The 124,064-nt window shown below is 42.0% G+C and overlaps 6 protein-coding genes and 2 long non-coding RNA genes across 16 annotated transcripts; 6 read left to right on the top strand and 2 right to left on the bottom strand.

Annotated features, from left to right (window-relative positions):
- The first annotated feature begins 14,755 nt into the window (after positions 1-14,755).
- Positions 14,756-16,528, top strand: LOC108926586 (C-C motif chemokine 5-like). The gene is made up of 3 exons (XM_018739335.1): positions 14,756-15,031; positions 15,491-15,611; positions 16,141-16,528. The coding sequence occupies exons 1-3, from the start codon at positions 14,965-14,967 to the stop codon at positions 16,250-16,252; spliced, it is 300 nt and encodes a 99-aa protein (XP_018594851.1). The 5' UTR covers positions 14,756-14,964; the 3' UTR covers positions 16,253-16,528.
- An 11,597-nt stretch (positions 16,529-28,125) lies between these two features.
- On the top strand, positions 28,126-28,939 carry LOC114910921 (C-C motif chemokine 3-like). The gene is made up of 3 exons (XM_029253371.1): positions 28,126-28,199; positions 28,455-28,572; positions 28,803-28,939. The coding sequence occupies exons 1-3, from the start codon at positions 28,136-28,138 to the stop codon at positions 28,924-28,926; spliced, it is 306 nt and encodes a 101-aa protein (XP_029109204.1). The 5' UTR covers positions 28,126-28,135; the 3' UTR covers positions 28,927-28,939.
- A 10,144-nt stretch (positions 28,940-39,083) lies between these two features.
- On the top strand, positions 39,084-42,469 carry LOC108926594 (C-C motif chemokine 18-like). The gene is made up of 4 exons (XM_018739343.1): positions 39,084-39,293; positions 39,506-39,623; positions 40,249-40,418; positions 42,455-42,469. The coding sequence occupies exons 1-3, from the start codon at positions 39,230-39,232 to the stop codon at positions 40,364-40,366; spliced, it is 300 nt and encodes a 99-aa protein (XP_018594859.1). The 5' UTR covers positions 39,084-39,229; the 3' UTR covers positions 40,367-40,418; positions 42,455-42,469.
- Positions 42,470-44,621: 2,152 nt separating this feature from the next.
- Positions 44,622-46,969, top strand: LOC108926590 (uncharacterized). The gene is made up of 3 exons (XR_001965483.2): positions 44,622-45,036; positions 45,239-45,356; positions 45,980-46,969. It is a non-coding gene; the product is annotated as an uncharacterized LOC108926590 (long non-coding RNA).
- A 3,310-nt stretch (positions 46,970-50,279) lies between these two features.
- Positions 50,280-74,640, top strand: LOC108926608 (septin-7-like). 7 transcript variants are annotated; one of them, XM_018739392.2, is made up of 14 exons: positions 50,280-50,578; positions 52,975-53,074; positions 61,127-61,233; positions 63,210-63,310; positions 63,410-63,544; positions 65,456-65,573; positions 65,682-65,774; positions 66,573-66,669; positions 67,646-67,657; positions 69,299-69,350; positions 69,794-69,919; positions 70,174-70,309; positions 70,580-70,725; positions 70,945-74,639. In XM_018739392.2, exons 1-14 carry the CDS (start codon positions 50,537-50,539, stop codon positions 70,982-70,984), a joined length of 1,305 nt encoding a protein of 434 aa, XP_018594908.1. In that variant the 5' UTR covers positions 50,280-50,536; the 3' UTR covers positions 70,985-74,639. The 7 variants fall into 7 exon arrangements, with proteins under 7 accessions (XP_018594908.1, XP_018594910.1, XP_029109200.1 ...); XM_029253367.1 differs by lacking the exon at positions 50,280-50,578 and adding an exon at positions 51,318-51,414 and having other exon boundaries at positions 70,945-74,640; XM_018739396.2 differs by lacking the exon at positions 50,280-50,578 and adding an exon at positions 52,200-52,273.
- Positions 74,641-76,765: 2,125 nt separating this feature from the next.
- Positions 76,766-104,793, bottom strand: chd2 (chromodomain helicase DNA binding protein 2). 3 transcript variants are annotated; one of them, XM_018739399.2, is made up of 39 exons: positions 103,917-104,793; positions 103,456-103,569; positions 97,553-97,787; positions 96,986-97,072; positions 93,907-93,968; positions 92,436-92,552; positions 91,826-91,987; positions 91,385-91,524; positions 90,859-91,084; positions 90,442-90,542; positions 89,849-89,890; positions 89,356-89,537; positions 89,046-89,170; positions 88,081-88,297; positions 87,862-87,951; positions 87,547-87,737; positions 87,185-87,373; positions 86,914-87,076; positions 86,667-86,819; positions 86,125-86,196; positions 85,499-85,648; positions 84,250-84,398; positions 83,971-84,067; positions 83,794-83,886; positions 83,529-83,702; positions 83,046-83,215; positions 82,699-82,740; positions 82,390-82,529; positions 81,719-81,857; positions 81,433-81,583; positions 81,152-81,274; positions 80,923-81,045; positions 80,660-80,800; positions 80,427-80,543; positions 80,154-80,332; positions 79,818-79,917; positions 79,528-79,732; positions 79,049-79,280; positions 76,766-78,961 (listed from the first exon to the last, which is right to left on the bottom strand). In XM_018739399.2, the coding sequence occupies exons 2-39, from the start codon at positions 103,515-103,517 to the stop codon at positions 78,655-78,657; spliced, it is 5,448 nt and encodes a 1,815-aa protein (XP_018594915.1). In that variant the 5' UTR covers positions 103,518-103,569; positions 103,917-104,793; the 3' UTR covers positions 76,766-78,654. The 3 variants fall into 3 exon arrangements, with proteins under 3 accessions (XP_018594915.1, XP_018594916.1, XP_018594918.1); XM_018739400.2 differs by having other exon boundaries at positions 104,277-104,793; XM_018739402.2 differs by lacking the exon at positions 92,436-92,552 and having other exon boundaries at positions 103,917-104,720.
- A 600-nt stretch (positions 104,794-105,393) lies between these two features.
- Positions 105,394-115,277, bottom strand: LOC108926510 (uncharacterized). Its single transcript, XR_001965482.2, has 5 exons — positions 114,714-115,277; positions 112,859-112,917; positions 112,618-112,665; positions 111,156-111,205; positions 105,394-105,767 (listed from the first exon to the last, which is right to left on the bottom strand). It is a non-coding gene; the product is annotated as an uncharacterized LOC108926510 (long non-coding RNA).
- A 6,212-nt stretch (positions 115,278-121,489) lies between these two features.
- Positions 121,490-123,502, top strand: LOC108926557 (membrane protein FAM174B-like). The gene is made up of 2 exons (XM_018739292.2): positions 121,490-122,051; positions 123,365-123,502. The coding sequence occupies exons 1-2, from the start codon at positions 121,761-121,763 to the stop codon at positions 123,500-123,502; spliced, it is 429 nt and encodes a 142-aa protein (XP_018594808.2). The 5' UTR covers positions 121,490-121,760.
- The last annotated feature ends 562 nt before the right edge of the window (positions 123,503-124,064 follow it).

The following is a 124,064-nucleotide window of genomic DNA, read 5'->3' as shown; positions in this document are numbered from 1 at the left end:
AGCAACTTCCAATGAACTCTACATAGTGTTACCAACCCACACCCCTTATTCACCAAAGTGACTTACACTGCTAGATACATTACTTACAATGGGTCACTCATCCATACATCATACCATATATGTAACATTAGTACTACCGACAGTAACATAAAACTATGAACAAAAAAAAAGCAGAAGTCGGTGACGGCTGTGAATCAGTCTGTGTGCTGTAGACAATGGTGTTTTAGTGAAGTTAAGTTGTATTTAGCTGTGGCGTTTTTCAGCTGCAATGTACAAATTGTTGGCGTCATGGAAAGCTGATGTGACATGGAAATACTTGATTGCCATAACAGAGAAAATGGGTTGTGATCCAGATCTACTTTTCTCTAAACAAAAATACTGTCAGACAATATAAAGATGAGAAAATGAACACTTGACCTTTTGTCTCAATGTATTGTTGTTATTATTCTTATTGTCTTTATTCCATATAGACCATTTGAAAGCAGAAATCAATAGGTTACAACTCTAAAACAACTTACAATAAACATCAGGAATTAAAAAGTAAAACAATAAAAGAACAACAGAATCCATCCATTGCTACTGAACCACTTGGTCAATGCCATGGTTGAGAGCCTACCTCTGATGCATAAGACCTGAAGCAGTAAACCCTGGGAAATGGGACCCTGGTCCATTGCAGGGAACTCAGACGCGGTCATTTTACATTTACATTGCTTCATTTAGCAGACACTTTTCTCTGAAGTTCTTCCATTGAGCTCTAGTGTTACCAACACACACCTTATTCACCAAGGTAACTTACACTGCTAGTACAGCACACTACTACCAGCCACTCATCTATACATCAGTGAAACACACTTTCTGTCACACACACTGCAGGTGACTTAGAGTCAGCAATACACCTCAAAAGCACACTGTATATTTGGACTGTGGGAGGAAACCAGAGGACACCCATGAAAGACAGGGAGAACATTACATTTATTCATTTCACTGACACTTTTGTCCAATGTGATGTACAATGTCAAGGTCCTTACAATTATTTACCCATTTACACAGCTGGGTAACTTTACTGGAGCAATTTTTCGGGTGAGTACCTTGCTAAAGGGTATTACAGCTAGAGGGGGGAATCAAACTTGTAACATTTGGGGCCGAAGACAGTAGCTCTAAGCACTACACTACCAGCTGGCCCTTGCACATGCAAACTCCACAAAGACTCGAGTAAGGATCAAACCCATGTCCTCTTTCACCACCCAGGTGCTGTGAAACAGCAGCATTTTCTTAAACACACACACACACACACACACACACACACACACACACACACAAACAAAGCAATGGGATACCAAGAGTCAGCAGTTCACCTGAAAATGTGTCTCCGGACTCCGGAAGGAAACCAGAGCACTTGCAGGAAACCAACATAAACACAGGGAGAACATGCAAACTGCACACAGACCAAGCCAGATCTGAGGGCATCCCTGAAGGTGTTGCGATGCGCCAGTGCTACCTGCTGCACCACATATCTTAATTCATCGCATGTTCTGAGTACAGCCGGTCGTGTAGCGTTAGACCTGCTGCCTTTGGCTTTAAGAGTAACGAGTTTGATCCACATCTCTGGCTGTAGTACCCTTGAGCAAGGCACTTACCTTAAATTGCTCCAGTAAAATTATCCTCCACCTGTATAAATGGGTAAATAATTGTAAGCGTCTTTAGAGAAAAGCTCCAGCACAATGAACAAAGGCTCTGAATGGGTGAGGAGAGTGCTCAAAAACAACTCACTTCTGCACTATTAGCACCTTCTTGCCAGGGCCACGCAAACAATGCAATATAAATCGATAAAACACAGCAGAAGCAATTTATCTGCAGACGCAGACTAACACAATTTGCGTTTATTGGTTTGTAACTAAAACATCGGTAGACTTGTGTTGAACTAGCAATCACAGCTGAAATAAAATTGCTTCATGAGGGTTTTTAACCTGTTGAACCCAACAGTAAAAGTCTCCGATGCTGAGAGGCTGAGAGTAAAGCGGAGGAGGGGGGTGATCCGAACAAAGCATGACATGGATCTGCTCATCAGAGAGAGACAAAGTTGTCTTTCTTGGGACGCATGCAGTGAAACCCTCTCTATGACACACAGAAGCATCTTTCTGGGTTCTTTCCTGTTCTGAGTCATGCTTCTGCTTTCTATTAATATCCTTTCCCCTGTGGCAAAGAGCAAGAACAAGAGCAAGTAATGAGAGGCGGGTGGTGGGGAAATTACCTTGGTATTTATCTTTATGTACCACGGTTATTTTAGCCAGTGTGGTGTTCAACTGTCTGAAGCGCTTGACTCAAAATATGACATTTGGATTGAACACACAAGGCAGTTTTTGCCTATCTTGGAGCCTATTTTGCTGTTGCTGCAATTATTAATTAAATGAAATATTACACATTCGGTTTAGGGGTTTGATTTCCAGATAGAAATTTTCACATCCATCTTGGGAAAGACCCTCTTGTCATAGTCTTACAGTGAACCTGCACAAAAAATCTAGAGCCGTTTAAATGGCACATTTCTAAAAGAAGCATCTCTCCTAAGCACCTGTGATGGAGTGGTGTCCCATCCATGGTGTACCCCCCGCTCAGCCTTGTGCCCAGTGCTTCTGGGATCGGCTGTGGCTCACTGCGACCCTGACCCGGACAAGCGCTCAATGAAATTGGGTGGATGAATCTTTCCTAAGCAACATAACTGTGAAAGTATATGTAACATTAGTACTACCAACAGTGACACAAAACCATGAACAAAAAAAAGGCAGAAGTCGGTGACGGCTGTGAATCAGTCTGTGTGCTGTAGACAATGGTGTTTTAGTGAAGTAAGTTGTATTTAGCTGTGACGTTTTTCAGCTGCAATGTACAAATTGTTGGCGTCATGGAAAGCTGATGTGACATGAAAATACTTGATTGCCATAACAGAGAAAATGGGTTGTGATCCAGATCTACTTTTCTCTAAACAAAAATACTGTCAGACAATATAAAGATGAGGAAATGAATGCCTGACCTTTTGTCTCAATGTATTATTATTATTATTGTCTTTATTCCATATAGACCATTTGAAAGCAGAAATCAATAGGTTACAACTCTAAAACAACTTACAATAAACATCAGGAATTAAAAAATACAACAATAAAAGAACAACAGAATCCATCCATTGCTACTGAACCACTTGGTCAATGCCATGGTTGAGAGCCTATCTCTGAAGCATAAACCTGAAGCAGAGTAAACCCTGGGAAATGGGACCCTGGTCCATTGCAGGGAAGTCAGACGCAGTCATTTTACATTTACATTACTTCATTTAGCAGACACTTTTCTCTAAAGTTCTTCCAATGAACACTATGCAGTGTTACCAGCCCACACCTAATTCACTGTGGCGACTTACACTGCCAGATACTCTACTTACAATGGGTCACTCATCCATACATCAGTGGGACACACTCTCTCTGTCACTTGCACACTATGGGTGACTTAGAGTTGGAGGATGGGGTATGAAATTATGAAAGCTTTTTGACTTTTTTCCCACTTAACACGTTCTGCCTGTATATAGGATGATGAAGGTTTCTCGGTTCTAACATGAAGAAGCATTTTCTGCTTCTGAACAGCTGCACTGTAGTCGCAGTGTGTGGTTAACCAAAGTTGAGGTTTCGCACAGCAGTAAGGCACAGTCGCGTCATCTACGAACATTGCATTATGGGTGTATGACTAATGGTCCACGGAAATAGAAAACTATCTCTCGTGTCTGGAGAAGGTCAGCACGTGCATCTTGTGTTTCGTGCTTCAGTCCCCCGTTAGACTCGTCTCCACAATATCTGCAATTTCACCGACAGCATTACGGGCATCTTATTAAAAATCCAAACGATAGCAGCAGTAGGACCTCTGTCTGAGGACCAGTAATGTTAATTTAAAAATTGTGTTCTTTAGACCTGTCCCAACAACACAAGCATCAGTATGGTGAGCCAGAGTACACACACACGCTGAAACTGCTTGTCCCAAATTGAGCTGGAACATAATCCAGCAACAGAGGGTCAAAGTCTGGAGGGGTCATACCCAGGACAGGATGCCAGTCCATCGCAAGGCACCCCAAGCAGGACTCAAACCCGAGACCCACCAGAGAAAGGGAGCTGGCCAAACCCGCTGTGCCACCACACCCTTCTTGAAGAGGGTACTCAGAAACAATGCTCTATTAAAATATTGTGATGTTCAAAAATTTTGCAAAGGTAAAGTGGAAGTACTCATCCAAAATGCCAAAAAGTACCAAAGCAAAAAAACCACTGAAGTACTGCACCAGTCACATGTGTGCTTTTTAATGTTCCTGACTACTAGCATCATACAGGGGCAAGGTGGCGCAGTCGGTTGGCCTGGGTCTTCCCCTCGGGTGGGTCTGGGGTTCAAGTCCTGCTTGGGGTGCCTTGCAGTGGATTGTCACCCTGTCCTGGGTGTGTCCCTTCCACCCTGAATTGCCGGGTAGACTCCGGTTCCCTGCGGCCCTGTATGGGACAAGCAGTTCAGAAAGTGTGTGTGTGTGTGTGTGTGTGTGTGTGTGTATACTAGCATCATTGTTCCAGCTTAAATGCACTTGTACCTCAACTTCAAAAAGCAGCTGAGACCAGAAGTCAGTCTATAACACAGAGCTGTTTGCAAATCCACTCACTAGATCACAGTCAATAAAACCTTAATAATACACAGTAGCATAACCCTTTGATTTATTCATGGGCCGGGTTCTGCCAAAAACACAAAGCAAAAATGAACGGAAAAATCACTAGAGGACTATCCACTCTATTTCAATTCAGTTTATTTTTCTAGAGCGCTCTTCTCACACAGTGACACGGAGTACTGAGCAAAGGGTCAAGTTACATAGTAATAACAGATACAGTCGATTTAAAGTGAGCATATTACTGCACGTCAGTCTAGCTGATTTAATAGTTGTTTAACTAGGCAATGGTGTATTTAAGGCATCAAAACATGCAGAAAACAAGCGATACACAAGCTGTGTAGATAGTTTGTAGGCGCTTACTAAATGCTGCAGTGGCATTTCAGTGCTGTGTTCATACTAAAATTCTCGTTATAAATCAAACAAGTTTTTAGTCACTACAGTGACTTTAACATGACACATCTGGAAGAGAAACATCTTAGAGGCCTAGACCAGATGAGAAAATGTTCACAGTTCTGCACGATCTCAGCGATCCTGCCTGCGCTGGCCATGAATGTGCTGGTCAAGTCAGAAATGGAGCGTAGAGGTTCATGCACCGAGTCTGGCGTCAGGCAATCGGAGGTTCTACGGACAATTTGACGGTGACTTCATCGTCCATCCCAGGATTCAGGTGAATTTCGCACAGCTGGAGAGAATTACAGAAGATCACATCTTGCAGAGAAAGGAAAAGCCCATGGCTGTTTACTTCCTTTAGTATAAGGAAATGAAAATCTTAAAAAAGTGGTTTGACAGCAGCATGAGAGATACAGTGGAAATTCTGGCAACTTCCAAAGAGTCCGTGTATCAATGAGGCATCCTGCCAAAAGTTCCCTTGGCCCTTTTCCTGAATGAAGTCTCAATATTGAGGGTTGTGGGAAGCCATAGAAAGATAAGCTGTTACCTTCACAAGTGTTTTCATGTATCGTGAAGCTTATTCATCATTGCCGTGTATGGGCAGAGTAACAAGCTGAAGTTACCCTTTACGATTCTGGAGCAGGAGCGTGGGGTAACGCAGGCCAGGAGCTCAAGTTATACCAGGGTTGCTGGAGCATGGTAAGGACAAGAAGGAAGTGGAGTGTAAATGCTGTAATAGGGCAGGGGGAATCCTGGCCTCAGCACCACGTGGCGGGTGCAATGGCATGCGGAAGGGCTGGTCTGCCCGGTGTTCCATCACGACAATGTGACAAGGTCTAGAAGAAGGAGAAGCAGAAGCTGATTCAGGAGGAGGTGTACACAGCAATGGAGGACAAATGTCTGGAATGAAGGGGTTGGGGGGGTGCGGTGGCACAGCATGCTTGGCTGGGTCCTGCTCTCTGGTGGGTCTGGGGTTTGAGTTCCGTTTGGGGTGCATTGTGACGGACTGGCGTCCTGTCCTGGGTGTATCCCCTCCCCCTCCAGCCTTGTGCCCTGCGCTGCCGGGTTAGACTCCGGCTCGCTGCGACCCCGCTTGGGACAGGTGGCTTCAGCAAGAGTGTGTGTGTGTGTGCGAGATGATGGAGTTGAATAAAGCACTGGAATGTAACGTCTGGTGGGCAGAGCTTCCAAGACCACAGCCACACTGTATTAAGTTACTGATCAAAGCAACTTATGATGTGCTACCTGGTGACTCCATAACCAATTGCACTGCTGTGGCAGAGAGTCTCTTGGTCTGGGGTAGCACAGAGCAGGAACTGCAGGCCTTCCAGGTAGGCCATAATGTTTGTCAAGGAAGGTGGAAAAGAAGAATCAGCAAGCGGTGCCAGTTCAGGGCTCCCAGTGACAGCACAACATTGGCAGCTGATGGTTTACTTAGGAAGGCAACTCTGATGTCCAGCCACCACCACGGAGACACCCCCTGAGAGCCTGACATCATGCTCCTGTCGGAAACCTCTAAGCAAGCCGTCTTTTGAGCCTTAAAGCTGCTGCTCTGGCTGCAGGAAGGACATTTCGATGGCTGTGGATCAGGAGAGGTGAGCTGTGGGGTCAAAGTAGTGCTACCTGGATACAGGCTGGGGTCTGATTCAGCTGGCTGTTCACCTGAATCACATGTCTTTGGACTTTGAGTGTAAGCTGTAGTACCTGGAGGAAACCTCCACAAACATGGGGAAACCATGCAAACTCTACACGGACCAAGTGGGGATGGAACCCATGTCCTCTTGCGCTGTTCAGACTTTGGAATACTTAGAGAAAAAGCAGTATTTCTTCTGGTCTATCACAGTACACAGACAAGACAACACACAGCCATTGTTCCAGTAGCTTATACGTGACACTTGTTTATAACATTCCAGATGCTATTCTTTCCCAGAAAATTATAGGCACAGCTGTTTTATCCCCATGTACTTTGGGCGGGGGGAAAAACAGCTGTGCCTGTAATTTTAGATCCCAGGGGATGTAGAATTCATATTCCCCTGTCTCACTCTCTCCCTAACTCTAAAACACTATGGACAATCACAAAAAAACAGAATGACTAACAACCTTACTTCTTTGGCACTAAGCATATCCTTAGCAAATCTGATCAGTTAGCTGCCCAAATCAAATTCAAGACCCTGTTATTCTCTACAAATGCATCAGTAGAGCTGCTCCCAGCTATTTACAAGACTTGATCAACCGCTACACCCCAACCGGGCCCCTTCGCTCGTCTACTTTTGCTTGCTTGGTGGTCCCGCCACGAAAGGTAAAGCACGGAGGTTCTCGGTTCTGGCTCCGTTGTGGTGGAATGACCTTTCCCTGTCACTCAGAACTGCGGAAACTTTGTCTATTTTCAAGAAGGGTCTGAAAACTCACCTTTTCCAGACCCACTTCGCCCAAGATCTCTCCAGCTCATTTACGGTGTAACTGTTCACACATCGTAACTCCAGAAGCATCCCCAGATACAACCTTTATTCAGCCACTACTCTGACATTGTACTTGCTTATTTGTGTATCTTAAAAAATTTTTTAAAAAATTTAAAAAAAAAATTGGTGGGAGGGTGTCGGGATTTGTCTATCTCGTGTTTTATGCACCTACTCAAACGATGAACCTCGGTGCAGAAAGTGGTAGGTAGCATACTAGGTTTGCTTGAGTCTCATGTCTGCAGCTATGTCTCTTTTTCTTAATGTAATGCATAAATTGTACTTTTGCTGAGATGTACATCGCTTTGGACAAAAGCATCTGCTAAATGAATAAATGTAAATGTAAATGTTAAAACTTTTCAGATTTAAGTGCATAATCTCATACCAGAATTTAGTAGTACAATCCTCACCTTTAAAACACAATTCTGACACAAAACCTTAATAAACCTTCTCAATGATAAATGACAACGACACAAACGCAAGCAGATGTGGCTACATTTTATGATGCCGGCAAAAAAGGCAATTAATGTATATTAGTGTCTGGAGAGACTTTGCATTTAAAAAAAACAGACTGTAGGAACATCCTGTGAAAATACCCTGAACCCAGACAGAACAGTGATTCTGGTCCTGGGACCAAAAATTTCCAGCGGTAAACTTTCTAAGCTGAATCTGAAGGACGTAAATAACAGCATCACGGGGGAGTTGAAGTGGCCTGAAAGAAAGATATCATCTTAACTTCTGATTCTGTTCCACAAACAATTTCTATTCTATCCCCTATACTGATATTCACTTCAGTTTCACTGAGTTTATTTTTGTAGCGCTCTTCTCATCACAATGACAGAAAGTGCTAGGGTTAGAGCACTAAATGAGGTTTTTTAAAATAATCCAATGTTACCATTATACTGTATAAATAAACAACAATACAGTAAGCCAGCTGGCAACAGTGGAGAGAAAAACAACAAACTCCCAGTCCAAACCAAAGGGAGAAAAATAAACCTCTGAGGGTTCAGGCACGAGTGGCTGTCCACCCCTCCTGGGCATCCTCCTGTGCGACAGTCTTTTTTTGGGAAAAGTGCCAGGTTCTGATGGCTTTCCTATAGAATTCTACAATATAAGTCACATCAATATCCTTTTGTGACACTCAGTCCACACGTTGAAGGCAGAACAAAGCAAGCATGCAAAGCTGACAATTAAAAAGGTTTATTTACAGTTGTTTTAAGAAGGGACAGACAGCGAGGACAAAGGTCCTGCAGGATTTCTGGAGGCTCCTGTTTTGGGATAAATCAGTTCCCAGGTGTAATAGATTCATTCTTTGTGTGATTGTGTCTTTTTTTATCTTTACCTACTGCACAGGTGGGTTTAAAAATCCTCATTAGGGTCATCATTGGATCTTGCGTATTCTTCTCCTGTCTCTCACCTCCTCTCTCTTTTGGCCGGACCACATCTGACACATCCATAAGACATGCTCCCCATGGCTGCAGTCCAGCCAGGAGTATCAATGCACCACGGATCATTCAAGAACACACACACACACACACACATTTTCTGAACCGCTTGTCCCATACGGGGAACCGGAGCCTAACTCGGCAACTCAGGGCGTAAGGCCAGAGGGGGAGGGGACACACCCAGGATGGGATGCCAGTCCGTCACAAGGTATCCCAAGTGGGACTCAAACCCCAGACCCACCAGAGAGTAGGACCTGGTCCAACCCACTGCGCCACTGCGCCCCCCCTCCCTTCAAGAACAATTAAAAGAAATCGTACTCTTATGTCAATTTTTTTTCCCCTAAAGCATAAACCCTCTACAAATATTATCCTTTATTGATCTGATGTCCCTGTCTAACAACACTTAAAATGATAAGCAGCTTTGCAGTTAACTACAACTTGTTTTCACTGGAGTGATTCAAGATCAGTGACCTGTTCAAAAAAGAGAATGACCAGCGAACCGAAGGATAAAACTGAATAACAACTGTCCAGCATGACGGAACAGCATGTAGCACTAGTACCTCACAGAACCTGGGCTGTGCAATTCGATATTTATTCGATCCCTGCTCAGTCCGTGTGGTGTTTGAATGTTCTCCTTGTGTTTGCGTGGGTTTCCGTACTTGTGTGGGTTTTTCGTGGGTTTATCATTAGATCATCTTGTGCAATGCTAACAAAACAGGTTCGACTATGTTCCTGCACCCAACCTGTGAAGATGAGAGTAATGATTTTGGTTCATGAACGTGAAATAGATAATTACATGGCATTTCAAACAAAATGTTAATCTATTTTCTGATTACATGTTCTGGGTATTTTGACGGTAAAAACCCTGAAAATTCCAAAAATGACTAACATGCAAAACTTATTATTCATAATTAGTTTCAAGTTTAAAAACCTGCTCTCCAAGCAAAAACAATGTGAAAAAAATAACTTTGCACATGATTTCAAAAGTTCCAAAATAAAGTTATAAGCTGTGTTTACTAGATCTAAAAGATAATTTTTGTGGAGTGGTGGAGTGGGATAAATGACTGAAACTAGTAGCAGGGCGTGTGGCTCATCCTTCAGACTGGTAGCTCAGAAAAAGTTAAATGCGTGCCTAATCTTGGTAATATCCATCCAGATATATAGACGAATAGAGCAGTATACGCTTCAACCTTGGATGTATTTGCAAAGGTGATGACAAACTTTGCCATTAAACTCCACCGGTGACATTTCAGCCATGCGCAAGACCGGTTGTGGCAGCTGAAGAAGCAAAAATCCTCAGAAGACAGCTTCTTGGAGAACGTAATGCTAGTTCTGTTTTCAGTTCTAATCTGTAATAGAATTACTACTTTTACAAAATCTTTACAAAGCTCAAATGCAGTAAGAGCAATGTTACTCATGTATTGCATGTGCAGTTGTATGAGATCTCTGAATAAGTGTTTAAATTATGTTTAACGTGCTCTACTTCAACGCTTGCTTGATCTGCCACCAGTAATGTCTTTTCTGAAACACGGTTCAGTCATTTCCTGCATACAGCCATGCGGTGATAACTGTCAGTGTGGAATCTCTTTTGAAGTCATTGCTAGAACTTTCGTTTTAATTCTGTCAGTAAAACAAATACACATTTACTGAAACTAATGCAAAATTTCTGCTGGCTTGGATCCTTGTGTTTTTCCACATTTATTTCACTTGTGCAAAGATGAAACCTTTTCTAATATGACTGTGTAACATGACCATTTTAGTGGACTCTCCGTCAACAGCTCCTTTGCTGAAGGTACTTCTATCATTGACTAAATGCAGTGTTCACACACAGATGAAGAGATTGTTGTTGCATGTGAGTGAATATTAACATCACAGTATAATTTCAATATTTGTTACCTAATTTAGCGACACAGATTACAAATATGACAATAGAAACATTCAGTTGGATCTTCTTTATGATACAAAGTAGGGTCTAATTTCCACACTTCTGTCTTTGAGTGTAAGTCTTGCACTACTTTGGCAACCTAGACTCTGTACAGATTACGCAATCTCTATTGTAACCTCAGACACTGTATCTGACACTCCAAAGCATTTTTGCTGCAGTACATGTGCAGTTAGCTTGCTCAGTGGCTACAAAGCATCAGTGCTATTTGCTGTACCAGTGGTATGCCATGAACCCAAGGACCACTCAACTATTGCTGTTTTGTCTGACACCGAATATGCAAGGAATGACAATGAAGAAGAAGTTGGTTTTTTATCCAAAGATCCCATCGCCAACTGCATTCGCATTACATTTACATTTATTAATTTAGCAGGCGCTTTTTTCCAAATTGACGTACGTGTCATAGCTAAAATACAATTTGTGAATTACATTAGGAGAAAGACAAACATAGTTGCAGACATGTGATTCTTAAGCACAGTTTCTTTCCACCATATGCACCAATGTTTATCATACGAGTAGCTGCATAAAACTCTGAATATTGACAATTCCTGATCACCTTCCCACTATTTTTTTTTTTTATTGGCATACACAAACATTTATGTACACTACAGAGGTAGCTGCGTAAAGGCTTACCCGGGCATGATCATAAAGTTATTGTGCATAAACACACACACACACACATTTTCTGAACTGCTTGTCCCATACGGGGTCGCGGGGAACCGGAGTCTACCTGGCAACACAAGGCGTAAGGCCAGAGGGGGAGGGTACACACCCAGGACGGGACACCAGTCCGTCACAAGGCACCCCAAGCGGGACTCGAACCCTAGACCCACCGGAGAGCAGGACCCGGTCCAACCCACTGCGCCACCGCACCCCCCCAGTGCATAAACATTTACACATTAAATTAACCTATTAGACCTATTTCCAATGGGGCAGAACTGCCCATCCTGAAGCCTCCTGCCACTTTGTGTGTCAATGAATGTTGTGGCAAAGCATCTCCAAACAAGAAGCCGGATTCAGAGCTTCAGCGCCAAGGCCCTGAACTTTGTCCAGCTTGTGGACACATTGCTGCTGGTATATTGCAATAATGGATGTCACACGTCTCTCAAACTGCACTTCTTGCATTCACTTCTTGACTTCTTTCCTGATAATATTGGTGCTATGAATGATCAGCATGGAGAGTGGTTCCATCAAGACATAGGGACAATGGAGAAACACTCCCAAGGTAAATGGAACCTGTTCATGTTGGATGATTACTGCTGGTCAATCACAAGAGAGTTTCCTCAGTAGGAGTAGAATATGAACATAAAGCATTGTAGCACGCCAGGGCAGTCTGAAGAGGGGGCAAAGCCGGGGATGGGCCAGCAGCAGCTGGAGCTAATCACAACCTCTCTTTCTTTCCCCAGACCTGCCAGTGAGGGAGAGAGAGAGAGAGAGAGAGAGACTGAGGATGCCCCAAGATGTCCACAACCCCAAGCACGGCCTCAACACTGACCCCGATCGCAGCCCCACGGACGAAGTTCCCCCACGGTCTACCCGTCCCCTGTCCCCCCATTCCCCCCTCTGTCACCTTCCCCGCACAACCCTGAATAAAGCCCCCCTCATGAAACTTCCCTACCTGTACCGAAGCTTCCTTTTTACAAGCATGTAAATGTGAGACCTAATGCTGTCTGACAGTGTCCTCTTTTCACACGCATTACGATATGAATTGTATTATAAGCTGTGAATATAAAACATTGCAAATATCCCAACAGCATTTTCATTCTCGTTTTCATTATCACACCCCAAGTTACTTCAGAAATTCGGATTTTCTGTAAGAAAGTAAAATTAAAGTTGCAATTTGTTGCCCAGCATAATAATTGAGTTAATATTTTGCTTTGCAATACCTTCACAGGAAATCTATGTTCAATTAATATTTTACATAACATTGCGGTTCAGAAAATGTGTGTGTGTGTGTTTGTGTGTGTGTGGTATTCTGATATAAACATAGAATTAATTCCGGAAATAATTACCATATTCAATTGCTAGCCGTGTTAGTGGTCATACACTAAAGGTCTGGTATGCTCTTAAAATAAGGCAGCATAAGGCTGGTAGACATTAGTCTGCGGTATTTAAGTGACATAGGTTCAAAGTGACACATCAGGAAATACAGCAGTTCAACCACAATTCATGTGTGTCATATCTTGCATTGATATGATGCACCTTGAGATGCACCTACACACGTCTTCAGTGATGTAACCTGGGGTCAGTGGGAGCTTTGGCACTTTCAAAATCTAACACCCTCATCCAAGCTACTCAAGCAGGGTTGTCCAGACCCCAGACTGCATCCAAGTAGCACTACTTTGAACCTGCTGCTCACTTCTCCTAATCCACAGCCATCTAGATGTCCTTTTGTAGCCAAATCAATAGCTTTCATAGCCTTCCTCCTCTGGATACCTCTTTTGATATCCAACATACTACAGGTTCTACATAAAGACATTCCAGCGAGCCCCTGCAGCCCACTTCAATGGTCCCCTACCTTGCCCTCCCTCCTATTGAGTTGCACTGCTCCACCAGTTCCTTGTATTTTGCCATCTTTCTTTCGTTAGTCTCTTCCATCCTTTCCTCCTTAAGAATTGTAAAGTCCAAAAGACGGCTTGCTTAGAGGTTTCCTACAGTAGTGTGATGTCTAGCCTCAGGGATGTCTCTGGGATGGTGGCTGGATACCCAAATTGCCTTCCTAAGTAAACCGTCAACTGCCAATGTTGTGGTGCCCCTGGGAGCCCTGACCAGGGACCGAATGCTGAATTCTTCTTTTTCAACTTCCTTTACAAACATTATGGCCAACCTGGAAAGCTTGCAGTTTTTTGCTGTGTGCATCCCTGTACTGAGAGACTCTGCCCCAGCTTGGGCACCTGGTGGAAGTGGTAGTTCTACTTTCAGGCTCAGTACTCATAAAAGCAATGATATTAACTGTCAGAACAAGCAGTTTTTCACATATGTTTGTGATAGTTTGTATTTTGAATCAGACCAAAAAAAACATATCAAGAACAATAACAAGTATCTTTGGAACGTGATGACTGTGGGAGGTATTAGATATGTGTGATGCCTGCTTGGTATTGTATGTAGGACCCAGGTAATTGACAGGGAAAAAATGTGTCATCTGCACCCTGTGTATAGTATCTCTTCCCTTTCTTTATCAATCTTGAACTGTATGTTGGTGTTCAGATCTGTGGGAGGTCTGTGGTAACAAAGTTTTGAACGTCAGTACGCATTGTTTTCATTCTGCTTCCGCGGTTTGAGCGCGCATTACATCTTGCCTACTTCTTCTATTTTTGAGACAACAAAACGGCAGTAGCCAAAGTGTCCAAAAAATATGTCTACGGAAACTTCCAGCCTGGTTTTGTTTGATAGCTGGAAAACGTGATCACGTGGCATTTTCTATTGGAATACCTTGATGTCACAATAAGCTTATCATTTGGAACTACTAGCTTTCAGGTGAAACCAGATACTTTACTTGTTTATTTGTTATGTCACTATTAGGGTGCTCATGATTTACACATGTTGAAGATGGGGCTAGGAGTCACTTATGAAATCAGAGTATGTGCGAAGCGTATGTTTGTTTGTGGGTAAAGATTTGCAAGTATGAGGGTGGAAATGTGGGTTGAGCCAGTGTTTCTCTTGCGCCATTTAGGAAACAACACTGAAAATGGGAAGTGATAACCAGAGTCAGGAGCACAAGGTCAAGCTTTCTCTACACGAGACACACGTTGGTGACGTACTGAAAAAAAATAAGAGCACTGTGTGAAGAGAGGAATACACCATATCTGCCCCCGCAAGCTCTAAATGTCAGTTCAATGTAGTGTGATATGGGAATGACCAACCTGACAATGTGTAGTTTCAGTTCTGCCAGTCTGGCAGGTTGGTTTTTTCCCCAAGAATACTCTCACATATCGAAGGGGTCTTCCCTGCAACTGCTAGGAGAGTATAAAGACTCAGAGTACTCAGTGCTTCATCAGATCAGCCTTTCTCATCCCATAGTTGCTATCTGCTCTATCAAGACCTCCTGAAGCCATCATGTTTGCATCTCGCCTCTTCTGGACCGCAGCTGTGCTTGTGCTGAGCACCATTGTGCTCACTGAAGGTTGGGATGGACTCTGGGAGATGGGGCTAGGGCTTTTAAATGGCTGTTTTTTCGTCAGTATATGAAGCGGATTGCATTAAACGCTATCATTGAAGCCGTCAGTAACTAACTAGAGTCAATAGTCTTTGTAGGGGTGTGACAACTTTATAGCTATTTCAGCGACCAGAAAAATTGTATTGAATTCAACTGTATTGAAATAAGTACAGAATGTTTGTAGCTGTGAATGTTTAAGATACTGTACATTTTATTATTATTACTGTGTGATTTTTTTCAAGGAAACAGCTTTTTTGGAATTTTACTGAAGAGCTTTATGTACTTCTTTAGAATCTTGAAATGAAATTAGTAAGTTATGTGTTTAGTTTGAAATGAGTTTTTTGTGTAGGATGTTAAAAAAGTGTAAAAAAAAGTAAAAGTAAAAGTTCTATATTTGTAACCCCTGTGTATCTGTGTGTGTTACAGGCCTACGCATGACCAGCGGACCAAAGAAATGTTGCTTTAACTTCGTGGGAAAGCAGCTACCTAGGGCACAAATGGTCAGCTACAAAATGACAAGCAAGCAGTGTTCCAACGCTGGGGTGATGTGAGTATCCACATGTCATTGTGTTGGTGTATGTCTGTTCTTTATTTTCCCATACCTTGAAAAAGAAACAGATAGCATTTATTGTGCTGGAATTCCAAACTATTTGTTGCATTGAGATGGGAGTCCATATGAAATCCCCACAAAACTAGGACAACAAATGGGAATGCATTGAATGTGCATGGGTGTCAGAAAATGGGTGTACTTTTGTGGGAGTCAAAGCGGCTCTCTGTGTTTTTTCGTGTTTTCTGTGACCCTGAGTGTTTGCATGTGAAGTGTAAAAATGTACTGTGTGTGTCTGGATTCTAGTGAGTTTCCAATAACTGGCAACAATAACATAACAAACAAATTTTGACAAAATCATCCTCACTGTCCTTTGTACTCTGTATTGTGCTAAGACACTCATTTGTATGCAAGAATCTCGGTTGGTGTAAGAGATGCCATTGTGGCCCACACCTTTCTAGTCTGGCTGTGAGCTTTAAGAGCACGAGCTTTAAGAAAAGTTTTGATGTGATCATCCATTTTTTCACAGATTCATAACCCGTCGCGGCGGACAGGTTTGCGCCAACCCGGCTAATCCCTGGGTGCAAGAATACATCAAGTATTTTGACAACATGAACCTCAAGAAGCAGGTGCAGCAGTGAGCATGTGGGCTGTCCAACCTTTCCACTATACTGTCTGTTCAGCGTCTTGGGCTACTTGAGGCTACAACCAAATCTAAAGGCACTCTATGCTGCACATGCTCAACATGCTCAACACCCTGCAGCTGTGGCAACCAGGGCCACTCAAGGTGTAGTCTCTTCCTGGTCATGCTATTGTTCCATAGACACTGTAAGAGAGTTGTTCCATGGAAGACTCTTCCACTCTATGAACAGCATATTAAAGCTATGAGATTTTTGAATGTAAAACTAGGGGCTCTTCTAATAAAACATCTTCAGTAATTGAATGTTATTTTTACTTTCTTTTAATAAGCTTTTGATAGACTTTCGTACTTGTTTTTCAAAAAATTGAACTTGGATTTTTAGTTCTATGTATTCAATTTCTAATGTTACAAGTATAAGGTATTACTAATCTAAAGTTTATACGTTTGAGAATTGTGTACAAGTAATAAATAAAATGGAATAAAACTGGAAATGAAATAAAACTGAACCCATAAACTCCAGTACTGAAAAAATGTGTATGCTATGTTTAATTAGACTTGTGCATATATGTCTAAGGTTTTTAAGATATTCTGTGCTGTCTGCACCTTTCATGACTTGTGAGAGTTCATCACACAAAAAGTTAATATTTCATTGCTGCTTCTTCCTGTTATATATGTTATATGCTGGAATAAACTACGAAAATTCAGTTAATTTGTGCAATTACTCCTGAAGTTTTACACAATCAGTCACGCTATTGTGGAAGAAGGCAAATGGGCAACAATATACCCAAAACTTCCAATCATGATTTGTGACCATGTCAGAAAAAATAGTTGAAAAATTGTACAGGTGGTCCCCAATTTACGAAAGTTTGACTTACGTTTTTTTTTTTACTTTACGATGGTGAGCTGGTGATAGACATTCAGTAGAAACCGTACTTCGAATTTAGAATTTTGATTTTTTTTTCCCCAGGCAAGCAATATGCAGTGCGATACGCTCTTGCAATGCTGGGCAGCAGCAGCAATTCGCATCTCCCAGTCTGTCACACAGAGGTGTGTATTAGGTGTACTTAATGCATTTCGGCTTACGGTGGGTTTTGTGGAACGTAACCCCATTGTAAGTTGGGGACCACCTGTACTCAGAAACATTGCTAATTGATTTCTGATATATTTTCAGCTTTATACCACAAACTCTACATAAGTGTGCTGACTCAGTTCATCTGTAAATAAGACAATATGTTTGACATTGTTTTAAATTATTGGAGGAATAATAAAAAAATGATATTCTGTTTCAAGTTAACTGGCAGTAAATCAGCTGAACAATGAATTCATAATTTTGCGCTTCATTTTCAGGCATGCTGTTTGTCTATAAATATGTTCTGCAAAACTGAACTATTAAATATATTACAAATTATTAAAACATATTAAAACCTATTAAAATTGCAAACTAGCACTATTAATAACAGTAATACTAAAGTATGCACGCGCAGTCTTTTAGAATATTCGAGGACTCGTTTTCTTAACTGCTTGTCCTTGTGAGGGTTCAGAGTCTATCCCGGAATCACTGGGCACTAGGCCAATAGGAGAAGACCCTGTGCGGGATGCCTGTCCTTCATGGGGTAACCACTTCATACACATGATTGTAGTGTTGCCAGTTCACCCAAACTGCATGTTTTTGCCATGTTGGAGGAAACCACAAGTAGAACTAAACAACAAGCTCCTCTCCAGTTCCATTATGCATTTGACTTATGAACTTTGAGTAATGAACAAACTAATGATCCCAAATCAGTTCGTAAGTACGGGACTGACTGTACAAGAAAACACGGACAGTACCAGTCAAAGGTCAGACAGCCTTGGCAATACTTGTCTGGGATGAACTGTATAGAAGAGTAAAAGAAAAACAACCCACAAGTGCCTGACATCTCTCTTTGTAGTGCAAAACATAACATGCTAGACACGAACTGCTCCAGCAAAAAAAGAAGGAAAAACCAAGACAGGAAAGTATACAGGCCTGTGTGAACCTACAAGAGTCAAACGTCACATTGTGCATGTGTACAAAAAAAGAAGACAGCCAGGTCAACCAAATGCGAAGGACAGCTTAACCTTACTGCCTTACAAACTGTAAAAGGAGAAGCATTTAGTGACACACAGTGGGACAGAAGAGACTGTTTCAGTAACGATTTGTCAGCGACAGTAGTTGTGTTAATTCTTGTTATTTTAAATGAAAGCAAGGATATTATATTTTCATACAATAATGTTTTACAAATACACACACACACATTTTCAGGACCACTTGTCCCATATGGGGTCGCAGGGAACCAGAGCCTACCTGGTAACACAGGGCGTAGGGGACACACCCAGGGTGGGACACCAGTCCGCTGCAAGGCACCCCAAGCAGGACTCGAACCCCAGACCCACCAGAGAGCAGGACTGTGGTCCGCGCCACCACGCCACCACGCCACCACACCTCCTTGGGTGTGAGACCAAAGCAACCATAAAATTTTATTCTCAGTGATAGTTTGACTCGTACCGTGCGAAGTTCTCACCCCCCAAGCCTTTGTTTGCTAGTTCCACCTGTCACAATCTCAGGGTTCGCGTCCCTGTTTCTGCTGTCCAAACCATGTCCATTTGTCCACCGAGTGCCAGTTCATTGACATTGTTCTCATCGATTTCTTTTGATCAAAGGTTGAATAAACATATAAATATATCAAACATGTTATTTTGTTTGTCAGCGTTGAGTATACAGTGAGTAATAGATACAGAAGAGCTGAAGGTCTGCAGGTAGACATTCACACAGTTTTAATAATAATAATAATAAAAGGACCATACAGTGCTATAGCGTAAATACTGAAGGGAAACTGCACTGTAATACTGTGTTATGGAAACTACCGTAAACTACTGAAGTAAAGATTTAGTTATCGCAACGCTCAAAATAGACTTAATCCACATTTTTCATAACATAACGCGTTAACAGTGAGTCTGAATGGGAAGATTTGTTTATTGCAAGTAATTGGATTGTGGGTAAATTGTAAGCGAGTGTTCAACCATCGGGGGGACTTACGGGGAATGTAATGGGGTAACTGTGTTGGCCAGTAAAGGAAAAAAAGACAAAAAAAAAAAAAAAAGAACAAAAAGAACAAAAAGCTTGGCTTGTACTTAGCAGGATTGGAATGCTAGCTTGAGGAAGGTGTAAGTCCAAGTGCTGCACCAGACTCAGACATTCGGTAGGGCCTCGGGTTTGATGCTCAACCTCGGGAAGACAGAGGTAAAGTACTTTGGATTCTGGGGAGTGCGAAAAGACACCTTTGGTGGTCTCTCGCTTTGTAGCGGTCCCCTCAGAGTGCTGGGTGTGAGTTTTCTTTCAAAAGCAGCAGCCTGGGTCAACTGGGAGGAGCGTCTTGCGATAGCTAGGCTGAAGATGGGGCTGTGGAAGGCAAGGTCCCTGTCTTTCCTGGGTAAAGTACTGATCTTGAAAGTTGATGTCCTCCCAACCTTACTTTATCTGGCTCATGTCTACCCCATGCCTCGCAATTTAAGGAAAGGGTTTGTGAAAGACGTGCTTGGCTTGGTCATGGGTGGGAAGCATGAGTTTGTGAGGAGGGAGGTGATGTACCTAGGGAAAAACAGGGGCGGAAGGGAGGTCCCTGACTTCTCCTTAAAATCTGATTCCCTCTTTTTTGCACAGCACTGTTTCTGTCTGGCAGCTCCCCTGGAACACGCACACCAGTATTTTGTTTGCCTCTGGCTGCCTTTCCCGTTGCGGCATTTGGTGAATTTGTGGTCCAATGCTGGACCAAAGGCCGAGTCTCTGCCAGATCACTACAAACAGATGGTGAAATGGAGCAAGATCATTCCGACAGACACTGACGCAAATACCCTCCTCAAGCACAAAGTGTTATATAATGCTTTGTTAGAGAGGAGGGGAACACGAGTGATGTTAGGCCTTGGGGAAGACATTTGGGCCCAAATTCAGCCAAAGGGGCTTGACAATAGGCTGCAGGATATAAACTGGCAGTGCCTCCATGAAAGACTAGCCGTAATGGAGAAACATTATAGGTATGGGTTGACCGGACGTCCCGACTGCCCGCGACCCCAATGTTTGGGTGCGGAAATGATTAAATACGTTTCTTGGGATTGCGGTTATGCCGGGACAGTCTGGTCATTGGTTGGGTTTGTGCACTTTTAACTAACATTTTTAACTTGTGTGGGTTTTATTTGCACAGCATTTTATTTACAGATTTTAATGGCCTTGTTTTATCAGGTTATTTTGTGCACTTTTAGCCTCTTATATTGATGACTAATCTTGTATGTCTGCTTTGTATGTATTTCTGTTTTAGGGGTATGATAAAGTTTTATACTGCAATTTAGAAGTATTTTGTGTTTTGAAGGATACATGTATATGACATGATGACTTTGGTTGAGCTGCTATTGGGGGACAGTCCTTTGGTGGGTATGTTGGTGTGGGGAAGACATGGGTCAGTTATATGTTTTTGAAGCCAGGAAAGGGGATTGTTATGGGAAAGACTCTGTCACTGTCTTGATAATATTTTTTATGTAATGGCTGTTTAGTAATTTTGTTGACCAACTGTAGAAAAATGGTTTTGGGTTCATTTGACTGAATTTTGATGTTTGGTTTTGGATGTGTATTTTATTGATAACTTTAAAAAAAAGTCCTGAAGGAAACCAGGTCTTTGGATCAAGAACATTGTTTTTCTCTGTCACAATAACAAACTACAAAAAATGTCAAGTACAAAAAAATGTGGTGGTAGAAGCAATTGTCCTTTACTGAATGTCTGTCAGAGAACTAAGTTGTCTGTTAAGAAGCATGTCACATTTTCCGTAGCAGGTCCTATATTACTGAAAAAAAAAATGGTGCTGGAAAAATGATTAAACGTTTTATTATCTAGAACATCACCAAGCCAAACCCAAAGGGGTATGACACTCGTGACTGGCCCTCCAGCTGTCAGCAATAGTTGTAATTACAAAGTGGAAATGTATGTATGCATGCTACCGGTTCCGGTTTGAAACCGGCAACCGACCAATCAGAAGAACCGCTCATGCTCAAAGTCATATGAAACCAACCAATTACGTCCAAGCTTCAGGTAGTCCCACCCATCAAACTACACACCAAGGAGGAAGCATCCAACACAAATCACACAACTGGTGCACTGATGATGTCACCTTGACTGGTGATGAAATGTTTGCAACCTAAATGCCAAGCTCGGTGAACAACCGAACACCTCAACCATCAGCCCCAGCTACGAAGATCACCAATGTTCTGTATGATCTTCATGCAGGCTACTATTTAATGAAACTTCATAATAACTGGGACTTGTGAATCTTTTTTTTTTTAGCTGACTCATGAAACATTATGTATTTTATGCATATCTTAATTCACGCTGCATATCTTAATTCACGCTAGACTAATATGATAGGCCACTAACAGTGTCTTGTGTCTGCAAAAATGTATAAAAAGACTTATTATAATAGTATATATAAAATGTAACTCGGTGTGAGCTTTTATCTTTCTGTTTAACATTCCAATAAACTGGTTATGCTTTGAATTTGAAACTGAGCCATTTTCTCCTTTGCATTTTCAATTGGCCACATTGCTGATGATGGAAGAGCTGAGATGGCAGTACAACTCAGCTTGTTACTATTCACATTATCCATTCATTCTTTCAGGAAATACATTTACCTTTAATTTTTATATCCATCATTATTTACTAATTATGGCTTGTTGAGTGAAACAATTGTTGACTGGGTCATGGTTATTTTAGAAGGGTAACAACAATAATGTTATTAGGAAATTCACTTGTGCAACAAGAATGCAAAGTTTTTTTTCCAACTTTAAGTGTGGTTTACTTGAGAGTAAGTCACACGCGCAAACACTTTGTGAAACCTCTTGTCCCGAGCGGGGCTGCAGCGAACCGGAGCCTAACCCAGGAACACAGGGCACAAGCCTGGAGGGGGAGGGGACACACCCAGAACGGGACACCAATCCACCACAAGGCACCCCCCGCAGGATTTGAACCTCAGACCCATCACAGAGAAGGACTCAGCCAAACCTGCTGCACTACCACACTCCCCTTCAGAGTAATTCATTTAATATTAAAAGAAAAGGATCTCAAGTGCCCATTAATGTAGAAAATAATGATAAATATTTACCTATAGCTCAGCGTGCAAAATAAAAAGTAAATGTTGCATTTCTATTCTACCTTTGATATTCCATTTATGTCTACAACATGCTTAAGAATTCCATCAAACACACTTGTCCTGAGCAGGGTTGCAGCAAGCCAGAACCTAACCCAGCAACACACAGGACAGAAGGCCAGGGGACACACCCAGGACAGGACACCAGTCCATCACAAGACAACCCAAGCAGGACTAGAACCCCAGACCCACTAGAGAGGAGGTACAGGTCAAACCCACTGCGCCGCCACCACATCCCCATTGCCATCAAACTGCATGTCCAAAAAACACAAACTAATTCCTATTCTTTGAGGTTTTTTGTGGCTTATGAAAAGAGAATATTTCCTCTTAAAACCTGAATATGACAGGCCCATTTCGAATAGACTCCAGATACTGTTACACTGATGACAGTGTATACAAGCTCTTGGTCTAACACCCCATGTTGCTATATTGACAGATGGCCACCAGGGAGCTCCCGATTCCCTTACATTGACATGCACATTTATTCAGCTAGCACATACTTTTCTCCAAAGCCATGTTCATTTCAGTGAAAAATACAAGTGCATTACATCGACAGAAGGAGAGATTTGGACGCAGACTCATGATTGTACGGCACATTTAATTTGTCACATTCCACCATATAAAACAGTATATTGTATATCACACGCTAGCTACATCAATTAAGTATTATCCATTATGCAACAATTTCTCATCACAAAGTTATAAAACAACTTTTACTTGTTTTTCATGCACTTAAGAGATCATGGGAGAAGTGAGGCAGGAAGAGGTGAGTTTGAGACCCTTCTTAAATATAGAGAGAGATTCAGCAGTTCTGAGTGAGAGGCAGAGGTCATTCCTCCACACTGGAGCCAAAACCGAAAACCTTCATGCTTTAAATTTTGTGACTTTCATATACGGGAGCATCAGGCAGGCAGAGGTGGAGGAGTGTAGCAGTCTGGTTGGGGTGTAACAACTGATGAGGTCTTGTAGATACTGGGGAGAAGATCCACTGATGGTTTTGTTGGCCGTAAACAGGGTCTTGAATCCAGGCAGCTATAGACACATGTGTCAGCTTGTTTTGGCTCATGGTCTAGCAACTCATGCAACTTGGTTCACGTTCTCAATCACTGGGACATTGACACATGACATCACATGACGCAATCTCATATTGTCTGTTGTGTAGGTGTGTGTGAGTGATTGACTATTCTGTGATGGATCAGGGTCCTCTTAACCTTGTGTATAGTATTTCCAGAATAACCTCCAGACTGCTGTGACCCTCACAGGGATAAGCAGTTACTGGGAGTGACTGAATATTTCTTGTTTATTCTTAATTGTACATCACTTTGGAGAAAGTGTCTACAAAAAGAATAAATGTACAGTAAATAGGTGTAAAAGGCAAGTTTCTGAGAGTAAAATCCCATGAAGTCAAAAGATAAATCTGAGGATGTACAATTTGAAATGTCAACGCATTGAAGTCTGCAAAAGGAGACCAGGAATTAAACTAAGGTTGTTCCAGCAAAAAGGCTAGGTGTCAGGAATAATGGGTTGCCCAGCCTCCTAAGGAATACTTAATCTACAAAAAAAAGTGTTTGAAATGAATGATCTATTTGCTTGATATACGTGTTCTATATTATCTAATTAAAAAAAAAAAAAACTGTGCAGCCACTTGTAATTTATACGGATATACGGTGGTATGATACAAACTGACTATACTGAAGGATCACATCTGCATCCAGAATTTTGTCTGTTGGGTTAGTGTAGTGTTGTATTATTCTCTGAGATTTACATCACTTTGGAGAAGAGCATGTGCAGAATTTTCAAAAAGTGCTATTCTCAAGAAAGATTCTCAATGGGGTTGAGATCAGGACATTGAGTAGACCTTTTTTTTTTTGAACCACTCCAGTGTTGCCTTGGCCTTGTGTTTGGGATCATCGTCTTGCTGAAAGATGAATCTTCTCCCAAGCTTTAGTTCTGAGCAGTTTGGACAGGTTCTCCTCTAGTTTTTCCCTGTATTCAGTTCCATCCATTCTTCCATCAATCTTAACAAGATTCCCAGTCCCTACAGATGAAACGCAATATGCTGCCACCTCCATACTTCACTGTTGGGATGAAAAAAGCTCTATTTCCGTTCTCGATATTGTGGACTCATGCACATGTACCTCGGTTTTAGCAACTGACTTTTGTAGGTCCTTCAAAGTGATGGCTGGTGTTTTTGTCACTTTCTTTACTAGTTTCCGTCTTGCTTGGGCAATAAATTTTTTATGGATGACCTTCTTTACGTAGTGACTGGGTGGTGTGATACCTCTTCCATTTCTTGATGATGGATCCAGCAGTGCTCACTGAGCCATCCAAGCACTTTGACATTTTTTCTATCCTTTTCCTGACTGATGCATTTTGGATCACTTTGTCTCTTACTTCTGCAGTATGCTGTGTGGTCTTTATTTTCACAGTGGGTTCACAGTCCGGCTAATGACCCCTACACCGAGTGATTTTGTATTCAGAAAATGTGACCTTTATTTTAATTGCACACTGATAAAAACTAATTATTACATTATGTGCAAATGTGTCTTGTTTGGGAACAATTTGCCACTTTAAGCTTTTAGAGCACAGGGGTTTGAATACTTATCCAAGCAGCACATTTCATTTTTACATTTTATTCAAATTACAATTCCAAATTACACAACAGTCCTTGCTTTCAAAATCATTTATCATCACTTTACAGTTCAGTAGAACTAAAGACTTCTGTGAGACAATGAAAAACTGAAAGGTCAGAACTGAAAATAGGCTACGGTGAGAAGTGTGTTTTTCACTAAAAATACAATTCCTCTTCATGCTCTGTGGAAAAATAAAAACAAAACTACTGTCAGTACTTCTTTTCTATATTAAAGTAAGTTTTCAGTTTAAGCACTGAGTCTGCTGATCTAATGGAAGGAATTTCCCTTTGATGTCAGCAGAGACCCAGTCACATTAAACCTGCTAATATACTATAGCCTGCACTGCATACAGTGCCTTGCAAAAGTATTCAAGCACTTTGAAAGCTTGCACTTATTTTCTGGATTTCAAAAGATATGAGCAATTGTTCTCCCAATTATTCCTTTTAGTAAGATCTATTTCAGGTTAACAGTTCATTTCAAAAGACAAAAAAAGTCTTTAAATAGTTCTTTAGCCTCATGAACTGTAATTCAATATCCAGTCCAATATGCTCCGTAGGTGGCAATAGCTGCAGCCACAGGGCCCAGTAGTAATAGAATGGCCCATAGTATGAGGATATGGCATATTTATGGGTATAGAAGAAATAATAAACCTGAGCATATCGTACAGGGCAGGGGCATAGGATAAAGGACAAGATGGAGCCAGAGCATCTGGCAGCTGGGGGCTCACGGAAGCCCTGTGTACATGACAGACAGCATAAATTATTCTCTCACACTCACTCCTTTTGCAATTTCATTACAATTAACAACACAGTCCTTAGTCATAGGAATGGCAAAAACCTTCATATGAGAAAAAATTCCCTTCCAACCTTGTCGCAGTTATTCATTCTCTGTTCCATCTTCAGACTTGATAAGATGACTGAGCTGTTAACCGACTTCAGAGCGTGACCTTACCGAAATCTTTTTGAAACATTTTTTATTTTTGTGGAGTATTTTGCTGAAGAAGTAATAATAAAACAAATGGAAATGTAATTTCTTTATTTGAATATCCATTGAAATAACTACAATGTCAAATTGTATTTTGACATCGGGTGAAATGAATTCAACTCTGTTCCTATTTTTAATTTAATTCTTGTTCTTGAAGCATCAACTAGCATGCATTTTGCTCCGCCTAGAAGTGAGTAAAATAGCCATACACAGTACTCCAGTAAAAGAACTGTTGCTGTAAAAGAACAATTACTCAAGCAAATATACGTATGTGCATGCTGTTCAGTCAGTTCTGACTCATAGCAACCACTCATGGTTTTTGCGGCAAGGAAGGAGCAGAAAAGGTTTGTCAGTGGCTTCTTCCCAGCATTTCCAAGGAGTTCAAACAGAGGGAGGAATGTGCAAACTTTGTACACTCTGGGCAGAACTCAAACCCCACACCTGCTGAGTAGCTCAGGAGCTGTTTCACCACGTACCTCCAAGTACATGTGCATGAGTGCTGAGTCAAGCCTGACCCATAGTGATGACTCCTGTGGTTTTCAAGGCAAGTCAAGGGAGGAACAGAGGTCAGTTGCCAGGTCCTTCCTCTACATGTCTGGGGAGGCAAATGTAGGGAGAAACACAGCGCCTCCGTGCACCCCAAGCAGCACTGTCCACCTCTGGCTCCACCTAACTGACTTACTATTTGAATTCTAATGAAATTAACAAAAATGATAATCTGTAAAAGTTCATGCGTCAATGAAGTGGCTGGTTAGAAAAAAGGAAGAGAGAAGAAAGCACATGCAGCAGTTCCCCAGAAACAGGTCTGGGGAACATTGTGTTGCATCACATTTTGCAACATCATTAAACTGACTACATCACTACGCCCCCACTACTTCCATTATATTCCAAATATAATTCTTCTATCCAAACATTCAAATGTCCTCAAACATTGTCAAAACCTCCTTCTCCAATGTGGGGTTATGGTGGTCTGGAGCCTATCCCAGCATCATAAGGTATAAAGCAGGGCACACTCTGGGTAGGACTGTAGTCCATCACTGAACAATCTCAGAATTTATAATCACCAATTCTCCTGAAATATATATCATTGGGGGGTGCTGTGGCTGCTGTGGCCTGGATACAGTTTGGTATCGACAGCATAATGAGAGAGCATTTCACTAATCCAACCTAGTTGAAACAAAAGCATGAACCAATTCCTCAGTGCCCTGCCTACATAAGAATTGCCTTAATTTAGCTACATTTCTGAAGGAAATGAAGGAAACTGAAGAAAACATGACCTAGTCAATGTTGCAACATGAGAAAAAAAATTACAGGTTTCCATCCAGCAAAACACCCAAGTCCTTAACACATTCTTTATGTCTGAAGCTTAAATCATTGGTGGCCAAGATTGATATGTGTCAAGAGTTTTACCATCATTACCCATCACAATTATTTTCATTTTACTGGCATTGAGAGATTAAAAATTATTACTCATCAACAATTTTACACTGGTGAAATAGTTTGCAAAAGACACAACATGCGATTGGTTATCAGGCTTAGATAAACCATAAAGCCAAGTGTCATCAGCATATTAGTGGAAACTTACATTATGCTTGCAAATAATATCACTCAATGGTAATATATAGAGCGAGAACAATAATGGACCTAAAATAGAGCCCTGAGTCACACCATATTGAACCACAGACGAAAATGAAGGGACACAGTTGTCAGATTTCAACAGGTGAAATACAGAATTAGGAAAAGGTTAATCTCAACAACAGATTTTGAAGAAGAATAAAAAATAAAGTCTTATAAAACTGACATCTGCTTAAATTCCACTATATTAAAAAGGGGGAAAGCCTAGTTACGCAAATGAGGAAGAAATGACAAATACTGTCATTATTGTATTTCTTTGAAAATAGATTTTCTGAGAACTTGGTCTGTCCTTCTATATAAGACAGGCAGGGTTGATCCTCAGACCATGCTCAGCTCTTGGCAGCACACACTTACTCCTCTCACCTTCTCACTCTGATCTCCAACTCTTCTCCATATTCCTCCAGATCTCCTCCTCTGAAGAAACTATGAAGATTCTGAGCGCTGTTCTGCTCCTGGCAATGCTCTGCTCTCATCAGCTGGTCTCCGGTGGTGAGTATCTGATAGCGACAAAATCTGTCCGTGTGTCTCATAATAAGATTGTGTGAATAAAGGTTTCTTTTCCTGACCAATTTTTAGCTGTGTTTGCATGATGTTGTATCTGCTGTAGTGAATAAACAGTGTAACACCACCTGTTTAAACATGCATTTTTGTTTATGTATGATTTTATCATGCACTTTTGCACACCAAACAGCGCAGTCCATGGTAATATGAAGTCTGACAGCTCATATTGTTTTTTATGTTAAGCCATACTACCAAGTGCTTCGAATGACTGCTGCGTGAAGTTCTTTAAAGGGGTTATACCATTGAAGAAAATTATGTCTTACTACAAGACCAGCAGCAGCTGTCCCAAACAAGCTATCGTGTGAGTACCCATGATTTATCAATGTTTGAAAAGGCCAATTACCAATTTTTACTGCTGTCTCAGGAGTGTTAACACAAATTGTTTTTTTCTACAATTCACAGGCATATTCTGTAATAATTTACATGTTTATAATCCACACTCTGCAGTTTTTCGAAAATGAACACTTAACACTCTGCTTATCAGATGTGTTGAAATTTCTTTTAATGCAGTTGTGATGTTGATTTTTTTAGGATGAAGACCGACAAAGGACAACAGTGCGTGAATCCAGAGATGCCCTGGGTCAAGAGACATGTTGCTTCCTTGGACAGACAGACGACTACAACGACAACAGTGAAGAAAACTACTCAAATTTAAACTCTGAATAGATTGTTGCCACAACCATCTTGTTATGAATAGAGTAACAGAAGGAAACTGGAGAACATTTCAGTGATTTTTAGCACAACGTGGTTAATTTAAAAAAATTATACAGCAATTATGAAACAGCTAGTTTATTTCTATATATTTGTTTTCATTTTCATCTATTTTGTATTGGCGGACTGGCATCCCATGCTGGGTGTGTCCCCTCCCCCTTCAGCCTTGCGCCCTATGTTGCCAGGTTAGGCTCCAGCTCACTGCAACCCCACTTGGGACCAATGGTTGTAGACATTGTAAAAATTGCTATTTTGTATTATTCCGCATGTATTTATTTTTGAAAATGAAAATATACACAACATTCCATTCAACTTGTGTTTTTTATTGCTTTGAAATAGCATTAGAATATTTCCATTGATTTATGTTCCTTCATATATTTATATTATTGAACACCTTCTATTTATGGTATGGAGTTTTCTATTAAATTTGGGTTTATTCTAAGTTAATTCTAAAATCTCCCTCTAAAAATATATGGATGAGACTCAGGTCAGCAGCTTATCTAAAGTAGAGAGGCTAACAACTGATACACACACACACACACACACACACACACACACACACATTATCAGAACCGCTTGTCCCTTACAGGGTCACGGGGAACCGGAGCCTACCCGGCAACACAGGGCGTAAGGCCGGAGGGGGGAGGGGACACACCCAGGACGGGACGCCAGTCCGTCGCAAGGTACCCCAAGCGGGACTTGAACCCCAGACCCACCGGACAGCAGGACTGCGGTCCAACCCACTGCGCCACCGCAACCCCCTACAACTGATACACACACACACACACATTTTCAGAACCGCTCATCCCTTACGGGGTCACGGGGAACCGGAGCCTACCCGGTAACACAGGGCGCAAGGCCGGAGGGGGAAGGGGACACACCCAGGACGGGACGCCAGTCCGCCGCAAGGCACCCCAAGCGGGACTCGAACCCCAGACCCACCGGAGAGCAGGACTGCGGTCCAACCCACTGCGCCACCGCACCCCCTCACAACTGATACATTATAACTGTAATGATTTTGGAAGATTTGTTCACAATTTTGTAAATTCTTGTTCACGCTTTTGTAAATTCTTAGTGAACATTTGAACATGAACATGAACATTACTTACTTTATAGCTTTACTATCTAGTATAGTTCTTGTAGTAATTTAATGTATAACTCACTTCATATTTATGCCATTGGTATGTTTTTTGGTCATTTGTTCAGCACCCTAAATCACTGTGTGAAAGGAGTGCTCTGTAGAAATAAACTGAATTGAACTGAACTGAACTGAATTTAATTGTTGTATTTATTTGTGTCTATTCACTCTTTCGTTTTTCTTTCATGTTTGTCTTTCTTTTCATGATATAATCTCAAGTTCAGGTTTGCTATTTTCTGAGACATGATTAAATGTTGTCTTATTTCTGGTATAATGTTTCTTGTCTTTTTCTTGTTGTTACTGTGTTCTCTAGTTCCACTATAATGTGATACATGCGTCCCTGAAAACCCTTGCATTATTTGTAAAAGAAAAAGGGTTAGGCGTAGACCTCTCAGAATCAGAATCAGTTTTATTGGCCAAGCATACCTGAGCATACAAGGAATTTGTTTCCGGTTTAGAGCAAACCTACAGTGCACATTCACACATACAGGCTACATAAGCACATACTGAACTAGACATAGACTAATACAAACATGATTACTGAAATGCAACAGACAAGAACATAGCATAACACAGACAGAACATAAAACCATGTAAACAAAATACAACTAAATGACCAAGCATAGAAAAAAATGATGCGTTGACCTGTACCATAAGGTGACATTATAGTGCAGCGATTGTCAGTTATTTGGAGAACATATTGCACATGGATATGATAATGCACAAAAGATATAAGAAAACATATTGCACATGATGTTGCAGAAAAGATGTAAGAACATACTGCACATGGGTGTAATGCTGAACAAGTAAGGTACAGTAGTAGTAAAAAGTCCAGTGTAGATTGAGGTTATAGGAGGGTGTTTTGAATCTTTATGGCTGTCTGGTAGTTCTTGTTTTGATTTGTCTGTATCGCCAGCCAGAGGGAAGTAGGGTAAACAGACAGTGAGCGGGGTGTGAGGGGTCCCCTACAATTTTCTCAGCCCATTTCCTGACATGGGACATGTACAGGTCCTGCGCTCTGCTGACTTAACCAGTCTGTGAAGGCGGCGCTTGTCCAATTTGGTGGCAGAGCCGAACCAGACAGCGATTGATGAACATAGTATGGATTCAATGGTGGCCCTGTAGAATTGGCAAAGCAGTTCCTTCGGCGGGTTGTGCTTCCTTAGTTGGCGGAGAAAGTACATCCTCTGCTGGGCTTTCTTTATTATGGTAGTGATGTTCTTCTCCCACTTCAAGTCTTTGCAGATGGTAGTGCCAAGAAACTTGAAGGAATCAGTGCTGGACACAGTACAACCTTGGATAGTGAGTGGTGGCAGAGGAGAAGGTGCTTTCTTAAAGTCAACTGTCATCTCCATTGTCTTACTGGTATTAAGTTCCAGGTTGTTGTGTCTGCACCACAAAGAAAGCCAGTCCATCTCCCATCTGTATGCAGACTCATCGCAGTCCTTGTTGAGTCCTATGACTGTAGTGTCATCAGCGAATTTCAGGATCTTAACTGATGAGTCCGCGGAGGTGCAGTCGTTTGTGTATATTGAAAAGAGCAGAGGGGAGAGCACACATCCCTGGGGGGCACCGGTGCTGAGTGTGAGAGTGCTAGATGTGAATATTCCCAGTTTCACCTGCTGTTCTCTGTTGGTGAGGAAGCTTGTGATCCAGTTGCAGATGGATGTTGGCACAGAGAGTTGGCTGAGTTTGTAGTAAAGGATGTCTGGAATGACTGTATTAAAGGCTGAACTGAAGTCCACAAAGAGGATTCGTGCGTATGTCTGCGTTGAGTCAAGGTGCTCCAGGATGTAGTGCAGCCTCATGTTCACAGCATCTTCCATAGACCTATTTGACCTGTAGGCAAACTGGAAGGGACTCAGCAGTGAGCCTGTGATGACCTTCAGATATTCTAGCACCAGCTTCTCAAAGCACTTCATTGCTACAGAGGTAAGAGCCACCGGTCTGAAGTCATTCAGTCCCGAGATGCAGGTTTTTTTGGGAACAGGTATTATGGTGGAGCGCTTGAAGCACGATGGGACCATGCTTAGCTCCAACGATCTATTGAAGATCTGTGTAAAGATGAGGGCTAGCTGGCTCGCACAGGTTTTCAGGCAGGAGGGAGACACCTGATCAGGGCTAGGGGCCTTTCTTGTCTTTAATAGGGCCTTCCTTGTCTTTAATACCTATACAGTTTTATCTCCAAAACACTGATTAAAAATGACAATAATCCTAATAAAAATATTAGCATAATTTTGTGGAAAAATTAACTACTGCAACCCACATCTTGAATGCTGGCCATAAATACACATGGACATTTTCTGAACCGCTTGTCCCAATTGGGGTCGCGGGGAGCCAGAGCCAAACCTGGCAACACAGGGCACAAGGCTGGAGGGTGAGGGGGCACACCCAGGACAGGACGCCAGTCTGTCGTAAGGCACCCCAAGCAGGACTCGAACCCCAGACCCACCAGAGAGCAGGACCCGGTCCAACCCACTGCATCACCGCACCCCCCCCAGCCATAAAATAGAGAGCTTTAATGGTTTCAGTGATGATGGGGCTTGAGTACAAAAGCTACGTTAGAAAGTAAAAAGAGGACTGTTATGTTTGTTGACATTGCAAGTTGCTTTGGAGAATAGTGTCACCAAAATTAAGAAAATGTAAACGTAAATGTCAGTTTTGACAGTCCAGGAACTGTTGGTAGGATGGATAAGTACATTATCGAAAATCAGAAGAATCTTAATAGCTGAATGTTTCTTTTTGCAATAACTTTTTTTTAAATCCTCCAAAACATCACCTAGAGGGACCATCAAAATCTTAGCACCATCCAACGTTTCTTGCTAAGCCTAAAGTAAACACCAGGGCTGTGTCACGCGAAACACAGGAAGCCGGGATGGCTGAACCCAAGTGCAACGTTGTTTGTCAGAAGTTGAGGGAAGAGGCGAGTTCTCAAAACCAGGGCCAGGCAAAGGGTCGGTCGATCGGCGAACAGGACAGGAATGAGGATCCATGGACGTAGTTGGAAAACGAAGCAAGGAGTCAAAAGAAAAACCGGAGATCGTGAACAGAGCAAGAGTGCGTGTAGTAACACCAGAAAGGGAGGTTGCCCCAAACGAGATTCCGCAGCGGTACGGGAGCTGAAGAAGGTCTTTATAAGGTGAGTGATTACTCATGAGTTAGTGCAGAGTCAGGTGTTGTTGCTTGTGCTGTGGGCGTGAACGTGACAGGCTGGACTTCACGTACCTTTTAAAGCTTGTCAGTCAACAGAGCTATAAACTACAGCAGGTTTCAGCTTTAAATCTCCACTGTCATTTGTGCAGTCAGTTGATCCTAAGCAGCCTTAAACCCTGGGGCAAGTGCTTCCTCCTTCAAGATGTAGGTCTTTGCAGACATTCACTTACTTCCACTACAGACCAGTTCCACTGAAATTAAAAAACTGATTCAAGATGTAGCCTGCTTTATCTGTCACATGTTTTTGCCATGGGGGAAATTCCTTTGCAGCTCACTATGTACAGCAGTGTTAGTGTACTTTGCGTCCAGCTGCTGTTATCTGGTGTTGTAAAACATTAACATTCTGAGAATAGTCATGCATGAGCTATGGTCATTTCCTCATTATACTTCCCCTATTTACCACTTACATATGAACTAATTCACTTCACAGAAACATTGCAAAATTACTAAATCCATGTATAGATGATGTATGGATGAGCAACCCATTGTAAGTAGTGTATCTAGCAGTGTAAGTCACCTTGGCGAATAAGGTGTGTGGGCTGATAACACTACATAGTATCCATCGGAAGACGCTTTGGAGAAAAGCGTCTGCTAAATAAATAAATGTAAATGTAAATTTAACAATAAAATAATTCCAGTAAAGTATTTTGCTATACACAGAGAAGAATTTGTCTTTTTATACCATACATGTTCTACCTTTAATTTATATTTCACATTACTAAACACTAATCAAATGGTTTGTACAGTGAGATGAGTTCAGTTCAGTACAATCAAGGAAAAATTTCCAGCGGGAGAGCTGCAATTCATGAGGACATTACTGTTATAGCAAGGGAAAAGTGAAGAAGGGCTGGGCATCATCAGCATAGCAGTGAAAAGAGAACCTGTGAAAGACAGTGACAGAGCCAAGGGAAGTCATACGGATGAGGAAAAGTGGGAGGCCTGACACTGAGCCCTGCAGAACCCCAGCTGAGAGAAACTAAGGGGAAGACAGGGAGCCATGCCTGACCACCTGGTAAGATGTATCTGACAGGTAAGACTCACATGGTGTCACTGCTGATCCTTTGATCACAAGCTATTGAAGGGAGGCAAACTGGATGGTGGTTGACAGCATGAAATGGTGTAGAGAAGTTGAGCAGAATGAGCACTGAGCAAATGATGACATATCCTGCTCTCTTGACAGCATCTGAAACTGCAAGGGGGAGAGTCTCAGCAATGAGCAATCTTGAACCCAGACCAATAAGTGTCAAGGAGATCATTGTGGAGAAGGACTTGGCATGTTGCAAAGTTTTTGAGAGAAAAGGGGGGAGAGAGACTGGCCTGTAATTCTGGGCCACATTTGATGCAGTGAGGGTTTCTTTGAGTAAGATGTGAGATTAATGGTAGAAGAGAAAAAAGGAAGAAAGAAAGTGAAAGAACTTGGAAGAGACAGGCTATGAACCTACAAGGGATGGCTGGGGTAGAGCCAAGAGGTGCTGAAGGAGTGGAAGGTAATAGATGGCAGCAAGCATCCCATCAGTACTTCACAATGCATGTGACCCGACAATGCTGCACTGAACAAACCCTCGAGCGAAGGACCCCTGATTCACGGCCATGTCAAGCAGCCATGGATGAAAAAGTGTCTCCTAAAATTAATTTAAAAACGAAAAGATGTTTTTATGCATGACAATGACAATACCAACATCTCATAATACTTCTTTCAAAGTATAATTTCAGTTCATCTATACATTTTATGCTTTTATTCCTTCATTTATTATCAATAAGCACTCATCCAGTGCAGGGTTTTCGTGGTCTGGAGCCTCCCATGAGCGCACAGCTTGTGAAATGTGGTACACAGGACAGAGAGACATTGTGGTAACAATAACAATAATTATTATTATCGTAATTAGTTTTGTTCAGATTTACAGTAATCCATGGCTCTAACTGGTTTATACTGTCAATATGTTGCAATGTTTTATGTTTTAATTTTCTCAGTTTTTCCCTAAACTTTACTAAATAAAGTCATTCAGTTTAGGTCAAAAAGGGCAAAGTGGTGCAGCAGGCTTGGCCGGGTACACTCTCTGGTGGGTCTGGGGTTCGAGTCCCACTTGGGGTGCCTTGCAATGGAGTGGTGTCCCATCCTGGGTGTGTCCCCTCCAGCCTTACGCCCTGTGCTGCCAGGTTAGGCTCAGGTTCGCTGCTTGGGACAGTGTGTGTGTGTGTGTGTGTGTGTGTGTGAGAGAGAGAGAGTTTAAGTCAACAGTAATCATCCTGAAACACACACAGCATTCATCTTGCTGGCATTAACAGTGCCCTCTACTGTATATCTAGTACATCCAATACATGTCATAAGAAAGGAGGTTATGCAAACAGCATATCTGACAAGATTAAGGGTTGTTTGAAATATAAAACCTGTTAGAATTTTACAGCAAAATAGCATATCTTGGCAAATAAAATAACCTTTAAAATATTGTCCTAATGGCTTTACTATGTGATTAAACAGACTATCCAGATGCCAGAAAGGGAAGGCCTCCCAAGGAGTAACACAGGAGGAAAAAAACATTTGTTTACTGTTAAACATCTTCAAAACATACATCAAACTGAATGATAACCCCTGAAACAATATCACACAATAAAAATAAAGAGCAGCTCTCAAAGTAACATTGAATGTTGCAGTGGTAAAGCTGTGTGAATAATAGGGTGTGGGGGTGCAGTGGGTTTGACCTGTGCCTGCTCTCTAGTGGGTCTGGGGTTTGAGTCCCGCTTGAGGTGCCTTGTGGCAGACTGGCATCCCATCCTGGATGTGTTCTCTCCCCCTCCAGCCTTATGCCCTTTGTTGCCAAATTAGGCTCTGGCTCACCATGACCCTGCTTGAGACAAGTGGTTTCAGGTGATGAGTGAGTTTTGTGAAAACTCTGACGAATACTTTTTTATTATTTTATTATAACACGGTGTCTGTGACAGTAAATGACAATAAAGCCCCACTGTTTACTTAGAAAGCCAGTACGTGCATATGAAGAAAAATCAAAGCTTGTGTTTTTCACAGAACAACAAGAGGAAATCACCGTTTGCTGAGAAAGACATTTTCCACATAAATTGTGTTCCTTGTTCCAAAAATAAATTTCTGCTCAGTGAACACAGCGAGCTAGCAGAATTATTTGTGTTTTTAAACTATTTAGTGGTGCTTATGGACAGGTCAACATGTTAAATATGTTTGGCAGATTTTACCTATTTAGCTGATGTTCAAGTCAATGAATGATGAGAGAAATGCTATCCCATAATTAAATATACAGGCAAATGATAAAATATGATTTTAAGAAATTAGTGTTTTTATGTGCAAAATTTTGTATATCCTGAAATTCATGTCTTTGGAAAGAGAAATAAAACAACATGGAAAACATTTGCAGGCAGTAGTGCATTTAAACCCAGACAATGGGGCTGTATGATGACAGCTATGAATGCTTAGCTGCAATTTTCACTTATGGTTGAGAGTGACAAGAAACCTGTAAAAGAAACACCTAACACCAGGAAGACACACACACTTTCAGAACCGCTCATCCCTTACGGGGTACCAGAGCCTACCCGGCAATACAGGGCGTAAGGCCGGAGGGGGAGGGGACACACCCAGGACGGGACGCCAGTCCGTCACAAGGCACCCCAAGCGGGACTCGAACCCCAGACCCACCGGAGAGTAGGACTGCGGTCCAACCCACTGCGCCACCGCACCCCCACCAGGAAGACATGAAAAATAAAATCCAGAATGGCTGTTTCCACCAAATAAAACCTATCTGAAGCCGCAAACCCAGTTTGATCCCTAAAATGAAGAAAACACAGCATATATAGTTTCATTACACTTATGCTATGTATATAAAGACTGTGATTTGTTACATTTATGAAATAAAGGAACTACAAAGAGAAAATGACTGACATTTTATTTCTAAATTTTTTGTAACAACCAAAACAACAAATTCTTTTGAACTCTAACAAAAAGACACTGGCATGTATAAGTTTATTTATCCCTTATTTGTGGATTTTTTTAAAAGAAATCAAAAGAGCAAACAAAAAAATGCCAGTTTATTCTAAAGGTTGCCGTCATTGGTTGATTTCCTCAGTCGCGTAGCTACAGCAGTCAACCGCCAACCTGAATATAAAGCATAACTACATCAGTTCAGGGTCCAATATAAAAATATATATTTGCAAAATAATAACTCATTAAATGATTTCGTTCACTTGGTTAATGTGACTTCTGCTCCTGAACCTCACTGCACAGCTGATTAATATCAGTGCTATAAGATGTCACTTTGATCTTTATGCAGGATTGCAAGCTGTCATCCGTGAGGGGGTCAAAAGTTTAAGACAAGTCACTTGCCGGGCGGCGACAGGTGACGCATACAATGGTATCAACCAACACAGAGCTGGGAGGCAAATTTTGATCGACAAAATATTACAACGTTTTATTTTAATGCTACAAGATCACTTTAATCTCCAAAATAATAACTATTACACTGATAAAACTAACTAAATAACAAAATAATTTATATAAAATAGCCATTTATTCACATTATTTTTTCAAAGCCGCGGGGAGCCACGGCAGAGGGATGAAAGAGCCGCATGCGGCTCCGGAGCCGCGGGTTGCCGACCCCTGCACTACACTTACAAGCTCTCCCCGTTGAAACAATAATCAGTAAAAAGTCAAAGTGGGAAATGGAAATCAGTACAGGGATCCATGGGCCTAGCTGGTCTTTGTTTGCATTATGGACTTTAGGTGCAATGAATCACACAACAAGCAGAAAAATGAGTTTGAGTTAAATGAGAAAAATGAGTTACAAAAGTCTGGGGTTCGAGTCCCACCTGGGGTGCCTTGCGACGGCCTGGCTTCCCATCCTGGGTGTGTCCCCTCCCCCTCCAGCTTTACGCCGAGTTGCCGGGTTAGGCTCCGGCCCCCCGCCACTCCGTATGGGACAAGCGGTTCAGAAAGTGTGTGTGAGTTACAAAAGTTTTTACGGTACGTTATTGTTATTATCACAGCATTGTCACAGAGAAATACCCACAAAAACTCAAATGTGTAATTGCTGTCAAGACTTTATCTGCAAAAGTAGACTTGCTGGAGAGGTGTGGATGCTGTCACGACCCCCCAGGGGTAATACCCCTACAGGCCAGAGGAGGCTCCAGTCCCTGCCGCTGAGCCAGAACCAAGCACCTGTTCACAATTAGGTACTTGCTGAGGTATAAAGGGAGCAAGCGGCAGATGGTGGGTTGTGGATTCTTGATCAGTGATTGATCGCCCTGTGATTAGTAGTCTCCTGTTTCCTCAGTCTGTTCTATATGTGTTTATGTTCCAATCCAGAGTGCCCGTCCTGTCAACTCCTGCCTCTTGTTCTCCAGTCCTGGTCCAGTGTTCCCTGTCCAGATGCTAGATGGTTTTGTGAATAATTTATGTAAATTTTTTTTTTTTTTTTTTGAGAAAGTGTTTAGTATGTGGCATCTTAAAAATATTATGGAGTTGTTGAGTTACTGAAAGGGCAAACATTATTTGTATGGACCAAAAATTGTACTTTATCAAATTTGCTTAAATTCCTAAATTCATCTGCATGCATAATGCATAATTATTTTAGTCTGCAAAGATGTAAATAGCATTGTTTTAAAAACTGCTGGGTAAGCAACCAGATTCAAAAGAATATCAGCTGAAAAGTCAAAACAAAAGAGGAAGGAATGAAAATGACTTTTCCTTGTTTCATTCTTGGAAAGTTTCAGGAACTTTCAGCTGTGTTCAAAGAACTCTGGTTTACTGGCTATATAAGATGGACAGGGTTGATCTTCAGACCAAGCACAGCTCTTGCAGCACACAGTTACTCCTCTCATCTTCTCACTCTGATCGCCGACTCCTCCGTTCCTCCAAATCTCCTCCTCTGAAGAAACCATGAAGACTCTGAGTGCTGTTCTGCTCCTGGCAATTCTCTGCTCTCATCAGCTGGTCTCCAGTGGTGAGTATCTGATAGCGACAAAATCTGCATGTGTCTCATAATAAGATTTGTTTGTGGGATCTTGTGTCTGCAGTAGTGTATATGCAGTGTAACACCCCCTGTTTAAAGTTGCATTCATGCTTATGTATGATTTATGGTGCGCTGTTAGACAGCAAACACCACAGTCCGTAGTGATACAATGTCTTACAGCTCATTTTCTTTTCTGTGTAAAGCAATTATTCCAGGTCTTTCAGTAGACTGCTGTCCGAAGTACCACAAAGGCATCATACCAATCAAGCAAATTGTCTCATACTACAAGACCAGCAGCGACTGTCCCAAACAGGCTATTGTGTGGGTATCTATATTTCAGGCACTCAGTCTCTGTGTGCAAAGAGCACTGTATAAAAATAAATTGAATTGAACTGGGAGGGATACATTGGTGCAGCGGGTTGGACCGGGTCCTGCTCTCTGGTGGGTCTGGGGTTCAAGTCCTGCTTGGGGTGCCTTGAGATGGACTGGTGTCCTGTCCTGGGTGTGTCCCCTCCCCCGTCTGCCTTGCACCCTGCATTGTGGGGTCAGGCTCCGGATGCCGTGACCCTACTTGGGACAAGCAGTGTCAGACAGTGTGTGTGAATTGAATTGAATTGTAGTAATTTGGTAGCGATAACATTTACCATTAATGCAACTCTGCAATTTTTTTTCCTTGAGTAAATGTAAAGTGAATTTCTTTCTAAGTGTAAAACCTAGAATTCACAAGTATATTCCTATGATTTATAGTGGATATTCAGCAGTTTCCACAACAAACCCTTTACACCATGACTGTAGGATGTTTTCTTACTGACTGATGGGTAGTGAAAATTGTTATTGCTACCTTAAACTGTATTTCAGTAATGCATGTTTCCAGAAAACACTCTAGTCTCAGTTCAGTACAGTAGTGTATTTCTTCTAAAGTAATTGTGGTTTTGATGTTTTGCAGGTTTCGGACTAGAAGAAACTCTACCTTCTGTGTTGAAGAACACCTGCCTTGGGTCCAAAAGCATATTGTTAAACTGCAGCTGGCTCTAGCGATGACAACAACGCAAACTACTCCCTAATACAAATTCTGAACATTACGTCAGTGACAGAACAACATCGTGCTACACAGAGGTGGGAGGAGAAGAGAAATGACTGTTTCCATTTAATATCTATTATTTTATGTTACCAAAGTTTATTTTATATCTCTTTTGAAAACTATATGTATTAATTTTTAAAAATTTCCTTACAACAATAAAATAAATTTTCTGTAACAGCTGTGCTCGGGTGTTTTCTCATAAGACAGAATGATATAGTGACACAAATATAGAATGACAGATTTGACAGTCAGAATGAATGTCAGCACCTTAAAATCTGATTAAGCCTACTTATGCACATTAGCATTAGGTTATGTCATCATTCATAACACACATTAGTCATTGTTGGAACCCTATGGCTTTATGTAGCGTAGTTCTTGGTGCTCGCTGCATGGTAGGATCGAGGAGATTTACGATGGCATTGCCTGATGTTTTCTCTGGGACTTCATGTGCAAGGTGGTGAGGATGATGGAACTGGGCCAAGTGTACAGACCTTCATATAAACATCCTGTGCATATTAAATGTGTTAAATTGCATGATGGTGTGAAGTATGTTGGGTTTTCCAGACAGAAGTTTGCATTGAGGCCAAAGACCTCATCCTCTATACTAAAATACCCCAGAACAGTAACTGCTACAATTATTTGCCACAATAGTGATGTGCATTGATACAGGGGAAATATCTGCAGGCCTCTCTAAGTGTCTACTTCATTTGCTAGTGTGTGATTCAGTCTCTGTTTGTACCTTGAATTACTTGTTTTAGTTTCCACTTTCTATATTTTAAAGCCATGCTTTGCAAAAATGCAGGTTCTGAATGAATGAAGGTAACTGTAAATATAGTATTTCTGTGAAGATCCATGATGTTGAAAAAAATGACTGATTCCATCTTGAAGAGTGAGGTATTCATTTACTTAACACTAAATTCTCAATAACGACATGCAGAAAATACAAATAGCAAATGTTGGTTAAGCAAAATAATTGTTGATGAGTTAATTACTTCACAATAACATGATTAAAAAATATAAAGAATAAAAATTAAAAATGTAAACATAACCTAGCTGTGCAAATGAGTAAAACACTGAGTGGTTTTACACTGTAAGCGTCTTCGGCTAAATTAATTAATAATAACAGTATACGTTGTAATATACTCTGCCCACATTGCTAGGGTAGGTGAGCAGAGAGTTCCTGCTCCTCATTCGAAGCGTCTGTCGATCCTTCAAATGTTGTAATATGGGGGGGTCAGGAAGTAGCATCGTGGTTAGAGCTGCCGTCCCTAAACTCAGAGGTCCCAGGTTTAATTTCCGTTTCCTGCAGAAACACCCTTGTGCAGGCTAGTTACCACAGTAACTGCTCCAGTAAAAATTTCCCAGCTCTATAAATGGGTATAAGTAGCTTAATAGGATAAGTTGTTTTGCAGAAAAGCATTAACCAAATAAGTGTAAATTCATTTTGAACTGAGATGGTCTTACCTCTTGGTCTGGTCCCATCATAAATATTTTCTAAAATTTAAGCAATGGTATTTTAAAAATTCTAGTTAAGCAATCAGCTTCAGAGGAATGCCAAACAAGGATCTGAAAGAAGAAAGAATTTTTAAAAAAAATGGGTACATCATTATTTTGCTACTTAGAAAGCAAAGTTTCAGGAACTTTCCGTGGTGTTCAGAGAACTCATAAGCACAAAGCTGATCCTCCACAGAATTATCTTCTGGTAAGCAAGATTACAGAGATATCATTTAAGCTGAGTACATAGAATTTACCCAGCATGTTACTACCTCCAGAAATTCAGGAAAGACATCAGCACAAGTTGTGCATTTTGTGAAGAGTACCCAAACTGTTTTGCACCTCTTCCATAGGTACTCATATACTGTAACACTTTGACAAAATAGTAAAAAATTCATCCAACTAAATAATCATTATCATGAATCATTATTGTCACTATTGTGGAAGAATATGCTATTTAATTTCTTTGATTGCTGTAAGGACAATTTTACTTAATTTAATTGGTAATCAAATTTTATATCCATAAATGTAAATTCTCTAATAAGAAACCTCTAACCCTGAACCCCTTTCCCCTCAGTCACTCCAGTACAGTGTGTTACACCTCCGCACGATCAGTACTGGCGCCCCCCAGGGATGTCTGCTCTCCCCACCGCTCTTCTTCCTGTACGCCAACGACTGCACCGCAAAAGACCCCTCTGTCAAGCTCCTGAAGTTCGCAGATGACACCACACTCATCAGCCTCATCCAGGATGGCGATGAATCTGCTTACAGACAGGAGGTTAAAAAGCTGGCTGTCCGGTGCAGTCATAACAACGAGGAGCTGAACACGCTCAAAACGGTTGAGATGATTGTGGACCTTAGGAGAAACACCCCAGCATTACCGCCATTCACCATCATGAACAGCACTATGGCAACAGTGGAGTCGTTCAGGTTCCTGGGTACCACCATCTCACAGGACCTGAAGTAGGAGCCCCACATAGACTCCATTGTGAAGAAGTCCCAGGTTGTACTTCCTTTGCCAGCTGAGGAAGTTCAATCTGCCACAGAGGCTGCTGATGCAATTCTACTCTGCAGTCATTCAGTCTGTCCTCTGCACTTCTGTAACCGTCTGGTTCTGCTCAGCTACAAAATCAGACTCAGAAGATTACAGCGGATAGTCCGGACGGCTGGAGGAGTCATCGCCACATCCCCCCCCCCACTCTCCAAGAATTGTACTCGTCCAGAGTGAGAAAAAGGGCTGGCAAAATCATCCTAGACCCTTCGCACCCAGGCCACTTCCTCTTCGAACCTTTGCCATCTGGCCGGCGCTACAGGGCACTGAACACCAGGACAGCCAGGCACAGGAAAAGTTTCTTTCCTCAGGCCATCTACCTCATGAACAGCTAAATGCCCCCTATGGAGTAAACCGGTGCAAAAAAAAATGCTATTTATATTTATTTTTCACATCATATCTCTTATTTACTTTCCCTTGCATTGTATATAACATACCTGTACAAACATATAATATCTAGTGTCTATTTTGTATATTGTGTACTTTATATATTTTCTTTTTTTTATCTTTTATTAGCCCACTCTACTTTTATTATCTGTGTCTTGTCACTGTCATTCTGTCTGTGCTGTGGAAGTTTCTGTCACCAAGACGAATTCCTTGTATGTGTAGACATGCTTGGCAATAAAGCTCATTCATTCATTCATTCATGGTAGTACTCATTTACATTACCCAGCAACCCCTATGGAAATCACAATTATTCACAATGCAGTACCCATCCTACTCATAAGGGGCGCCCTCGAGCAGCATGGAGGAAAACAGTATTATATAAATTCTCAGCTGGTTATCATTTTTATTGTTATTTTTCACTTCATCTTTGCAATTGGCCAAAATTTGGAGACAGTTTTTTTTTTTTTACTTTACTTTACTATTTTGTTATTTTCAAACAAATTTGTATTTTACTAATATTTACAACTGTTTATCAATAATATTGTTGTAAGCATAGCAATATTGCTATTGCTATCTTCACACTTTTCACTCTTTGTAAATTTGCACTCCCTAGTTTGGTTCTGGGGAAAAATATTCTGTTTCCCTGTTATGTTTCTGTGTCCAACACATTTAAGAGATGAAACAAGAAGTTTTTCATTTGCTGGCATACAGATATAAACCTAGTTTGTGTACTGTAGGTAAATGCAGTAAATTGTAGAAAGATTTTGAATTTGGGAGTGATTAAAATCCTGCTTATGGTCCCCAAAAATCGAGGGCTGGCCCTGATAGCAAGTCCTTCAACTGATTGTGCTGTTTCCAAGGCCTTTTGTTCATGGGCCAAAAAAGGGTTATATTACAGAACCAGCAGCAGCTGCCCCAAAAAGCCCTTGTGTGAATGTCCACCTGTTATGGTAATTGTCTGGAAACAGCATGAGTTGCACTCTAACCAACGAATTTATATTGCTGTTTTTCCTTGTGTTCATGCAAAGGAGGTTTCTTAAGCTTTCAGCCTAGAAGACACATTCCGACGACAGACAGTCCACGACCTGCAGATGAGCAACTGATTCCTTTTATTTATTTGATAATTCAATTTATGGTCACACATTTTTCTTTCGGGAGTCGATTATCTTTCAAAATTAATACTATTAATTTGAGCCCCTGAAAACGATAATTCGCCTCATGAGGTGATTTCTCGGAGACAAGTAATAAGCAGGGCGAAGGGTGCATTATTGTACCGTTACCGGTAACTTGCGAACATAAACTCCAAGTACCATAATGCAATTGGATAAAGACGCATCGTTGATTGAATTCTGCCAATCGAATTCTGAAAGTGGAGACGTTCAGTATGGCGTCACTGAACACTAATATGCTGCCTTCAGCCAATCAGCGCGCACTAGTCTGGGAGGCTTATCGCTCCGCAGCGTTTTGTCTTGAAGTCTCATCTGCCGCACGGAGAAGCGAGGAGTTGACGTGATTTTTTGAAAATAATTTAAGGAATTTTGTAGAGTCCGCCCCCCCTTTTTTTTTGTTTTGTTTTCAAGCAGCATGCTGCAAGCGGATGGTTTTAGAAGAACTCGGCTTTTGCACATTTCTTTCCCGTGGTCGCACATCTGAAGACTGAGCGCTGTTCAGTGTTCTGCTCCTCCTCACGATGCTCTGCTCTCATCAGCTGGTCTCCGGTGGTGAGTATCTGATAGCGACAAAATCTGCATGTGTCTCATAATAAGATTTGTTTGTGGGATGTTGTCTGCAGTAGTGTATATACAGTGTAACACCCCCTGTTTAAAGTTGCATTCATGCTTATGTATTATGGTGCGTTGCACAGCAAACACCACAATCCAGTGATACAGATGTCTTACAGCTCATTTTGTTTTCTGTGTTAAGCGATTATTACAGGTTATCACAATGAATGCTGTCTGAAGTACCACAAAGGCATCATACCAATCAAGCAAATTGTCTCATACTACAAGACCAGCAGCGACTGTCCCAAACAGGCTATTGTGTGGGTATCTATATTTCAGGCACTCAGTCTCTGTGTGGAAAGAGCACTGTATAAAAATAAATTGAATTGAACTGGGAGGGATACATTGGTGCAGCGGGTTGGACCGGGTCCTGCTCTCTGGTGGGTCTGGGGTTCAAGTCCTGCTTGGGGTGCCTTGAGATGGACTGGTGTCCCGTCCTGGGTGTGTCCCCTCCCCCTCCAGCCTTGCGCCCTGCGTTGTGGGATCAGGCTCCGATTCGCCATGACCCCACTTGGAACAAGCAGTGTCAGACAGTGTGTGTGAAGTGAAGTGAATTGAATTGTAGTAATTTGGTAGCAATATCATTTACCATCAATGCAACTCCACAATTTTTAATAAATGTAAAGTGAATTTCTAAGTGTAAAACCTAGAATTCACAAGTATATTCCTATGATTTATAGTGGATATTCAGCAGTTTCCACAACAAACCCTTTACACCATGACTGTAGGATGTTTTCTTACTGACTGATGGGTAGTGAAAATTGTTATTGCTACCTTAAACTGTATTTCAGTAATGCATGTTTCTAGAAAACACTTTAGTCTGTCTCAGTTCAGTACAGTAGTGTATTTCTTCTAAAGTAATTGTGGTTTTGGTGTTTTGCAGGTTTCGGACTAGAAGAAACTCTACCTTCTGTGTTGAAGAACACCTGCCTTGGGTCCAAAGGCATATTGCTAAACTGCAAATGGCTCTAGCGATGACAACACCATAAACTACTTCCAAAAACAAAGTCTTAATATTACATCAGTGACAGAACATTGTGCTACACAGAGAAGAGAGGAGAAGAGAAATGAATGTTTCCATTTTATATGTATTACTTTACCAAAGTTTATTTCTCTTATGAGAGCTATATGTTTTCTTTTTTTTTTTTAAATTTCCTTACAGAAATGTTAATGTTTTAACAGCTGTGCTCGGGTGTTTTCTCATAAGACAGAATGATATAGTGACACAAATACAGAATGACAGATTTGACAGTCAGAATGAATGTCAGCACCTTAAAATCTGATTAAGCCTACTTATGCACACTAGTGTTAGGTTATGTCATCATTCATAATAAGGTACATAAAGAAACAAACTATTATAATCAAAGAAATTGTTTTTTAAAAAAAAAATTCAATCATTACATGCCACAGTGGCAGTATTTTACAAAAAGGCTGAAAAAATGTTTGTCTTATTGAGTGCATTGCGTTTGGAAAGCCAATGTCTGATGGAAAGAAACTTAGGTTAATGTAACAGTGTCTAGGTATAGTAATTGCATAAAAAAAATTGTTTACATAGTAAATTAGGAGGGATATGAAAGCTGGTTCCCCTCAAGAGCAAGGTGAATGGTGTGAGAAACATGGAAATTATACAAAAGCAAGAGATCTGTGACATTTCATCTCTCAGCATAAAAGTGGTCCAAAATGCATGGCAAAAGGGATGCCTGAAAATGGAATCAGTATTTTTGGAGTGGCCTATTCAAAGCTGAAACCAATTGTGAATATGTGGTATGATCTGAAAATGTGTACCCATCAATGTAACTTTTTATATCTTGGGTATATTTTACCATACAGGAATAACAAAAAAAAAACATTAAAAAATCTACATTTTGAAGAAATAGACAAAGTATCCAAGTACCAAATATATTTTGGGAAGAAAATATTTCCATAAAATTTCATGTAATCATGCATGTATTGTGTATTATAAATGAAGTAAATGTTAAAAAAAATCAAGAGATGTGAATATTTTTGAAAGGCTTTTCATAGAACTTGCAGCTCAAGTTTGCGAGAGAAACCCAAACCATCAACAGCGTGTTTTTCTAAGAATACCAAGATGAAGACCATTTAACAGAAAAAGTAGCTCTCAACCACGTGACGATCACGTCTAAGTCTGTATTTCTGCCGAATTTGATGTACTGACGGTTCTGTTATGTCAGTCATATTGAATTTTCCATTGCATTTAGTTTGAGGAAGCTTATGAGGAAGTTTGCCTTTTGGTGAACTTTGCTTATCTGAGCCGTGCTGTTAATATAGGAAATACAATTCAGAACAATTAATGCAACTTAGAGATGTTACATGTTGAAAGTGCAGAGATACTGGATATGGCATTGCAATAGGACTGAAAAAGGTGTGCTCACTTGCTTCACACTAAACATATCAGACACATTAGTCATTATTGGAACCCTGCAACGTTATGTAGTGTAGTTCTTGATGTTTTCTCTGGGACTTCATGTGCAAGGTGGTGAGGATGATGGAACTGGGCCAAGTGTACAGACCTTCATATAAACATCCTGTGCATATTAAATGTGTTAAATTGCATGATGGTGTGAGATATGTTGGGTTTTCCAGACAGAAGTTTGCATTGAGGCCAAAGACCTCATCCTCTATACTAAAATACCCCAGAACAGTAACTGCTACAATTATTTGCCACAATAGTGATGTGCATTGATACAGGGGAAATATCTGCAGGCCTCTCTAAGTGTCTACTTCATTTGCTAGTGTGTGATTCAGTCTCTGTTTGTACCTTGAATTACTTGTTTTAGTTTCCACTTTCTATATTTTAAAGCCATGCTTTGCAAAAATGCAGGTTCTGAATGAATGAAGGTAACTGTAAATATAGTATTTCTGTGAAGATCCATGATGTTGAAAAAAATTACTGATTCCATCTTGAAGAGTGAGGTATTCATTTACTTAACACTAAATTCTCAATAATAACATGCAGAAAATACAAATAGCAAATGTTGGTTAAGCAAAATAATTGTTGATGAGTTAATTACTTCACATTAACATGATTTAAAAAATATAAAAAGTAAAAATTAAAAATGTAAACATAACCTAGCTGTGCAAATGAGTAAAACGCTGAGTGGTTTTACACTGTTAGCAGTTTTACACTGTAAGCTGCTTCGCCTAAATGAATTAATAACAACAGTATACTGACTGGGGTTCTAAGTCTTCTGGATGAGACTGCGTCATGTAGGAAACTGGTTCTGACGTTTTGCTTCCCATGTTGGAAGCATCTTCAGGGAGCTTCCACATCTTGCGAAGGCTGGATGTGAACTTAAGTGTTTGACGAGGGTAGGCGTATTTATAGGTGGGGTTGAGGTCGGAGGTTGTAGCGGGTGGTCCCGTTGGGTGGTGCCCCCGCTGTGGTTTCCACCTGCATTGCATCTTTTGGGTTACTGGTTGATTTGTTGATCTGAGGTGCTGTGTGAGGCGCTCGGTTAGTTGTGGGTCTGGAGTGAAGATTCGAAATAAGGGGTGTCCAGGTCCTTGATAGTTTGAAGCCCTCTTCTCAGTTGAAGTTATCGGGGTGCTTCTCTATCTCAGTTGCATCTCTTACCACATGGTTCTTGTATCCCAGAACTGATGTAAAAACTGTGGTCTCTTTGAAGTTGATCACATGACCGGTCTGCAGTGAGTGTTCAGCTACTGCTGAATTGGTGTTATTGTTTTTTCCTCACACTTATATGTTCCTGGAGCCGAGTGGAGATAAGTCATCCTGCCTGGCCTACGTAAGTTTTGCTGCAGCTGCAGGGTATTTGGTAGACTCCACTGGTCTTTAGTGGTAAGCTGTCCTTTACTGTACCGAGCATGCTTTTTGTTGTGGACCCGGCGGTGAAGGTGGTCTTGATGTCGTGCTTTTTGAGTAACCTGCTTATCTTGTCGGTGGTGCCTTTGACGTACAGGAGTTAGGCTATTCAAGCTGGTTCGGTCGCTGTTTCTTTCTTTGTGTGTGATGTTTTCGGATTTTCTTGTCAGCGAATGACTTCCATGAGCAGACAAGGGCAACGCAAAAGTCATCTTAGAGACAACAACCTACAAAAACAAAATGAGGGATCTACTAAAAGACGGTTCCTACCATAAGATACGGAGCCCAACCAGCAGCATCAGGACGAAACTGCATGGGCTCATCATGAAGTCATCCACCGAAGAGATCACGAAGAAGAAACTACTATCAATCGACCCTCGCCCGCCGCTCCTCTACGGTTTACCCAAAATACACAAACCAGGGATATCGATGAGACCTATCGTCAGCACTATCAGCTCCGTGACACATAAAATTGCCCGTTTTTTTAGCATGAGAACTTCAGCCATTCATCGGGAACACTCGGAACTACATCAAGAACTCTAAACACTTTACAGAAAAGCTGAGATCGCTGAAGATCCAAGACAATGACATTCTGGTTAGTTTCGATGTCACCTCCCTCCTCATCAACATTCCTGTTGAAGACACTGTCACCATAATAAGGGGAAAACTACGAGAGGACCTGGCCGCACTTGCAGAACTTTGCCTCCATTCCGCCTACTTCCTTTTCGACAAGGGCTGGCCCTGATAGCAAGTCCTTCCATTGACTGTGCTGTTTCCAAGGCCTTTTGTTCATGGGCCAAAAAAGGGTTATATTACAGAACCAGCAGCAGCTGCCCCAAAAAGCCCTTGTGTGAATGTCCACCTGTTATGGTAATTGTCTGGAAACAGCATGAGTTGCACTCTAACCAACGAATTTATATTGCTGTTTTTCCTTGTGTTCATGCAAAGGAGGTTTCTTAAGCTTTCAGCCTAGAAGACACATTCCGACGACAGACAGTCCACGACCTGCAGATGAGCAACTGATTCCTTTTATTTATTTGATAATTCAATTTATGGTCACACATTTTTCTTTCGGGAGTCGATTATCTTTCAAAATTAATACTATTAATTTGAGCCCCTGAAAACGATAATTCGCCTCATGAGGTGATTTCTCAGAGACAAATAATAAGCAGGGCGAAGGGTGCACTATTGTACCGTTACCGGTAACTTGCGCACATAAACTCCAAGTACCATAATGCAATTGGATAAAGACGCATCGTTGATTGAATTCTGCCAATCGAATTCTGAAAGTGGAGACGTTCAGTATGGCGTCACTGAACACTAATATGCTGCCTTCAGCCAATCAGCGCGCACTAGTCTGGGAGGCTTATCGCTCCGCAGCGTTTTGTCTTGAAGTCTCATCTGCCGCACGGAGAAGCGAGGAGTGGACATAATTCATTGAAAATAATTTAAGGAATTTTGTAGGGTTTTTTTTGTTTGTTTTCAAACAGCAGGCTGCAAGCGGACGATTTTGGAGGAACGCGCCTTTGCACATTTCTTTTCCGTGGTCGCACATCTTTTTATGTTTGCCTGGAGGGCGGGTGCAGTCGCGGCACAATGATCGAGAGACCCGAGTCTGCCGTTCCTACTAGCATAGCTGTAAGTACCGATCCGTGGTCGTTCTGGCGGTGGTTTGCGCGGAGACGAGCGTGAGTCAGGGACAGGGTGCAGCCCGCGCGCCTGCAGAATCAATCGCCCATATGGCTGCATAGCGGTGCCGAAAAAATATGGCGAGCTCTGCCTGTGTGTCAGTCAGTTCCCTAAGATATCCGGGATTCGGGAACAGCAGGGTCCGGTCCCGTGGTGCGGGTACGTCGTGTTGATGTGTGTGTCTCCATTGAATCTATCGGGGATCCTCGGGAGCGCGGATCACTGAGGCGCGCCCACGCCACGGAGCCCCACTTTAATTTTTTGGTGTGGCACTCCTGCCTGTGTGTGTGTGTGTGTGTGTGTGTAGCGGAGTGTGTCGCGGGCTTCGGCAGAAGAGCAATCATGCATAGGGACGCTGCTGGCTGTGGGACAGGACAGCTCCTCCGCCGTGTGACGATGTGACGGTCACACTCGACTCGCTGCCGCAGCATCGCTTCCGCCACCCGAACGAACAAAACGCGCGGCGCTTCTCGTCTCGTCTCGTTTCCACTCCTCCTCCCTCCGCATTCGATTCGCTCCGACCGTCCGATGTGGCCGGGGGCAGTTTGTAACGAAGCCCCGCGTGGTGCAGCTCACACTCGATTATATGTCCCTTGGGGTGGTGCCACAAAAGCCCGAGCTGTCACACAGCTGCGCACCACCATCATCCATCATCATCATCATCATCACCGACTCCAGCGCCTCCTTCAGCAATCTGTGTGTGTGTGAGTGAGATGCTGAGATGTGCAAGGCTTTCGCTGCGCTTCACACACCCTCCGGCACAAGAAGTCCATGTGAGGAGGCAGGTGGGTCCGTGCAGCCCTGCCCTCCCTGCTAGTGGTCAGAGAGAGAGGGAGGGAGGGAGACAGACAGACCACCCTCAGCCTGCAGGTGTGTGTTCACGGTGTCAGTCACAAGTGATGGGGTGGTGTCGCCTGTGCCCGGGGGTCAGGAGCGTTTGGAGCGCGGCAGCAACGGGGAGAATCAGCGCTGGGTCGTGTGCCTTAAAACATGGGGCAGGATCGTACGCAACGTGCCTCCGGGCAGTCTTTTGTCACATGGCTTGTAATCCAGCATGTGGGCTGTGGAAGCGCAGAGCTCCGCACAATGCTCAGCTTGTTCGATATCCATTGATTTTGTCACTTGAATTTCCGGCTTGATTTCCCCCCCCCCCCTTCCTTTCCCTCTCCAGGCCTCAGCAACCTGTAAGTGATGACACTGTGTGTGTGTGTGTGTGTGTGTGTGTGTGTGTGTGTGTAGAGAGCTCTGCACAGTGTTGGGGACTCTGGAATGGGGTGTTTTGGGGATCTGCTGGGTACCGCACACCTGGGACCCGAACAATCGCTCGCTTTTCTTCCCGCTGAACTCCGGGTTCTTGTGCGGAACGGCCATGGGAGGTGTGCAGAGCAGCCCGGGTTGTGCTTATGAGGGTTTTTGGGAAAGGCACGGGGCTGACTGCAGTGGGGGAGGGGGGGCACAAAGCTTGCTGTGCAGGACTTGCTGTTGGATATGCAGAGGGGGGTGTGTGCCAAATGAACGCCCGAGGTGGAGGGACTTTGGGTCGTAGCGGCTGATTAGGTTCTCCAAAAGCTTTCCGTGTGGCTGCGCATCGGAGGCCCCCCCCCAGGGAGGAAAGCGATCGATTGTGCTCGACTGCTGTGACAAGTACGTCACCGAGGGTAGAGCGTGATGGGGTGACAAGGAGTGGATGCTGGGCTGGCGAGAGGCACGGTCAAATGGAGACGCGCGGCACGCAAGGGAAGGAAGGTGCGGCTCAGCAATGCGTTGGCGGTCGTCACCAGATGAGTTGCGCTGTCTCCCTGATGATGTCTCCCGTGTGATGGAGACCATACGACACGTAAATACATCCTGGTCCCATCCCTGTCCTTTCCGATTGCGTTGCAGGAAGACGAGGGCTTGCGCGTGTTTTATAGAGCAGCATATATTGTATTCAGGCTTTCTTATGTAATAAATTTGATTTTTTTTTTTTCTCCCCTGAATCTGTTCCACGATTCTTAGATTCTGAAATGCCGTCTTAGCAAAGAGGTGATGTAGGAGCTTGTGAAGCACGGCGGGCGATTGTAGGCGGTGTTCCTGGCACTGTGGATGGTGCAGCAGGTTCTTAGCGTGATGCCCCGCGTGTTACTTGCTTTGATCCGTTGCAGGGCCGTGGGGTCGATCCGGAGACTTGCGAGCGCTGGCTTCTCCTTCGCGTTGTCCGTGAGCTCGAGTAACGTCCAGGATGCGAACGTGGCGCATCTGTAGGACGGTCTCACGGTGATGGACTGGCTGTTAGCCCACCCTCCTCACCTCCTTCGTGTGCCTGCAAACCGCTGATGTGTTGTCCGTGTGCTGTTCTCTTGCAGCAGAGAAATCTGGAAGGCTACGTGGGCTTCGCCAACCTCCCCAACCAGGTGTACAGGAAGTCGGTGAAGAGGGGCTTCGAGTTCACGCTCATGGTTGTGGGTGAGTTGTCTTCTCCTGGTTTTTGCGTGGCTGCAGTTTGCGATGTGGCTGCAGTGTGTTTTTTCGGTATCGATCGCTGTTAAACTCTGGTTTTTGCTCCAGCCGCAGTTTGCGATGAACATCTGGATGTATGCGCAAGGAAATGGGAAGGAGAGGTGTATGTGTGTTTCCGTGAAGTGCGTCAAGCAGCAATGGGTGTTGAGACGCTTCCACCGGCTCCCTTGAGGGGGTCCCTCGGAGAACTGAGGCCGCGATCGGAATTTGGAGCAGGGAGAGTCCGCCTCTGCCACGTCTGCCTCGTCGCCCCACGACACGGTCGGCTGCGTGCGTGCGTGCGTGTCGGTAGAACCGCGCGTCGATAGCGAGGGAACGTGCGAGGTCGTCCGGAATGTAGGAGGCTTCACGGCGGCTTCCAGGCAAGGCGTGCCGCTGGGCCCGATGCGTACGTTTCGGTGACGCCTTGGCTCTTCGGAAAGGAGTAGCGCTTTGCAGTTTTCCTTGGGGAACACGACCACTTGGAAAGCCACGGAAATGTGGGTTTCTTGACCGGGAAGGAGTGGGTGTTTATAGTTCGTGGAGCGCTTTGGGGGGGGGGGTCAGAACTGATATCTGAGCTCATCGGTTGTGTCTGTGAGAAGAATGGACAGCTGAGCCAAGAAGGTCTTTCTTCAAGCTCTGTGTGTGTGTGTGTGTGTGTGTGTGTGTGTGTGTGTGTGTGTGTGTGTGTGTGTGTGTGTGTGTGTGTGTGTGTGTGTGTTTTTCTTACTCTCTTGATGTATGTATGGCAAGAGGAAAGATGAAGCCCAGATGGTTTTCTGTGCGTATTCCTTTGCTTGCGAAAGGCCGCAGAAAGCAACGCGCACTCCGTCAAATTAGGCCAGCTCTCAAACACGCCCAAAAAAAACTCGCTTCGTGCACATACTTTGTCGGCAGAAAACGTTTGGTAGTTCTAGGATTCATTTTTTTTTTAAAAATATTTTGAAGGAACTGCTCGGTGCGTTTAGTGCGTACTTTTGGTAGGGCTGAGTATGCGGAGCCTTCGTACCCCACACACACACACACACACACACACACACAAACACCCACCCGTATAGGACATGGGCTCGTGGAAAGAGGGATGTCACAGTGTGAGGAATGTGCATAATGGGAACCAGCTGCGGCAGCTCTAAGGCGGAGCTGTCTTCGGACCCTTTTCCAAAGTCAAGTCGGGGGCCTCCTCGTCATGGATCCGTGGAGTGCGCTGTGTGAATGTGTCACTGGAGGAGACGGACACCGCAGGGCTTTGGCTACAAGTCCTGCCATGTTTTTGTCCTTAGCAAAACTGGGAAAGCAGAGGTGGTGGGGGGGGGGGATTTGTCCCTTTTACAAGCATTTCCTCTCGGGTCCCCATTGAACAGGCTCCTTTTGCTCTCTCCCTGCCTCTCTTTCTTCTCCTCTGGCAAGTTGACCTGTTATTCAGTTAGAGAAACCGGGGGAAAAATGGGGAAGGGGAAACCGAAGCCTTTTTCATATAAGGAATTTTTTTTTTTTTTTTTTTGGTGGGAATGTTCACTTTTTACTAAAGCACGTACATACGTTATCATTTTTCGTGGAACACGAGAATATCTATAAACCTCTATCTATAAAGCCCAAAACACAACTTAAACGTTTTCTTGAGCTGGATACATATAATTTTTAAATTCCATTGTTCGTGCAAGGACTCCGTGGCGTCTCTTATTTCCCCGCATCAGCCGGATGTGCGTGTGGATCCTCCGCCTCTTGCGCGCAAAAAACGAGCTTGCAGGCGAGGACGGGCTTCGCACGGTCGCGCGCTTTTTTTGGAACGACCGGCTCGAGGGCATAGAGATCGAAAAGTACGTTCTGGGGTTCATCGGCGAGATGTTTGTCGTCTGGTTGGTGGGGAACAGGATGTCTTCAATAGATGCAGCCCTCCAGTTTTTTGAGGACCCTCTCAGTATTTGAGCATGCTGTGATTTAATAAAGAAAACCAAGTGTTCAGAATGTGGTACGTGGTCTCTGTGTTTACCGTAAGAGGAACGTCTTCCGTGGGACGGAGAGCAAATGTTGCTCCCCGTCCCTGGAAAGACGATCGGTGGCACCTAAGATGACGGTTCCCTCACCTCGTCTGTTCAGCTTTCGGGGTTGCAGTGGGATAGAGAGAAAATGGGGCAACGTTCTGCAAGACTCTTCAAATTTTGCCATTTATACAGCAAAGCCTCAGTTGCGTATACTTCCGTTCGATTTCACACCCCCTTTTTTCCCGTTGGTGTCAGATTTGGCTTCTCGGGGGACTTTTGTGTCGCGTCTCCTTCATTTCTACATCGTGGTCGAGTTATTCTTCACCCTCATCCAAAAACACAACTTGCAAGTGAGCCACTCGCTCGTTTAAATTTCGGAAAAGGATGCTTAAGCCCTAGATTTAATAGAGAAGCTGCAGCTACAGACATGTAGTCCTGGTTTAGTTGTCTGTGGGCTTTCGGGGCTCATTCCTGCTCCGTGTGCAGTGGACCGTACCTTCGCTGGGTCTGACTGCTCTGCTTGGTCTGGGAGTAGAGCATTGTTCTCTCTTCCTGGATGTGCATGCATGAGCATGGCTTTATGTACTCTTGCATATTTGTCTTTCCATATTTTTCTATTGGGGGCCCGCGGTGGCGCAGCGGGTTGGACCGGGTCCTGCTCTCCGGTGGGTCTGGGGTTCGAGTCCCGCTTGGGGTGCCTTGCGATGGACTGGCGTCCCGTCCTGGGTGCGTCCCCTCCCCATCCGGCCATACGCCCTGTGCTGCCGGGTTAGGTTCCGGTTTGCCTGACCCCACTTGGGACAGGCGGTTTCAGATGATGTGTATTTATGTGGCTGGCTACCTGTCTTGACCAGCTGGCCCGCCAACTGGGTAAGAGAGGGGAGCTTTGGTGGGCTTAATTCCGGGGATTAGTTTAGTTCCGGCCATGCTGTTGTCTCCTCCGTGTCGCCTCGCATTTGTAGTCATTGCTCCAGCCATCACACACATCCTATGTTCTCTGTAGGACTTTACCCGTCTTATCCTCTGCCACCAGCGTGTCACAGTCCAGGCAGCGGGACTGTTTGACGATCATCCTACCAAGCCAGAACGTAATGCTTTGTAACTGAGGCAGCAGCAAATTGACATCGATGATAATTGATAAAAATTGTTGCCAGTGAGTTTTTGTACCTTTTGTTGGATAGTTGCCACACATACTGTACACCTGCATACAGCGTTTGCCCTGAAAGAGTGAAAACACAGTTGAAAGATGTACACCTCTCAACCGCTTTAACCTGCATATGACCAAAGTCTCCAAATGTCAAAGTAAAGCTCTCCCGTATATCTGCTAAGACGCCAGTGCCACAAAACGGGCAAGGCCGAACTTGCGTGGCACCAGAGCACCTGAACGGAACCGTGAGACGTGATAGAGCGCTCGGCAGGGTGACTTCATACGATTAATTTTGGGGTGAGAAACGTGGGAGTCATCGTCCTGATTTTTTTTTTTTTTTAGCTCTAGTTTATTTTGGGAAATGCAAACAAAATGAGCTGTGTTTTGAAATTTTCTTTTAAGAGGGAAAGATGTTCAGGCATCGCTCAATTTATAAACACTTTCTCACACTCTCTCACACACACACACACACACTGTCTGAACCACTTGTCCCATACAGGGTTGCAGGGAGCCAGAGCCTAATCTGGCAACACAGGGCATAAGGCTGGAGAGGGAGGGGACACACCCAGGACAGGACGCCAGTCCATCACAAGGCACCTCAAGCAGGACTCGAACCCCAGACCCACCACGCAGCAGGCCCAGGCTAAACCCCCTGCACCAACACACCCCCTGGCTGATCCAAAGAGTGTGTAGCATATAGTGATGTGACAGGGACAGCTGGTAGTGTAGTGGTTAGTGCTGCTGCCTTTGGATCCCAAGTTTGTGGGCTCAAATCTTGCCTCCAGCTGTAGTACCCTTGAGAAAGTTACTTACCCTGGAGTACTGCAGTAAAATTACCCAGTGGTATAAATGAGTAAATAATTGTAACAACATTGTAAGTTTCCTTGGAGAAAAACGAATAAATGTCGATGTGATGTGTGTACCTTCCGTCCACCTGTGCAGTTTAAAAAAAAAAAAAAAAAAAAAGCCATGTATTAAATTGCATTTAAGGTCCTGTGCTACTCATTGCAGAGGAAACTCAACATGAATAGCTATGGTAAAAGGAGAATCGCTGCATGTGCACCAGTCAGCAGCAGCTCTGACTGACAGTTTCCTCATTTTTCTATTGAAAGCCAAAGCTTTTGAACAATATTTCCTCCATGATGAAAATGGGCAGCAGCGGCTGTACAAGGTGTGACGCTTGTTATTGGGGTAGGGGCAGTAAGCGCGAGGGGGGGTGTGTGTGTGTGTGTGTGTGTGTGTGTGTGTGTGTGTGTGTGTGTGTGTGAGAGACTCATATGACCGCTGAAGGGTAAATTCACAGGAACGTGATATGACTCTGTGTGTGTGTGTCACATTGTGTAGCCTCAGGTGTTCAGTGCGTCTATTCTTGTGCACACTCCTCCTCCTCCTCCCAGCACCGCTTCAGTCATCACGCTGTGGGCCTGCCTGCACTTTTACTTGCTGCCCTTGAAAAGTGGAAGGATTAAAAGTTGCCTGTAAATCATATCCTCTTTCTTGAGTGTAGGTCACATCTTTCCCTAGCATTACTCTGCTAATGAAACACAGATGATGGTGTATTTTACAGAAATATGTCTTTAGGAAATATCTCATCCCTGTATAATACATTTATTTATTTAGCAGATGCTTTTCTTCAAAGCGACTTCCGATGAACTCTATGTAGTGTTATCATCCCACACACTCTATTTGCCAAGGTGACTTACGCTGCTAGATACACTACTTACAATGGGTCACTCATCCATAAATCAGTGCAACACACACTTTCTCTGTCCCTCACTCACTATGGGGGAACCTGAACAGCACCTCTTTGGACTGTGGGAGGAAACCCACACAGTCATGGGGAGAACATGCAAACTCTACACATATTGAGCGGGGTTCGAACCCATGTTCTCTCACACCCACCCAAGCGGTGTTAGGGTTAGTTTCAAAAGCCTCGGAGGAGACTGCTGCTCACCAGAAACCCTTTAAATGATGCTGGGGCAGGTCCCAGCCGCCGCCCCTCCCACGCTAAATGAGAAAGTCAGGATGTCGGGGTCAACGTGGTTGGGCCCAGATGCTCCTCTGAGTGTCATGCCTGGACTGTTAGTGTTGAAGGAGGTTTAGAGGGTGCAGAGAAGGAAGGAAGACATAAGGAATGGCTGACATTAAGAGTAGAATGCAAATGGTACCTCTGTTCATCTGTGTGTTCTGTTGAGAAAAGTACCTGTTTATATTGTCTTTACCCTACTTCTTAGTACTTTTCCCTCATCTCTGCCCTGTTGGATGGTTTCTTGCCATCAGTTAGAAAGAGGGATGCTCATTTGCGCAGCTCCTTGTGAAAAGGAGGCCATGCTGAGCGAAGCAGCTCTTGGTTGTTGCTCTCCATTTCTGGAAAGTGTATTTCCAGCGATCGTGTGGACCAGCATTTTTAATTAAAGCAAGCGCCTAACTGGGTCGGATCTTCGAGAGGCGTGACTCTTGGTCCTTTTCACATTTGCAACTACAACGCAACAATGGACAAAAATTTTGTTTAGTGCATTTGGTGGGTGTGCGGCGGGTTTGGCCGGGACCTGCTCTCTGGTGGGTCTGGGGTTCGAGTCCCGCTTGGGGTGCCTTGCGATGGACTGGCGTCCCGTCCTGGGTGCGTCCCCTCCCCCATCCAGCCTTACATCCTGTGTTGCTGGGTTAGGCTCCAGCTCCCCGCGACCCCACTTGGGACAAGCGGTTTCAGACTCTCTGTGTGCGTTTGGTTTGGTCTCATGAACAAGATTCTTCTCGTAGTGGCACGGTGGCACAGCGAGTAGCGCTGCTGTCTTCCAGTGCCTGGGTGGTGCGAGAGGACATGGGTTCGATCCCTGCTCAGTCTGTGTAGAGTTTGCATGTTCTCCCTGTGTCTGGGTGCTCTGGTTTCCTCCCACAGTCCAAAGACATGCTCTTCAGGATCACCAATAGTCTGTGAGTGACAGAGAGAGAGTGTGTGTGTGTGTGTGTGTGTGTGTTCCACTGATGTATGGATGAGTGACCCATTGAAAGTAGTGTATCTAGTAGTGTAAGTCACCTTGGTGAATAAGGTGTGTGGGCTGATAACGCTACATAGAGTTCACTGGAAGTTGCTTTGGAGAAAAGTGTCTGCTAAATTAGTAAATGTAAATGTTGAGTTATTAGATTCACCTGAATGGATGGTTGAGCCTGTGATGGGAATTAGGAAGTGACACAGTTGCTGGTTCTATTATGGAAGAAATGTGACAGTGTCCACTACCTGAGGGAATACAGAATCTGTCTTTGCGGTGCCCATAATAAGAGAGGTTACGCCAATTCTTTGGGACTTCATTCTTTCCAGGAGATCTGTTTTGTTTGAAAACTGGCAAATAATGAATTTCACCTATGAAATGATTTCTTATAGGGGAAATTGTAAGTCCTTCCAGTCCAAATCACAAATGCAATGAGGGATATTGTTTTAGGACAAACTTGATCATTTGAATGTTTTCAGCCTGTTCGTAAAATATATTTCATCGTTAATATGCCAAATTTTCAAGTGAAAGCTCATCCAGGCTTCGCCGTCAAACATCCCGTACATTTTTGAGGCTGAGAGGCGAAAAATGCATTTTGAAAGGAAATATGGCTCATCCTGTTTTAGGTGAACTATGACTGTGTTCAGTTTACAGTTAGTCCTCTACTTATGACACACGCGACCTACAACCACCTGGACTTACAGCAGCTGTCTCATTGACTTCATTGTACTCTTTTGAGTCGCGACATTTGGTCGTAACCTCTAAGTACGACGCTCGGTCAGCTGCACGGCGACACCACCGACCGACTGCACTTACGCACGGTCCCCGAATCCTGTTTTTGTTTGGATCTCGTTGGGTTTCTAGCAGCGACTGCATTTCGCTCGTAAAACTTTTCATTTGTCATTCCCTTCGAGTAACTTTTCGGTTAAAACGGCTAGCGGGTAAAGTGTTCTGGTAGTTCTAGGAATGAAAGCGATATTTTGTTTTCCCTGATAGGGTGCTATCAGATGAGTGTCTGGCACCAGGCAGCAACCCGTCGTGTGGTCCGGGGCTTGTCGTGTGGTGTGTTTTTTTTTTTTTTTTTTTTTTTTGGTTAACGCTGCTTCCTGAAGTGGACTGAGCATTTTTATCCCAGGTGTCGGTGCACCATCATCGTTTGTGTTACTTGATTTCCCTGTGGTTTCTCGGGGGGCCTTGTCCGCGCCACATTCTTATCCCCCGGCGCAACAGCAAAGACTAACGGGCAAGGATAGAACCATGGCCACATGGCAGCGTTTCCGTTTTGAAAAGCAGGCAGTCCGTGTTGGGTTTCTGTGACGCTCCATGGGGGGCATCCTGATGGGGATTGCACTAGACACTCCTAAATACAACACAGGTTTTGTGTGTGCGTGCGTGTGCCACTGGGCGGCACAGCGGCATAGCGAGTAGTGCTGCGAGAGGACGTGGGTTTAATCCCCACTCAGCCTGTGTGGAATTTGCATGTTCTCCCCGTGTCTATGTGGGTTTCCTCTGGGTGCTCTGGTTTCCTTCCACAGTCCAAAGACATGCTGTTCAGGTTCACCCGTAGTGTGTGAGTGACAGAGAGTGTGTTTCACTGAAGTATGGATGAGTGACCCAGTGTAAGTAATGTATCTAGCAGTGTAAGTCACCACGGTGAATAAGGTGTGTGGGATGATAACACTACATAGAGTTCATTGGAAGTCACTTTGGAAAAAAGCATCTAAGTGAATAAATGTAAGTGTGTGTGTGTGCGCCTGTTTGTTACCATTAATAACTGATTTATTCACTGACCTATATGTCATATTTACACGGACAGGCAGGTCCAGTCGAGCAGCATCGACACTGGGCTAAACCGGGACCTGGATCCCATTAACAACGTGTCTTTTTCCTCTTCGAGGTGAATCTGGACTCGGGAAGTCCACCCTCATCAACTCCCTCTTCCTCACTGACCTCTATTCCAAGGACTACCCCGGACCCTCTCAGCGCATCAAGAAGACCGTGCAGGTGAGGGAGCCCCGGACATCGCTCGTCCCCGAACGTGCGCTGGAGCGGGCCTGTTCGCGGCAACAAGTCCTGCCGAAGAGCTCGGAGCTGTGCCCTTATAAGGCGACGATAAACAAGAGGAGGGCAGTTAAAGGGCACTATCGGGAAGATCGGACGGAGCGGAGCGGAGGGGATGGGCCGGGGGAAAAGGCTGGGGGAGCTGATGATCCAGTATGTAGGGGTGGAAGGTCAGGAATGTTCCCAGAGAACCCAGCTCCCTGGGCTGTTTTCCCACCAAATTTCAGAGCCCTGAGTCTGGACGGGGTCCTCGAAGCAAGCGGCCACATGCCCCGCGGTCCCCTTCCCTCAGCCTCTCCTTTCGCTGATGTAAACCGTCTCGGCGGAGTTCCGTTACGGGTGGCGTAAGTTGCCGAGCGTCCGCGTCCACGTTCCCCACGGAAGCGCGGTCCAGCTGCGCCCAAGTTGTTTCCCTCCGAGCCGGACCTGGCCGTTCCTAGACTTTCCAGCTCCGGTTCGTGCGCGTTTCGCTCTATGTACCGGCCGGCATCCGTTTTTTAAAACGAAAACTGTCGACCTCCCTAACGGCGGCGTCGGTCTCGTTCTCTGTGCCGCCATCCGTCCCGTGTCCTTGTGATGGGACCGTTCGCGCAGCGGTACGCAGCCTGCGATGTTCGCGACAGACTGAAGCCTGACAGAATCGGGCAGCGTGTAGGTGGATGCTCTGCAATATTCTGGAGTGTCATGTCTCAAATGTCTTGTATTTGCTTTGGGGATTTAAAAAAAAAAAAAAAAAGTAATATTTCACGTCTTTTTCTTTTTTGCTTTCGACATTCTTAATACAGTTGAGGCTCGTGGTGACGCTCTCCCGCAGGGTGTGTGCGCCGCAGCGGCGGGGCCTCGTGCCACGGTGTAGGTTTGGCGGCAGCAAGGCTGATGCGCGCCGCGCGTCGTACAGCCGTCTACTTTGCCAGAGGCGGGTGGCTGGGAGGGCAGCGGGGGAAAGAATTTCTGCACGAAAACAGCAACTACTGTGTGGGCTTGTCTTTAGGTTTCATCTGGTTTCTGGCTTTGCGTTTTGTCTTTTTTTGGTTTTATGGGAATTTTTTTTCACCCCACCTTGGTCTTCAAATCCATTTTAAGCTTTGTTCAAAACCACATACAATGCTGTGTGGGACACAAACACACACACACACACACACACACGCGCGCATGCATGCATGCAACCAGTCCAACTGTATAGATTTGTGGGGACATTTTTGAGGAAGATGTCCCCACATGGTTAGTATGCCCTGGGAAATGGATTTTTATTTATTTATTTTTTTTAAATGGATGTTTTATTGACAGCTTTCGTGTGTGTGTGTGTGTGTGTGTGTGTGTGTGTGTGTGTGTGTATACATACATACATACTTACATACATATATAAAAATTTTAAGTGGGCACAGTGGTGCAGCGGGTTTGACCAGGTCCTGCTCTCTGGTCGGTTTGGGGTTCAAGTCCTGCTTGGGGTGACTTTTGATGGACTGGCGTCCCGTCCTGGGTGTGTCCCCTCCAGCTTTGCGCCCTCTTGCCAGGTTAGGCTCTGGTTCGCCGCGACCCTGCTTGGGACAAGCGGTCTCAGACTGTGTGTGTGTGTGTGTGTGTGTGTGAGATATATAATTTTCCTTCTTCCCCAGTTGGCTTAGGAATATAGCGCATGGGTGCCTATGAGTCTTAGTGACAGAGGCAAAACAGTGAGCTACAGTATAAGAACAGACTCCCGATGCGAGGGCCAGGTGGGACTGAGCAGTGGCGCAACCAGCTGCGGTGACTGTTACCCGAGTGTCTTCACTTTGCGGAGCCTCGCAGTATAAGTGTTAACTGAGCGGCGGTAACTTCTGCTTTGTATGTCAGTTAAGGACACACCACGTTTTTAGTGCATCTTTGGAGAGTGTTTTTTAAACCGAGGTTATTTTCGACTAACCTCCGTTTTCCGGCAGGTCGAACAGTCCAAAGTTCTGGTGAAAGAGGGTGGAGTTCAGCTGACTCTCACCATCGTTGACACCCCCGGGTTTGGAGATGCCGTGGATAACAGCAACTGGTGAGATCGCGGGATGTGTGCTGCTTTTCTTAATGTGTATACACTTTGTTCAGAATATGGATTGACCCCCCCCCCACACACTCCCTCTCTTGTTCTCAGTTGGCAGCCTGTCATTAACTACATTGACAGTAAATGCGAGGACTTTCTCAACGCCGAGTCCCGAGTAAACCGAAGACTGATGCCCGACAACAGAGTACACTGCTGCCTGTACTTCATCGCTCCGTCTGGCCACGGGTGGGTATTGTGGCCATACCCAAATATAGCTTCCTTCCAGACTCGACAGTGATGCAGCTAGATGGCAGCTGGCATCATCTATAGTTCTGTATGTCGGTAACGTTCTCCGTCTTGTTGACGGATGCACGCACATGCATTCAGACGTTGTCACCCATACTTCCTCTCGCACCCTCCCACACACAAAAGATTCAAATGCCCTGCAGGATGTGTGTCTTTGGGTTTCATTCGGGATTGTTATATAAGCCTTGTGGGTACAGGGCAATGGGGACTTTTTTTGTGTGTGTGTGTGTGTGTGTGTGTGTGTGTGTGTGTGTGTGCGCGTGCGCGCATTCAAGGCTCCGGGCGCAATCCCAGCAAAGGTTATATAACGCGTTGGAGACAGCTTGCTTGCTAATGGGCCGTGTGGAGAACGTGATGAGACTTTCTTTTCCCCCAGCAGTGCTGTCTACTCGGTCTCCCTCATCGTTGATTTTTGGTTTTTGGGCTTGTACCACGAATGCAGGGAGAGGGTGACATGTGCTGCGTGTCGTGCATGTTAGTATCTCGCAACAAAAGCCCTATTTCTCAAATGTATTTCTGATCGGCGATCAGTCCCTCGTCTCGCTTAATGAGACCGCTCTGAGGAGCTCAGTAGGGGAAGAAGCATTAACAGCCACTGAAAAAGTTGAATCCCTTTTTTCCTTCACACAAGATTTCCACCAAAGACCGTCCTTGTATTTTTTTGTACATCTACTACAGTATTAGATATATTCAGCATACAATAGAATAGAATATACTTTATTGTCCCATTTCTGGGAAATTTTGACTTGGACAACCGTGACATGACCAGTGCACGACATCGAACTCACGTAAAACAATACGTACCATAACATACAATAAATAAGAAATAAAGCAACAATCAAAATATATTAACCTACTGTATACCAATCTAAAATCTCAGTTTTGGAATTCTCTATTCAATAATTTAACCGCAGTTGGCACGAAAGAATTTTTCTAACGATTTGATTTACACATCAGAATCTTAAATCGTCTCCCCGAGGGTAACGTGTTAAAATTCTCATGTAGAATATGTGTGTCTTCAGCAGCAGTTTTTTTTTTTTACCTTGTTTTAAAATAGATACCTCGTACAACTCCTGTACGGGTCGTTTCTCTTCCCAGGCTGCTATTTTTAGTGCAGTATGTAGTAGTCGTGCAAGTTTCGATTTTGATTGGACAGTCAAGTTTCCATACCATGCTGTAATACCATATCTTATCAAGCTCTCAAAAACAGACTCGTAAAACGGAAACAATCTTCTGGTTTACCACAAATACTTTTAACCTTCGCAAAAAATGTAGTGTCTGCTACAATCTGGAACACACATTGCTTATGTGAGAAGACCAACATAACATAGAGTTTGATGCTTTAAAGTGTGGGGAATAACTACACGTTGGTAAATCTCTACTACATGTGTTACCCTCTGGACCTCTCTGTTTTGCATCCTAGTCTCCAATAAGTTGCAGTCCTTCTCCAGTAGGCGTTTGAATGCAGTGGTTGGGTTGGTCCCACACCTAGTCCGTGTGGCTCTCTAACCCTGGCTTCAGCTTCGCAACTGTAGTGTCCGTAGCACGTGGTGATCGGATAACGTGTTCTCAAAATTCCTGCTCCTGTGGGTCTGCGGTCTCGGGTGCCAAGCAGAGGAGCCCGATCTAGGGCAAGAGCGAGAAAGAAATATTGCAGCTTCAGCCTCCTACTCCCCAGTGACATAAAGGCTACTTGCAAATAGAAAAGCAAACCCTCTCTTGATTATTACCGCAATGAGTGCACTACTGTTCTGTCCCATCTCTGCTATTTTTGGTGGCTTTCAGCTTTTTTTTAATAACCTGCTGAAGAATAATTCTGAGTATATGTGCTTTTCAAACCCCCAATCATAGACTGAAGCCCTTGGACATCGAGTTCATGAAGCGACTTCATGACAAAGTCAACGTCATACCCCTCATCGCCAAGGCAGACACTTTGACACCTGAGGAGTGTCAGCTGTTCAAAAAGCAGGTGTGTGGCAGGTCCATGTTACCGAGAACGTCGTCTTTGTCCTCATATCTAAGTTTTCGCTCATTTTCTCTTCTCTCGTAGCTGATTCATCTTCACTGCTTATTTCAGATCATGAAGGAAATTCAGGAGCACAAGATCAAGATCTATGAGTTTCCTGACACCGAAGATGATGAGGACAACAAGCTCATCCGGAAGATCAAGGTAATTCATTTTCCCCACACCTCAATTATTGTGAAGGAGTAACAGGCCTATGCAGCTCTGCAGAAAGTTTGGCACTTTGGTCAACGTAGAGGTGTGATGCTCGGTTTGAACCTACCTGGTCTTGAACGTAGTTGCAACCCAGCAGACTGGTTGTAGATTGAAACGGGTGGCGGAAAGGTGGACAACTTGAGTGTCTGAATAGTCGTGAATTCATTCTCCCATTTTCGTTAACCGCTTGCCCAAGGCAGGGCTGTGACGCTCAAGAGCCTATCGTGGAAGTGTAGGTGGTAGGGTTGCCAGTCCATCACAGTGCAGTTCTCCTGAGTAGTTCTCAAGTTTTTTGTAATTTTTGCAAAAACCATTTTCAGTATGTAACGAGATCTAATTTTTGTCTGAGCTACATTTAGAATAACCTGTAACCTTGACATAAAAGGCTGAATCGCTGGAGCACCAAGCACCTCTCAACTGTGAACAAGCATTCAAATGACTGTTCAATGGCTTTCAAGTGTAAACAATGGGATTTGAAGAAAACATGGTGGTTTCCACATGTTGTATAACAGACACCCTTCCACACGCACACGTAGTTCAAGTGAGAGCTCATGTTCATGACTTTGGTGTGTGCCTCTTAAGACACGTCAGTACACTATAGAAGAAATGAACATATTAGCTTTGTCCAGGCAAGCTGGACTTCCAGGAGAATTGGATGGGTAGCTTTAAAGATAGTCTTCAGTCTTCTTCATTACTCGGTGATGAGTTTTACTGTGCAAACAAATGTATCTCCACACCTTTCCCTGACAGGAGAAAATGCCCCTGGCGGTGGTTGGCAGCAACGTGGTCATCGAGGTGAACGGCCGGAAAGTCAGAGGACGTCAGTACCCCTGGGGTGTGGCAGAAGGTACGCAAGGGGAAGTGATAGCATATAGTGGTTAGGGATCTGGACCATGTGGTGGCCTACACCAGGAGGAGCCCTGCAAGGTACTTGATTTATGAAAAACTACCTGCTTCATCGGTGACACCTTGAAGTCTGTACGTTGTGTAGGTGCAGCCTTTCACGAAAACATGCAGTGGATATCAAAAGCCTGCACAGCCTTACTGAAATCTCACATTTTGTCGACGTAAAACGCAAATCAAGACGAATCATGCTAGACCTTTTATTACCTTTTAATAATCTATAATAGTCTCATTAATTCCATTGTTGAAATACACAGTATTTAAGTGAAAGAAGATTGAAGATAAAAGAAAAATGATTAAAAATGAAAGGAACCTTCCATTCCAGTGCTGACATTATCACTTACAAAGGTGAAGGTTTCTGTTATATACACCCCCCGCCAAAAAAATTTTTTTATTTCCCACTTAAATATCCCTTGTTTCAAGATCTCGTTGAGCGTCGTCCGGCATGATTTGTCCTCGTTTCAGTCTTTACGCGAACAACACTTGAAATTTCAATAAGGGTGTGTAGACACGTGCTGTTGACCGTGCATGTAAATAAGAGGTGGTTAGGGTTATGGAAATGTCTGACTTTTGCATGGACGTTAAAAATAATGCCCCATCCCTCTTAGGCGGAGCGTGCGATGGAGGGATTCTGGAAAGCGGGGACATGGGGCATTGTTCGTGCTCTACTTCCTTCCCCGGTTTCCCTCTTCCCCTCAGCGAGAGAGGCGGTGTACTGCCCCCTCATTACTGGCCGCAATGGCTTCATTGTTTCCTGTCACTTCAGTTTTTGTTCCCTTTAGTCCTCCGACAGACCTGTTTTATTTTACTTTCTTTTTTTATTGTTGTTCTAGTGTGTAAACACACGTTTATCAGTCTCTCTCTCATTTTTCATTCTCTCTCTTTTTTCCTTTCTGTCTGTTCTGTTCCATGACTGACAGAGGGCATTTTTGGTAAACCAATTCATCTTTGCTTTTGTTTCACCTCTCCTCAGGCTTCCCTCCCCTAGTCACCTTTTCGTTTGTCTGTCGAAGGTCAATGCTGTGCTCTAATCATCATGAAGAAAACCGCATCTTAGCCCCAGTGCTGCTCTTAGGTTAGACTGCCCCCCCCCCATGCACTAACTCAGTTTCTAGAAGGTTCTCCATATATGAAGTCGCCTTTTCCAGTGCCGCATGCTTTTTTTTTTTTTTTCTCCCCCCTTCCCTCAGTATTAGCCGTAACTCTCTGCAAACACTTATTTACGTATAAACAGTCGGTCACAAAATACACACGCTTTAGAGTCTTAGCGTCTGCATGGTTTGCTGTCCCCAGCTTGCAGTTAGCGTCCACTCGTCGTCTCGATCCAGTATCGACACAATCGGCGTCCGCTTGTCCACAGTTACGTTGGCATTGAAGATGTTCGTCTGGTTTTTCCTGTTAAGTGATTCGGTCATAAAGCATAATCCATAAACTAAAGACACGTGATAAAGTCTGAAATTATGGCCCTAAACACACGCGTGAAGTCTTAACGTCACCAAGGACAGGGTACAGGCGGCCGTGTCCACAAACGTCTACGCATGTGAAAATGGTATTTTCACGGTGTCATTTATACTTCCTTTACATTTATTTTTCTGTTGCCTGATTCCCCTCCCTCCCTCCCACCCCCTGCTGCTGTAGAGCATCTGTAAGTGATGTCATGTACCAAAGCCAGAGTGCATCAGAAGCAGGATTGTTCTCAAAGATGCCCTCAACAGGACTGTTCTCAAAGACACACACACATGCGCCGATACAAACAATTTTTTGTTTGCCTCTGCAGCTGGTTGTAAAGATCAGACACCCTGACCTTGCAATTCCTGCTAAAGAAAGGTCTGGATTGTGACCTCCCCCCCCCCTTCCTCTTCCAATCGCATCAAAGATTTGAGCTCTAACTTTTACCCGCCAATTTTGCCATTGCCATAGCCGCAGTCCCAGTGCGAACTGCCCCCGTCATCAGTCTGTTCACAAACAGCCGGCCAACAGGCTTTCGGGACTTTGAAATGTTGTCTCAGGGGAACTGTCCTAGTAGTACCGCATACTGCTCCAATCCTGTGACGCGCCCATCTCCCCAAACCCCACCTGCCGCTGCCCCATTCATGCGAGCGCTCACGCCTCTCCCTGTCATCGGCATGCCATGTAACTGGTCATCCTCAGTGGCGCTAGACAGTCCCGGCTGACCGAGACTCAGGGTGTGCCCCTGGCCTTAGCTTGCTCCTGGAGGTGCCGCTCCCTCCTCTCCTCAAAGTGGGGCCACGCTCAGGTAGGTGACGGCAGGCAGAACGCAAGGATCGACACACACCTGTCCATGGGTACGTGGTGCCGCTCTTTGCCGAATAAGTGTCAGCACTGTAGAGTATCAAAGGCTGTAGTCCTTCACAAGTTGTCCATATAAAAACCATCTGACAGCTGCAGGAGCTATGCAGCGTCTCAAGTCTTTTTTTTTTTTTTTATTTCCCCAGAGTCCCAGTGTGACTAGGGAACCATCTGCCAGTTTTCGCTAGTGTGCTGTGTCTTCAGTCTGCAGGCGTGGTGCTGCTGCTGTCCTAAAGGCCTCTCTGTACCTCTTCCTGTTGCAGTTGAGAATGGGGAACATTGCGACTTTACCGTGTTACGCAACATGCTCATCAGGTGAGAGACTCTCCTCGTCGGATCGTCTCGTTTTCCCGGTTAACGCGGTCTCCGAAAAGCACGTATGGTGTATGTGGTTTAAGGGAGGCGGAGGTGGCGCAAAGCATTTTGTGGCTGGTGTCTTAGGGAAAAATCAATAATGTGTTTCTGGGCAGTCTGTCGAGTGTCATGTTCAAGTGCAGTATCCTTCTACTGCTCTAGTACCCTTGAACAAGGTACCTATCCAGGCTTGCGCCGTTAAAAACACCCAGCAGTATGAATGAACAGTAATATAAGATTGGGTAAAAAGTAGCAGGTAAGCAGTTAATTATCGTTTCAGGACTTAAGAATAAGGATTTCAGAATAATGCCTAGTTGTGCCATTTGTCGTCTCTCACCCGTCACCTTCTTGCTTCAATTTTTCTTCTGTCACCTCCTTCTGTCCTGATCCTTATCAATCTCCAGAACCCACATGCAGGACCTTAAGGATGTCACCAACAATGTCCACTACGAGAACTACCGCAGTAAAAAGCTGGCGGCGGTCACCTGCAATGGTGTAGACGCCACAAAGACGAAAGGCCAGCTGACCAAGTAGGAGTTCCACACGAGAGGGAAGAGAGTCAACTCGCTGGGCGCTGTTGACAGCTTGTCCGTTTATTCGGTTTCATATGGATTTTCATTTTAACTCTAGTATTTTATTCATGAGGAAATCGCTCAACATCATTCTGACATTTCTGGGAAAGTGGTATACAGGTATAAGTGGTGCTTTTCTCTTCCGTGTTGCCCACGCTGTCATTTTCTTTCTCCTTGCCGACATTCTTCACCCCCCCTTCTGAACCACTCAGGAGTCCCCTGGCACAGATGGAGGAGGAGAGGCGGGAGCACGTGATGAAGATGAAGAAGATGGAAACTGAAATGGAACAGGTCTTTGAAATGAAGGTCAAAGAAAAAAAACAGAAACTGAAGGACTCTGAAGCTGAGGTGTGTGCACTGGGAGTGAACGTGTGCAGGTGCCTGCAAGTGGTGCTGCTTGCATGCGTAAGGCAATGAATGCCCGTGTGCGTGTGTGCGTGCGTGCATGTATTTGTGTATCTCCCAATGCCCTCATCGCCGTATCTTTCAGTAACACCCATCCTTGTGTTTGTGCGAGTGTCTTTGCTCTAGTTTGGCGCACCTGAGTGTTTCAGTTCCTGGCCTGCATCTCTATTTTCATGCTCACCATGGGTAACTTTTTATAAATTGCTGCTGCAGTTGGAGCGTCGCCATGAACAGATGAAGAAGAACCTGGAGGCCCAGTACAAGGAGCTCGAGGAGAAAAGGCGTCAGTTTGAAGAGGAGAAGGCCAACTGGGAGGCGCAGCAGCGCATACTAGAGCAGCAGAAGCTGGATGCCTCCAAGTGAGTGTGAAATCTTACAGCATCCGTGCATGTGCGGGCAGGGTTTCCAGGATGGCTGCGCAGACATGCAACGCTCAATACGTTCTGAAGTCTGAAGAACCGTGAGCGTTGAGGGTCAAAGCGCTCCTACGGTGGTCTGAACGCTTTAGCTGGTGAAAATTTTCCGCACCCCTCCGCTTTATCTGTCCTTTGACGCTTATCTTTTCTCCTCCTCTGCAGGACCATGGAGAAGAACAAGAAGAAGGGAAAAATCTTTTGAGGTGTCTTCGATTCTGCTTCTTCAGCACCACAAACTTCTTTTTAGATCCCCGGGTTCTCTGCCGTTCATGTGATTCTCATCTCTTAAGACACACACACATCCGCGCACAGACACACGTGCGGACCCTTGCGTTCAGTTTCTGTTCCTTGAATCATTCTGTGACTTAACTGTAAATTCCCCTTTACTCCGCGCACATTGCATGTCAGCATCGCACACATTTGCCCTTTTCACTCAAGGCGCGCATGTTTCCGTTTTTTTGCGAGCATGTTAATGTCTATATAAACAATAAATATGACGAGGGGGAACTTTTTGAGGTTTCCTCCAATCTGTCGTCTGCGGGCAGGAGGACGAAGCGAGCGGCGCAGTAAAGATCAGGACTTTCATCCATCTCTTCGTCTTGTCGGTCTATTCTCTGATGGACAGGAACTGGTGAAGTCGTCACACTTTGCATCAACCACGTTGCACACAAACGTTCACAAAATGCTGTAATGTTGTCTATTGGTGTCGTATGGGTTGTTCCACCGCTTTTCGTTTGGACCAGCATCACTCTCGCAGCCACCAACGCAACTTCGCTGCAGACAGGTGATGGACAACAAACCCTAGACGGCTGTCCTCGTCGGTCTTTGGGAAAGAGAGCGAATGCAGTGTTTTGAGTGAGCGAGCAGGGCATGTGAGAGTACCGTGCTTTCCAGCAGTCTGTATATATGTACGGCTGTTCATCGGAGAGTTTATTTTGCACAGTGTTTTGAAGTGATTTTTGAAGGGATCGTGAGGAATACGCAATGTGCGCGCATATGGTTCGGAGTAATCGCAGTGAATCCAACGGAAGTTGGCAGTGTGTTGGAAATGCTATGAAGCTGATGTCAAAAGTTTTCCAGTTGTCAGTTCCTACGTGTCACAGTTCGTATTTGATCTTTTAGTATATTTTAGGCGTATGCGTGAGGGAAGTATGAAGTGTATGTTTTGCAGTCTCCTAGCTGCGGTTGTGGGTGAGAGCAAGTAGGTTCTGCCTTCACATTTCTCGAAGTGGGGATATGTACCCTTTCCAGGGAAAGGGGAGAAAAAAATAAAAACTGTCCCTTATTTGCAGGCATTTTTAAACATGTTTTCCACCTTTTGGGTATGGTTTTTGAGACAAGTTGAATCATTGAACAGATGGAAACATACAAATGTAATGGTCATGATGATGATGATGACTAGCAGTGGAAAGTTAAAACACTTTTTTTTTTTTTCTTTTCTTTTTTCCCTCTCTCCCCTCTTGACCAAAATCCATCTAAACCATGTCCTCAACCTCAGTGCTTACAGTATAAGAAAGTAAAACAGCCTGTTTGCTATGTTCCACATGGGATCTCAATGCTGTGCCATCTTCTTATCCCAGCTTACCCCAGGGATACCTCTCCGCATGGATCTTAGAAATGTTTGATTTTGTTTTTTTTGGAATAGAATAACTTCTGACTTCCTCCTAAGGCAGACAAGTAAGGAAATGATGATAGCCCGGTGCACTACCTAATTGTAGCTCTACAGGTGGTGGTATCTGTTCTTCCCATCCTGGAGGTGTGTGGAGAAAGTGGTATGTAGCATAGGCACCATCCCGAGCGGCAACACGAGCAAGGACCGTTCTGTGACGTACCGTGTGTGGATGTTGGATTGCCGTAGCCTTCAGATATTAGTGTCGCCATGGACGCATAATCACCACTGTACTTTGCCATGCAGAGTTTCGCGTTTTCTGGGCTATTTGTCGGCAAAGGAATATTGGCGACCAGTCATTTCCTTCCTGTGATGCACCATTCTCAAGTTACCGGTGTCCAATTGGTAAGACTTGTCTGTGACCTTTTACTTGCATTCTGTTTTGTTTTTTCCTCTTGATAATTACCAGTCCTTGCTTCCGTAACTGTACATTACTGGCATTAAAGATGAAAAAAGTTATGCAAAAACCAGAAGTTTCTGGGTTCTTTACGGTAATATTTGTCTCATTCCTGTCAACTGTCTACTGTCTTCGGAGGCCCCCTTGCTGGCAGTGTGATAGTTGAATCTTTTGCATGTGTAACCATATGTACATCAGGTACAACACAAAATGACGTGTATGTATATGTATATATAAAATCTTAAATATACTCTGTAATATATTGACTGATTTAAGAGCTTGACATCTAGTTTTAATCTGACTTGAATCTCTCCCCTTTTTCCTTCCTTTTTCCAACATATGATACTCAAAATTTATAAAGTCCCATTAGGTTATATTGCAGTACTGCTTTGTCAGCTGTTGAAACTTGCTGCTTGTAGAAGGACCGTCATGTCGTGGTGACTGAATTTCCCTGCAAAGAAACACAGGCGGTGTCGTGAGGGCTGTGGATCACCGACAAATCAACCAGCGAAACGGCTGCTTCCGTTCACTAGATTAACAGGATGGGTGTGCGAAATTCTGAGCACTGGGGTATGTACAGTAAATATGGCTTCTAGGTAGTATTGCTGTTGCAGAATTTTGGGTAGATAGACCTCTTTTGAACCCCCGTGACGCTATATGGATGAAGGGGACCCAGAATGATTTAAATGGATCGTGCAAATTAATGGATAAGTTTCTGCTGTTCTTAGAAGTGTCACAGAGGCAGTTTTGTTCTTTCGTCCTGAACCGGTACTGTGTGTGTGTGTGTGTGTGTGTGTGTGTGTGAGTGTGTGTGAACTTCCAGCAATAACACAAGTGCCAAATAGTAGTGATGAATTCCAAGGCAGCTTGGACATGCAGTGCGTAGCCAGTGTCACCGCCGAGCATCACTGCCGTAGTATTTGTACCCTGCTAGAACCGAAATGTCTCGGAAGCGTTTTGAGGGGTCCGCAGGTGTATGGTGCGGTTGAGAAGTTCCGTAAGTTTGCCGTTAGGGTCATTTTCCCCACCGAATATTAGCAGGAAAGGTATCGGAAAAATGTGGACGGGAATGTGCCTTTTCTTAGTCGGCTGAATAGATATCAAGAAGGTACATTTTTCCTGTTACGTCATGTTCGAGATGAGTAGAGGAGTACATTGCTGTGGTGTCAGCAGACTGAATCGGCAGCAACTTGAGAATTATAGCTGGGAAAAACTTGGGCTTCCAACACAGAAGGAAGAAGAGAGATGTGTGGAGCTGAATCTGTTCCATACTTGAATTCTAAGCGGCGATACTTCTTCACTTTGTCTTAGTCCCACCTACTGAAAAACAATCTATTGCTGTAAACTTTATGCATGACAGCTAATAATGTTCTCAAGATGTTACTGTATTGTGTCTTTAGGTAAGACCCTAGTGAGCTTGAAATAGAGTAGGTAGCGTAGTAATGACTGCCTCTTGCTGGAAGGAAACAGGTTTGAATCCCACCACCTGCTGTAACACCCTTGAGCGAGTTAGTTACCCTGAACTGCTCCCGTAACAAATGCACAGCTCTATATGGATAAATAATTGTAAATAACGCGGTAAATAAACCTAACATTGTAAGTCACTTTGAAAAAAGGCATCAGCTAAATAAACTTCTTACAGTGCTACATGAGCACCCTTGCTCAAAGTTGTGTTTTGCTCTAATCGCTGTATTTGCATCCTGTATGCATTTGCATTTTTGGGTGAACTGATTCTGTCTCTGTATTGCTGTGTCCCAGTTCTGTCCTGTTGTCCATTCAAAATAAATAAAAATAAATGGAAATCCTTACTCTTCTGGATTTTGGCTTGTTGAGAGTCAGGGAAAGGAAACATTAAAACCATAGGAAAGTTTTTTTTTTTTTTTTTTTTTTTTTTTCCCCCCCCCCCCAAAAGAGAAACCATAGGTATTATTTTGTAGGTGTAAGTGTTTACGCAACATGAATGCAGTTTTAATACAAGAAAACAAGTCCTAAGAAAGGTATAAAAAAAAAAAAGAAAAGAAAAAACAGGATATGTTTTTGCCTTTTATATATTGTATACCAAGGGGTGTGGTGGCGCAGCAGGTCTGGCCTGTGCCTACTCTCCAGTGGGTCTGTGGTTCGAGTCCCGCTTGGGGTGTCTTGTGGTAGACTGGTGTCCTGTCCTGGGTGTGTCCCTTCCCTCTCCAGCCCTATGCCCTGTGTTGCCAGGTTAGGCTCTGGCTTGCTGTGACCCCCCCCCCCCCCCCCTTGGGACAAGCGGTGTGTGTAGTCTTATGTCCTAGAGCGATTGTTGTTTTCACTAAACTAAAGAAACATCGCACTTGCATGAAAAAATGTCACGGTATAGGGTTTCTTCTGTTGTACAACAGGTGCAACACCCTTATTTTTTAGATGTTTAAAAAGCTTTTCATTGTTCACCCGCCAGTGGAAGGATGTGAATTTCATGAATCATTCCACTAGTGCCTGAACAAGGAAAAGAATAGGATTTCAACTTGTAAACCGAGCACGAACTTGGAATATTAATTAAAGTAAATTGGATTTTTAAATGGGGATGTGGGGAAATAACATAACGGCAACACAGTTGTGTAACTCTCACGTTTTAAATATAGTCCCAGCTGTTTGTGGGCTCTTTGACCCCACCCTGCACAGGTACTTAGTACTCAGTTTAACTCATCAATTCTACATGCTCATAGGTATCAGTGACAAATGTAACAAAGAGATGATGTCGGGTAGGTAACAGATAACTGATACTGAACCATGCTAACGGATGCTTTACAGAATGACTTCACAATTTAAGATTAATTTTAAAATATATTCTGTATATTCAACATGGATAAATTTCCTAATTGTGGAAAGAATTCATATAAAGCAGTACATTATATATATATCAGTTGTGTGAGAGTGTAATGGCTATAAGGGGTGTCCTTCATATTTCCCTTGGGATCACACCACCATTAAATACATTGCTGGTAAAACAGACTGCACTGAATACACTACATTTTGTAGCATTCAACTCGACTGGGCATTTCATGCAGTGATGGGAATTTATATTTTCTGTTGGGTGGGGAAAAAACATTTTCTAACTTGATGGAACTCGACGACAAGCTTTGAACCGTCATTAGGATGAGCAAACATCTTGTTTTGAGTTGGGTGCATTTCTGAAGGACAGAGCAAGTCAAGGGGTTCTGAGCACTACAGAGTAGGAGGTTCTTTCACACTCAGCTGAAATGGTGGTAGAGAAAAACAGATTGCATTAAGTGTAGATGTAAGATGTAATCTTATAAAACCTGCAGGCTTCTGGCTCTTGAGGTCTGGAGTTGTACAGCACTCTAACTGAAATGACTAGGAAAAAAACACAAATTATTTTGAAATGGGGGAATGAAACGGTGGCACAAAAGGGCAAGGGTTTGATCCTCGCTCAGTATGTGTAGACTTTGCATGTTCTCCCCGTGTCTGCGTGAGTTTCCTCAGGTGCTTTGGTTTCCACCCACAGAGTGTGTTCCACTGTATGGATGAGTGACGCAGTGTAAGTCACCTTGGTGAATAAGGTATGTGGTGTAGTAACACTAACTAGAGTTTATTGGAAGTCGCTTTGGAGAAAAGCATCTGCTAAATAAATGTAAATGCAGAAGAGTTACTCATGTTTTACACTATAGATGCCAAAATGTACCTGAAAAGTGGTTCAACACTTGTATAGCTGAATTTAAATACCACAAGTAACAGAGGTGCAGGCCATGAACAAAAAGTGAAGCTGAAAAATTAATTTCAGGCTCTACGCATTGGAAGATGTTACAATGAATCATATACTCTTTATACTCTGCAATGATAAAACAGATGGTTCACTTTTAAAACAGAATCCAAGATGTGTTTAAATGGAACAATTCATATCATAGCATCACTGAACAAGAAACACGACAAAAGAAAACAATTTTTGTAATGCAGGAAAGTGTGATACATGTATGCCCATAATCAACATATTTACATTGCTTTTTACTAGAGCAGTGGCTTCATCACAAATATAAATTATTTTTTCCTTTAAAGAGTAATACACATCCAAGTAATCCATGGAAATGCACAGAAAATATTCATCATGTTCTTGTGTGGAAGTTGTACACTGACTTCTCTGTGCAATGACATACCTTCTGCCCACGATTCTTTGGAATCTGTGCAACTCAGACGTGGGACTACCGGTCTACCTCATTTCCGCCGTTGCTCTGTGTGTTTTGCATGTTTTCCAAGAAGATGTCCACACTTCCAACACTTTCACTACGACACAGCCATTGGACTACTCCATCACTGCTACGTTTGGACAAAGCACTGGTGTTCCCCATAGGATATATGTATATATGTGTGTATGAGTGTGTGTGTAAGTATGTATGTGTATATATATTTATACACACACAAACACACACACACAGAAGAATAAGGCACAGCTGGAAAAGCACATGAGTTCCACACAAACATACAGACCTCACAGGACTGCCGGTGTTCATGGCACCAAAACCCTTGTGATCACCCACAGCTTGTGTTCTACAATACTCAAAGACTTTTAAACAAATCCACTGGCATTCACACAGTTGTCTAATTTATTTAAAGGCATAATTATTGTGTATTCAAAAAGGTTTCAGAATACTTTCTCCATTCTGTTCAGTGGTAATGTTACAAAATACTTACAAAGGGTCAAACAGAATCTCTGCTATTGAACAATACTGTAATTTTAGTGCAAGAGGAGTTGCTGAAATACCATTCCTTACCCTGGAAATAAAGTATGTTGAAATGGCTTACCCTTTAAAGAGGAAAGGGACATCACCCAGGAGAGCTTAAGAGTACTTTTAGTGTTCTATTTTACAAGGCCTTTCCTAACTTGAAATACTGAGTAAAACTGCATTTGAGTTCCGCAGGTAACATGTGGGTTGTGTTTGGTATTTGTAGAACAGCTTATGTTTGAAGTAGCTTCAATTTATCAGCAGAATAATGAAGAGTTTTCATTCAGAGAGGAGTCACCTACTTCAGGTACAAATAACAGGTTATAAGAATGAGGAAAGGGTAACACACAATGAGCTGTGTCTTTACCCAGTCCATGTATTCTGCAAATAATAAAATGACCCCATGAAAAACATCACACACCTCCGTCATTTGTGAAATGACAACTTCACACAATGAACAATTACTGTTCAACATTTCTCCAAAATAAAGTGCCATTCACATTGGTAAGACCTCAACGTTGCAGATTTTTACGTGTGGAGGGGTAATATGTCTCCGAGGAAAGACAGACCTTGCACTATTTTGGAAAGAAAAACAACCAAAACGTTGCTTTGAGAAAACTTCCCTCATATTATACTTTTCAAAAGATAAGCCAAGGCTCTGAGGCACTTCCATATATCTATGACCATCCAATATTGAAGGCAATATCTAATTCTTCTGCTTCGAAGTCCATGGGACTAACCGTGCTTTAGCATTCAGCCAATTAATTGCAGACATATACCAGATAGATCCTACAATCATTAAGAATCACATTAAGATTTCAGGTGTTGTACTTCTGAAAAACACTTTTTACCCAACAGGATTTTTTTTAAACATTTCCTTTGCCATTCTTATACCACAGTCTGGGTGAAGAAATACAAATAAAAAGGTACGGTCGTTGCTGGTAATCGGCACGAGTCATTTGCTTTCTACATTTTCAGCTTGTCCGTGAATTTGGGAAAGAACCTCACGTCCAGGAAGCAGGAGTGACCTCCCATAGCAGCATGTCATCACCAGGGTCCCTCTCCCAAGTGCATGATGGACACACGGAGTGGAGCACACCTCATGTCTTCCGGCTGTTCCAATTGAAATCGGGAATGTTTTTTGGCTCTCCTGTCCTCTCCTGCGGTGACCGGGAATCCAGAGGAGATTTCTGGGCTTGTGGTGAGCGGGGGTCCAAGAGGGGCGGGGGTTTGTAGTCTGCACACTTATCAGGATGGAAAGGCCGGTAGTGTTCCGGAGGGAGCGGGCCATGGTTCCCTGGGGTTCGGTGTTCCGCCATTCTCCTGTAGTCCTGTGGGTGGCCGCCACCAGGGTGATAGTTTTGGGAACGGAATTCGTCCACGCGCCGTCTCTTTGGGTCCTGATGCCTGGAATAAGGTAGAAATGCCACTGAGAACACCAAGCAGCTTCACCGCACTTCATCTTTGCTTGTGTGACCCATGCTGGTTTCTTACCTGTCATAGTAGTCGCGGTGGCCCCGGTGATCACGGTCATTCCCATACTGGTCGTATGGCCGCTTGCGGTAGCTGCCAGAGCTCCTGTATGTATCTCCATGGAGCCGGCGATCACCATAATGGTGATCCTTGTAACGGTGCTGCTCATATGGATGATGCCGTTCACCTTGCCACGACTGGTTACTGTTGCCAGGATAGGGGTACTTACGATCTCTCTGCCAGTCCCCTCTCTCTGTGAAAGGATCGAATAAAGTGAGGATGGAACAGCAGTAGCACTGATCTTAACAACCATGCACATGATTTTTTTTTTTTTTTAGTCTTTCAGGTACTTAGATGGCAATTAACATCTTTAAGTAGAGAAAAATGTTCAGAATATTTTTTACTAAAGTAGCCAGTATTTATCTTCATTATGATCATTCCTTTGTTTAAGCTCTTCACAGGCATTAGTATGTTGAGGTGTTGTGGATCTCCACACTCACCGTCACTGGGGAAGTGTCGCTTGCTTTGCTGCATGTAAGGTGGCTCTCGGTGATGAGAGTGTGCAGATAGCTGTGGTGGGTGAGATAGAGTGGGGTGGGGCTTTGGAGAGGGTTGGGCAGAAGTGGAGTCCCGGCTAGAGCTTGAGGGTTCTGGCCTGAATGGCTTCTTCTTTCCTGGGACATCTTCCTTTTTCTTCTGTTCCTTCTGTGGACATGAGGAAGGGGTGAGTCACACTACCCCAGGTATAAATCAGCTGTGCCAACCCAAGAAAGACAATGTTTCAGCTAACCTCTTCTTCTTGTGACCTCTTCTTCTGAGCCATTTTGTACAGCTTGTACAGCTTCTTTGCACCAAACTCCGTGAACTTGGACACAAAGATCCACAAGTTCCTAATATATAGAAGGAAAAAAATCAATGGCTGCTGCCTTTGGTTCCAACGGTGAGGAAAGACATGCCCATAGTGCACCTTTAGCTCAAAGCAAACTTTTACCATGAATCAATGCCTTAAACAACTCATACACTTATCTATTTGTGTGTCCCTAATATTCCATTGCAACAAAAATGACATAATTCATGAGGGGCTTGTAGCAAACTGGGATCAAATGCATGCTAGCCAGTGCATTACCTGCGCCACGCCATGGCATGCTCCGCGTCATTGTAGGCCTTGAGACATTCCGTTATGCGGTCCCCGATCTTGAGGAGGCAGCTGCGTGTATGTTGGAGCTGCTCCTGCACGGAGAGGCCTTCATCAGGCTTGTCCAGCTGCTTCAGGGCCTTCTTCACAGGCCGCATGCGCTCCTTACACTGCAGGTAGGGAGGGTGTCGGTGACTAACACAATCACCAAATCTACTTGCTAAGTACATGCAAGGAAAGGGGTGTGGCTACACTGCGACTCACGATACTGAAAGTCTCCTGGTCCAGCTCGTCATCATCCTCCCCGATGGGCACTGGTTCACTGCCTGCCGTGATGTGCACTGGTCCCTGGGGGGGCTTACCTTTAGCGCCTGCTTTGGCCTGTGGACAAGGCAGTAGGGTCAACCTCCACCCCCAACAGCACACGGTCACATTTGCAGCAAGACTCACATCAGGATTCCATTAAAAGATACAAGCAAAGCTTTTACTGCTTCAACCTTTTCTTTCTTCTGTTTGGAGCGCTTTTTGTCTTTTTCACTGTCCTTCTCCTTCTTGGGAGATCCCTGTTTTTCTTTATTCTCCTTGTTGTCCTTCTTTTTCTGTTTTTTCTTTGTGGGTGACTTCTCAGTTCCATCATCCTGGCCAAAGAAAGAGCCACACTAAACACCAGAGCAACTGCAGCTCCACTGAGGACTGTGTACGAAGCTGCTGTGGATCATGTCCAAACAGAAATGGTAATCCTTAAGAACGTGTAACCCACCTTGACTTCGCCCTCTTCTGAGGGGTTGTCAGAGAGTCGAGGAGAGGAAACATCAAAACCATGGTCTTCTTTGGACGTCTTTGCCTCCTTCTTTATGCGAGGCTTCCTCTTTTTTGCTTGGGACTGCTGTGAACACAACGACAGACCCAGAATAAAATTTCTTCAAATTATACATAATTTGTACCAAATACTCTAAGTAGCGCAAGGAAACTTACAGAAAAAGACTGACCTCATCTCCTTGCTTAGGGACATCTTTGCTTTCAAGTTCCTTTTTCAGCATTTTGAGGAGATAGTCTGTTCTCGTCTGCAGCTGCTTTCCTTGTGGCTTCTTGTCTGGATCATCTGGAAGAATCTACACACAGGAACTAACATGTTAAGAATAGCACTATTGTTTCGTAGAGACGAAGCTTCTTCCCTTCATGCTTTTTTAATATAAAATATGTATTTTATCTGTGTACTCTAATGGTGCATCACTGCATCTAAATACTTACAGTAATGCTTCCGACATACCTTGCTGGACAGCTTGAGGTCTGGGTCAGTTTTGATTAGATCCCAATTTCCATAGCCGTGTTCATACACCCCCAGCAGGAGTTGTGTGTCGTCAGCTACATCCCAATCCACATCAAAGTGGGGCGCCTTTACGCGACACGTCAGCTGAAACCTGGACAAGGAATGTATTATCAGCAACAAATCTTCAACATATCTCACTTTTGAAAACTCACAAAACTATTCCATTGTGTTCATATGAAATTACACAAAACCTTTCTTTCCACATGTGGGAGAAATGGTTATTTACTTGTGACGTTCTGCAGGGTTGGAGGGTATAGCTTTATGAAGAGGTTCAAATTCTTCTTCGTGCTGAACGATGGACTTGGCATTGACCTGCACCCCTGAAATCTTAATGTTGATCCCTCTGCGTTTTCCCGGACCTTTTGCTGCAAGCGAACGGAGGAAAAGACAGAGTACTTTTACATTTACATTGGGTAGTTTTACAAAAAATTAGATGCTTAGGGAGGGTGCAGTGGCGCAGTGGGTTGGACTGCAGTCCTGCTCTCCAGTGGGTCTGGGGTTCGAGTCCCGCTTGGGGTGCCTTGCGACGGACTGGCGTCCCGTCCTGGGTGTGTCCCCTCCCCCTCTGGCCTTACGCCCTGTGTTGCCGGGTAGGCTCCGGTTCTCCGTGACCCCGTATGGGACTAGCGGTTCTGAAAGTGTGTGTGTGTGTGTGTATATGCTTAGGGAATACTGACAGTGTATTGGTTAGAGGGATTGCCTTTGAATTCGAAGGTTGCCAGTTCAAATCTCTCTTCCTGGTATAGTACCCTTGAGCAAGGTCTCAAGTAAAATTATTCCAGCAAAATTACCCAGCTGTATAAATGGGTAAATACCATTAGGCAGCTTAACATCATAAGTCTCTCTGGAGAAAAGCTAAATGAATCAATGTAAATATGCGAGGGCAGGGATGTTTACCTTCATTTGGGTTTTCCTTCAGGTGCTCTTCATGCTCCTGAACCGCAGTCACACAGCTGCTGTGCACCAGTTCCCCCAGCCTCCTCAGGTCAGCAATGGATTTGTCCACCAGTTCCGCATCCCGTGCGATGGCCTCCAACCTGTGAATGGACATGTGTTTGAAACACGACTTTATGGAGCACTGCTAATACTCAAAATTGACATCGGATTCTTACTGACTTCTCACTCTTTCCAGAGGTCCGTCAGTATGTGATTCAAACTTAATTTACTAATAAATTTATAGAAACTTGCAGTCACAACGTCATATACCTTTCCAGAGGCGCTCCAAATTTCTTGTAGGCTTTGATGAACCTGAAGAAAGAACAGTGGTGATCACCCTCATAGAACAGCAGGAGTTAAATGTCCACTCCCCCACACACACACAGACTGACTGAAACCACTTGTTCCAAGCGAGGTTGCGGAGAACTAGAGCCTAACACAGGGGGCAAGGATGGAGAGGGAGGGGACACACCCAGGACAGGACACCAGTCCGTCACAAGGCACCACAGGCAGGATTCAAAGCCCAGACCAGCCAGAGAGCAGGGCCCAGCCAAACCCACTGCGCCACCACACCCCCCAAGGTGAATACAGTAAATACAACATTTTTGCAGCAATACCTGCGGATCTCGGTGTCGGTAAACCCCTCCACATTGTTCTTGCGAGCTCGTGGCCTTCCTCTTCTTTTTGGCTTTTTGTCATCCTCGCTGTCATCAGTTTCACTCTCTGATCCAGAAGACCTGTGCTTCAATTTGGAGCCAACGTCACTGTCGCTATCATTGGCTTGGGCCTGAGAAAACCATGCCAGTCGTCAAAACTCAAGTTATTTTTTTCTTTATATTAATTCTACAGAAATTGGCCAGGTGACAGTTTTGTGCAGAAGTAAACAGAAGTACATGAACTTTGATTAAACATGTTTAATGTGACTTAGGAGAAACATTTGGACTAAAGCTTTGAACTAAAGTGTCTGCTAAATGAATAAATGTAAATATATTTCATGCAATGATTTTGTCTAAAAATGGATATTTAACAGTAAATGACACAGCAAACTCCATGAAGTTAAAAATGCTAATGAAAAATATTGGGTGGCCCTCTCGAGTGACCTTCTTGTTAGAGCTCCTGCTTCGAGGAAGCATGTAGATATCTTCCATCTCCTTCTGCTTCTGCTCTTCCTCAACTTTCCGGCGTTGGTCCTCTGGGATTATGTCATCCCAGTCACGCAAATTCTTGTCTTCAAGCTCGGGCATATTCTCCTCCATGGTGGAAAAGTTGGCCACCTGGAGAAAGAAGTAAAATTATAGGAGAAGTCAGTGCAACATGGTAGAACAAGTGGACCATGACATGGAGAGACAAAGGCAGGGAAAGCACCTTAAATTGAGAGAGAAGCTCATCTGTGGCACTTGAACCCTGGTCACTCTCTCTGGTTTCAGCCAGCCGCAGGATCTCATCAATGTCCATCTCCTAGAAGAGAATAATATCAGACATTAAGCTATACATCATGACATTGTACAGCAGGTGGTCTTCACTTTTCTGGCATTCACAAACCTGTGGTTCAGACTCTTCTCCTTCTGGCTCTTTGAAAAGATCTTCTGCTCCAAATTTCAAGATAGCAGTGAGCTCCTCCTTGTTAAATGGGTTTGAGCTGTTCAGGAACAAACAGCATAAGAAGTGTCATAACGGAACTAATTCTGAAATTAGAGCAGAATGCCAACAGAACTGCAAACTGAAATACGATAAATGTGAATCAATTAATTTAATTATAACTATTAAGTACATGTGAAGTATAAAAGAAGCAGAGGAATCCAATTTCATGTATTCGCTCACTTTGAATTTCCTGAGCTGTTATCCAGCACGGTACGTCCTGTGGTGTCCATTCTCTGAATGACGAGATGGTCCAACACCATCTTCTTCTTGGCTCTTTCAATGATGTCCTCCTCAACGGTTCCCTTTGTGACCAGACGATAAATATTCACCTGCAAATTGAATAAAACAGGTACAGTTTACTTCTACAACCAGTCTTCATGTTAGATCAAGCTATTTCACATGACTTGGCTACAAGTTGCACTGATAACTTCTCTTTTGCTCAATATACTGATGTATTATACAATGCTTTAATTCAAGTCACATGGCACACATGCTATTTTTGTTTGCACTATAGTGCACTATAATTTCAGTGTACTAATATCACACAGCACAATATTTGACTAAAGTTTCGGTATTGGCAGTATGCTTTGCTGAATCTGTACTTCACTCTTAAAGCATGTGACGCATAGCTGAGAAAGACTGGGAAAAGCAAAATTGTTTTTCCAGTACCAAGGTAGTGCATTAAAGCACAGTACACTGTAGTAAGTGCTTCCTTAAGTTGTTTCAAAACAATGGACAAGGGTGTAAAGGAATCTAACACAGCATGGACAGGCTGTAGATGATCCTACGGCTTCAACATCTAGCACCTGTAAGCCTGTCAGCAAAGTGTCACCTCTCCTCCATCCTCCACTTTCATGTAATACATCCAGCTGATTTGACGCAGAGATGCTGACTGTGATTCAATGTTAATAACATAAAACTTAACAGCTTTTTAAATTTATAATAATTATGCTTTTATTATGCTTGTACTTGGTATTAGTGAGTTTCATGTGAGCATCAGCACTCTGGTGTAGGTGTTTTATTGGGCTTTCTTATTTACAACGTTCTGAGAATACTCCTGCCAGGGGATTCAGAATGAGCAGACATAGCCACGAGGTGTCCCAGCTCACGAGAGAGAGAGGCTGTTCCCCCCTCACCAGGAGAGACAGTCTGCTGTGCCACTGTTACTGTCAGAAAAACATCGTTGCAGCTTCCCACCCCATGGAGACACTTTGAACAGCAAACCTACTCTCCGTAAGTACAGGACCAAACGCATAACATCTCGACTCTTCAGTTAACGTCTGCATAAACACTACTTAAGTTAGTAGTTAGATAGTTAGTAGTAGTTAGTTAATTATAGAGCCTTTAATTGCTAAACAGTTCTATTATACATGAAGGTAGGCTGTAAAGTACTTAATTAATATTAATTTATTAAAACTGGTTCCATTACCTGCTTTTTCTGGCCTATCCTGTGGGCCCTGGCCTGTGCCTGCAAGTCGTTCTGGGGATTCCAGTCGGAGTCAAAGATAACCACTGTATCAGCAGATGCCAGGTTGATGCCCAGGCCCCCAGCTCGTGTGGACAGTAGGAAACAGAAGTCCTGCAGCAGAGTAACATACCACATTCTGCATAGCGTCGCTACACCCGACAACCCAACAACCACACAGAGAACCTGAACTTTGCCAACCTGTAGACGTCTGTCATACTACTTTAGCATTAACCATAGCGTTAACTGTTATTACTGATGGAACATTCAGACTGTTAACACCAAAAAACAGGACTTCTTGAAAATCGGAGCTTCAGGAGTTTTACAAAGTAATTTTACATTATGGTATTTTCTATTTTAATATACAATATTACATGTAGTTCATACTCATTACAATTCATTATTCTAAGAAACACTAGCTCTTACCCACACCATGAAGCCTATATAAATATCCAGCTTTACACCAGACAGGACAACATATGAACAATCATGTTCGTGCGTGTACTAAAAATACACATACACAAATTTATAGAAATTACTGTAATTGCAAAAACAATTTCATTAAAAGTTCAGACAACTGTCTAAAATACCTCAGATCCCTCGGCATTGAAGTGGTCGAGGGCTTGTTTTCTGATCTCTCCTTTTATTGAGCCGTCCAACCGCTGAAAGAAAAAGAGAGGAGATTTAGTTTCTGGAGCAAATTTCTTGACCTCTGTCAACAAAACTTCTCTGTACAAGTTCCAGCAAATTTCAGTAAAAAATTAATATTCCCTATCATCGTTGTGATCACCATGTAAAGACGAGCATTAGTAGATAAATCCCCACATTATGTATTTTGAAGGCACATGCTGCCTAAGGTCTGTACAGCCTGGTTTGTCCCCTTTAAAAATAACTTCAGTAAAAATAGCACAAGGGGTATCAAACTCCCAACGCCAATCATGTAGAGGGCACACCAGACCTCTGATATATGATTCTCTACAACTGAATCAACAGCTGTGCCACATTAAAACCTCATATATTCCTGCTGCTTTAAACACCTTCAAGTTCAGACAAGTGTTCTGATCAACAATCAGACACAACAGACACAAGTCACTATGCAATGGTAGTGCAGAAGCTGAGCTTTTTTCTCTACCTGGAATGGGTATCGCTTCAGCGCCAGATATTCTGCCAAAATGTCCAGCATTCGCACCATCTGGGAAAAAATGAGGACGCGGTTCCCCCGTTCATGCAGCCTGGTCAGCAGCTTGTCCAGGAGCACCAACTTGCCACTACCCCGCACTAAAGACTGGAGAAACAAGACAAGGGAGGAGACAGTGGTCATCAGTGGGGAGGCCTACAAATGCTTTTCTGAACCATCTGTGGGTCCTCGCCACACATACCTGCAGATGTTCATACTGGCTGAGGTTCTCGCTGTCGTCAGGCTGCTTGATGAGGAAGCCATGGTTACAGCACTTCTTCAGCTCCATGACAATGTTGAGGAAACCAGAAGAGCTACCCCTTGTGCCTTTGGAGAGGGCTTTGTAGTTCCTGGTCAGAATCCACCTGTCAGACATTATCAATGTGGTTACAAAGGGCAAGAAAACAAGAAATAGAGAACAAGAAGCCCTTCTAAGAACTCACACAACAAAAACTAAACCATGGAAAACATACTTGTAGAACTGCTTCTGCTGAGCAGTCATGTCCACGCGTAGGATCTGCTCAACTTTGGCAGGTAAAGACTTCTCCACATCCTTCTTTACTCGCCTCAGTAGGAAAGGCTCAAGAACTTTGTGGAGGCTTTGATAGCCATTATCTCTCCCTTTGCCATGTACATCTTCAAAATCTTCCCAGGACTCAAATCTTAAAAAATTATTTGAATTATTAAAGACACAATGGCAACCAGTCACAATCAACTAGACATTTTTTTTTTTTTTTTACCAATGTTCACACATGCAAAACGTGAGGACTCAATCCAGCTAAAAATGCATATAAAGTGCTCTTTGGCAAGAACAGACTGTGATGTAGCCACTCACTTGTCAGGCATAAGAAAGTGCAAGAGTGACCAGAGCTCCTTGAGTGAATTCTGCAGTGGTGTCCCAGTGATCAGCAGTCTGTGGTTAGACCTGAAGTCAATCAGGGTTTTGTACAGCAGCGAATCATCATTCTTGAGCCTGTGAGCTTCATCCACCCCTAGAAATGCCCAGTTTATATTCCCTAAAACACCCTGAGTATAGGAGGAATAAAGCACTTTAAGAATTCAATATAAGATCATAAGGAGATGAAAGCACTGTTTTTGACAGCACTTTCTAGTTGAACATCAACAGTTTTAATGTTTTCCTTTGACATACCTTGTCCTTCAGGAGAATTTCATATGTGGTCAAAAGTGCATTGAACTTTATCCTCTTTGTCTGCTGGTGCACCCACTCATAGTCACGGATCTGGTGAAAGGAAGCAGAGGATTACACCTTATTTTACAGAGGGAATCTTGGACCAGATCCCTCATAATGACAATTAAAGTTCAAAATGAGATGTCATGTCAATCTGCCATGACAGGTGAATTGCTATACCGTCTTCCTGCTCATGACGTCCCCCAGATAGACCACGACATTCATGTCTGGAGCCCAAGTGTTGAACTCGCGCTGCCAGGAGGTGAGCGTAGAGAGCGGCACCACCAACAAGAATGGCCCATACAACTGATGCTGGTGGAAAAGGTAGGAGAGGAAGGATATGGTCTGGATGGTCTTCCCTAGGCCCATCTCATCAGCCAGGATCACACTGTTGCATCTGAAGAATGGGGACGGAGAGAACGGCATCACTTGTTAAAATTAATTTTCACACATTACATCAGGGGTGTCAATCCCATTTCCAACAGTGGCCCAAATGACATTTGTGGTGCCTGCTGTGGGCTGGTTTTGTACACAACTATAACAGACATGGTATTCACAGTGGCACGGTGAGTAGCGCTGCTGTCTCACAGTGCCTGGGTGGTGCGAGAGGACGTAGGTTCGATCCCTGCTCAGTCTGTGTAGAGTTTGCATGTTCTCCCTGTGTCTGGGTGCTCTGGTTTCTTCCCACAGTCCAAAGACATGCTGTTCAGGTTCCCCCATAGTGTGTGAGTGACAAGGAGAGTGTGTTCCACTGATGTACGGATGAGTGACCCATTGTAAGTAGTGTATCTAGTAGTGTAAGTCACCACGGTGAATAAGGTGTGTGGGCTGGTAACACTGCATAGAGTTCATTGGAAGTCGCTTTGGAGAAAAGTGTCTGCTAAATAAATAAATGTAATAATAAGTAAATATTACCAGTATAATAGTTACTAATGTAGGTATTAATGTTATTGGTTGTGTATGTTTTGGGTCTTTTTGACTGAACATGGGTGTGGGGATTGTTGCAGGGACAGATTATAAAGAATTATCTCACTAGCTTGTTCAGTATCCAAACCCCTGCCTTATGGACAAGTTACATCTGGATTCTGGAGGAAGGGTGTATTTAAATCAAGGTACATCAAATAAAGGGACTTTCGGACAAATACCTGCACCAGGAATGGGCCAGCCAGTTGAGCCCATCGAGCTGATAGTCTCTGAGCTCAAGGTTCTCTCCTCCAATGTATGACGGCTGCTTCTTGAGCGCAACAAACCGGGGCCTCTGCTTCAATACCTGAAAGCAAATGTGTAACCCTACTAACAACACACTTTCAAAAACACAAAGTTGAAATTCTTGAACTATTTCACTATGTACGTGAGCTTACCTTTTAATTACAAAGCCATAATTAAATATTCAAAACTATGTATGCTCTAGGGATACCATGAAACTGGTTTCAGATGTTGTTAAAGTAGACTTACTTTGCAGTCTTTGAAAGGGATGGTTTTGCAGGTGTTACGGTTATTGAAGCTGTCAATGCAATGCTGAAATTTTTTCCCAATAAGGGCACCATCCTCCCAGCTGCACTCTGCATACGGAAGCCCCATCCACTTGCACAGGTATTCTGGCTCATTTGAAGAGGAAGCTGTTTTATGGCTGTGTGCTGTGGGCAGGAAACTAGGTAAACGAAGGAATGCAACAACATTCTCCTCCAGTAGCTTCATCTCGTTTCTCAAATTTCAAAGGAGCACTTTAAAGTTGTCTTGCACTCTTTTAACAGCACCCACTAATCTTCATTTCTACATGCAGGGTTCATTAAATACTTGAGCAATATATTGTCTCGATCTACAAAACATTTCACTTTAGAGCTACATGTTTTACAACATGAATATGCTATATTTGACTTGATATGTAATAATTGACAAGACTGTAAAGAACACATTAGCAGGACAAATTTTGGAAAATGATACTCACAAGGAAAATCGGAGGGTCCCTGTGACTTCCCTGTTCTGGTTGCTGCTCAAGAGTTAAGTAAAATTGTGTCACATGAAGAAGTCATATCATGTAAGATACTAGATTGCCAGCTCTGGCACAATGAGCATGTAAAATGTAACAGACTTATAGAGCGTTCCTTTGGCAATCCCACGCTTTGCATAAAGGATTACTTCACTGTATCCAAATAGTAAGTCAACAGTACTCCTTGGATAACCCTATGCATGCTGGTTATTGCTGTGGACAATCACTTAAAACGATTCATTACTTAACTGCTGAATGAATGTGTTGCATGATTCAAATAACACTAAACTGAAGGTGTTTGCTGAGAACTCGCTGCAGTTTTACTTCTATGATAGTCAATCAATATCTGTTACAGTGGGGGGAGCAAATATTTTTAATTAAATTGTATCTGAAAATGAACAGTGTTCATGAACTTACCCTTTGAAAATTAAGTTAAGCACTTGACTGATTTGTCTGCAACAAAAACCAGCACACACAGGGATACACAAGAAGCAGAGATGAAAGCCATTGAATTAGACACTGAGCCCTGCGAGTAATAGTTCTACACTTACCTATGACTCGCTCAACAATTTGGAACTGCTTATTGAGGTCTGCAGTCAGCTCCTGTTGGCAGTTGTAATATTCAAGATCCTCGGGGGATGCTTTAGCCAACCTAAGAGACAGAGGTGCTGTACTGAATTAGCATTCCAACACAGGTTATGGGTACCTCCACTCTACCAGCTAACAGGCAGTGATAAAAAAGGACTGGTTAAAAAACAGCTAAAAACTAATGCATGTGCAGAACACATTACCAGTCATGTAAAATCTGTAGTTTTTTTTAAAAGCACCTTAGGTTTTTACGTATAACGGCATAAGCTAACTGCTCCCCGCATGTGCACCCTTCATCTCCCTCACACACAGACACACAAAGACTTACAAACCCAAGGATGTCACATTCATAGGTGCAGTGCATATGACCTACAGCTCACCAATAACTCAGCTCTTCATTCTTTTTCTTGAAGTTTTCCAGCTTCTTCAGCCCCTTGACCTTCTGCTGGGTCAGGGAGTCCATGCTCTCCCATGTGTTGTGGATATAGGACCAGCCCTTCCACTTGATGAGGTACTGTGTCTCCCCTTCGTCTCGTCCAGGGTCAAAGTCTGCCCCTGGGTCTCCGTTAGCTTCTATAGCATACACTGTTGTGGAAGCTCCAGTGGCTACAACATCAGATCAAAATGCCATCAGGTACTACGAACAGACATTAAGCAACCAAAATTTTGACATAATAAATCATGTAGGCCACATCGGTCCTGACAAGTGACAGTCCTGCAAGGTTACCTACATCACGATGAAACGACTATTCAGAGAGCCTGATTACAGTATTTCCATTAGCAGAGTGTAGCAAATGATCGCTTTAGGAATCAACGGTATGAATACAAGCCACAGAGAGGGAGTGGGAATACACGGTTACCTAGGTCTGATCTTTAAGAGATGCAGAGGAAGTAAGGAACGCTCACCTCCTTTTTTGCCTGTTCTGGTGTCCATTACTTTCTCAATGGTCTCACTGTCATCATCCTGTTGCTCCTCTGCGCCTTCCCCAGCCATCTCAATCAGGTCATCAGAGTCTGTCTCAAAGTCATTCTGGTCCTCCTTATAACTAAAATGAAAGGACTTGATTTTCACTGACGAAAAGGCAAAATCCCACTCACAAAGAACCAAAGCTGAGAGTCCTACTGAACATTAAATCATTTAACAAGCCATGTTTATAATGGCTTCTACAAAACATTCTAAATTATTACCCAATTTGTGTAGTGAGGGCAACATACTATTTACTGTTCTTATGGTGCAGAGGCAGAAAACTGCTTTTAAAGTGTACCACTTCCTTCAAGTGCTTAGCAACTGGTTGATAAACCATATAGCGCAGCTCAACTACGCTTTATCAGCTACACTATACTTACCTGACTTTTGTAGCTGCCCGTCGACGTGTTTGTCTCTTTGGAGTGTCCTCATCGTCATCTTCATCGTCGTCGTCGTCCTCGTCGTCCGATGATTCCTGTTTTCTCATTTTCTTGTTTTTCTGAGACTCTTGTTTTTTTACCGTAGTAAGTTTGGTCTGAGGCCTGCGAAAGAGATGGAGGAGAGCCGTGCTCTCTTTCATTTAAGCAACGCGAGCTCACAGTGCCCTCTCCTAGCCTGACAACCACCTACAACAACCTGACTCGTGTACCTGTGGCCTTGAGACAGCTTTTGTCACTGTAACAAACTTAATATTACAAATTAAAGAAACCATCATGAAAAAAGGAGAAAACATTTAGTGTTTTTAAAATATTTTACATAGTTAAAACGAATAAATAGCTAAAACAAGGTTAGATATAGACTGGACGAGGGGGAAAGATTTTTGGTTAGGACTGAAAGCTCGTGAAGAAAACTGTTCACTGGTAAGTTTTCAAAACTTTACACAATGTTTACTAAATGGAGAACAAGTCAGTATCAGAATGAGGTGGACACACGATTAAATTGGACCTATCAGAGTAGCTGTCTGAAGGCCAGGCTTCGCTACGCCCTTACCTTCTTGCAGGGAGTCGTCTGGATCTAACTTTTTTTGCATCCTGCTCACTGTCTGCACTGCTGGAATCTTCCTCATCATCTTCTTCGTCAACTGAGTCATCATCTTTCCAGTTATTTCTTTCAACACAGAAATACCAAAGTTTTATTCGTTTTAGGGTTTTGGTCACTCCCAAATTGGCTGTGCCTTTCAGCGGTGTTATGGCAAAAGGCATCCCTTTCTTGAAGCCTGTACTCTGCTATTATCACGGTATTAAGCAGAAATGTGGTACCGCTTCCATTGCATTGAATGTTTCAAGATATTTTCATACATTTCACGCGAAGCACAGGTACACAAGCCAAGAAAAACCACCGTTCACTTGACTAGGTGCTAACAACCTGATGTCAGTTGCCGCAGGTTCATCCAATTTGTGACAAGCTGTGTGCAAACTTGTCTGGAAGTGGGAAAAAAAGGACCAAAGTGAATCCTCACAAACGTTAATTTGACAAAGTCCTCACAAAAAAGAAGTCCACAGACTCCAATACTTTGCCCAATTCAACCTGGTACAAGGATGCTGCTGGTTACTTGGATTTTTCTGTTTGTGAGCGCATCAAATTCAGCGCGAAATATCTCCAACTGTAAGAAACCAACGGAGCCACTTCCTTCGATAGGTAACTATAAAGTAGAACACTGTGTAAAGCAAGTAAATAATTTTCTCTCTCTCCAGTTACTAAACTAACACTGTACGTCTTGAACGAAGGCATCAGCAAAATATAAAATACATTTAAGAGTAAATCTGAAAGTGTCGAGGAATTGCGAAAGAAACAACGTTGTGACACCGACAACAATCCTCTATGCAACCAATTTTCCTACTTAATTCCTGATGTTACATCATTGCTAAGTCCTCAGTATGGCCGCTGATACAAGGTGCCCTTGGTGGCTTTACTACATGCATACATTCATTACACAGTCCTCAAATAAGCAATAAAAATTACTCTTTGAGACCTGTGAAAATTATTATTGACATAGGTATTAGTGTTGGGACAGAAGCAATGTGAACAGCTTCTTGGGCTCCCGAACACCACGTTACAGTCAAAGTCTCAAAAGCAAATCAGACTCAAATACTGCAGAAAAGGTGCACTTCAAACCTCTATCACCCTGCATTTTCCTGATTATTTTAATTATTTTAAAGATCTAAAGCTATAATTATGAGCCATGTTCAACAACTTGAAAATACAATATTAAAACGCCTGTTACACTTTAAAGGTATTTTTAATTTTTATTTTATAGCTTCATGACGATGACCATTGTAATTGACATACAAAAGCAAAGAAGGCAGTCTTCATAATTCCTTTCGTTACATAATAAACAAAGTAAATAACACGTAACTTACAGCTAAAAACATACATATAGTGTAGAACCGTGTGTACCTGCACACACAAACACATCAACACAAGGTGAGCAACAGACTATGTAATATCCTCAGCTACTTACTCTTTCTTCTTCTGTCTCGGCACTTTCCTTTTGGGACTTTCACTTTCAGATTCACTGCTGCCCTGCAAACCGTTATGAACACATTGAAATGAAAACAGCCACAAGGTCTGCCAACTACTTGTGATTCACACCGACCTTTCATGTGACCCTTTAAAATGTGTTGTATAGAAAAAAACTTGGGTGGAATTTCAAACTTAAATAACCATACACTTGCTCCTCAGCCTATAAATGATTGGGGGCACATAAAAATTTTCACCATTTAAAGTAATGGTCATTACATGTTTGATTTATGATAATTCACCGAACGAAGGGTGTTTCAGGAGCAGATGACCTTCACACGGCGGAGGTAGACTGCATTCATTAAGTTCTTGGATGGATCTACAGTCTCTACGACAGTTTAATACTGTACGTTCATTATGCTGTCAAAACAACTACAAAAACAGCAAATTTCACGGTAAGAGAAGGGCGTAAGCCCAGAAGTAGTGTCATATTAACAAAAGCAACAAACTGGATGAAGTGTCAGTGAAATACAGACACACACACACACATTTGCTGAAGCCGCTTGTTCCAAGCAGGGGCGTGGCGAGCCAGAGCCTAACTCGGCAACACAGGGCGTAGGGCTGGAGGGGACACACCCAGGACTGGACGCCAGTCCGTCACAAGGCACCCCAAGCGGGACTCAAACCCCAGACCCACTAGAGAGCAGGACCCGGCCAAACCCGCTGCACTACCGTGACGCCCCGGTCAGTAAAATAAAAAGCAGAAAAAGAAAGTGCGATATCAATCACATTTAAAAGGAAATAAAGCTACAAACAATAATCCCAAGAGCACCTAGGCCCAAACAAATTTGTCTATCCCCATGTATACTTCATAACATTTGTGACAAAATGTTTTATTTCCAAGGGGGGGCGTGGTGGCGCAGTGGGTTGGACTGGGTCCTGCTCTCTGGTGGGTCTGGGGTTCGAGTCCCGCTTGGGGTGCCTTGCGATGGACTGGCGTCCCGTCCTGGGTGTGTCCCCTCCCCTTCTGGCCATACGCCCTGTGTTACCGGGTAGGCTCCGGTTCCCCGCGACCCCGTATGGGACAAGCGGTTCCGAAAATGTGTGTGTGTGTGTGTTTTATTTCCAGCTTGTCTTTTACCGTTACACTTCCATTCATTATCAATAACTGCTTGTCCAGTGCAGAGTCTCGATGGACTGAAGTGTACCTTGTGGACAAGGTGTAGGACGGTTCAGTGGACACAGACATTTTGGTAGTTTAGTTTGAAGATGTTTATGTTATAAATAAATACAGTGCCCAAGAACACCATCTGTATCACTCTGCAAAGCACAAAGACACTGCTGTTAGGGGTGCTGTGCAGCGGTACTAAGAAATATTTTGCACTAGATGAGCTTCACTCGGTCGCACTCGGGCCGGGAGCACCAGATGGGCATCTGCAGGTGAAATCTATCTCAGCTGGTGGAACGTCAGTCAGCAGCTCACCCAGGAAATGGTTTCAGTATCACATTACTTCCAGCATTCTCAGGGAGGCCCACGCTTTTCAGATTACTGCTCTGGCTCTTGTTTTCCAGCTCATCAGCTTTCACTTGGTGTAGCTCTTTAACTTTTCACTCCAGGGCAGCTATTGATTCCAACTGTGATTCATCTAAATCCTTGTTAGCTGACAGCCTCTATTCAGCCTCATCAATTCCGTTTTCAGAGTTACTTGCACAATTGGTTAAACTAGTTAAATTCAGTTTTATAGCCTCAATAGAGGAGGAAAGCTTCTTTTGTTTTGGCATCGACAGGCACAAGCTCAGCTTCCACAGCATTCATTTGGTCAAACACAACACCCAATGACTGCTTTACCACAGTGGATCAGCCCCCTTGGACATGGACGTGGACCACGACTTCTGTCTTTACTGCCTGACATGCTCGACTTTTTACAGATGGACACATTCTACAAGAGGCCCTTTGTACTGATGGCAGGCCTGACCCCCCCAGAGGTCTATTTTTCTCCCCTTTGTCTTTGCTTGGAGCTTTTTGCGTTCCGACTTGCCTGCTAATTTCTACCATTGTCGCTGCTCTTATTTCTGTTTTGTTATGTTCACCTTTACTCAGTGGTTCAGCTCTCTGCGTCCCGTGGACAAGAACATTCTAGAAACATAAATGGTATGTCTCATTGCATGTACAAGCTCTTTGTTTCACGCCGAACCAGTAAAACTAAAAACAGAAGCAGGAAAAGGCATTTCTTGAATGTGTCCATTTCAACCACTGAGCGCAGGGCCCAGGCTGATTCCTTTATTTTGTTTCCTTGTTTTTGACTTTTACCTTTCCAAAAGCATTTTGTAGAGAGACAGAAAAAAAAAGAAAATACACTCCTTGCCTTTCCCGGTGCCACACATGCTGGAATTTGTCAATTTTGTCTTAGAATCAATATAGGAGGAGAAAAAGAAAAAAAATGTGGGTTTCTAGAGCAGCCCAAGAATTTAAGTGGCCCATGCAACCTCCTTTTGCAGAACTTAACCGGTGAACACATAAAAAGACATCTGTATTATTAAGCTTTTATTTATTATGATTTTTGGAGTTACAAGCAGCTTTGACAAATTGTAAGTTGAGGAGCCAGTGTATGTTACAGCAACAAAAACTAACTCATTAGGAAGATAGAACAAACAGGAGTTCATTCATTTAAAAATCTGGATAAAGATCAGTGCATTATTTACTCTTGATTTCATAATTTTGCCAAATGTGCCAAATGTACATTTTAAATAATGTGTAAATGTGTTCAGTCACATGTGCCTGGTGGATAAGTACTCAAAACATTATTATTACTTATTTTTATGAATTGGAAAATTAACATTACTAAAAACAGCTTTTGCAATACTGCTGTGGTTCATCTTCTGTCGTACTTGTTACCAATAACAAAGTAAATGAACAGAACGGTTGATGCAAAAAGCTTCATAACTGCTTGTAAACTGTGCAAACTTATAACTCAGGCCAATGCTTTGCAATTATTGCACATGTAAAAACATGGACGAGACTGTGGATGAGTGGGTTTGTGTGGAATCCTGCTCCATATTGCTTTGCTTTATCGACTTACCTCGGCTCCAATATTAAGACGAACAGGTTCTTGTCTGCTCCGGTTGGATCTTCTGACACCATACACATCTGGATGTTCTTCCCACATCTGTGAAAATGAACAGGCCATAAGGTGGTCCAAGGATTTCTCTATTAAGTTTTACACAAAATAGAAATGCATATAATACATATAAATGATTTATGACACTATGATGAGCTAGCATCTGATCCAGGATAGACCGTACTTAGTCTTGCAAAACATGTGTCCCAGATGGGCTCCGGACCACTGCAACCCTCATTTTGTCAAGCAATGACAGTGAGTGATTCGGGGCACTGAGTTTCATGTTATGTCTACTGTACTGTTTAAATGTTCTCATGTTTTGAAAGAAACTGATCTTTAAAAACTACTGTGTAACTTATTTACATGGAAAAAGGATGGCAATTTTTTTCCCCTTTCATGTGTATCATTTGATATATGTTGTACATGAGGAACACAAGCAACTGATCAGGTGTTGCAGATCCTGCAGTCTCTTTCAGGATGCCAGGAATTTCAGGAAGTCTCATGAAACCACGAATGGTGACAGAATACCTTCTTAACATCCGCGAGCTTATCCTTCTTTCGGACAGGTTTGTCCTTGACCTCGACGGAGGCTTGCTTGGACTTGGACTCGGCTGACTCGCTCTCTGACTCCGAGCGGCTCTCTGATTCCGATGTGGTGTTGGACTCTGAGCGGCGAGACCTCCCCTGCTCGCTGCCCTGCTCACTGTCGGACTGACTCCCCGACTCTGAAGCCGAATGGTTGGAATCCTCTGAAGCTGAATTGCTACACCGCAAAACAAACCCCAATATGCTGAATGACTGAATATCTCCATTTTACTTGGACACAAGAAGGGTTCAAGTACAAATCTAAACTTGTCATTTATATTCACTCCCATGTTGTCAATCACATACTTGTTTTTCAAAAGACAAAAAAAAGTTTATTAATACAGAAAGACTGGGCAATAACCATCCACAAGAAATCTATTTATTTGCATGAAGATGATGAGTAATGGGACTTTACTAATACATAGGAATTTTAAAAAACAATGTGTAAACGTGTGTGACTGTGTGTATGGTTTCCCTCCAATGGCATCCCACCCCGGGGGGAACCCTGCCTAGCCTGGAGCCCAATGCTTCTGCCACCACATTGTCTTAGGGCAAGCCGTTATTGAGAGGGAGTGACTGTTTTCAAAACAGGTCATGCATTACTATCTATTAAAAGCAAGAAAGGTTTCATTCCTCCTGCCAAACTTTTTTAATGCTAACACTTATGAAAAATATGCTGGTAGATCACATAATATCAATTCTTAGTCATCATGAAAGATAATTAATGATACAGAGGCATGTCAGTCAGAGTACACTTTGAAAAAATATATTAAACTACACACCACTGAACAGTTTGGTTTTCAAAAATGATTTATTGGGGTTACAACACAGTGCTTATTAACGGTAATTACAAGCTATTGCTGGAAGATATAGAGTACCTTTTACAAGATCAGACCTTTAGAAGCTGACGATCTTCTTTTGTCTATGTTAATAGACAAGTGCCCTTCTGCACCATTAAATAAACAACTAAAATTATCTTGTAAATAACAAGATATGTTGAATGCTGTAACGTATCCGATGACAACTACTAAATGTTGTGATTCTTCTAAAATTACACCACCTCTAAGGAATGTGCATTCAAAAATACCATGTAGGTGTCTTGAAGTAAGTGATGAGAGACAAAGAAAATGAAACTAAAAAAAGGTGTTAAAATATGTCAAGCCTGGCAGTATCAGTGTACATAATAAGGCAGTGGGGACAAAGACTGCAATGAAGCACTGTTCATTGTGCTGTTCCGGCACACAGTCACCAGGGGGCGCACAGACAGGGCTGCATGAACTAGCAGGGCTCTTCCACAATTCATTTACGCCACTAAAATTGTATTTTAGTATTAGTAGTTTTGGAACGTTTTTTCAGCCCTACATGATTGCAGTTTTAGCTTTTTAAACCTGTACCTTAAATACACAGGACTGATGAGATTCTGACAAAACGGTAGATCAAGGCAAATAAACAGTATTCACATAACATCATTTTATTAAAATTACAGTTGCCCTGCGCAGCACTGATGTCTAAAGATCACTTTAATTCCCTACTTTCTGCTCATTAAAAATGAATGTGCATTTAATTTTATTGTGAAGGATTCACTAGCAGATTACATTCCTTTACATTACATTCCTTTGTCCTATGAATACTCATTTTATTGCTTCAAATCAACTGTATGCATTTATTTCTTAAGATTTTTTTAACATAAAAAAACAGCAAGGAGGTATTCATTAACAATTATGTACAAATAATTAACTTTGTACTACACCAAGTGTTTAGTCAAAACCAGCAAAAACTGAGATTAAAGCAGAGGAGCACATTAAAAGTCATACACAAATTATATTATATACACAGACACAATTACATTAATTTATTTAGTTGACACTCTAAAGTCTATTACTGTCTTTAGATACACAGAATTTACCTGTTAATACCATATTAGATAAATGAAGTATTCACACTATTGTGCGTTGCAATTCAGTCACAAGGACAAATCCTAAACAGATGAAAACACATTTAGTCTTAAAATATATTTTCTACTACTGTCCTTTATTTTGCACAACAGTGCATTCAAACCCCAGCAGGGCAATCAATGAAAGCCTGCATTTTCTTGGACTGTACTGCTGAATTCAGTCCCTCAAAATAATGTTGAATTAATTAGCAAAAAAACAAACGGATTTTTGTTTAATTTTATCCTTTATCATTATGCAATAAAGACAGAAATGCTAAAGTAAAAGTAACATCGACACTAAAATTACATGCAAAAAAATGCATTTCTTTTGTTTATCTTATCCCAATTAAAAATATTGCAGTGCAACAATTTAATTTTCTCTAGACAAGAGTTTCGCTAAAACGTAGATAAGAAGCTCCGTAAGTTTTTTCTTTTTTTTAAATTAACGACATCGTGTCTTCCTTCTCAGCACGGAAACGAGTAAGTCTGCCAACAAAGCAGGAGCACAGCTTCCCAGTGCTGATAGGATGTATTAAGTGGGCAGGCCTTGACAGGGAGATTTCCTACTGGCTGCTGTGTTGCTATGTGGGAGGAAACAGCCAATCACATTTTCTAATGTACACTTATGACCTTTCAACCACTTCCTGTAGTTCCAGGAAGGTACTGTGTAATGCGGCATGTCTGACCAGCTATGCGGCACAAAGCAAGAGCCATTTTGTGACTTAAGTGAACAGGCAGCCATTTGAAGAAATAAAGACGATCGCACCCAAGTAAATGCTCGATTTGATGTTAAAATTGTCTTTATCACTCCAAGGAGGAGGACAGACTTTGCTATATAAAAGCAAGCCATTCTGTTCTATCAAAAGGCAGGGTGTAGAAAGCTGTGTACTGTGTGGATATCAATTCTATTAAAAAATATCTGCACCTAAAATGGCTGCCACGTGAAGCATTAAAGCTTTACAAAAATGAAACTTGACCTTATATTATTTCATGACATCTCCACATGCATTTCTTCTATATAAACATCCATTGTGGATATGCAACTGTTGTCAACACAAACAAAAAAAAGCCATTTTACTGTAATGCTTTAAGTTCATCTTTATTTTTCTCTTGAAACCATACTAAACCATGCTAACCCAAAACTCCATTCGAATTAAAACACAATCTTTGATTTAAAAAATAAACACCTTAAAAAGCAAAATGTTTCAGTAAGTACAAAAATATTTTTTCTAAATAAACAGTTTGTACAATATACAGGCAAGCATTGTTAGGCCTGTTAGTCCTAACCAACTGCAAACGCTGATGCATTTGACCATATAACCAGTACACTGTTAAAACTTAAGTGATGCTAAGGCACTGTTAACTGGATAATTGAGTGGCAAAAAAATAAATGTGGATGTCCAAACAAACAAAAAAAAAATTAAGGATGTCAATGACAGCAGAATGTGTTCTAGTAATCAGAACCATCCAGCTTTATAGAAGAAATTTAATCCATAGAAACAATAGAAAGTGAACAAACAGAAGTTTAACAGTATATTGATAAAGGTGAGGAGATTTAAATTTATATTATACTTCAATCCTGCAAAACAGAAAAATCTAAAAGATTAAGTTTGTAGCCAACTAAGAATATCGATGCACAGTTAGCTATATTAAAGAAAATTTAACATTGTCTTTTACGTTAAGCAGCCACTTCCATGATAATATTACTAAGGTTCGTGAAACGAAGATTGCTTCTTAAGAGATAACCATACTACAGCTAAAGGTTCAACCTGATTCACTTTGCATCCATTAAATATATACAGAAATTAAGTAATACTAACAATGTAGCTAGAAATACATTTTTCAATGTACCTAATGTTTCATTTCACAAAATTATTTACATTTTCACTCACTGATGATAAAGTTGGGGAAGCTATAAAGAATTACTAAAATGAAGTTTTCCGTAGCCACAAGTTTAACTCTTAAAGAAGTTGCACATCGTATCTTGAAACAGGAAAATACATCGAGAAACATAAAAAACAAGTGTGTAACACTGCCACTCCTGGTTCAGTTGTAAAACACTTAAGCAGGAGAGATGGAATAGTGCGTCAATTTGGGTTCAGAGCATTTGCACTTTGTCATCTTTCACTTCCTAGTTCAACAGGAAATAGAAACTGTGAACATACCTCCCCTTCATTAGTGCGCCATGCATTGACCTGAGCATGTCAGATGGGACACTGGTATCATTTCTACCTCAAGAGGTTAACTTCAGGTACATCATTACAATAAAAAAATCGTGATTAACAGCAGAATGTCTCTAACTGTGGGATTAATTTCAAAATGACTGCACAATAACTGTTATAAGTATACATAATGAAAAAAACTATAACATGTCCAATGTTCTAATGAATGGTAAAGATGTTCCTCATAAATCAACCTTCATTTCTTCTATTAAAATAGTATCAAAATATTCCACAATGGAAAATATAACATTACCCTAACACATACTGTGTGTACCAATGTGTGTTTTTTCAAACATTTTGGATTTCACATCTATTAGTTATATTATTACTGTATTCTCACTTAAGGAATTGCTTTCATCAGTTACCAAAGAAATACAATGAAAAACATGAGGTGAAACCACGTACGGCTTATCAAATGCTAACTGAAAGAAATAACACTAAATAATTACTAAATATATGCCCAAAGACTGATTAATTAAATTCAAAAAATGAATCTGAATATTCTAATATAATCGAGTAATGATAAAATTCTTTATTTTGCCAAGTTCTAAATTTTGCTTTGCAACATAAGCCAGCTTTAAAAAGGCTGTGGAAAGTTGCTTCCACCAAAGATTAAACAGCATGAATGTACTTATGTAAAGATACAATGACAAACAGTGAATCGCTATCCGAACAATGTGGCATGTTTAAAGACATACAGAAGTAGAAAGTACACCAAAACTATGTCACACACACACACACACACACACACACACACACACATACACACACACTTAAAGGAACACCTTTAACAATCCCCATTGGTAACCACAGGGAAACAATGACCAAAAAATGCCCTTGTTCTATACACAGATACATCTGATGTTAGCCAGGAAACTGAACTTCCATACACAAATGTAGTGACAATTAAAAGCAGTGCAATGAAGGGTTAAGTACTTAATGTTGCACACTTAAGTGACATTTATATGCACCATTTTGAAATCCTAAATGGGTGAAAATGTAGGTCTGCATATCAAACAGTATAAACTTTGGTAGAATACCTATAAATTCACCACTAAAGAGCATCCCATTCATTAACAAAGGGTTACTTAACTGTACAGCACAGTGTGACATAGTCACCCTGTCACAACTAAATGTTGCACAGCTTTCAGATTATTTTTAATAAAGATTCCTCACAAAAAAAAGTTTACACTTAAATGTCTTAATATAAGAAAGCCGGAGAAGCTGATATGAAGGCATCTCCGGCAAGTGACAGTAGGTCTCTCTATCCCCATGTGATACAGAATAAATGTAAAGTTTCCAAAATACATTAAACAGGGATGAACATTGTATGTCAAATGGTGCAATGCAGTAGCGACTAATGAGACAAGGTCATTTTATACAGTCAGAAACCAACACAAAAGAAGGGAAAGGTGACCACTTCTCCTGAAAAACGTAAACCTTTCATCGAGTGGATGCACATTCGAGCATACGATGCTTTATACCGGCAGGCCCAGGAGTCGGGACTTAAGTTTTAGAAATGCTAGCAAAATTAGGGTGTGGCTATTTAACAATCCCAAGGTCACTGATACAAAATGAACATAAATCGGAGACAATGATCACGAAAAAGGTACACAGGTGAGCATCCATGCTTGACAGGGTAAACAATCAAGGCAGATGTCAAAAAAGCTGGAAAACTTTAAAGATCGTACCTTGACACATTGCTTTGGGTCGACCCGTCATCGTCCTGCTTTTTGTTCTTATTCTTCATCATGGCTTAATCTTGAAAACGTTTGTTTTTTGATGATCTTAAGTTCGGGTATTAACTGTCAAAAGTTGAAAGAATGGTAAGCTGTCCAGCAAGTTGAATTTGTTGTTTTTTTTAAAGAGGGAAAGCAGAAGCATTGCCGTTGCCGACGACATTACATGCAGAGAAGAGCATTGTGTATAGCTTTGAAAAGCACAAAATAATGTAAATATTCTAAACAACCATCGAGATACACCTGCTCGCACGGGCATCAATGTACACCATGTGCTGAAAGCATTTCTTTTAAATATCGCCACAGTTTCAGCCATACATTATAACTGCGTCATCAGAAAAAGGGGTTTCAGAAACGACTTCTTTTCACAAAAATAAAGATAGTAAATGTAAAAAACATCATTGTAAACATACCTAGATCCATCCATGTACACACTCAGGTAGAATCAATCTGCTGCTTTCTAGTCTACCAAACGGCTATTTGTTCCGTTTTCGCGATTTCGAAAGAAAATGTCGTTTAATAAAACGCTTAATACCAAATTAATTTAATTAAAAATGTTTATTTGTTCAGCGATATCGCTGTGGAGAAGGAAGAAAGAAGCGGCTAGTCGGAGGAGCACCAGCGAGCGCACTAAAAATGGAGGTGCGCCATGGCTGCCCTGCTAGGCAGAGGAAACAACGACTCGCACAGCCGTCACAGCACTGCTCCTCTCGCTCAAACACAGAGGCTTAAAACATAACAATACGAATAGTTTTCAAAAGAAGATATCGTACCTAGTCTATATTTGCTTCCATTGGCTTCACTGGCATGCCCAAAGTTGTTAAAAGTTGTAGAGAAGTGCTACTGCTAGCCGCGCTAATCTCAACGCGCTCCCCTCTCCAAGGCTCAGCCGCCATCTAGAGCTCCTTCCCAGCTCTGAGAGCCCTGCCTTTGATTGACGTTCTTTCCATTTAGCCCAGGACTCAGGTGATGTACCAAAGACCCACCCCTTTCGTTTTATACACTAAAATTTATATTTACCAAAACACATCCCACAACCCAAGCTACTATTAACTTTAGGGATATCATGCAAGTCCTCCAAACCATACATACGCTTATCTAGGGGGTACTTTTTTATAAAAAGATTACATTTTTGTATGTGCCATCACTTCCTGTTCAGACAGGAAATGAGACAACTGAAGCCATTTTAGAGAAGCAACACAGAAGAACCTCGGACACCATTACAGCTACTGCCTTCACATCCAAAATTAACTCTTTGTACCTTTTCTAGTTATGCAATGTAAGGCTTGCATCTGAAATTGTACAATCAGACTGGGGGGACAACACAAAGAAATCAAAACCTATGAACCACAGACTTAGTTTCCACCATAACAATCCAAAAAGAGCCAAATGTAGCAAGAGAAAATTACCATGATCTGTCAGAACAAACATAGTAAGTATATTTCCCTCGTAAAAGGACTTGTTGGGATTCCAAACACTACCAAGTAGCAACTCCACAACAGAAGCCACCACCAGTACTCTGGCTCTTCCTGAAGTCAACTGAATGATGGCTTAATAAATTGCATATACCCTTTGCTTTCAAAATCCATAGATAAATTCTTTATAATCATGTGGTACAACACTACTACCAAATATGTTCAAGTCTTAACACCATGCTGTAAGATGCAAAAGAACCAAGAATTAAAGTCGCATTGTCTTGAATACATTTGGTTACCTGATCCATAAAAATGAAGATGCAAATATGACAGTATTAAATGAAATGTTGAATTCCATTTACTGTCTACAACCAGGGAGATTAATTTCCAGTAACCCACAAGTACTTTACACAAATTTGAAAAGTAGTTGCATTGAATCCCACACTGAATGCTAATAAATAGAAAACAGTCAAAGAAAAGTTAAATAACCTTATTTTATTAAAAACCAATGAAGAAACAGTCCAATTAAATACAGATGAAATACATAAACATTTTGAAAACAAATACAAACTCTTCATCACACTCAATCACATTTCACTGTGTCAGAAAGCATGAAACATATTAGAAGCACAAATTCCTCTGGTAAAGACACTCTTTTACAACTCCATGACATGTCCATGCAATGCAGCAAGAAGAAAAAAAGAAAAAAGGAAAAAAAAAAAAAAAAGAAAAAAAAAACCCCTCAAATTTGCCACCCCCAGATAACAGAATCCCAAAGCACAGAAAGGAGTTGCCATCTTGGTGACATACCACATGTCTCCACTTCACTTTCTTCTGTTGTATGGGGGTCTTAATGGAATTAAAAGAAAAGGGAAAAAAGTTTTAAACCCTACTAATATCACAAACTGGTATTCATTTTTATCACAAATATTCAGACATGTTTCAAAATGGCAACCTAGCTATTTATTTAGTCCACATTCTGAAACTGTATCAACATTAAGCTAATTTGAACATAACAAAACTTGAAACTGTGAATGCTGCCACATTGTAGGTCACCAAAGTGACCTGTGTAGAAAATTAAAGCAAGTTTACACAAATTTAATGTTCTGCTACCAAAGACATGGTCTACTGAATTATATAAAACTAAAAACACTTTTGAAAAAATTAAATTACTATTAAAATGAATATTTAAAAGATATCAAATTTTGTATGATCAATCTTCCAATGAAACCTGAATATAAAACATGCACCCCTAATGCTTGTGAATATTACTATGTATTCACATCCACAACTAATGTTTCATGAAAGTAAGCTCATTACAATTTATGAAGACATTTTACATCAGCACAATTAACACATGTGCATTATGTGAGATGCTGAATTTAAACAATAAGTCATGGGGTCTTCAGTAATGCAGCTTTCACTGAAAAGATATGCCAATTCAATTGCCAAGAGACGGGATCAGCAGTTATTAAAACAAAACATACACATTGTCTGTCATTTGTTTTCAAGTGCCCATGTAAAATTTAGTCTTAGAATTCTTCACAAGACATCTGTCTAATATAAACAAACCAATACATATAGGACAAGTAATGTATCTGTAGTTTAAGAAACACTCAACTGCAAATACTGCTCCTGCCTACAATGTTGCGGATAGTTAAATGATTTAGCAAAAAAAGTGCCACCTTATATGCACACAGTGGCTAACAAAAGTAGGTATCAACATAAGTACTTCAGTTCATAAAATCTACCAAACAGGTTAAATCCAAAGCTGAACAATCCAAGGAAATATATTCCCATAAGAAATGTCATGAGTACAGAATTTTTCCAATCTTAAACTAAACCATGTATTAGCTGGCAATTCGTCATTCATTTTACCGAGGTTGATCTACAGAATGGCATAGTTACAATTTGAAGTAATGTCTTGCGCTATGGTAACCATCTTTTTTTTAGAACTCTAAAATATCAAAATTACAGAAACACCACAACTAGCCAAGTCAAAAACTAAACAACTTTAAACAGTGCCAAAGTAAATCGTGAAATGCTCTTGAACATCATATTTGTGTGGCAAGATGCTGCTTCAGATTTTAAAATCAAGAGTATTCTATCCTCCCTCAACTGCTACACGATTACAGTTGGGATTTGTGTCCAAAAAAAAAGTCATTATAACTCATGACAGAGAGACAAAGGTCAAACACAGGAATGTTACCAGAGAACATCTTAATTAAAATTTGTATAAACTACCAAATTGTCTAATCTAGTGTAAAATGTTTTTTTTTTATAACCAAATATTAATTTCTAACCAAGGTGCAAGACACTAACTGCTTTAATATAAATGTGAATTACAAGTATATTCACAACCTGTAACAGATTAACCATGGGACTGGAGGAGGGGGGATGTCCAATGAACCATTTCTGCTAACGGTTTGGCTAATGATGATGTCCCTGAAACTAAACACCAATAATCTTCAGATGTATTCATAATAATGGAAAAAAGCAACCTACGATTATACCAATTTTTACAAAATGCTTTGTTATTTACAAAGCCTTGGGGTAAAAAGAACATCACAGATACCACCAAAATGGCTTGCTGGTAAATATCTAAAAACATACCAAGAATATTGAATAATTGAACAGATCCAACCAACATTTAGGAAATTTAATCTTTAAAAAAAAAGATTATCTGAAAAAATTTCTTGCAAAAGCAAAAGAAGTATGGTCCTCTGTAATTAAGAACCTGTTAAGTCACCTTGAATTTAAGGAAAAGACTCAATTTCTAATTGTAATATTTCCATTAAGCAAAGGGGGGGACCATCTGCAATAAAGTTTGAAAAATATACACTTTTATGCATATTTAAACAGATAATATGCAAGTGTCTGTGTTCTTAAAATCAATCTGTGATGTGAAAGCATCTTTGGACATTTAAGCACCAATCAAATTCACTCCTTTTTCAATAAATATTAAAAAAAGCTGACATTCTGATCTTAGCTGTGCTAAACCAGATAAAATGTGTTACATTTAAAGATGACACATTTCAGTATTAGCTATTTTATAACTCAATTCTTGGGAAAAGCAAAAAAAACTTGGAAACAAGAGGAACCTCTTCCAAAACCAAAACTAATGTATGGATGAGTAAGTAGTTTACCCAACAGCGCAAGTCACCTTGGTGAATAAGGTGTGTGTGCTGATAATGCTACAGAGTTCACCGGGAGTCACTTCAGAGAAAACACACACACACAAATTGTAAAACAAGGATACAAAAAAAAAAAAAAAAAAAAAAAAAGAAAAAGTTTAAAACAGTGGGCAAAGACTGCACAGGTGCTGCTTTTCCTTTAAGTAGGTGAAGAAGATTAGACACTGATTTCCAATAGAAAGAAAACTCTGCCTAGGGCCAAGCAAACATTTTCCATTATTCAGGATTACTAATACAGTTCAGATTTTTCGATTATCAAAGCTGATACGGAAAATGTGGCTTGTTGTTAAATACATTTTACAATGTCCACGCTCAACATCAAGCTGTTTAAGTGCTCAACACATCAGCAGGCAATGTTCTGAACCTGAAATGTTCAAGTCGAACATTTAGCATTATATCACTATTAGAAGAAAGCTTTTAATCAAAGGAATTTTTTTTCCCTATTGAACCATCCATCCATTATTGGTGACCACTTGTCCAATTCAGGGTCATGGTGGTCTGGAGCATACTGGCTAAATATTTTACCGCAGGAGTTCAGGTTAGGTAACCCAATCAACAGTACGAGAGCACTTCCTATCCACCATGAGTCCTACTGTTCTAACTGATGCTTTTTCTGTTCTACATAACAAGGCATTGTAATATTTAGTCGTTGCCTAAACATTTGAAATTATTAAAGGCTAATGGGATTATCTACTAGTGTGTCAAATCTTCCCCTCTCCAAGATTAAGGTGGGGGGGGGGACTGAAAAGCCAGGAACATCCTCTTCAGATGAGCAAAAAGTAAAATTTTTTCAAAAATTAAATTGTTACACCAAAAAAAGTGACAATTGCTCTGCTCAGAAACAAACTCTTCCAAAACAAGGCAGCCATTGCCTCAACACCAAAATACCATGAAAACATTTTTTGCTACCCAAAAATCTACTCAAATGGTCCAGCTGATTGTAGGTGGCATTTGTGCGATACGATTTGCAGCTTCTTACTAATATAAACATGCACACTTAAGCGTTTGGGGCGTAGAACACAGTCAGCTTAAGCTCACTGCTTGAAGTCAAATCTACGCAAGTAGCCAACTGGCAAATCCATAATGGTAGAATATAACTTCCATTTCCAGACTGGGAGGGGACGTCAACCAGTCTCATTGTCAATTATTTCACAGGACCTCCTGTGGTCACTGTAAGCACGTAGTAAATGAGAAGTACAGACACACCTCTACTTCTGTAAATTTGACTATATAAATCAGATTTACATAAACATTTACAGAATGCAAAACATCTGAAACACATGAAGCAATGCAAGACAGCATTGCCAGACAAGGCAGGAAACTGCATCTTCCCAGCTCCCACGTGTTTTGAGTTGTGAACACAACTCCTCTTGTTAATGTAGTGTTTTTGTAAATTTTTTTCACAATACACATTCCGTATGCAGTAGTCTATTAAATTTATGCTTTATCGAAATATAAAAATTTAGTTAATTGACAAGACCCATGTCTTACTACACTGTCATAAGTCTGATATTTACTAGAAAATTAGATGGGTATAAAAAAATTACACTATGTTTGCAACAAATTCCTAGGCTAGACTAGCTTATGTTGAATAGTAGAGAAGGAGGTTGAATCTGATATATGTAACTTTTGACTTATGTAAGGGGGGTTAACAACGGTCTTTTAGCGCAAGTCGAGGAGTGTCTGTACAAGATATAGCACATCTCCAACTGGAGCGAAACGCAACTAATTGCCCTAAAGGGCTGGGAAGAAGAGGAAGGGGAAAAAAAACCCAGCTACTGGACACTAAGCTTAAAAATCAGAAAACACCCTGTACGCGAGAGGCACGTGGTACCACAAAGCCACTAAGATTTTTTTTTTTTAAATTGATTTGTCAGTGGGGGATCTGAACAAACAGCTGCAGCAATTGAGATTTTGCTACAATCTGCTTTTTCTGTGGGCCAACTCTTGCAAAAATTCAGTTCTCCAATTTAATCAAAGAACTTGCAGTTGCTACCTCTAGCTAATGCTGAAAATGTAAGTAAATCTGTGATTGTATGACATGATGAAAGTTTTATGTCTTCTAATGTATCCTATACCCAAATTCCCCCAATTTGAACTTCATGATTTTGGAGGGAGTAGAGGGAAACAAATTATTAGACAATGAAATACCACTTGATGATGTATGGTGTGCTTACATGTCACTTTTCCCATTTTAACCATGTTTTCAGCTTGAACTGACACCAAATAGTCACCCAAGAAAATCAGAGTGAAAAAAATTCCAGCAGAAGTGGATCCATGATCTGTATTATTGTGTGTATGTGGCATGAATCCATTTTTCAACAGCTTCATGGCAAGGGAAAAATATTTCTGGATATATGAATTTGACAGTTTCCGTTGCGATAAAATTTTCTCAGAAACTGACCTGTTAAATAATAAAGCCTTTCGACATTACAAAGAGGCTTCTATGTTCTCAAGGCAACACCCAAATAAAGGCCATCTTAAGACCCTATACAAAAGTATATAGCCCCTACCTTCACTAGAAAGTTTGACATCTCCCATTTGAAGACTGTAGTTTTACTTCATTATTTATTCATTCTATTAGAAGAGCCTTTCGTGGGTCAGCTATACAATTTAATGTAAAAAAAAAGTGATAAAACCATAAGAGGACCACAACTATTCAATCTTTTGATTTACAACATTATAAAGGCACAAATCAGTGCTCAATTTAACTTTCAGTATCTTCCAACAATTGTGATATTATGAAAATGTAGTGGATGGAAAGGGGCTTTTTAAATACAAGACACTTGTGGCCATTTGGAGGAAATGGCAATATGATTTTTATTCTGTGAAACATGTATGCAAAATGAAGGTGACTGCTTTGTTCTGAATGCTGACAGGTTCTTTCAGGATGGAAACAAAGACAGTGCAACATTCTGCCAACATCAAAATGAAACAAAAGCTAGTTAAAACCATTAAATTTATCTCTAATGACTTGAAATCAAATGACAGACTTTTGCACTAAATTCCTATCAACTAACAATAAAGCTCATTACAGACTTACCAGAACATCTTCGTCTTTTCGGAAAGAGGACATGTTCAGCTGGTCCACTTCTGAATTGTACATGGAGGGGGGGAAGAAACCATTTAATACATAAATGGTTGTGACAACACAGAATATGAACTTTAAAATTCTCCAAGCAAGGCAGAATTAAAACAAAACTATACCACTGATTAGTTCTTGCTTATTTTCTCCAAGTCTTTAGCAACATAGTTCAACCAGTGCCATGGTATACTTTCAGACCTTTTTAAAATAATATAATATAAATTAACCCTAAACATTTCTTGAAAAAAGAAATTCTACCACACAAAACTAAAGGAAAGAAAGAAAATGAAACCTTACTAGAAGACTGAGTGTCTTCTTCAATAATCTGTTCTGATATCATCATCTTAATCTTTCTGTTATGGTTGCCTCTGTAGAAAACTACCTTAAACACCACAAACCAAAACAAGGAGTCTTGTGTTTCGCATAAGTGTACTCACCTAATAAAATACATACATCTGTTTAGCTGTCATATTTCTCCAAATCAAATTACAATATTAAGCCATCTACAACAATGGACTTATGTAGAGCTGGTTAATTTCTGCTAGAGCAATTTAAGGTAAGTACCTTGGCTCATGGGTACTAAAGCAGTAGAAGGGATTCGAACCTGTAACCTTCAAATTGCAGGCAGCAGTTCTAACCATTATGCTATTAGCTACTCATCACATCATGAAGTTACTATTCCTGAAATTGAGGTTAACTGAAAAACACCCAACAAAATTACTAGAAAAAAAAAATAGCTTCCGTTCACTGGTGGCAGAAGATTTGAATAACCTAAAATATTTAGTAGAAGCTTCCAATCTTATGTTTTATAATATACTACAATAACAGGGACAGAAAATAAATAAAAAAGATGTAAACCAGCTATCTGTTCAGTAAAGGGTATACAACATCAAATGCAAAGATTACTTTATACAAACTTGAAGTGTCAATTTACATCAATTGCAATCTCTTCAGTTAAGAGATTTCTAATACATGACATATCTTGAAAAATTTAGCTGCAACATATGAATTAACCCTAAATGAGTTATTGTTCAACTGCCTTGTACTCCAGTAGCAATGTGATATCCGAATGTGTTGGCTACTTTCTACTTAAACAGCTCTCACTTAATCAAACTTGCCTCCAATTGATGTTAGATTCATGAACTATGTGTTATACGGAACCGCAATTTTGTCAAAATGTTTATTTCTGTCCATCATTCATTGACCAAGCAAACTGTCTACCATTTTAATGTTTTTTTAAGTGAAAATTGAAAGTAGCATTACTTGGCAATACCACCATGTAGTTTCAAAAGTCACAGTGCAACAGACTACCACCTCAACATCAAAATAAGAGTACAAGTTCATTAACAGTGACGTATTAGCCTCATTAGCACAAAACAAAAAAAAACTTAACTGTAACCTAAAGATGGGCAATACTTACAACAGAAACTGTTCACGTGGTCCTTTTTGAACATCTCCATTGACAGACCTTAGTAAGAGGGGAGAAGGAAAAAGAAGGGGAAAGAGACCCCATTAAGCCCAAAAACTGAATCTGACATAATATAGGTAGTGTGATGTACATTTGAGCACATCCTACTGGTCACTGTGATAATGCAATTCAGAGCACTATGGCCTTTCTCAAAAACAGTCTTCCTTACACCAATCAGGGGAAATTATCTTACTTTTTCCTCAAAAGAAGAACAGTGTGTCTTCATCCATCTTCACTGGATTTCACCTCACCCTAAAACACAAATATTACATGTTACCACAAGAAATTGACATCTTTTATAAATAACTCATAGCCATTATTAACAGCATTAACACCCAGGCTGCAGTTAGACATGGTTGTATAAACACAAGTGTGTTTTATTCATTAAAATCAACCAAACTAACAAACTGAATAAATTACAACTAGAACACGTACAGAACAAGGTTAATTCATCTGTGCAAAAAATACTCCTGCCCAAGTTTAAAAGTCGCCAAAACAATTGTATTACATTGAAATGATTCATTACTTGAAAAGAACCAATTGGCTTAAAGAAAATGAAAATACAGTTGGGGGAATGCAACAATGCCAAAATCCTGTAAAGCTTAATTTGAAATACAGAAACCTTTATATTAATATTCAGCATTTTTTTTTTTTAAAAAACCTGATTGCTGTAACCATATTTGGCACCAATGCTTTACATTAATAATTTCTCTATCACAGGGAATGTTCAGAGCTCATTTTGCAATGAAAATGTGTTCTTTAAAAACTGTAAAAAAATCCATCATTCTTTGAAGGTACCTGTGTATCTTTGATTACAAAATATTCATAAAACAAACCATAACATACATTTTGTTTGAAAACATTACTAATCTGATGTTTACAAATCTCACAATTATGAGATTCACAGAGATTAAACAATTATTTATGAAAAACTTTTAAATGTTAAGTAACCAACACTTTCTTCCATTTAGTTGTTAACATATTTGTACTGGCCTTCAACACTGACCTTGAAACCACATTTGAGATAAATGTTTTTAAAAGAAAGAAGATTACATTTAATATAATGCATGTAATTTTGATAGTCTGCAATATTTAATAATTGCACAGCTAAGTGTTCGTTCAAAAGATACAATATCATAGCTATATAAAATCAAATGCCATGTATTTTAATTTTCTGTCAATTATACTGTATTCTATTTTAACTGTACCACAAAGAGTTAAAAGGCCAACACCCTATTTTTCGAAGTTAAAAACATCTTTTAGCAAGCATTTTTATTAATGTAAGATGTTTTCTAATTCACGACATTTTCTACACATAATCCCTGAAACTCGGCAAGAATAAAAAGATTTTAAATCTGCTGTATTATTTCGTGAAATGAGGGAGCCATAAATTACCTCAAAAACTACATTTTAAACGTGCCACCCAAGAAAAGCAGTGTTCTACCTGGACACAATTCTCCACGAAATGTCATCTAAACAGTGTTCACAGAGCCGCCCGAATTTGTGCACATTTTCCGAAATGTCGACTCGAGTTAATCGAGGTTTTTAAAAAATAAAAAAAGTTAAATGTGCTTTCCTTTAAAATATATATATTTGAAATGATGCGGTTGTTCCCAATATATTTAGATCACTTTTTGGTCCATACTCAGCAACGTTTTTAGCTTTTTACGGCGTTCATTTGGCGCAGTTTCGTCGTGTTTAATTCCTACAAGGACGTTTGCTCACTCAAGGACAAAGCACATTAAAAATGCGTAGCAGGCTGCCTTCTTCGACTTCTAATTTTCTTCACGAAGACGCTTCCCTATGTATAAATGTATTTATAATTTAAGAAGAGCCTATTTTTCCCGCTTCTATTCTCCCAAAAAAACAAGTACGGCACAATAAACAGGTTGTCGAAACCCCTGCTTTCCTCGCTGGCTAGAGCCACCATAGCCATTTTTAAACAGGACTGTAAAAGCCTCTCTCTTCCACCATATTGTCACATCTCCACCACTCGTTCGTTAGCGTTCAAAAAAAAAAAAAAACACCGCTACTCTTACTATTCTTACCCTAACTTTGCCGAAATACTGTCCCCTTCTTTCGTCTGGGCAAAGCAGAGGAATATTCTTCGTAGATGGCGCTTGTTTTATGAAGTTTTTGTTCCTGGTCGGGTTCCGCTTGCCTGCCATCTTGGACCTTAGCTGCGCGGAGCTGCCTCTTGCACCCGCCCTTCTCCCTGCCTCTGCCTGTTCAGTTATCCTCTTCAGTACAGGCAGCCCCTGTCTTTAAATGTAACCAGCGCAACTTCCTCTAGCGCGCAAAGCACGCTGGGAAGAAGAGAGAGCTCGCTCTCCGCATCTCTTTGTGGATTGGTACAGCTCCGGCTAACGTCAGGGGCCTAAGTTTGCCTTGTACTGTACAGTATTAACAGTTTTGGTCGTCATTTTCGTGGAAGGTTAACGTTAACCGTATCTGTAATGGAAACATTTGTCAACGCCATAGGTTCTATCGGTTTCTAAACAAATGTCGATGAATAAACACAGTGTAACCCGTAGTTCTATTCTAAACTCCAGTATGTAATAAAATTTATGTTATGCCGGTGCTTTGCTTTTTTAACAGATTTGATAAATAATTGCACTTATTTCCTTATGAAAAAAAAAATGTCTAAGGGAAACAAATGTGCGGTTTTATTACCATAAAGCCTAATCGCCAGCATTTTTTGCATGAAAAATAGTGTGTAAAAATAGTAGTAAATATATCTTTGCGAGGCAGTGGAAAAGCTCGGGAGAAATTGTTAAGGGATTTGGGTAAAAATATGAACAGCGTGGGAGTATTATTTCTTAGGGTGCTTGTGAAATGTTGCATGATACCCCGGGTATCGTTTTTAATTATAACGCAGGAGCAGGCACGCAAAGAATGCGTTTCTGAAACTTCCTTGGTCATTATATGAACTTCTTTTCTGTGTTACAGAAATAATACACGTTTCTGTGTAACGCCAGAGTTGTCAGCAAAGCGTTATATAAAAAACAACAAACAAACCAACTTCTCCAAGCAAAATGAATCATTTCTTACTGAAGCATGACAGAAAGGCGGAGCGAAAAACCTCTTCACTGTCACATTTCTCCGTATATGGGCGTAAAGCGGGTCCGAGCTTCAGCGCTGCGGACCAATCAAATCAGAGCACCGACACTTCCTGCTTCACTGTCGATGACTTCTACCAGAACAGCCTAGCAACAATAAAAAAAATACCACAGAAATAATAACAAAAGCTACACAGGGACGCTTTTGGTCACATGAAATATACAAACTTGCTCAGTTTTGCGTAATGCGATTTACACACGCTATAAGCGTACAACAACTCAGCACTGTTAATCTTCCAAAAAAATGTGTCAAAACATGGTGGAGCTGTGCTATGGAGGGTGGGATTTGATTTTCTGTGACATCGTCGCAGATACCCGAAAAACGCAGGCTCCTCTGTCCGCTGTTAGTATCTCCTTGTTAGTCTCTGTCGTGACTTACTTTTTTTATGGAAAAATAATTTGCACATCACAATAATCTCGTGATATAAACCACCTTGGCTGCAAAAAAAATATCAGCATGGAAACCATGATGGTGCTGGGTTTCCATTCCCGCAGTGTGCACTAAGCCTAGTTACCAGTGACACTGGCAGTGCTTGGACTTAATCGCTTTTCCAGACTGTTCTACGTGCCAAAATGTGTTTCTAAGCAACGGTAACTTAACCGGGCCAAGTTCCTCCCAGTCCTAGGCACTCAGCCACTAGTGCCACGTAGACAAAATCGCAAGAAATTTTTGGAGTGAACAGGCACAGGGAGGGTTCCAAGATTAAATGTATAAGTATGCCTACAGTTTAAACATTTACGGATTTAAGAGCTCGCATCCTATTTCCCTGCTTATTCTCCTTCTTCAATTCTGTTCTCCTGTAATGCTGAAGTCACCATTTCCCTAAAACACGTTAATTTGGGCAGTGGAAGGTACCCAGACGACCTAAATAAAACCCAAACAAACACAGGAAGAACATGCAACCTCCATACATTACAAATAGAGCTGGGTTCAGACCCAAACCTGTTTCCATCACCTTCCTTCTGCTGTACAATCTAATCCTGACTACTTGTGTTAGTGCCTTGCTCAAGGGATTCAAACCTGGAACCAACCACTACATTACCATCAGCTGCCCCTGCAGACGTGATTTATAAAAGGTATCTCGGGTCTGCTCCAGGGTTTCCTTCCAATGGGATGTATGTGCCCAGTATATTTCGTTTAAATGCGTTTTGCTGCCACCTAACGTCCGGCTGTTGAAATGCATGCGGCTCTTGCTGCGTAACAAATTAACACCTAATCTTTTTAGTTGACGGTTTCTCCAAAAGCGACTCTTTTATCCATTTATGCAGCTGGCTAATTTTACTAGAGGAACTTCAAGGCAAACTCAAAGGGGGAACAGCTACGATTCGAACCTACGACCTTGGGGTGGAGAGGTAGTGGCGCTAACTACTATGCCTATGCTCGTATCTTTGAAAATGCGTAACTTCAATGTTCAAAGCATGATGATCATAATGTTATTCACAATTCTTTTTATTGTTGGGCTGCTGATATTATTCTAACAAAAAAAAGATAATTGCAGTATCTAAAAATTAAACTTGTACCATGTCAGTTTCCTACTGAAAGTATTTGTCAACAATAGGTCAAAAAGGTCTTTCTGAGCAGTCTGTAACATTCTCAGCCAGTCACATCCTTTAATTCTCCCTCACTTTTGCTCTGCACTGACAGCACCTTCCACCTGCACCTGCCCAAAGACAATCCTTCACTTATTCATCCATTTATATGGCAAAGGATAATAAGAATAATAATGCTGACAACTGCTAAAATGTTTGCACTATGCTGAAAAAATATTAAAAATGATAAAACTTATGCAAGTTTATTTACACATGAGAGGTATATATTTTGATTAACTTTACACACTCTGCCCAAAGAAGGGGTTTAAAGGTCTGTAAAAGGCTGTACCACCAAACACTAACTCTGGGGCATCAATAATTTTATCAATGCAATTTTTTTACTCTCTGTTTAAAGGATATATTAAGTTTTGAATAAAAAATAAAGGTTTTGTAATATTAACAGTGAAAAAAAGAATTGTGGTGACCAAGTAATTCGGTGAATTGAAACTTATTTTAAAGGAAATTGAGAGTTATTGACAAAAAGCACAAATATTGATAGTTTAGTATATCTTACGTGGTAAATGGCTTTGGATAAAAGCATCAGCTACATACTGCACTGTTATAACTGTGTCGCTTTACAGAAGAGTGCCGACGAAATTAATAAACGTAAACCTAATTATTAAGGCGCGTATTTACAATATTAAATAAATGAAGCCACCTGCGCCATCTAGTGGTATTTTAATGGCATTTCGCTTTATTTATTTATTTATTTATTTATTTATTTATTTCATTTCTCTTACTGACGTCTCATTGTGACCTTCGGCGTGCACTGGAGCGAAACATACAGCACCTCTCCGTCTGAGGTCATGGTTAGGGCTCCGACACACACATTTCTGTGGAATTTCCTACACTTCCCATAATGCAACACTCTCCCTTTCCTGACGCACCAACCAGAGAGATCTGGCTGCAGGCGCCGTGAATCGCTTCATGATTATCAGATGCCGAATGAGGTTTTTCCGTTAGACGGTAACCAACATACGGCCAACAAGAGCTTCTGCTTCGCTACTGCAATGCGAGAATATATACATACATTCATTCAAGATACACAGGACAAGCTTATACCGCAGGCGTATTATTGTTACAGCGGCTGTACACAAAGACCCGGTCAAAACTGTACTTTTACCTGAGAACCACAGTCCATACTGACCATCTCTGGAAGTAATAGACAGTATAGACTGATGTGTATAAAACATACACACACACATTTTCAGAACCGCTTGTCCCGTACGGGGTCACGGGGAACCGGAGCCTACCCGGCAACACAGGGCGTAAGGCCGGAGGGGGAGGGGACACACCCAGGACGGGACGCCAGTCCATCGCAAGGCACCCCAAGCGGGACTCGAACCCAAGACCCACCGGAGAGCAGAACTGTGGTCCAACCCACTGCACCCCCTATAAAACATACAACATACTGAAAATAAGCTGTCTACATTACGTATTTTTATTTTCAGTTATTTTAAAGCAGACCTGAATGTTTCTTCCTCTTAAAAGATAAAATAAAACCAGTGTTCTGTCCTCCAGTGTAGAGGAACACTAAGACGCTGCATTATGAGCTGTTGATGAAAACAGAATTAGGGCTTACAATTCGTTTTTTATTAATTATAGCACTGTCAATTTTTTTTTTTTTTAACACAACCTAACCTATTAATACATTTGTTTATTGAGCAGATGCTTTTCTCCAAAGCAACTTCAAATGAACTCTATGTAGTGTTACCAGCCCACACATCTTATTCACCAAGGTGACTTTCACTGCTAAATACACTACTTACACTGGGTCACTCATCCATACATCAGTAGAACACACTATCTCTGTCCCTCACACACTATGGGGAGACCTGAACAGCATGTCTTTGGACTGTGGGAGGAAACCAGAGCACCTGCACCTGGGGAGAACATGTAAACTTCACACAGACTGAGCAGGAATTGAACTCACATCCTCTCGCACCACCCAGACACCATGCTACAGCAGCGCTACTTGCTGTGCCATCATCTTACCAATAAATGGAAGAGTTCAGTTGTATTATTAAGTTTTTACTGAGTGTGATGGCGTGCTAGGACTTACAAACAGTTCAGAGTTATGAACAGACTTCTGGTTCCAACAGCATTTGTAAACTGAGGTACAAGTGTACACTTGAAATACCAAATACATCCACATAATGTAAAACAAGAGCAAATGTTCTCAGCATTTAACAGGTGTGATCATGTAGCACCAAAAAGTTCCAGAAGGGTGTCCAGACATTCTAGGATTCGTTTGAATCATCATACAGATTATAAAATTTTTTATCTGATTTTTCTAGAGGAAAAAAATATCCACATATTTAGAAAGGGTACTTTTAACTTTAGCTGTAGGTCATAACAATAATAAAGATTTTCTTCTTAAGCATATAAGCATTAAAGCATATATATGCATATATTAAAGTCCATGTTCCAAACAAAAAATAACAAGAATTTAAGAAGTGGTTTCAAAAATGTTTGCGTCGGCCAAAAAATTGTTATTCTTAAGTGTTCTAACTGGGGAGCAACTGTAGTTGGCCTAAGATCATGGTGACAATTCCCAGACACCTAATTCTTATTAATTTTAAAATTAGTTTAAATACTAATTTAGCATTAATACAAATGTCAAAGCTGAACGTAATTTATTTTCTAAACCTATATAAAAGGTATTTACAGAAGATTACAGATATAAATTGAGGTCCATCTGTTTCTTTAAGTTTATTAACTATGTAGTAAATAAGATGTAAGTTTATGTACTACATACACATTTAGTAGTACTTACAAACTAACTACTACTAATAAAAATACAATAATTTAATAAAGAACCCTACCCTGTAGCTGATGGGAAAACTGGACACTTTCATCTGATGAACTCTTCTTCAGCAACACTGAAGGGGGTGATTTTAATTTAAATGCGGTTATAAATGTTAAAAAAAATTAATTAATTAAAGTGTTACACTGTAGAGGTGGATATGCTGCAGACACCACAACCCTGCACTGGCCAAGCAGTTTTGGAGAATAGAATTGGAAGTGTTTACACAGCACACATTTAACTTCATTATTATATCTTTGTGCGACATTTTTACAGAACCTAACCTGTTAAAAAGTGGACGTACAATTATATTATCCAGTTTTTATCGATAGGACATGGTGAAAGCAAAATTCAGTTACGGACAAAGCAAATTACGGACCGAGTTTCAGTCCCAGTTGTGTTCAGTGCAGCAGGGTATTTAGTTCCTATCTGCAGACAGCATTTTCAAACCAAGGTCAAAGGAAGAAAACCAGACTTGAGGTTGAATGAACCCTCACTTAACTTCAGAACTATTACATTTACATTCACATTTATTCATTTAGCAGACGCTTTTCTCCAAAAGCGACGTGCATCACAGCAAAAATACAACCTGTACGTTACATTAATAGAAAGAGACTGCAGACATGTAATTCTTAAGTAAACCTAGTTTGTTACTTTCCACTTGATGAACTGATGTTCATTGCTCGAGTAGGTGCACAAAACGCAGGATAGATGAATCCTGATAACTTTCCTACAAATTTTTTTTTTGTTGTCGTTTTTTTATAAGCTACACAAACATTCACATAAATGCAGGAGTAGCGGCTGTGTAGGTTTATCTGGGGATGATTATAATAAAGTCACGGTGCATGAACATTTACACCGTACGTGAGCCATTTATCATCAGCACACAAGAACCAAGGCTGGTGCAGCAGCAGGGTTTTCCTCAGCGCGACATCAGGCTTAACATCATGTAATGATTCGGAAAACCTACATCGGATGTTTCAATGATTTGGGTTTGAGGTGGTTTAATAGAGACCACATGAACTGCATTTTATTTTGAAATGGCAATAATTTCACAGACTCTTGCTAAGTTGAAAGACAAAGAAAGAGATGAGAGGGGACGGTCCGTGAAGCGTTTTTCCTCAGTTCTTCCGGGTTTCAAGAGGCGCTTTTCCTCTGGGTAACACGAACTAACAAAAAAAAAAACAAAAAAAACACGAGCCCTGTTCACGCTTGAACGGCCGTGACCGCATCGCCACCTGCTGACGACAGAGTCCGCCTTTAGAACGAGCCGTGGAAAACCACGCCTCGGCACCGCGGGAGACACGAACACGCGTCGAAATGATGTCATTTCATAACCCGTCACACTTTTTCAAGAGATTTCCTGAGTGAGAAGTGAATCTAAGAAGCGTGCGCTGCAGCTTCAGAAAGAAATGAAAGATCACATCAGTGTATATATAATATAATACTTTTATCTTCTATGTTTTGTGAAGCGCGTGCTTGCCAGAATATCAAAGGAGCGGCTGTGTTCACGCGGGGTCGCGCGCGCTCCCCACACCATCTGCGCCAGGCGCAGGTTCCGAAAGGCGACCCGCGCGAAGATGTGCTCCGCGCGCGCGGTCTCGTGCGCGCTCCTCGCGCTTCTCTGCGAAGTGTCGTGCGTGCCGCACACCGCGCCTTCGCCCGTCGCTCTGCTCACCTCGTCATCCTCATTTCTCACTGCGGAGGAAGGCGAGCCGCGCGGCGGCGGCGGCGGCGGCACGAATCACTCCCTGGCCGTGGGGTCGCGCATTCGCTCCATCGCGAAGGACCTCCCCGCGCTGAAGAACGTCGTCATCTGTGTCTGCGCGCTCACGGCGCTTCTCATCATCTGCCTGCTCGTCAAAGTGTACTACAGGTGCGTTGCGGCCACTGCTCTTTTTTTTTTTCAGCAGGGAAAAATGTATTGTATGTATTAATCACTGGGGTCCTTTTATCCAGCTGGTCAGGACCCTGTCTTCACATTCAAGGGGTTAGGAGTTCCAGCCCAGCAGTCACCCTTTTGATATTCTCATCACGCTATGTTGTTTTGAGAGTATCTCTGGGTTTTCTGTGGATTATTTGGTCGTGATTTCCTATGTATAAAAATTGTTTCTCATGATTATGTTCTTATTGGTAGTGAGTAGGTTTGCTCTAAACCAGAAACAAATTCCTTGTGTGCTCAGGTATACTTGGCCAATAAAGCTGATTCTGATTTCCTATATAATATATATAAATTGTTTCTCAAGATTATGTTCTTGGTGGTAGTGATTTCCATAAAAATAGTTTTTCAACATTGTCTTCTTATTGGTTGTGATTTCTTATATATACAAATTGTTTCTCATGATCATTATGTTCTTTTGAGAAATTTGTCTCCAATAATACTTAAATAAGACTTCCAAACTATTTAAAGAAAAAGCAGTATTTTATTTCTGGAGCACATGCATGGGTGTGATAAGGTCAGCAGATATGACACAAACACACACTCACACACAATATAGGGTATTTACGTACACCATTAAAAGGGCCTTTCCTTTCCTGAAGCTTGTCTATTTCTTACTACCACTTAAAAATCATTGCGATCTCTCTCTCTCACACACACACACACACAGAGAAACTGCTTGTCCCAAGCAGGTTGCAGTGAGCCAGAGCCCAACACGGCAACACAGGGCATAGGGCAAATGGCTGGAGGGGGAGGGGACACTCCCAGGATAGGATGCCAGTCCTCCGCAAGGCACCCGAAGCAGGACTCGAACCCCAGGCCCACCAGAAAGCAGGACCCGGCCAAACCCACCACGCCACTACACCACCGTGCCCCCTGTTGCGATATCAGTCTTGCTAAATTAACAAAAAGAACAGTACTTTTAATTTTCAGCATTTTTACATGACTGTTCAAACTCTTAAAAGGCAGTTTATATTTTAAACTTCTACATATAGTATATTTTCTACACTGTGCATTTAGAAAACCCCTGTTCTTTGTGCCCTGTTAATACGAACATCCTGTGTATGTAGGACTTATCAGTCTTAACTACATTAGTTATGATTGAGCTTGATGTTTCTTTACATGTGAGCTATTGGGATTGTTTATAAGAAATAAAAGATTTTCTTATAATTATAAATTATAAGAAAATTTAGATGACAGCGATTTCAAATTTTCATTATAATTTGCATGTCTTGTTTTTTCTGTAGATCTGGTAGAAAAATACGAAAAACTCGGAAGTATGATGTAATTACAACTTCTGCTGAAAGAGTTGAAATGGCACCTTTAAATGATGAGAATGATGATGAAGATGATGCTACTGTCTTTGATGTCAAGTACAGGTAAGAGTCTTAGGGTTAGCAATTTAATAAATACTTGTGCTTTAACATAAAAAAAGCTACTCTATACTGTATACATAGAACCAATGCTACCATCATCTTATTCGATACCTATCGGTCACCACTTTGCCAAGGAGTGCTCTGTTCAGATAAATCTTATTGACTTAAAGTATCCTAGCTGTGTCATAAAGCAATTTACCATGTGCATTTTATTGCGTTCGCCTGCAAAACGATGTCAACGCCTTAATTTACATTCTATCTATGTTAGTTTCATGGTATGCACTGTGCCTCAATCCTCATTGCTTTTCCTGCCATCTGAGCACAGGCCAGGGTTTGATCAACCCTGGTTCAGTCACTTGGGTGTGGGTACTGTATATGATATTGAAAGATTGAAAACACCCGTGACCACAGGTTACATCGCTGCTGATGCGCCCAGGTGCATGTTGAGATCAAAAATTATATAGTAATTTCTGTGAATTTCACTGGCAACATTTTAACCCAAATCAGTTTAGTCTTTTTTTAGCACAGCTGATAAGGCAGGGGGGGTGCGGTGGCGCAGTGGGTTGGAC

The sequence above is a fragment of the Scleropages formosus genome, chromosome 7, assembly GCF_900964775.1.
Source record: "Scleropages formosus chromosome 7, fSclFor1.1, whole genome shotgun sequence".
In the NCBI taxonomy this organism is placed as follows: domain Eukaryota; kingdom Metazoa; phylum Chordata; class Actinopteri; order Osteoglossiformes; family Osteoglossidae; genus Scleropages; species Scleropages formosus.
The sequence above is the reverse complement of the archived record's forward strand: the minus strand, read 5'-3'. Positions and strand labels throughout refer to the sequence as shown.

What these genes read in the sequence shown, in the direction of transcription:
- chd2 (XM_018739399.2), bottom strand. Translation starts at nt 103,517, where the DNA reads ATGATGAAGAATAAGAACAAAAAGCAGGACGATGACGGGTCGACCCAA. An exon ending in CTGGCCCATTCCTGGTGCAG is followed by an intron (nt 88,298 to 89,045) that starts GTATTTGTCCGA and finishes CCCATTCTTCAG; the next exon opens with ATGCAACAGTGTGATCCTGG. An exon ending in AGCTTCTCTCTCAATTTAAG is followed by an intron (nt 83,703 to 83,793) that starts GTGCTTTCCCTG and finishes TTCTTTCTCCAG; the next exon opens with GTGGCCAACTTTTCCACCAT.
- LOC108926557 (XM_018739292.2), top strand. Translation starts at nt 121,761, where the DNA reads ATGTGCTCCGCGCGCGCGGTCTCGTGCGCGCTCCTCGCGCTTCTCTGC. An exon ending in GCCTGCTCGTCAAAGTGTAC is followed by an intron (nt 122,052 to 123,364) that starts TACAGGTGCGTT and finishes TGTTTTTTCTGT; the next exon opens with AGATCTGGTAGAAAAATACG.
- LOC108926594 (XM_018739343.1), top strand. Translation starts at nt 39,230, where the DNA reads ATGAAGACTCTGAGTGCTGTTCTGCTCCTGGCAATTCTCTGCTCTCAT. An exon ending in TCATCAGCTGGTCTCCAGTG is followed by an intron (nt 39,294 to 39,505) that starts GTGAGTATCTGA and finishes TTCTGTGTAAAG; the next exon opens with CAATTATTCCAGGTCTTTCA. An exon ending in TGTCCCAAACAGGCTATTGT is followed by an intron (nt 39,624 to 40,248) that starts GTGGGTATCTAT and finishes GATGTTTTGCAG; the next exon opens with GTTTCGGACTAGAAGAAACT.
- LOC114910921 (XM_029253371.1), top strand. Translation starts at nt 28,136, where the DNA reads ATGAAGATTCTGAGCGCTGTTCTGCTCCTGGCAATGCTCTGCTCTCAT. An exon ending in TCATCAGCTGGTCTCCGGTG is followed by an intron (nt 28,200 to 28,454) that starts GTGAGTATCTGA and finishes TTTTATGTTAAG; the next exon opens with CCATACTACCAAGTGCTTCG. An exon ending in TGTCCCAAACAAGCTATCGT is followed by an intron (nt 28,573 to 28,802) that starts GTGAGTACCCAT and finishes TGATTTTTTTAG; the next exon opens with GATGAAGACCGACAAAGGAC.
- LOC108926586 (XM_018739335.1), top strand. Translation starts at nt 14,965, where the DNA reads ATGTTTGCATCTCGCCTCTTCTGGACCGCAGCTGTGCTTGTGCTGAGC. An exon ending in CACCATTGTGCTCACTGAAG is followed by an intron (nt 15,032 to 15,490) that starts GTTGGGATGGAC and finishes TGTGTGTTACAG; the next exon opens with GCCTACGCATGACCAGCGGA. An exon ending in TGTTCCAACGCTGGGGTGAT is followed by an intron (nt 15,612 to 16,140) that starts GTGAGTATCCAC and finishes ATTTTTTCACAG; the next exon opens with ATTCATAACCCGTCGCGGCG.
- LOC108926608 (XM_018739390.2), top strand. Translation starts at nt 52,389, where the DNA reads ATGCGTTGGCGGTCGTCACCAGATGAGTTGCGCTGTCTCCCTGATGAT. An exon ending in GTTCACGCTCATGGTTGTGG is followed by an intron (nt 53,075 to 61,126) that starts GTGAGTTGTCTT and finishes TTCCTCTTCGAG; the next exon opens with GTGAATCTGGACTCGGGAAG. An exon ending in ACGAAAGGCCAGCTGACCAA is followed by an intron (nt 69,920 to 70,173) that starts GTAGGAGTTCCA and finishes TGAACCACTCAG; the next exon opens with GAGTCCCCTGGCACAGATGG.